At 42.7% G+C, this 131,442-nt stretch overlaps 1 protein-coding gene across 2 annotated transcripts; it reads left to right on the forward strand.

Annotated features, from left to right (window-relative positions):
* The first annotated feature begins 65,288 nt into the window (after positions 1 to 65,288).
* On the forward strand, positions 65,289 to 105,466 carry LOC141134894 (beta-1,3-galactosyltransferase 5-like). 2 transcript variants are annotated; one of them, XM_073624324.1, is made up of 4 exons: positions 65,362 to 65,418; positions 73,949 to 74,027; positions 102,403 to 102,991; positions 104,784 to 105,466. In XM_073624324.1, the coding sequence occupies exons 3-4, from the start codon at positions 102,409 to 102,411 to the stop codon at positions 105,239 to 105,241; spliced, it is 1,041 nt and encodes a 346-aa protein (XP_073480425.1). In that variant the 5' UTR covers positions 65,362 to 65,418; positions 73,949 to 74,027; positions 102,403 to 102,408; the 3' UTR covers positions 105,242 to 105,466. The 2 variants fall into 2 exon arrangements, with proteins under 2 accessions (XP_073480426.1, XP_073480425.1); XM_073624325.1 differs by lacking the exon at positions 73,949 to 74,027 and having other exon boundaries at positions 65,289 to 65,418.
* The last annotated feature ends 25,976 nt before the right edge of the window (positions 105,467 to 131,442 follow it).

Raw genomic sequence — 131,442 nt, forward strand, 5'->3', positions numbered from 1 at the left:
ATAGAGCTAGAGTTGGCAAAGACAGACCCACGTCAACCTGGACTAAGCTTCCTGGACAATGCTCATGGTGTCAATCCAGTGGTGTCTAAACTGCCATATGGCCTGCAAGAGAAATGGGCACAACAAGGCTCAAGGTACAAAAGAGACTATAACATATCTTTTCCTCCATTCGCATATTTTTGCAGGTTCATCAGTGATCAAGTCTGGACAAGAAACGATCCCAGCTTCAGCTTCAGTGAACCCAACTTGCCTGCTTCATCATCATCATCATCTTCATCAAGGTATGATAACATAGCAGCTAAATGTAGAGACTTTAATAGAGCAATATCTGTTAAAAGGACAGACATCTCACCACCTGTATCCTCTCCTGCTCACCAGAGCGATTTGGGTGACAGAGATAAAGACCCTAATCGTCAGTGCCCTATTCACAAGAAGCCGCATCCCCTAAAGAAGTGTCGTGGGCTTAGGGCAAAGGCGTTACAAGAGCGCAGGGAGATTCTTCAGAAACTTGGAATACACTACAGGTCCTGTGCTTGTTATGGACATTTTGCTAAAGACTGTAAAGTTGTAATCAAGTGCACAGAATGCAGTAGCAACAGACATGTTACAGCTATGCATCCGGGCCCGCCCTCAGACAATTCACAGCAACCTCCTATCTCCAGCCCTGTCTCAAGTCATGGCGGGGAGCAACAAGGCCATGCTCCACCGACAGCTAACGTTTCTTCTTCATGCACAGAAGTCTGTGGAGAAGGCTTAGATCACAAATGCTGTGCTAAGATATGCCTAGTCAAGATATACTTAAAGGGTCAACCTGAGGAAGCTATTAGGATGTATGCCATAATAGATGAACAGAGCAACAGATCCCTAAATTCTTTGAGATCTTTGGTATAGAGCAGGGATATGAAATTAGCGGACCTCCAGCTGTTGCAGAACTACAAGTCCCATGAGGCCTAGCAAGACTCTGACAGCCACAAGCATGATGGGACTTGTAGTTTTGCAACAGCTGGAGGTGCGCTAATTGCATATCCCTGGTATAGTAGGACACACATCACCATATACTCTCAGAACCTGTTCTGGTCGTGAAGAGACCTTCGGCAGAATGGCCAATGGGTTCATGATCTCTCATATCAATAAAGGAGAGGGCATACCCCTACCAACATTAGTCGAGTGTGACCAGATACCAGACGAAAGGGAAGAAATTCCTACTCCAGAGGCTGCATATCACCATCCTCACTTGAGGCACCTTGTTAATGAAATTCCTGTAATGGACATGAATGCTGAAATCTTGATCTTGCTAGGAAGAGACATTCTCAGAGTACACAAAGTACACAAGCAGTGCAATGGACCTGATGATACCCCTTACGCACAAAAACTTGACCTAGGCTGGGTAATCGTGAGCAACGTATGCTTGGATAGAATGCGTGCGTCATCCGAGATCCACTCCTTCAAAACTTACATGTTAGGAAACGGACGTGCATCCCACTTCAAACAGTGCCCTCACCATTATGAAGTAAAAGAGAAGCCTCTTGACATCATCCAAGTACCTGATGTCACTCCTAACCTTTGTGATGACAACCTAGGTACCACAGTGTTTTGTACTACAAGCGATGACAACAAAATAGCCTTGTCAGTTGAAGACAGAGAGTTCATCAAAATAATGGACAAAGAGTTTTTCCAGGATGAATCTAACAGCTGGGTTGCACCAATACCTCTTCGTGCTGCAAGGGTTAAACTCCCAACCAATCATGAACAGGCTCTATCCAGATTCAACTCACTTCAACGAACACTAAAGAACAGGCCTGAAATGAAGGACCATTTCATCACCTTTATGAAAAGGATCTTTGACAATGATCACACCGAATCAGTTCCACCACTTCAAAGACATGATGAGTGCTGGTACCTGCCTTTCTTCGAAGTGTATCATCCACGTAAGCCAAAACAAATCAGGGTAGTATTTGATTCCAGTGCCAAGCATCAAGGCGTATCCCTGAACTATGTTCTTCTCACTGGTCCAAACCTAACCAACAACCTTGTAGGTGTACTTATGAGATTCAGAAGAGAGCCAGTTGCCATAACTGCTGACATTGAACAAATGTTTCATTGCTTCACTGTGCGTGAAGATCATAGGAACCTTCTAAGGTTTCTGTGGCTCCGTGACAACAACATGGACAATGAGATGATTGAATACCGCATGAAGGTACATGTTTTTGGAAATAGTCCCTGCTGTTGCAACATACGGTTTACGAAGGACTGCCCTTGAAGGGGAAAAGGAGTATGGCAAAGATGCTTGACACTTCGTTGAGAGAGACTTCTATGTGGACGACAGACTTAAATCTTTACCTACAGACGAAGAAGCCATAGACCTGCTACAAAGGACACAAGGTATGCTTTCTGAGGCTAACCTCAGACTACACAAGATTGCCTCAAATAGTGTTGCTGTTATGAAAGCCTTTCAACCTGGCGATCATGCCACAGGGTTTAAAGACTTAAATCTGGGAATGGACATACCACCTGTACAGAGAAGTCTGGGCCTACGGTGGGACTTCTTAAAAGACACCTTTGGTTTTCAAGTCAACTCGCAGATCATGCCACCAGGCCAGTGTCTGCAAGTGTCTTTGCAAATTCTCCTTTGATAACAGGTCCTGAATTCCTGCTGGGTCATCCAGAGGAAACCACAGCCGATGTCTTCAGTCTTCCAGAACCTGACAAAGATCCAGAGATTCGTCCTGAAGTCAAGACCTTTGCCACTGATCTGAACCCTAACCTCCAAGTTGGAGACCTTGTTTTGCTCAAGAACCAGCAAGCTGAAAGAATTGAATGGTCCACGGGACTCATTGTAAAGAGCGTTCTTAATGATGACGGTAAGGTACGCAAGGTGGAGGTGAAGGTTTCAAGACAAGGGACTGTTAAGACATTCATCAGACCTATCACGGAACTTATTCTGCTTTTACCCTTTGGAGAATTAACTTGTTTGGCTATGCTGCTGGATCCTACCTGCGACTTTAAGAAGAAAGTGTCTTGGCTTTAAGTTGACATATCTTGAAGCCTTGAATTAATAGTTGTTGTTTTTGCATTATATGCATGTTCTTTATGTCTTTCAGGTCTTCAAGACATCCAGCAAATTACACTGTTGTTATTTGCAGTTGTATCACTACCGTTCTGATATATATAGTGACATTTACCAATGCCAGACGGGGAGTGTGCTGCCCCAACAGGGCATAGAATTGTATATATTATTTTCCTAACCATTTTCTATGTACTTTTATGTTTAGTTTACATGTTGCCATCTAGTGACCCTTTGTGGTAATGCACTTGTTTCTCAAGTTTACATTTCCCTTATGTTATGACACACTTCCTTTGAATGTAATGCTCCACCCTTCTTCCTGTGTTTGTACTTCTTGTGTCATCTATGCAGTTAACAAGGCACATGTAGCAGGGCACATGTATTCTATGTAAGTAAGCTACAGCCAGTGTCATCTTTTGACCGCATAAATACCACAACCTGTTCATCTGTTTGTATCCTGTCATCTGCTGTAACCTGATGTTCAGAATAAAAGCATCTTGTGGATGGAATCGGTATTTGGTGAATTCAAGCTATCTGATGAGGGTTGTCCTCAGTGATTATATCTTATACAGGCCAGGCATAGAGGTCTCACAAGGAATAAATCTCTTCCCAAAATTAATGGTCAGAATAATAATTCATACGGATATGTCAAGAACTAATGCCAAGCTATTGTATGAATACAGTCTGCTCCATCCCTAGTCAAGCAAAGAGCGCCCCCAGGAAGGTTAAAGTGGTACTAAAGGTAAAATCATACATGCCCCCCCCCCCCCCCCACACACACACAGGATATTTTGCTAGACCTGCGGGTAAATAGGAGACCCAGAACCTTCACTGGGGGTGGGTTTGATAATAAAGTTTGCGGTGCCTCCACCCAGGACAGGGCCTCTGTGAACAGAGGGGATTCCCTTCCTGGGAAATTAAGCAGTGATCTAAACGAAGTACAATGTAATTGGTAGCAGAAGAACTACTGCAACCAGCATATAACAATAATTATATAGCTACGCACCAGTATAGAAATAATACAAGCTTTATATAAGAAGAGATTAGTTAATAGTACATGCATCTAATGCACAAAGAGATATATCAGCAAAGAGCCGGATAGGAGTCCTGGTTAAATTGTGCACGTATACTTGGGTATATATAGTGTGACAGTGCGATGCCCTGCCACAATGTTAAGAGGGTTTTAGGTTACTCGGGATCCTCATCTAGGCAGCTTGAGGGGTTCCAGGATGCTTAATTCATTTGGAGAAAGCTGGGTTTGCAGTTTCCTCATTGGTCGCCTGTATTCTGCCCTAATGACCCCACCACTGTATTCTGCTCTGGCGACCCTATTGTACTCTGCCCTGGTGACCCCCTGCTGTATTCTGCTCTGGTGATCTCCACTGTACTCTGCCCTAATGACCCCACCACTTTATTCTGCTCTGATGACCCCCCTGCTGTATTCTGCCATGGTGACTCTATTGTACTCTGCCCTGGCGACCCCCCTGCTGTATTCTGCCCTGGTGACCCTGCTGTACTCTGCCTTGATGACCCGACTGCTCTATACTGCCCTGGTGACCCCCCTGCGGTATTCTGTCCTGGTGAAATCTCTGTTGTATTCTGCCCTGGTGACCCCCTTGCTATATTCTGCCCTGGTGACCCCTCTGCTGTATTGTGCCCTGGTGAACCCCCTGCTGTATTCTGCCCTGGTGAACCCCCTGCTGTATTCTGCCCTGGTGACCCCCTTGCTGTATTCCGCCCTGGTGACGACCGCCATTTTAAGTAAGTAATTCTCTAGCAAAAAAAATGATTTTAACTTGTAAACAACAAGTCTAAAAAATAGGCTCAGTCTGTTTTTTTTATAGGGGTTGGACTTGGCCCCTTAGCTCCAGTGAAGGGAACTCTTAAGGCATCAGCATACCAAGACATGTTGGTCAATTTCATGCTCCCAACTTTGTGGGAACAGTTTGGGGATGGCCCCTTCCTGTTCCAACATGACTGCACACCAGTGCACAAAGCAAGGTCCATAAAGACATGGATGAGCGAGTTTGGGGTGGAGGAACTTGACTGGCCTACCCATTCACCAAAAAGTGTCAAAAAATAATAAAGGCAAGAAACAGGTTTTGACAAGTCCTTTATTAAAGGCCCAACCAGCTTACACTGCTCCCTGATTGGACAAAGCTTTGCCCAATCAGGGTGCAGAATGCTCAGTACATTGCAGGGTGTTTGTCTGGGCGAACACTCGGTGAAACACTCTGAAAATTCGGGTATTCAGCAAATGACTGAACTCAAGCTTGGGCCGAAATGTTCGCTCATTCCTAGTAGGGACGCAATCTACTACATTAGCAAAAAATAAGGTAACAAATGGAGCGCTAAATAGGCAACTAGTGTAGCCTAAATCAGTTCCAAAAGTCCAGAATGTGCCCTAAGGCAGGGTCTATATGCTACTGAAACCAGACCTGTGTTTAAGGATACTGGTCAGTGTCGGCAGCCAGCTGTAGAGAGCAGAAGTGACTCTGTATGCAATGAGAGAGAGCGGCGCCACTCTGAGTGCAGTATGTTTGTTAAAATTTTGAGTTTAATAGAAGCAAGATGAACTCACATTTGAGTTGAAATTAACAAGCATGTGTTAAAGGTTTTCTCCTTGCGGGTCCCTTGCGTCCAGCTGGGCATCGGTAATCAGCACTCCCAGGCTGCTCCTGTGGCGTCCGATGCTGGAGTTGATCCAATGGCAGGCACGCCAGCACTGGTGGACAGGGGGCGTGGTTGAGCTTGCCCTCAGAGCATGCGTGCTCCTATATCAGGCATCAGATACCTGATGAAGGAGCGCCCTCCTCCGAACTGGGATGCTGGGATCACCATTGAGATATTTGTATATCGCTATCATATCTCCTCTCAAGCATTTCTTTTCCAGGGAGAATAAGTTTAGTGCCTGTAGTCATATATGGAAAAGTGCAGCGCTAATTTATGTAAATAAACTTTTAGAAAAAAGCTAATTTAGTGACTAAATAGCAGAAAAACAATAATTCAAAAGCAATACATTTCTTTGCACCTTATATGAAATACAGAGAATATCACTGTGTAAATTAAAGAGACCACATCACAAATGTGGAAAGCAATCCACATCACTCACAAGTGTGGAGAGTAGGGATGAGCCGAACACCCCCCTGTTCGGTTCGCACCAGAACTTGCGAACAGGCAAAAAATTTGTTCGAACACACGAACATCGTTAAAGTCTATGGGACACGAACATGAATAATCAAAAGTGCTGATTTTAAAGGCTTATATGCAAGTTATTGTCATAAAAAGTGTTTGGGGACCTGGGTCCTGCCCCAGGGGACATGGATCAATGCAAAAAAAGTTTTAAAAATGGCCGTTTTTTCGGGAGCAGTGATTTTAATAATGCTTAAAGTGAAACAATACAAGTGTAATATCCCTTTAAATTTCGTACCTGGGGGGTGTCTATAGTATGCCTGTATAGAGGCGCATGTTTCCCGTGTTTAGAACAGTCCTTCAGCAAAATGACATTTCAAAGGAAAAAAAGTCATTTAAAACTACTCGCGGCTATAATGAATTGCCGGTCCGACAATACACATAAAATTTAATTGATAAAAACGGCATGGGAATTCCCCACAGGGGAACCCCGAACCAAAATTAAAAAAAAAAATGACGTGGGGGTCCCCCTAAATTTCATACCAAGCCCTTCAGGTCTGGTATGGATATTAAGGGGAACCCCGGCTCAAATTTTTTTTAAAAAATGGTGTGGGGTCCCCCTCAAAATCTATACCAGACCCTTCAGGTCTGGTATGGATTTTAAGGGGAACCCCGCGTCAAAAAAAAAAAAAAAAAACGGCGTGGGGTCCCCCCAAAGATCCATACCAGACCCTTATCCGAGCACGCAACCTGGCAGGCCGCAGGAAAAGAGGGGGGAACGAGAGAGCGCCCCCCCCCTCCTGAACCATACCAGGCCACGCCCTCAACATTGGGAGGGTGCTTTGGGGTAGCCCCCAAAACACCTTGTCCCCATGTTGATGGGGACAAGGGCCTCATCCCCACAACCCTTGCTCGGTGGTTGTGGGGGTCTGCGGGCAGGGGGCTTATCGGAATCAGATCCCGGCCTTCCCCCCTGTGTGAAATGGTAAGGGAGTACCCCTACCATTTCACAAAAAAACTGTCAAAAATGTTAAAAATGACAAGAGACAGTTTTTGATAATTCCTTTATTTAAATGCTTCTTCTTTCTTCTATCTTCTTTCGGTTTCTTCCTCCATCTTCTTCTTCTTCTGGTTCTTCCTCCGGTGTTCTCGTCCGGACCTAGCGTAACGGTCATGAACCTGGAAGTGAGCCCGGTGAAACAACTATTTGCAATCTGGACAAGACTCATAAATGATGTAATAATGCGGTATATAAAGAACTCCAACAAATAATCCCACTACTGTTTCAAATTCAATGCCTTACCCCGAACTATAAGATTACGTATCCACGCCTCGTTGTGAAAATAAGGCTGGATACAACATCACCATCCGCTCGTCATTCAACCAATGGTGTGTGGTTATGGGGATAGCAGCCATGCCTCGCTATGAGAATCGTGGCCATGTGACGTTGCTTCCGCTTGGGCTCCACGTCGTCTTAAGGATGGGGCGTGCCGCACACTTAGAGAAAGATTGTGAGCCAAGCCTTACAATGATTAGTAAAAACCATAGTAATAACGTCTAATGTTGAACCTGAATATATAAATTTACATCATCACTTCAAAAATTGGGGTCAACAGTAACAAATATGTTTTTGAAGATAATTACATTTTAGATGACCTAAAATATAGACCAATTAAAGACCAATACAATGGATTTCCAAATATTTTTAAGTGCATCAATAGCGAACAAATTCATATATCAATTTGAAAATCAAATTTAAAAAAAATTAAAATAAAATGAAAAATCATAAAAAACCTCAGAACCTTGTGAATTTATGATTTAGGTAAAAATATCTTAAATGTATTATTTACTAAAAAATATCAAAAATTATTAAAAATATTAAAATTAATAAAAATATTTAAATTATTAAAAAAGCGAGAATATAAATCGTTCCTTAAATTATACAACTATACACATACTATGGTCTATTTATAAAAGAGTTAATATCCCATTCTACATTCATCCCTTGTAGAAAATGGGTCTGTAACTCACTTTTTGATCATTGATAGGTTCATTACACCATGGATGGGTGGAGCCACCACCAGAGGGGTATCCAGATTGGAAACCTTCTGGATATATGAGTTACAGAACCATTTTAATAATTTTAATTTTTTTAATAATTTTTTATATTTTTTAGTAAATAATAAATTTAAGATATTTTTACCTAAATCATTTATGAGTCTTGTTGAGAGTGAAAACAGCTCACTTTCGGGTTCATGACCGGAAGTGACGTTACGCTAGGTCCGGTGTCATGGTCATTCAATTTGGGGCCATCAGCCGTATATAAGCGACGCTAATGTGGGGGAGTCCATACCCCAGATGGCGACTGTTCCGTCGAAACGCGTCGGGTGGACCTACCTACATGCATCGCTCTATTCATTTCTATCTATGTACGACATGCCTAATTTCTACCATCAAAATGTGAGTATTCATTCTAATGCTTTTCATTAAATGCTACTTTTAAACGGTATCACGCTATGTTAGCTTCTTTTATTTTATGCATCCTCTGTGTAAAAGTCTGGTTTACACTTTCTACAATCTAATGATGTTTTTCGGCCCGTTGATGTGGATTAATTGTCTCAGACCCAGGACTAGCTGTATTTATCGGGTTACCGATTAACAAGCCTGTGTGACTTGGGCAGTGTAAGCCTTCTCAAGTCAACATTTTCTGGTAAGCCTCCTTCCAACTAACAGTGGCGGTGTTTCGGGCTGTCCTTTAATATTTAAAGGGTCACATCCTTGGTTACACTTTCCTGTTTGAAGTTTTACGGAAAATACTTTTCATCTTTTCACCTTTGGATTTTAATATTTATTTATATTGGTTGCTCTCCACACTTGTGAGTGATGTGGATTTCTTTCCACACTTGTGAGTGATGTGGTCTCTTTAATGTACACAGTGATATTCTCTGTATTTCACATAAGGTGCAAAGAAATGTATTGTTTTTGAATGATTGTTTTTCAGCTATTTAGTCACTAAATTAGCTTTTTTCGAAAAGTTTATTGACATAAATTAGCGCTGCACTTTTCCATATATACACATTGCTTATTTGTCTACAGCTGTGCTGGCTGCTATTTTTTTGTATTTTGTTCACAGCTCAGTATACGTTTTTTTACAATTTAGTGCCTGTTGTCATTCCTCCTAATTGAGATCCTCCAGACCCCTTATTAATCTGGTTGCCCTTCTCTGGACTCTCTCCAGCTCTAGGACATCCTTTCTGAGGATTGGTGACCAGAACTGGACAGAATACTCCAAATCTAAACAAACCAGAGTTTTATAAAGTGGTAGAGTTATCGTTTTATCTCTGGAGTAGATTCCCTTTTTTTATGCATGCTAATATTCTGCTGGCTTTTCTTGCTTCTACCGGGACCCCCAGATCTTTCTCCATCCTTGATTCCCCCCAGAGGTTCTCCCCCTAGTGAATAACTTGCGTTTATATTTTTAGCCCCCAAGTGCATTACTTTACATTTTTCTTTGTTCCTTTTTCTTTGTTTCTTTGTTCTCCAATAAAATTTTTATTGCAAGTAATATAGAACAATACACAATAGTGACATCCAGTACATTAATGCGGAACTTCAGTCATTGTTTCATCTTTCCATCTATTAAATCTTCTGCCCTTGTTGTTGTTTTAACTTTTCTGCCAGTAAATACCTTTTATACAGCCCACTTCCTGTTTCTTATCTGGTCATTAGCCTAGGCTTATGACATCATGCACAGCTCTCTCTCACTCTCCTGAGAGTTTGTCAGGAAGGGAGGGGGGATGAGTCATTAGAGGTCCAATGAGAGCTGCAGAGCTGGAGGTGTGCCTCTGTGTATCTGTGTAAATCCAGGAAGTGAACAGGCAGCGGCTTCAGCTGCCCACAGTTAAAATGGATGCAGCCAGACTCAGTGGAGGGAGATTTCTGCAGCATATTTGGCAAGTACAGAATCACAGTATATATAAAATAATATGCAAAGTGGTTGGAGGGAAGCTTCAGAATGGCAAAGATGTTTTTCTTACAAATTATGTGAAAAGACTGCAGTTCCTCTTTAAGTACATCAGTTAACAATGACAAGCATATTTTAGTTGTGTTGTATACACGGCAAGCATATAAAAATATCTTGAAAATTCATCGATCTGAAATTTTTTAGGATGGATTCAACTCTAGCAGAAGTTAAAATGAATGATGCTGGGTGTAGAGCTGGAGTCTCATTTCTGTAAGAGGATGAGCTTAGGCAGGGGCGTAACTAGAAATAGCAGGGCCCCATAGCAAAATGTTGTATGGGGCCCCCCTGCAAACAGCCCCCCCCCCCACAGCTGCCCTAGTGTCAATGCAGCGTGACCTGTGCCACATACAGCGTGACCTGTGCCCAATACAGCGTGACCTGTGCCCAATACAGCGTGACCTGTGCCCAATACAGCGTGACCTGTGCCCCATACAGCGTGACCTGTGCCCAATACAGTGTGACCTGTTCCCCATACAGCCCCACCTATGCAGAGGAAGAGGCAAGCCACCCGAATCAACAGAGAGCGGGATTGCCTGCTGTAATAGCTTTCATTTGAATTTCCTGTCTTCATAGTCACATAGCCCCACCTCTTGGCCCGACGCCTTTGATGATGTCACATGTCCCGCATTGGATCGGCGTTCTGTCTATCAAGGCACCGGGCCAAAAGGTGGAGCTATGTGACGTGAGCCCCGGGAACACTGGAAGTTCTAATGAAAGCTTTTACATCGGGCAATTCAGCTCTCTGCTGATACGGACAGCTCGCCTCTTCCTTTCCTCTCTCTTCCCCTGGCTGGGAGACTGTGCCGGCGGTGCTCTTATCCTCACTGGGCCCCACTCGGCTGCGGGCCCCATAGCGCCCGCATTGGTCGCTATGGTGGTAGTTACGCCCCTGAGCTTAGGTGAACGGTGAGTGAGACTATCTGTTTATATCTGTTGACATCGGCGCGCGCTTGCACAGGAGCACACGATCGTGCACCTGCGCAGTGTGGGCAAACAGACCCGGTTATGTCAGAGGCCGCCCACGTCGGTGTGCTCTGACGTCCGGGTTGGGGAGCCCATATAGCGACCATTCAAGGACCGCTGTGTGAGCTGACGGACGCCTACACTGAGCTGCCGAACGGATCATCCATTCTAAGGTCAGTTCTCTTTCCCTTTTAACTCACAGTTTTTCTATGCCTTCTCACTCTGTTTCCTCTACAGTGTTGGTCTGCGCCTATACCAGGTGCAGAGGCATGTTTGTACTGGTCTAGGTTCACTTTTTCTTTTTTTTTTTTCTTTTATTTCTTTGTGTCCCTGTAATACTTACAGGGCTGTTTCACCCTATACTTTTATCCCTCCTTCATTTCTTTTCTACCCATACATATGCTCACTGTTCTATACCTGGTTCCCTTCCCTGTCTCTGTGTGTTCAGCAGTTCCCTTTCTTTTTCTCTGACCTATAGGGCTATGATCCATTTATACTGGTCAACCTTGTCTGACATTATTTATATATTTTCTATCTCTAGTCGAATTGGCACCTCTGTACGGTGACCAGCAGCATTACAATTCTGAAACCTTGAAACTTAATCATCAAACATCCTTTCATGTTCTCCATCCATGCTGCTCATCTATATCACCTTATAGTATTCACAGCTCATGTGTATTAGGGTGGCTCACTTAATAATCGGTGAGTGCCAGTCTCTGTGTTTTATTCAATTTTATTATCATTATTGCACTTTCGCATAGTACTCTCCAAGCCCGGTGTCCCTTGGTGGTGTTTCTCGCTATCTTCCCTTTTACCTTCTCCCCCCCCTTCCCCTCCCCCTTCCCTCTCTCCCCAGTCCTTGTCTCCTCTGTCCCCCCCCATTCCTTTTCCCCTCTCTCTTTCCCCCCCTCTCCCTCCCTCCTCCCTTCTCTCCCTTTCCCTTCCTCCCCCTCCTTCCCTCCCTCTTTCCTTCCTCTCCCCCCCCTCCCCCCCTTCTTACGCCACCACCCCAGATTCACTTTTCCTCCTTTCCCCTGCACCCCTCACCACGTCGTCATTTCTCCAATTATTATATTATCATTATTATTTTTATTATTATTTTTTTACCAAACTAGAGTCCGTTCACAGATCCCCCGTGTCTGCCGCGGGGGGAATTGTGTTGGGTTCCGCTGTCCCACTGTTTCCGCTTGAGCGGGTGAGCTTGTCCTCAATTTTATTCTTTATGTACTGTGATTCGATTATCTGTGATGAATTATGTTTGCTGCATTGTTCATGTATGTAACCATATATGTATGTATTCAGCTAAGTTATTCTAAATTACTTTATAGATTTGTTTCTCCTGAAGAAGCGGTTTCAGCGCGAAACCGGTCGAGATCAAAACTCCACACACATCCCCCGTAAAAACTTATTAAAATTTATATATTTTTTTAGAATTTTGTAACTGCAATATCATTATCGAGTACTGCAATAGTCCCAATTTCCAATTAATGGGGGTGTATACGTGAATAGGCACTAGCAGCAATTGCCGTCACGTTTCCACCCTCACATCCCCTCTTACTATACAACCCCGGGATGATGGTACTTATACTAGATTTTTATTGATCTGTAACTGAGGCCTTACCATCCTTTCTTATGTGGATGGAAAAGGTTCTGTTTCTAACTGTGTCCTTAAGTCATATGAGGAGTTCCATGTGGAACAGGCCAATGTTGCGATATGTTGAAAAGAAATGGGATGGTTGGGGTTGATCTGAAGGGTATCAGGGGTGTATGGAAAGGTATTAAAGGGGAAAGAGAGGGAAGGGATTGGGGAGTGGGAGGGGATGGGAAGAGGGTTTTCCTCCTTGGTCTCCATGGTCAGTAAAGCTACCTCTATATAGGCAGAAATATAAGTATATCGTGGGGGGGGGGGTATGTTTGAAAATTGTGGTTTAAATCTAGGGTAGTAGTGTTGGTATTAGTAGTTATAGTCTTCCTATTCATGGGTTCCTCCCAGACTCGTCCCTTGGGTTGGGGAGGGAGGCCCAATGCCTAGAATTAGAGGTCCGATCTCTTTCGGGGGTTAATTGTCTCATATTATGCATTTCATTTGAGGAGTTGTTGGGGTCTAGGCCCATTAGGGTCTTGCATCTGCCTGTGGTTTGAAAGTAAGTCCCGCAGGCCCGTATATGTGAAAATTTTGCAGGGGTTACATTTTTCAACATTAAACCTCATTTGTCATGTAGTTGCCCACCCCATTATTTTATTCAGGCCTTCTTGTAAAGTTTCTATATCCTGGTGGGAAGTTGTTTCCCTACTTAGCTTCGTGTTATCAGCAAACACTGAGATTGATCTATTTATCCCATCCTCTATATCATTTATGAATAAATTAAACAGAATTGGTCCCAGGACAGAGCCTTGGGGTACCCACTTACCACTCCAGACCAGTCTAAGTACTCACTATTTATCACCCTTTGGATGCACCCCTGTAATCAGTTTTCTATCCAAGAACAAACCCTACGGTTCATGCCTACAGACCTCAGTTTGTATATTAAGCGTCTATGGGGAACTGTATCAAATGCTTTTGCGAAATCCAGATGCACCGCGTCTACGGGCCTACCTTTATCTAGATGGCATCTCACTTCCTCGTAGAATGTTAACAGATTGGTTTGGCAAGAACGACCTTTCATAAATCCATGCTGATTACTACTAATCAATAGGGATGAGCCCGATGTTCGAGTCGAACGTAAGTTTGACTTGAACATCAGGTGTTCGCCCGTGTGCGGAATAGCGAACAGTATGCGGCATTCGCGGCAAATTCGAAAGCCGCAAAACACTGTTAAAGTTTATGGGACACTAACATGAAAAACCAAAAGTGCTAATTTTAAAGGCTTATATGCAAGTTATTGCCATAAAAAGTGTTTGGAGACCCGGGTCCTGCCCCAGGGGACATATATCAATGCAAAAAAAGTTTCAAAAATGGTCGTGTTTTCGGAAGCAGCGATTTTAATAGTGCTTAAAATGAAACAATAAAAATGTAATATTCCTTTAAATATCATGACTGGGGGGGGGGGTCTCCTTAGTATGCCTGTAAAGTAGAGCATCTTCCACGTGCTTAGAACAATACCACAAGAAAATGACATTTCTAAAGTAAAAAATTGTCCTTTAAAACTACTCGTGGCTGTAATGTATTGTCGGGTCCTGGCAATATAGATAAAAATCATTGAAAAAAACACATGGGTTCCCCCCCAGTCCATTACCAACCCCTTTGGCTTGGGGTCCGATAAGCCCCCCACCCGCAGACCCCCACAACCACCAGGCAAGGGTTGTGGGGATGAGGACCTTGTCCTCATCAACATGAGGACAAGGTGTTTTGAGGGGAACCCCAAAGCATCCCCCCCATGTTGAGGGCATGTGGCCTGGTACGGTTCAGGAGGGGGGGGCACTCTCTTGTCTCCCCTTTTGCTACGGCCTGCCAGGTTGAGTGCTCGGATAAGGGTCTGGTATGGATTTTGGGGGACCATTTTTTTTTTAATTTTAGCTCGGGGTTCCCCTTAAAATTCATACCAGACCTGAAGGGCCTGGTATGGATCTTGGGGAGACCCCCACGCATTTTTTTTTTTAAATTTGGATGCGGGGTTCCTTTTAATATCCACACCAGACCCAAAGGGCCTAGTAATGGACTCGGGGGGGGGCCTTGCCGTTTTTTTCAATGATTTTATCTATATTCCCAGGACCTGACAATTCTTTACAGCCGCAAGTAGTTTTAAATTAATTATTTTCTTTTAGAAATGTCATTTTGCTGTGGTATTATTATAAACACGGGAAAGATGTGCTACTTTACAGTCATGCTAAGGACACCCCCCAGGCACGATATTTAAAGAAATATTTCATTTTTATTGTTTCACTTTAAGCATTATTAAAATCACTGCTCCCGAAAAAATGGCCGTTTTTAAAACTTGTTTTTGCATTGATCCATGTCCCCTGGGGCAGGACCCGGGTCCCCAAGCACTTTTTATGACAATAACTTGCATATAAGCCTTTAAAATGAGCATTTTTTATTCTTCCTGTTCGTGTCCTATAGACTTTAACGGTGTTCGAGTGTTCGTACAAATTTTTTTCCTGTTCGCAATTTCTGGTGCGAACCGAACCGGGGGTTGTTTGGCTCATCCCTCCTAATCAATATGAGGATAGGAGTTGCCTATCTATAAAATATCCAGGACAATATTATACAGAATTCTCACAACAAACCATCAATTAAATACTGAAATTGATCTTGCAGGTAAGCAGATATTAATTTTTATCTTGACGCGTTTCATGAACAGTGTTAACTTCTTCAGGAAATAATAGCATCCAAATATATTTGTAGAGAGACCATATGAAAAAAAAAAAATGTATCATTTTATATAATGGAGTAGTTTTTTTTTTTTTTTTTTTTGACGCGACTCTTTAAAGTCCCATGGGCATTTTTTACATTTTTTTGCACTTACTGGTTTTGGGATCTGAGTTCCGCCTACATGCACTCTGGCCATTTACATATTATTGTATATATTATTAATACCACTCTTCCACTTAGTGAGGGTTCTGATTCTCTTATTTACTTACAGCAGGGGTCTTAAACTGGTGGCCCTCCAGCAGAACTACAAATCCCATCATGCCTCTGCCTGAGGAAGTCATGTCTGTAACTGTCAGCCTTGCAATGCCTCATGGGACATGGGACTTGTAGTTTCGCAACAGCTGGAGGGCCGCCAGTTTGAGACCCCTGACTTACAGGTTTAGTGCAATATTCTGTTTGGGAGGACCATTTCTCCTTGTCAAAAGAAGTTTATTGAGTATACAATGTTATAAAGATACATAAAGTAAGTTTACAAGGATCTATAAAGTAAGCTCATTGTTTTACAGTAGAGTTTATATAGGTAAATATCATGAAATTTCAAATATTAAACATTGGGTTCACGTAAACCTAAATTAAAGATATATATCATTTCCTTAGTTACTTTTGTAGGTATTTAAATGATTTATACCTACTATACATATTGTTTACAAGTAGAGTGTGTTAGGCGCCCGTCTTCTCCTTGTGGCCTAGGCTCTTGGGGATGTGGCTCAGTGGAGGTCCTCGCCGGCGGTTAATCAAAGACACATACACACATAGGTATGCTGAAAATGATTACAAGTCTTTATTTTTAGATTCGCTTTTTTATGCTGTCTTTACAAGACTCTGCCCACAATTTGGGGGCCAATCAAAATGATAATACATATTAGCATATTCGGTAATTTCCAAACATATCCCAATCTTGTGATTTTCTAAACATTAATAATGTCTACATCTTGTGATATCAAAAAGGGTGACCCCTGTAGTTCAAGTTAATAGGTCAAAACATTCCTCATCCTCTGTCACTTGTCTGCTGGACAACCGCAGCTTCTTTAAAAATTACAGAGACAAAACCACAAGCAGATGTTTCCTCAAATAAACACAGAAAAAGAGGAAAAGACATATATGAGATATTTCAGTAAATCATAAGACAGTCTGATCTTAATCAAAAATATACTAAGATATGTTTCTGATTGTTAAAGCAAAATAAGCAATGTGAAATCATGAACAGAGTGAAATCAACAATTAATCAATTAATCAATAATGTAATGTAATATGGAATCTCCTTACAATCCTCCCTTTGACCATTCGATATCATCGAAATGGTCATTCTACCTATTTGTCACGCCTCAAGGAGTCATATTCCTCGGCTACCTTTTCATCATGCCTTAAGGAGTCGTATTCCTCGGCCTCATTTCCCTGGTTCTCGTACCATACCGTGGGATCTCTGGTAATGGAAGTCAGCTTCATGGTTTCGGAAGGTGCTTTGCTACCCTTTTTGTAGAGGCATTTAAGTAACATGAAGCATGCATACAAGAACAATATAAAAAGCAGTATGGTAAAAATTGTCATTGCAGTGTTCTTTAACCATGAAGTGAGACCTCCCAAACTGAACCCGGTAGAGAAAGGGTCCCATGTTTTCCCAATATCCCTTGCATCCTGTTGTAGCTTGTTTACCTCTTTTCTGTGTTGTGCAATAATGTCATAGTAATCAGGGATCTCGATACTCGTGTTGTGTATCCAAGTGCAGCATTCATAGTCCTCAGTAATCTCACAGAGGCCAGTGAGGGCTGCACTCATGCTTTCTATGGCCAGGTCATGTAACCCTAGTTGTTTTCTGATTGCTCTGGTCTCTAGGTTTAATTTTGAGATGTCATCAGAGTCTTTTTCCAAGATCTCATCAATGATCGAGGTGTAGTTATTTAGTTTCTTCATCAGATCTATTCCCCAACCTGTCCAGGAAGGAAACCAAGCCCAGGTCATATCTTTTTCTAGGAACATTTCTCTCTTTCCAAGATGTTTTAGAGGGTATCGTGGGTGGGTGCTAGCTTTAAGTAGGTGTCCTTGCCCATTATCCCCGACTACTCCCATTACAGGAACTATTTTAGCAAGGTAACACCATCCCTGGGGTTCTTCAGGAATCCATGGGTAACAGAGCTTGCCACAACAGATGTAGGTTGTGTTACCTAGTGCCAAGGGTCGTTGACTAACAACGGTCCTTGCACCCTTTGAATGACCAGATGCCATCAGCAGAGCTAGCAACTGTGCGACCGTGGAGTGGGAACTAGAATTAAAAAGGTCATAGATGGTAGCATTTATCACAGGGTCTGAGGTGCGAAAAAGTGAGTTATTGGTGAGGGAAGCCATGGAGACATTAAGTTTTGACCTTTTGCATACCTCAGCTCCCCTGGAAATGTTTCCCAGTATGAAACACCAATCTGGAGCATGGCTTCTACCCACGATTTGAAAACTGAGGGGCTTGTTGGGACTTTTTCTTATGACATTGGCAAGAACTATGGGGGGAGTTCCATTCAAAAAAGGAGTGATGTTTAAGGGAATGGCCATCAATGGGATTCTGGCTGTACTGGGGTGGAGTTTGCTACATATCCAACATTTCTCAAAACCAGACTTCTGTGCATAACTGTACTTAAACTTCAACAACAACATCTTGTCAGTGAAACCTGAAGGGGGTTCAGTGGGGGATATACTTCTTTTATATTTTATACTAGATGTATTGGCTGTCTGTGCATTTCCACATATCCCTTCTAGTGACCCTAAATCTTCTGGATGGTACACACAATTTGTTATTAACCAAGTAGGTATGAATACTATCAGAATCAGACATGTCCAGAAGCATAATGTTTTTCCTGACACAAAGGTGGAAATCATTTTGTCAGGTACTGTGTACAAAGTTCTGTTTCTTGTTTCTTCCTGTTGGTGGGGGATTCGTCTCGTTGGTCCGAGAGATTTGTTTTATGCCTTCTTGAATGTCCTTCAAATCTGGTCGCTGTTCCTGGTCAGAGGAGTCTTGGGGTGCTGGAGGAGGGTCAGGGGTCTGGGGTTGCTGTGGACACTTCTTTAACCGGCTGGCGTGGATCCAGGTGTTTCCCAGATCGGTCAGTACAGCAGTTCTGGAAACCTTCTCTATCTTCCAAGGTCCAGAGAAAATGGGTCCAACCTTCTTTTTGTGTGCCAGTTGTTTCACCAGTACTTTGTCTCCTGGGATGAAGGGATGAGTAGGTTCTGTTGAAAGAGGAGAAAAGGTGACAGAAACTTGTTCGTTCATATCCTGTAGCATACTTACCAGATTTTTCACGTACATTTCCTGTTGAGAATAGATGTTAATGTCAGTGTTTTGATCTAAGAGGGGCAGCTCTATGTTTGCAGGAACTCCCATTAAGATCTCAAAGGGCGAGAGTTTTGTTCTAGCATGTGGTGTTGTTCTGATCTGAAATAGGACAGAAGGAAGGTAATCCAACCATCCTTTCATGGTGCCCCCCGTGGCTTTTTTTAACTTGTCCTTAATATTCCTATTCATTCTCTCCACTACTCCTGCACTTTGTGGGTGGTAAGGGATGTGCAGTTTCCACTGTAAGCCTAGTAGCTTAGCTAAAGTCTGTGTAACAGAGGAGCTGAAGGCAGGCCCTCTGTCTGACCATATGGCCGTTGGTATTCCGAACCTACAAACCCAATGGTTCAGTATGCATTTGGCAGCAATTTTGGCAGTCTCACCTGTACATGGAATTCCTTCAATCCAGCCTGACCATTTGCATACGATTACGCAAAGGCATTTCAAATTACCTCTTTGTTTGGGCATGTGTGTGAAGTCTATTTGCAAATCTGTTAGGGGACCCAGGGGTGAGGGCAGGTGGCCATGTAATCCATGATTTTTCCCTTGGACATTGTTTTGTGCACAGGTTAGACAACTGCTGGTGAGGAGTTTTGCCTGTTTACTTAAGTTGTTCGTGCAGAAAGACTTTGTGTATATGTTTGTTAGGGCGGTGGTACCTATATGTCCTGGACCATGGAGATAGGAAAGTATGAGAACACTGCTTGATTCTGGTATGCCCAATATCTTCCCCTCTTTTGACCAAAGACCTTCTTGGTCCTTGGTCAAGCCATCCTTGACCCAAAAAGAAACATCCTCTTCTGTAGCTAATCCCTGTATTTGTGCCACAACGGTTTTGAAGTTGGGTGATGTAAAATGTTCTTTGAAGAACATTGTTGTGGGAGCTGGCTGACCAATGTATAGGGCAGCGGCTTTTTTCGCTTCTCTGTCTGCCAGAGCGTTTCCTTTGGAAACTCTGCTGTTATCCGATGAATGTGCTTTTACTTTGATGACCGCTATCCTCTTTGGGAGAAGAATCGCTTGCAGGAGTGCTTTAATTTGTGTAGAGTTAGCGATTGGCTTGTTGTCAGCGGTTTTAAATCCTCTATTCGCCCAGATTACGCCATAGTCGTGCGTTACGCCAAAAGCGTACCTACTATCTGTGTAGATGTTTACCTCCTCATCAGAGAAAAGTATGCAAGCTCTTGTGAGCGCCTCCAGTTCTGCTACCTGTGCTGAGGAGGGTGGTAAGGCTTTTGCTTCCAACACCACATCAGGTAGTTGGACAATGGCATACCCTGTCAGGAATGTTGCATCAGAGGGGCGAGTACAACTGCCGTCTATGAAGACGTCCTGTACTCCTGGTAGGGGAATGTCAGTGAGATCTGGGCGAGGGCTGGTTATTGCTGCAACCTGTTCAACACAATTGTGCTTCTGATCAGGGTCTCGCGGTAACCTGAGCAAAGAGTGTAAAAGACGGACGGTGGGATTACTTGGTGGTGCGTGTTTGAGAGTGAGGTTATCAGTATTCAGAAGTGTGATCTCATACCCACTAAGCCTCTGTGCTGTCATATGCTGCGTGTTCATGTTTTGCAGAAGGTGAGTTACTGAATGAGTAGTGTAGAGAGTCAGTTCATGGCCTAATACTGATTTGTTAGCCTCTTGAACTGCCATAGCACAAGCAGCAAGGTTTTGTAGACAAGATGGCATCCCTTGTACTTGGGTAGGCAACTTTTTTGAGAGATAGGAGACTGGTCGGTACCCGGTTCCATGTTGCTGTGTCAAAACCGCAGCAAAAGAATTTCCCGATACCACACAGTATAATTGAAAGGGTTTGCCATATTCTATCAATCCCAGGGCGGGGGCCTGAGTCAGACTTTTTAACAAGGCCTGAAAAGCACAGAGCCTTTCTGTTGTCCAATCTACTGTCTTTGGGGCGGTGGACAAGGTAGCCTCCCTCAGAATGCCATCATAATATGAACAATCTGGGATCCATTGGCGGCAATATACGATTGCGCCCAAGAATGAGAGCAAAGTTGCTTTGTCTCTTGGAGGACTGAGAGCCTGCAGGGCTGCGGCACGTTTGGGGGATACCAGTCTGGTTCCCTCCTTCAGAATGCATCCCAGGTATTCTACCTGACTTTGACACCATTGTATCTTCTTCCGCGATGCTAGGTGGCCAGACCTGGCCAGGTGATGTAACAGAGATGTGGAATCGACCGCACAATCTTCAGCAGATCGACTGCACAGGAGCAAGTCGTCCACATACTGTATTAGTACCGACCCGCGCTCAGCAGTCCATGACTTAATTGTCTCATTAAGGACCATGGAGAAGGCTGCTGGACTGTCCACATACCCCTGAGGTAATCTTGACCAGGTCAACTGCTTTCCCCTCCCCCATGAGAATGAAAACATGGGCAATACCCCATCATCGATCGGGATGCTAAAAAATGCATTCACCAGGTCTACTACTGTGTAGCAAAGGGAATCAGCAGGTATTTTCAAAAAGATGAAAGAAATATCTGCCACCAAAGGTGGCAGAGGTATAACCTGCTTGTTCACGGCCCTTAGGTCCTGTACAAGCCTCCACTCCCCATTTGCCTTTTTCACAGGGTAGATTGGTGTATTCCAGGGGCTTATAATGTGTTTCAGAATCCCTTTTGCTATGTAATCATTGATTAATGGTGTGATGCCTTCAATTTTTTCAAGTGGCAGGGGGTACTGCTTGTGATATTGTACTTCAGCGTCTGGACGCATTTGTGGTGTGTAGGGTGTACAGTTGATAAAACCCACACTCCCTTTGTTGTCTGCCCATATAGCATGTGTTTCTAGAGTGGGTGGCAATGATGCAAAGAGTCCCCTGAAAGTGTGTCTCTTTGGAGCATGTAAATCACAGAACGGTGAGCTGGCAGTGAGGGAGCCCCCTCTGTCAAATTTAATGGTGATATTCAGTTTTGAGAGTAGGTCCCTCCCCATTAAAGATACTGGACAATCCACAAGGACAGCAAAACTCTGGGTACACAGTTCCTGCCCTTCTGGAGTAGCCACGGGCAATGGTGGAGTGATGGGGTGGGTAATTGATGTCCCATTTATACCAATAGAGTTTCCCTCAGTGCAGTGCGGTGTGTCATATATGGCATCATTCAAACTACTGAATGTAGCCCCTGAATCCAACAATAGACATATCAGGTGATTGTCTACCCGCAATAGTACCTGCGGAAGACTTTTCCACGATGGATTGTAACACACAAGGCTGAGGGACGGGACATACTCTTGGCATCCCTATTGTGGTGTCCGCCGAGCGGATGGCCACTGCATCGGAATGCGTGGGGGTGGTCTGTTAGGCTGAGGCTGGTATTGGGGTTGTGGTTGGGGTGGTTGGGGTTGTGGTGGGTGAGGATACCTGATATCCTGAAGGCGACGGGGGGTGGTGTTAAGATTCCTACCCCTTCCTCTTTGGGCGTTTGTTCTAATTCTGTAGGGACATTGGGACTTCCAGTGCCCCAGTTCCCCACAGTTAAAGCACCCCTGGTCTGGTGGGTAACCCTGATTTGGGGGATAAGATTGCATTGGTGGATAAGGTTGCATTGTCATTATGTGGGTGGGCGGAGTCCCACCAGTTGGCAGAGTCTGGGTTGGTGTTAGGGAGGGAAAAATGCCACCCTTCTGTTCAAATACCCCTGATGTTTCTCGTGACCTAGCATCCTTCATAAATTCATCTGGGGGTTGTTCTGCCCACTTTGGATTAGTGAATTTAAGCAACTGTGTCACCTTCGTATCTCCACCAGCCATAATGGTGGTGGTGAACAACTGGGGGTTGGCGTTATCTACTGCTTTCCACAGACCATATACCCGGGTACAAAATTCATAGAACTTTTCCTTCGGTCCCTGTTTTGCTAGGACAAGTTCCTGAAGTGCAGATGAACCCTTGTATATAGTAGACCAATGATTCCCCATACCTTTCCAAAAAGATACCCAATCTTTATCTTCTTCTATGTGGGCTGTCCATAAGGCATCTACGGGATGCCCTTCTGGGCTGTCAGGGTCAACTATACTAAGGATCCCTGCTATATCTTCTTTATCCAGGCTTGTCCCTGCACTGTATTTTGCAAGGAAAGCTCCAGCCTCCCTAGGGCTTTTCTTTGGGCTGGGGCATAACTCCTTTATTTTTGACAGTGTGCCTAGGGGTAGGGGAATATGGACTACCGTCTCCCCTATATGCATAAGTGGTGCTTTAAAGGCGGCACCTAGACTTTCCTGTTCCATGTCTATTTCTCTTTCCTCAGTAGAGGATTCACCCTGCTCCCTTTCCTCCTGTGGGGGTTTCTGGCTTATGGCCGGTTTTGTTTGGCTTCTGAGTGTGGTGGATGGCTGTGAAATTATCTTTTCCTTGGCCTCCTTAATCCTTCTTGCCTTTTTCTCTAGTTTCCTCTCATATGCCTCTAAATCTTCCCTTTTCCTTTGTATCCTTTCTTCCTCTTCCTGCTGTCTTTTATTAAATTCTTTCTGTTTCTCCTCCCATTCCTTTTCCTTGGGGCTTAACTTCCTGACTCCTTCCTCTTCTCCCTTTTCCAGGGACATTCCATCCCTTTCTTCCTTTTCCAACTTCCTAATCCTCTCTTCTTCTCTCCTACGTATACCTTCTGCCCGGACTTCCTCTTCCCTGTTTCTACTTTCATTTTCCCATCGTGTAACCTGTACCTGATCAGCTGCACCATATACCATGGTAGCCAATACTGCTGGATCCAAAGATGGATACAGCTGAAGACATGGACCCAATGTTCCATCCTCCTGTTTAACCATCACATAAGGGGGGGTGCTTCGGGTGATAGGGCGGGTGAGTTTACAGGTTTTGGTGTAAGGGCTTTAGTTACATACTTTGTTTTATATTTGGCTTAGTGGTAAGCAGGATCCATGTCCTGTCAACACTAAGGAACAGTAAACCAAAGGTGCAATGTGGGCAGGCGGGCGCTATCTCACTACAGTCAGGCTCCTGTCTTAGGTCGTTCATTTAGTACATATATGTGTAATACAATATCAACAAAAAAATCCTCTAAATTAATACAGTACTTTACATTCAGTTGTCATACACATATATTATCATACACTTATCTCTAATTCTCTAATACTCTATACACTCTAAATACTTACGGTGTTACCTAAAACAAGCAAAAAAACAAGCAAAATCTTATATATACAGTGGCAAGATAAAGTTACATTATATGAACATGTTATAATAAGTATAATAAGTGCACTTTTCAATATTTTCCCCAAAAATTGGGCGTCCACTTAGCCACTCCTTATACTACGGGCGTATTCTATACTTCCCGAGTTTTAAACACACATATATATACTCAACACAGCAGTCAGACCAACCTAGTCAGACTATAAAAAACCAAAAAACCTCTGCGAGCCCTTTAACCCTCCAAGGGGCTACAGCCCTAGCCCGTTGCGAAGGCACAGTTATGTAAGTGGGTGGATATACAAGGTTATTTGAACAAGGCAAGCATCAACACCAGTTACCTAAAATAGGTAAAAAAGGAGCAGAATGTCTTACCTGTTCAAAACACCCCACTTCTGGTACCAAAACTGTTAGGCGCCCGTCTTCTCCTTGTGGCCTAGGCTCTTGGGGATGTGGCTCAGTGGAGGTCCTCGCCGGCGGTTAATCAAAGACACATACACACATAGGTATGCTGAAAATGATTACAAGTCTTTATTTTTAGATTCGCTTTTTTATGCTGTCTTTACAAGACTCTGCCCACAATTTGGGGGCCAATCAAAATGATAATACATATTAGCATATTCGGTAATTTCCAAACATATCCCAATCTTGTGATTTTCTAAACATTAATAATGTCTACATCTTGTGATATCAAAAAGGGTGACCCCTGTAGTTCAAGTTAATAGGTCAAAACATTCCTCATCCTCTGTCACTTGTCTGCTGGACAACCGCAGCTTCTTTAAAAATTACAGAGACAAAACCACAAGCAGATGTTTCCTCAAATAAACACAGAAAAAGAGGAAAAGACATATATGAGATATTTCAGTAAATCATAAGACAGTCTGATCTTAATCAAAAATATACTAAGATATGTTTCTGATTGTTAAAGCAAAATAAGCAATGTGAAATCATGAACAGAGTGAAATCAACAATTAATCAATTAATCAATAATGTAATGTAATATGGAATCTCCTTACAGAGTGTATATAGGTCAAATAAATTCTGATAATGAGCTTTAATCGTAAGGTGGAGAAAAGGAAAAAGAAAGAAGAAAAAGGGTTGAAAGGTAGAGGTATGGTCCACAAGGTTGTCCCGCTCGTCAGTTTATTATTCTTTTTAGTTCTCTTTGAAGCCTTAGAATGGGTGTCTCTGTAAGTTATTTAATCTGTTACCATGGCAACAGGACAGAGTCATTGAAGTTTGACAGGAACTGTTGTTTTATCCAAGGATGGCAAAGTTTTTCAAATTTTGGAATTTGATTTTGATCGATGGCTACCATCTTAGCATGGGACATTGTATTATTCATTCTGTGAATTGTTTCTGCTAGTACCAATGTAGGAGATTTCCATGCCTTGGCCACTGTTTGTTTTGCAGCCGTTATTAGTTGGATCATAAGTTTGAATTGAGAGAGTGTTAACCATTCCGGTTTTAGATTAAGTAAAGTTAAATATGGATCTGGTTGTATTATTTTTTTAAATATTTTAGATGCAATCACGAAGACTTCCTTCCAGAAGGTTTGGATTACTGGGCACATCCACCATATGTGTAAATATGTGCCTATTTCTGGGCATCCTCAAAACAAAGAGTTGAGGTATTAGGTGAATATTTTGCCACTCTAGCGGGTACAAGGTACCAGCGAGTTAGGACTTTATAATTTGTCTCCAGTGCTAAGATGTTGGGTGAAGATGACTTAGATGTGAGCCATATGTTAGACCAGTCCGTGTCTTCTAAAGTTCGTCCCAGGTCCTCCTCCCACCTCTGAACGTAAGAGGGTCTATTAAGATTTGCTACTCCATATAATTGATTATAAAGTGATGAAATTGTACCTTTAGCAAATGGATCTTTTGTACAGATTGATTCAAAAATGGATAATTGGGATAATGGTGTATCCCCCTTTAGGAATGGTGTATAGAAATTTTTGATTTGGAGATATCTAAATATCTCAGAGTTTGGTAGATCATATTTTTCTCTAAGCGATGGGAATGAAAGGAATGATTTAGATGCTATGAAGTCATTTAGTGTCTGAATGCCTGATGTTGTCCAAGCTTTAAAAGAATTTGGGTAGATCCATGCCGGATAAAAGGCCGGATTTCTGATAAAAGAAAGGAGAGGATTGTGTGGAGATTGTAACTGATATTTGGTTTTTAGTTTATCCCAGAGAGATAAGAAGTGTTTAGTTATGGGTTTATGAATTTTAAAGCGGTCTTTAGGATCAAGCCATAATAAATTTGATATTAATAGAGGGTCATTTTCTGAAGCCTCTATAAATACCCATAATGGGATTTCCTGTTTTTCATGGTATTTGGACAGACTGGCCAAATGTGCTGCTCTGTAGTAGTTAGTAAAATTAGGGTATCCCAGGCCTCCTTTATTTTTGGGAAGATGTAGTGTGTGTATAGGTATACGTGGTTTAGAAGAGCCCCATATAAACGAAGTTGCTCTTTTTTGTACTATTCTCAAAAAATAGGAAGGAATTGGAATAGGGAGGACTCTGAATAGATAAAGCAATTTGGGTAGAATAGTCATTTTGATTGCATTAATCTTCCCTATCCAGGATAAAGGAAGTTGCAACCATTGTTTTATTAGATTTGTGATCTGTCTTAATACAGGAGGATAATTGGTTGAGAATAAGTCAGAATGAGATGCTGTTAAATGAATTCCAAGATATGGGATTGATTTTTCTGCCCATGTGAATGGGAGTGCAGCCCTAGCCGGGATCAATTCCATGTTTGTGAGTGAAATATTAAGCACTAGGCATTTCTTAGGATTAATCATAAGGCCGGATAGGGCTGCAAATCCATCAAGAGCTGGTATTAAGTTAGGACCAGAGACCTGTGGTGATGATAGAAAAAGTAATATATCGTCTGCAAATATACATAATTTGTGTGTAATACCTCCTACTTCAATGCCAGTTATAGTTTGGTTTGTTCTGATGTATTGGGCCATGGGTTCGAGTATAAGGGCAAATAATAAGGGAGATAATGGGCAACCCTGTCGGGTACCTCTTTCGAAATTAAAGGCTTCAGATTTTGTATCCAGCATATTTTATATAGGCTTTGGGTTTATTATATAATGCTTTGATCCATGTTAAAAAGTGGGGTCCAAAACCCCATTTTTGTAATGAATATTGCATATATTGCCAGGATACTGTGTCAAATGCCCTCTTAATATCGAGAGATAGAAAACATAAAGGGATTTTCCGTTTTTTAGCAATATGTGCCAATAACACTGCCCTGCGTATATTATCGCCTGCCTGTCTATTTGGCATGAAGCCTACTTGATCTCTATGTATTAATTTTCCTATAATGCTATTGAGGCGTTTTGCTATTATTTTTGCTAATAATTTAATATCGAGGTTTAACAGAGAGATAGGCCGATAATTCACACAGGAAGCATCATCAGAAAGGGGTTTTGGGATCATACAAACAATTGCCATTAGTGTTTCTTGCCGAAAAGAATGTCCATCTAGAAGTTTGTTAAAAGTTTCAGTGAGAATGGGAGAGAGTATTTCTGAGAATGTTTTATAGTATAAAGCCGAGTAGCCGCCTGGGCCTGGTCTTTTGTTAAGTTTTAGGTCTTTTATGGCGTTAGCAACTTCATCTATAGTTATAGGCTCATCCAAACTGCTTTTTTGATTCTGAGATAACTCAGGTAAGGTTATTTTTGAGAAGAAGAATTCAGCTTCTGTAGGATTAAATTCATTGTTTGTCTTGTATAAAGTTGCGAGATGTGAGTGAAATTTATGGACTATTTTAACTGGATTACAAGTATAAACATTTTTTGATAATTTCAAACGTATTGGTTTGAAAGATTTGTTAGTTGAATTTAATGCCCGAGCCAAATATGTACCTGGTTTGTTTGTATTCATGTAGAAATGGTGTTTGGAGCGTTTGAGGGATTTATCAACTGACTCAGTGAGAAATAGATCGTATTCCAATCTAGATTTTTCCAGATGAGATTTTGTACTCTGAGATGGATTATCTTGAAATGATATGTAGGCTGCATTAAAATTGAGTTCTAGTTTTTTTGCTAGATTTTTGCATTCCCGTTTAAATAGTGCCATTTGTCTTTGTATTGTACCACGCAAGACAGGCTTATGAGCTTCCCACAGTGTTATTGGGGAGATGTCTGTTGTATTATTAATTGATATGTATTCCTTTAAAGCTTGTTCAATGGCCATCTGATGTAGTGGGTGTTTGAGCAATATGTCCGGTAAGTACCACGTTGGGTCATGCGCTTTTGGTATGGCTGAGGCTATAGTAGTGTATACTGCATTATGGTCAGACCACGGAATCGGAATTATATCTGATGCAATAATTTCTGGTATCATTCCTATTGTTAGAAAAATATGATCTATTCTGGTGAAGGTTTGATGAGGGTGCGAGAAATAAGTGAATTTCTTTTTCATTGGGTTACTTTCTCTCCATGAATCTACCAGATTGTATTTGGAAAGAAGTTGAGAAAAAGGTAATCTAGAGGTTATTTTGGATGGTGTAAAAGGTGATTTATCTAGAAATGGGAGGAGGACCTGGTTCGAATCCCCACACATTATCACTGTTCCTATTTTGTGTGTATTAATCACTTGTAATATATGTGAGAGGAATGGTGTAGGTTGTTTGTTAGGAGCGTAGTAGGAAATCACCATGATTGCTGTATCCATTATATAACCCATGAGTATCAGGTATCTACCTTCTGGGTCTTTAATTTCTGATGATAAGGTGAATGGTGTGGATCGGTGAAATGCAATTAGAGTTCCCCTTTGCTTGGTACAGGCAGAAGCCCTGTAAATTTGTTGATAAAAAGAAGAAATATATTTTGGAGTAGAATCTTTGGTGAAGTGTGTTTCTTGGAGGCATACTATGTGAGCCTTCTTGTTATGGAAAGTACGGAAGGCTTTGGTCCTTTTTTGAGGGACATTTATTCCCTGAACATTCAGGGAAAGTATATTCAGTGGTGCCATGGCAATAGATCAAATAGTTTTGACTTACTTTTTGTTATGCAGAGCTGACTGCGCAGATCAACCTGTGTGGACTGAAGAGATGAATAGATAGAAAAGAAACCAGTGAATTCTGGAGTAAAGAGTAAACAAAAAACATATGAGATTAGATGATACATTGTATAAATTATTTTTTGCAAGTAATCACAATTTACCCGTGAAAGAGAATAAATATCTCTCTCAGGGGAATAAGTGCCTTCGTCAGACTCCCACATAATATGGTTGGGAGAATGAGGAGGGCTAATGGGGGTACACGGATCTTCCGCTTACAGGAGAGAAGTGCTATGTCAAAAGACATCAAAATGATGTTTCATTAATTGGAGTGCAGAATATAGTTTTTGTTGAAATTATTTATTCCAGGGTGGTTGTATATGGTTAGTCTTGCCCTAGGCTAAATAATTCAGTTAGAAAGGTACTGTTAATAACTTTGGTATTGATGAAGATAGTTTGAATTATTTTGGGATTTTAACCCTTTTAGAGTAAACAATTACATATTTTATTCATATGTAACTGTTTAGATATGTTAACTCATAAAATTGAGGTTGTATTGTTTCAGATTAGAATAAACAAAAACATAATTCTAGGAACTAGTTAGGTAATAATATATTTGTTTTAAGAAAAGAAAGAAAAAGCTTCCATTACTTCTGGATTATTGAACATATTTGTCCTAAAAAGTAATAAATCTATAGTTATTACCTGATAATATATAACTGAACAAGAATTTCCTTATTTCACTTATATATTCTAAGGCTATATGAATTAGAAGTAATAAGAAATATAACTGGAATGTAACATGATCCCACACAGTGTGTGACTATCAGAATGCAGTTACATTCAGTTATAAATATAGGTTTTTTATACAGAACCATCTCTTAGTATAATAAATGAAGAGATATCAGGAATTAGGATGTCAGTCCATTGAATCTTCTTGGTCCATGGATGATGTGGCATAACGGCCTCTTTTGTGAGAATGATGATTCCCATTTTGTTCTGAAATTTTCTGGGTGCTGCCTGAAGGTGAATATGATGCCATTCTTCTGCGTGTGGGAGTGTTGCTGCTTGTGAGTTCTGTCAGATTTAATTTTAAAAGGGTTTGTTGTAGTTCATCTGCTGATCTGCTTCTGTAAATTGTACCTTGGTAGTTAAATCTGACTGAAAAGGGGAAGCCCCATTGATACATAATGTTGTGGCGTTGCAGTTCCATTAGTTGGGGTTTCATGGATCGTCTTTTAGTAATAGTAAGTTGGGATAGGTCAGCAAAAATGTGATAATTGTGTCCTTGAAAATTAAGTTCCTTTTTTTCTCTTGCAGCAATTAGTATTTGTTCTTTCGTTCTGTAATAATGAAATTTTGTGATTATATCACGTGGGGGTCCATCTTTCTTTTTGGCTGTGAGGGCTCTGTGTACTCTGTCCAGTTCTAAACGTTCAATAGGGATATCTGGCTTTAGTTCTTGTAATAGAGCAGTAATAGTAGATTGCAGGTCTGTAACAGTTTCAGGTATTCCCCTTATGCGCAAGTTTGAACGTCTGGCTCTATTTTCGTAATCTTCGAGCTTAGTTTGAAGTATTAAATTCTCTTTTTTTAATTGTTCCAATTCTGTTATATTTTCTTGGGTTGTAATTTCAATTTCATCCATTTTTATTTCTAAGGCTGCGGTGCGGTTTCCCAGCTCTCTTATTTCTTTGGTTAGGCTTTTTGTTATTTGGTCTGAGGTTTGTTTTAAAGCCTTATGAAGCATCTTTTCAAATTGTAATAGTATTACTGGGGATGCTGAGGAGGCTTGTGGAGAAGTTTGTGAGAGGATTTGTTCTGTATCTGACTCAAATGGAGAGTCTTGCTGTGACATTTTCTGTCTGTGAGAGCGCCCTGATGCTGTATATTGTGAGGTGACTGGAGCTGCTTCAGCTGCAGTGAGTGCCTGTGAGCTCTTTGTGAGGTGATTTTTATTTCTGCCACGGTTTCCTCCCAGTACCATATTTCCTGCCCAAACTTTTACAGTTTGTTCCCTGGGGCAAAAAGGTTCAAATGGATACCTTTTGAGCCTGCAGGCTCCGCTTTGTCCTTCTCTTCTCTCCTCAGCGGTGTGGAGCTCTAACAATGCATGTCTGCTCCGCTAGGCTCCGCCTCCTGCCCCCGTCGGGAGGACCATTTCTCATAACCCCTCCAAAAGAGGGCTACACGCTATTTCCACCCAATTATTTATATGTTGGTCTCAGGAAGTGTTTGCACACTTTTTTAGCAGCACTTAGTGGTTCAAAGGGTGATAGAGCAAAAATATAAATTTGTATAAAGGTTGCTAGGATATAATTTTATGTCACCGTTGGTGTCACTGAACCGTCCAGCACCCAGCTTGATTGCTTCCTGTCAAGATATAGCTTCCTCCAGTCTGGAACCAGGAACCAAGTATTATAGCTGAATATCGCACCCAAGATACTAGGCGACACTAGCTTGGATGCTCTGGAACTCACTTTATTGAAATCTCACACGAAAACTCACACAGAATTTATATAGCACACAGGACCAGGTAGGGTCTGATCACATTACCCTAACAATACAAACTGTAAACAGGAATAGAATTAACATAGCTAAGGAACAGCCAACATCAACATAATCTAAGTAAGCTAATCAACCTAAACATATAACATACCACAATAGTTGGATAACAAGGTACAGTGGGCACTATATTAATCTCATCTCCAAGAGATGATTAGACAGAAACAATAGGTGACTCAATTAACAATGGGAATGCACACCTAGGAGGCACACAATAGGAAAAAGACACTTAACACATAACACCTTGAACAGATTATTTTAGGAGACCCCAGAATCAGGTTGCTTTGAGCTGATCATATTAACCACTTACGGACCGCCCGCCATCATTATACGTCGGCTGTTTGAAGAGGGATATTGTTGTTATGGCAGCAGCTAGCCACCATACCCCGGTATCCTCTTCTTGAGCACGTGGTCTGCTTACAGATAAAAGTGGTCTCTGCGGCGGATTCACTGCAAGATCACTTTCATCGGTGGCAGGAGAGGGGGCCCCACGCCGTGCTCTGCTGCCCTCCGCCGCTTACCGGAGCCACCGGCAGCCGCAGAGGCAATTGCGTCTGCTCTCATCTGTGGTATGAAGTTGAGTGAGGGGAAGATGGCACCACACCCGTCTCCATACCATTGCAAGGCGGAAGCAAAGTCAAAAACGTCACTTCCACCCATAGCTCTTAAAGAGACTTTTTTTTTTTTTCAAACAACATTTTTTTTTTTTTAGTGTAAATATGAGATCTGAGGTCTTTTTTACCCCAGCTATCATATTTAAGAGGTCCTGTCATGCTTTTTTTCTATTACAAGGGATGTTTATACTCCTTGTCATAGGAATAAAAGTGATACATTTAAAAAAAATAACAGTGTAAAAATAAAGAATAAAAGGTAAAATAAATAAGAATTTTTTTTTTTTTTAAAGCGCCCCGTCCCGCCGATCTCGCCTGCAGAAGCGAACGCATACGTGAGTAGCAGACAGCATATAGTTACATAGTAGGTGAGGTTGAAAAAAGACACAAGTCCATCAAGTCCACCCTACGTGAGATTATGTGTCAGTATTACATTGTATATCCCTGTATGTTGTGGTCATTCAGGTGCTTATCTAATAATATCTTGAAGCTATCAATGCTCCCCGCTGAGACCACCGCCTGTGGAAGGGAAGTCCACATCCTTGCCGCTCTTACAGTAAAGAGCCCTCTACGTAGTTTAAGGTTAAACCTCTTTTCTTCTAATTTTTATGAGTGGCCACGAGTCTTGTTAAACTCTCTTCTGCGAAAAAGTTTTATCCCTATTGTGGGGCCACATATGATTGAAATCATATCCCCTCTCAAGCGCCTCTTCTCCAGAGAGAATAAGTTCAGTGCTCGCAACCTTTCCTCATAACTAATGTCCTCCAGACCCTTAATTAGCTTTGTTGCCCTTCTTTGTACTCGCTCCATTTCCAGTACATCCTTCCTGAGGACTGGTGCCCAGAACTGGACAGCATACTCTAGGCCAGGACCAGAGTCTTGTAGGGCGGGAGAATTATCGTTTTATCTCGGAGGTGATCCCCTTTTTAATGCCAATATTCTGTTTGCTTTGCATGCCATTGCTGAGCCTATCATCTACTAGGACCCCCAGGTCCTTTTTCATCCTAGATTCCCCCAGAGGTTCTCCCCCCAGTGTATAGATTGCATTCATATTTTTGCCACCCAAATACATTATTTTACATTTTTCTACATTGAACCTCATTTGCCATGTAGTTGCCCACCCCATTAATTTGTTCAGATCTTTTTGCAAGGTTTCCACATCCTGCGGAGAAGTTATTGCCCTGCTTAGCTTAGTATCGTCCGCAAATACAGAGATTGATTTTTATCCCATCCTCCGGGTCGTTTATGAACAAATTAAATAGGATTAGTCCCAGCACAGAACTCTGGGGAGCATATGAAAATGGTGTTCAAACCACACATGTGAGGTATCGCCGTGATCGGTAGAGTGAGAGCAATAATTCTAGCCCTAGACCTCCTCTGTAACTCAAAACATGCAACCTGTAGAATTTTTTAAAAAAGGTTGCATATGGAGTTTTTTAAGGGTAAAAGCCATTAGAGGAGCGGGTGCAACTTTGAAGCGTGACATGTTGGGTATCAATTTACTCGGCGTAACATCATCTTTCACAATATAAAAAGAAATTGTGCTAACTTAACTGTTGTCTTATTTTTTTTTTTTTTATTAAAAAAAGTGTATTTTTTCCAAAAAAAGTGCGCTTGTAAGACCGCTGCGCAAATACGGTGTGACAAAAAGTATTGCAACAACCACAATTTTATTCTCTAGGGTGTTAGGAAAAAATATATAATGTTTGGGGGTTCTAAGTAATTTTCTAGCAAAAAAAAAGTGTTTTGTAAACAACAAGTCTGAAAAATAGGCTCAGTCTGTTTTTTTTTTTTTTTTTATAGGGGTTGGGCTTGACCCCTTAGTTAAAGTGAAGGGAACTCTTAAGGCGTCAGCATACCAAGACATTTTGGACAATTTCATGCTTCCAACTTTGTGGGAATAGTTTGGGGATGGCCCCTTCCTTTTCCAGCATGACTGCGCACCAGTGCACAAAGCAAGGTCCATAAAGACATGGATGAGCGAGCTTGGGGTGGAGGAATTTGACTAGGCTGCCCATTCACCAAAAAGTGTCAAAAAATAATAAAGGCAAGAAACAGTTTTGGACAAGTCCTTTATTAAAAAATGTATTAAAATATAAAAAAATTAGTGTCCCTTGATGTACATCCATCGTCAATTACGACGCCTGCCAGACCCAAAAAAAATGAAAAGAAAACACCTCTGCCTTCTGGGAGGCCTCCCGGCCGACTGCCCGCTTCGGACTTTGATAGTCCTTATATAGGTAAGAGGCGGAGTCACCAGATGGCCTGCCCCTTCGTGACGTCACATGGCATCAGAAGGGGGTGGGACCACCAGGTGACATAGCCAAATGGCACCTCCCCTTGCCTATATAAGGCGTGTCAAATTGGAGAGGAGGCAATCGGCCGGGAGGCCTCCCAGCAGGCAGAACATTTTTTTTTCTTCTATTTTTCGGGTCTGGCGGGTGTCGTGGTTGACAATGGATGTACATTGAGGGACACAATTTTTTTTTAATTTTTTAATAAAGGACTTGTCAAAAACTGTTTCTTGTCTGTATTAATTTTTTTACACTTTTTGGTGAATAGGGTACGATGTACCTGATACCCATTCACATGGGATCTGAGGGCCCCATTTAACTTCCAGATTCCGGTAAGCCACCCGCCCGCATACCCCGACAACCACAGCCCAGGGTTGCCGGGAAGAGGCCCTTGTCCCCATCAACATGCTTTTTAAAATTTTGGCGTGGGGACTGAAGGGGGGAACCCTACGCTGTTTTTTTTCTTTATTTTTTTACTGGCACTTTTTTTTTTATTCAGTGGGGAAACCCATTGACAGCTAATGACGGTTGTTAAGGATGCGGCGGCCGGCTTCCAGGCCCAGCTCCTTAACAACCAGCTTACACTGCTCCCTGATTGGGCAAATTTGTATAAGGGGTGCGACCTGTCTCAGCCTGGAACTATACACCAAACAAGCCTCCATCCCTGCATATATATGCATAAAAACCAGAAAAGGGGAGGATAGGAACGGGTCTTTAACTGAGGCCTGTAGGTGTGTAAAATAATATAAATGTATCCCATGAAAGGAACCTGAGTGTCACAATCCCCTAAGGGCAGTTTATGGTAATGATATTAAGAGAACATAATTAATCAATATAATCAGGCATTTATGATGTAAAAATACAATCATAAAAATTCAACATAAGTTGATATAATCATAAAACGTTTAATAATTAAGGATTAATCACTAGTACATGATTTGTGACAGACAGTAAAATTCATGACAGCAAAAGAATACAGTTCAAACAGAAATAATATAAAATTCACATGATTAGTACAGACAAAAAACATGATACATTAGGGTTGATTGGGACAAGCATAACTGGGCATTACTGGATGAACACTCTACGCGTTTCATGGCCTTTCGCTAATCGTCAGGAGTTGGATGCATGCATTGTACTATAAAGTAATGAGATATTGAATTATTTTAATGGTTAACTAATGCCTCGTTTCCACTAAGTGGATCGGTTCGGGTCGGTACAGTTTGAATGGCCTAGAATGGTCCGGTCTATTCTGGTGAGCGTTTCTACTGCAAGTGGGACCACAAGGGGCCATACAGGATTTAGAAAAAATAGCATAGCACAGCAGAGGGTTTTCTGTCAGCCAATCAGTGGAATGTATCATAGCTCTGCCCTAACCGAACCGTTCCATTTTCTATGGCCCCACATCTGAAGCAGGACCCTGAATGGAGCGGTACAGTTCAGTTGTATGGGCCACTTTCATAATGGAAACACCCAAAATAGCGTACCGTACCGAACCGAACTGAACCGATCCGCTCAGTGGAAACGAGGCATAAGTGTTAGGCCCTAAAGATGAAAGATAGAGAGATGATTACTTTGTTACTTACAAAGTGGCCCATAGATGGAAGACAGTTCCAGGGGTGGAGTAAGGCGGGGGTCTGGTAAAAGTACTCTTAGCCAGGACTGAGGTGGGGAGTAACCAGATGGAATCCAAAGGGGGGTGCAGCTACAGGAGCGGGTCGACGGTCACTAGATATGTGTATATAGTGCATACTGGATGCAGGGTTGACATTGGGTAAAATCTGTATGACAACAGGGAGAAAAAAGTTGTTAAAAAGAAAAAAAAATGTATAAAAGGAGAAAGAAGTGAAAAATGTAAAAGTGGGGAGGTATGTGTAAAGGAGAATCTACGTTAAATGGATGTGTGGGATGAGTGAGTAAATAAAAGGGTCTGAGTGAGTGTATGCGGTGAAAAGTGAATATAACTATGTAAATAAATACAATTATATATACACCTAAGAATAGGTGTAAACTACTAGGAATATCCAGGTAGTAGTATTAGTGATAATAAATGAAAAATAATGAAAAATAATAAAAAAAAAAATTTAATGACAGTAAATATGAAGGTGGTTGTCAAATGTATGTGTGTGATTAAAATGAAAATAGTATGTGATTATAAATGAACGGAGGGTGAATATATTAGACTGTGAATGTGTGAATGGGTGTATGTTGAATATGTACAGTATAAGTGTATGTGTATGCGTTGAATTGAAATCAGTATGTTAAGGAATGGATAAAAGTAAGGGTATGTGTACATATATGTATGTGTGTTAGTATAGGGAGGAAAGTGAAGGAGAGGACGGATGAAGATAGTCCTTGATTACCTATATGGATGAGTGAAAGACAAATAGTCTGCTCCTCAGATGGAATAGGGGCAGGGTGAAACCGTCGGTCCGCTCCCGGCTGGAGATACCCCAACTCTGGGGGTATATCCCCGCCAGCCAGTGCTGGGACAAGGTCATCTAGAGCCCAGGGCAACCATGCCAAATTCCGCCCCCCCCTCCCCCCCCAATATGTATGAGCATCATGTGTACGCGAAAATCCCCACTAATATGCATGCTCAATTCCTAAGCAAGAATTACCCCTCCTCTCAGTACAAATCCACCCCCCCTCCTGAAATTGCCCCTCCCAGCACAAATGTTTGCCCCCTATTACCCCAGCTCAAATTCTCTCTACCCATATGGCCCTAGCACAAATCCCCCCCCCCCCAAAAAAAAATTCCCCCTCCTAGCACATATCCCCTAACCCTCAAATTACTCATCTAAGCACAAATCCTCTCCCCCCACTCCAAAGTCCCCTCCCCAAATCTGGCACAAATTCCCCCCAGCACAGATACCCCCAACCATCCCTACTAGCACAAATCCTCTTCCCCTATCCCCCCCTCCCAACACAAATCCCCCCAAATCACCATTCCTAGCACACCTCCCCATATTTGCCCTCCTAGGACATTTCTTACCTGCTTCCTCCACCCCAAATTCCCCTTCTCAACACAAATCCCCTCCCCCATCTCCTTGTGGTGCCCCCCCCACTTCACATGCTACCACAGTGCCCAGGGCAACCGCCGCTCCTACCCACCCCTTGTCCTGGCCCTGCTGCCAGCGTCATATATACCACCTAAATCTGGCATGTGGGAGGGGCGGCGGGGCTCCACAGGCATTGACAAACACACCAGTGAGCGCCCGCCTCCCTCCGTCAGAACGGGAGACGATTGCAGCGTATTCCTGTCCAAAGGTGTCCGTGAGGGCAGGATACGTGTATATGACGCCGATGCGCCAAGATTAGCCCCCCCCCCGGAGGTGTTGGGCAGGTGGAGAGAGAGCTGGGCATCGCAGCTCCGGAAGTGAGAACAAAACCAAACACAACCCGTCCCTTCCCCCCATGGACTGGATGGGTGACTAGATATAGAAGTTGGGCATGAGATGAAAAACTCATTCAATGAAAGATCTCAAGGCTAACCATTAAAGCAAGATTGGATGCTGCTTAAAGTAATGGTGGTTTAAAATAGTATAACATAAGCAGTTGGATGGTGTATTAATGAGGAAATATAGATATGTGTTCTAGGCGTAAGTTGGATTGATTAATGGGTTGTAAAACCACTTAAAGGAGCTGATAATAAAGTACAAGGTGGGGCAGGTCATTGGGGGAAAGCAGATGTCTACCACCCATAAGAAAATTTGTATAAGGGGTGCGACCTGTCTCAGCCTGGAACTATAATGATTAATAAATGTTTTATGATTATATCAACTTATGTTGAATTTTTATGATTGTATTTTTACATCATAAATGCTTTATTATATTGTTTAATTATGTTCTCTCAATATCACTACCATGAACTGCCCTTAGGGGATTGTGACACTCAGGTTCCTTTCATGCCATACATTTATATTATTATACACACCTACAGGCCTCATTTAAAGTCCCATTCCTATCCTCCCCTTTTCTGGTTTCTGCTTTGCCCAATCAGGGCGCAGAATGCTCAATACATTGCAGGGTGTTTGTCTAGGTGAACACCCGCTGAAACACTCTGCAAATTCGGGTATTCAGCGAATGGCTGAACTCATGCTTGGGCCGAAATGTTCGCTCATCCCTAGTAGGGACGCAATCTACTACAAATACAAGAAATAAGGTAACAAATGGAGCACTAAGTAGGCAACTAGTGTAGCCTAAACCAGTTCCAAAAGTCCAGAATGTGCCCTAAGGCAGAGTCTATATGCTACTGACACCAGACCTGTGTTAAAGGTTCTGGTCAGTGTCGGCAGCCAGCTATAGAGAGCAGAAGTGACTCTGTATGCAATGAGAGAGAGAGCGGCGCCACTCTGAGTGCAGTATGTTTGTTAAAATTTTGAGTTTAATAGAAGCAAGATTAACTCACATTTGAGTTGAAATTAACAAGCATGTGTTAAAGGTTTTCTCCTTGCGTCCAGCTGGGCATCGGTGATCAGCACTCCCCGGCTGCTCCGGTGGTGTCTGAGGCTGGAGTTGATCCAATGGCAGGCACGTCAGCACTGGTGGACAGGGGGCGTGGTTGAGCTTGCGATCGGAGCATGCGTACTCCTATATCAGGCAACAGATACCTGATGAAGGAGCACCCTCCTCCGAACTGGGATGCTGGGATCACCATTGAGATATTTGTATATCTCTATCATATCTCCTCTCAAGCGTCCATCCCTTTTCCAGCGAGAAGAAGTTTAGTGCCTGTCGTCATTCCTTCTAAATTGAGATCCTCCAGACCCCTTATTAATCTGGTTGCCCTTCTCTGGACTCTCTCCAGCTCTAGGACATCCTTTCTGAGGATTGGTGACCAGAACTGGACAGAATACTCAGAATCTAAACAAACCAGAGTTTTATAAACTGGTAGAGTTATCGTTTTATCTCTGGAGTAGATTCCCTTTTTTTATGCATGCTAATATTCTGCTGGCTTTTCTTGCTTCCACCAGGACCCCCAGATCTTTCTACATCGTTGATTCCCCCAGGAGGTTCTCCCCCTAGTGAATAACTTGCGTTTATATTTTTAGCCCCCAAGTGCGTTACTTTACATTTTTCTTTTTTTTTTGTTCTCCAATAAAAATTTTTATTTGCAAGTAATATAGAACAATACACAATAGTGGCATCCAGTACATTGATGCGGAACTTCAGTCATTGTTTCATCTTTCCATCTATTAAATCTTCTGCCCTTATTGTTGTTTTAACTTTGCATAGTAAAGCATTTTTTTTCTGCCAGTAAATGCTTTATGCAGCCAACTTCCTGTTTCTTGTCTGGTCATTAGCCTAGGCTTATGACATCATGCACAGCTCTCTCTCTCTCTCTCTCTCTCTCTCTCTCTCTCACTCTCCTGAGCGTTTGCCAGGTAGGAAGGGGGGGATGAGTCATAAGAGGTCCAATGAGAGCTGCAGAGCTGGAGGTGTGCCTCTGTGTGTCTGTGTAAATCCAGGAAGTGAACAGGCAGCAGCTTCAGCTGCCCACAGTTAAAATGGATGCAGCCAGACTCAGTGGAGGGAGATTTCTGCAGCGTATTTGGCAAGTACAGAATGACAGTATATATAAAATAATATGGAAAGTGGTTGGAGGGAAGCTTCAGGAAGGCAAAACTGTTTTTATTACAAATTATGTGAGAAGACTGCAGTCCCTCTTTAAGTACATCAGTCAACAATGACAAGCTTATTTTAGTTGTGTTGTATACACGGCAAGCATATAAAAATATCTTGAAAATTCATCGATCTGAACTTTCAGATGAAACCTGTAAAAAAAATTTTTTTTTAGGATGGATTCAACTTTAGCAGAAGTTAAAATGAATGATGCTGGTTGTAGAGCTGGAGTCTCATTTCTGTAAGAGGATGAGCTTAGGTGAAGGATGAGCGAGACGATCTGTTTATGTGGATGGAAAAGGGTCTGTTTCTAACTGTGTCCTTAAGTCATATACAGGGGCGGACTGACCATTTGGGCACTCGGGCACTGACCGAGGGCCCCATCAGGGTGGCCAGCCTCAGTAAAACTGGGGACAGTATATAAAAATCTGTGTATTTTTACATCTGTCCCTGAAATGTCTTAGTGAGACTATCTGTTTATGTGGATGGAAAAGGGTCTGTTTCTAACTGAGTCCTTAACCACTTAAGGACCAGCCTCGTTTTGGATTTTAGGTGTTTACATGTTTAAAACAGTTTTTTTTGCTAGAAAATTACTTAGAACCCCCCAAACATTATATATGGTTTTTCTTCTAACACCCTAGAGAATAAAATGGCGGTCATTGCAATACTTTTTTTTTGCACTGTATTTGCGCAGCGGTCTTAAAAGCGCACTTTTTTTGGAAAAAAATCACTTTTTTTTTAATAAAAAAATAAGACAACAGTAAAGTTAGCCAATTTTTTTTTCTATTGTGAAATATAATGTTACGCCAAGTAAATTGATACCCAACATGTCATGCTTCAAAATTGCGCCCGCTCGTGGAATGGCGTCAAACTTTTACCCTCAAAAATCTCCATAGGCGACGTTTAAAAAATTCTACAGGTTGCATATTTTGCGGTACAGAGGAAGTCTAGGGCTAGAATTGTTGCTCTCGCTCTACCGGTCGCGGCGATACCTCACATGTGTGGTTTGACCACCGTTTTCATATGTGGGCGCTACTCGCGTATGCGTTCACTTCTGCGCACGAGCTCGTCGGGACGGGGTTTTTTTTTTTTTTTTAAATGTTATTTTTATTGTTTATTTTACATTATTTTATTTATTTTTACACTGTTTTTTTTTTTTAAAAATGGTGTCACTTTTATTCCTATTACAAGGAATGTAAACATTCCTTGTAATAGAAAAAAGCATGACAGGACCTCTTAAATATGAGATCTGGGGTCAAAAAGATGTCAGATCTCATATTTACACAAAAATGCAATAAAAAAAAAAAAAAAGTCATTTAAAAAAATGACATTTGAAAAAATGTGCCTTTAAGAGGCGTGAACGGAAGTGACGTTTTGACGTTGCTTCCACCCAGCAGTGTCATGGAGACGAGGGGGCGCCATCTTAGCCTCACTCGTCTCCGGGAACAGGACGGATTTGGATGTGATCACCTTCGCCGCTACCGATGGCTCCGGTAAGCGGCGGAGGGGACCGGTAAGCGGCGGAAGGGGGGCCCCTCTCCCGCCACCGATAAAAGTGATCTAGCGGTGAATCCGCCGCAGGGACCACTTTTATCTGAAAGCCGGCCGCCGCACGAAAACGGGGATACTGGGGTTATGGCAGCTAGCTGCTGCCATAACAACGATATCCCCATTCAAAGTTTGGACGTACATCGTCGCGCGGCGGTCGGCAAGTGGTTAAAGTCGTATAAGGAGTTCCACGTGGAACAGGCCAATGTTGCGATATGTTGAAAAGAAGTGGGATGGTTGGGGTTGATCTGAAGGGTATCAGGGGTGTACGGAAAGGTATTAAAGAGGAAAGAGAGGGAAGGGATTGGGGAGTGGGAGGGGATGGGAAGAGGGTTTTCCTCCTTGGTCTCCATGGTCAGTAAAGCTACCTCTATATAGGTAGAAATATAAGTATATCGTGGGGGGGGTATGTTGGAAAATTGTGGTTTAAATCTAGGGTAGCAGTGTTGGTATTAGTAGTTAGTCTTCCTCTACATGGGGTCCTCCCAGACTCGTCCCTTGGGTAGGGGAGGGAGGCTCAATGCCTAGAATTAGAGGTCCGGTCTCTTTCAGGGGTTAATTTCGTATTATGCATTTAATTTGTGGGGTTGCTGGGGTCTAGGCCCATTAAGGTCCAGCAGACCCATATACGTGAAAATTTAGCAGGGGTTGCATTTTTCAACATTAAACCTCATTTGCCATGTAGTTGCCCACCCCGTTATTTTATTCAGGCCTTCTTGTAAAGTTTCTATATCCTGGTGGGAAGTTGTTTCCCTACTTAGCTTCGTGTTATCAGCAAACACTGAGATTGATCTATTTATCCCATCCTCTATATCATTTATGAATAAATTAAACAGAATTGGTCCCAGGACAGAGCCTTGGGGTACCCCACTTACCACTCCAGACCAGTCTGAGTACTCACTATTTATCACCCTTTGGATGCACCCCTGTAATCAGTTTTCTATCCATGTACTCACCCTATGGTCCATGCCTACAGACCTCAGTTTGTAGATTAAGCGTCTATGGGGAACTGTATCAAATGCTTTTGCAAAATCCAGATGCACCACGTCTATGGGCCTACCTTTATGTAGATGGCAGCTCACTTCCTCGTAGATTGTTAACAGATTATTTGGCAAGAACAACCTTTCATAAATCCATGCTGATTACTACTAATGATACTATTTTCATCCACAAATTCTTGGATATAGTCCCTTATCATCCCCTCCAATAGTTTACATACTATCAATGTTAGACTGACTGGCCTGTAGTTTCCAGGAATATATCTCTTCTAGTTTTTGAATATTGGCACCAAGTGGGATTTTCAACAATCAGCTGGTACCATTCCTGCAGTGGCGGTCCGTCCATTAGGGGCATACGAGCTCCACCCCCTCTATCCATGCGTCCAGCCCCCTGATCTACATGCAGGGCGCCGGATGCATGGATTCCAATGTGGGCTGGAGTGTTTTTTTTTTGAAGCACGTGATTAGAGCCAGAGGCTCTAATAGGCTTCAAAAAAGGGTGGGCTTGGGGTGCAGAGCCCACCCAGTTGTGTAACAATAGCGAATTAATATTTGCTATTGCGACAATGATTTTCCTCCCAGCCAATCAGGAAGTGAGTCATGAGACCCATCACCTGACTGGCCGAAAGGAGCTCTGACCGGATTGGCCGCCAAGAGGAGGAGGAGGGAGGAGACGCTGGGGAACTGAAGCCGCCAGGAGGAGGAGGAGGGAGGAGACGCTGGGGAACAGCAGCCACCCGGAGATAGGCCGCTGCCCGTGAGAGGCTGCTGCCCTGAGATGGTGTAAGTGCGGGGCCCTGACTGACTGACTGGGGGGACGCCCGTGACCCAGGGGTGGCGGTGGGTGGATTGTCTGCCGCCCCCCTCAAAAAAAACCCCATTAGCTGCCACTGCAATCCTGTCAGTATGCTGTCCATAAAAATTAGGAATCGTGGTCTGGCCATAACCTGACTGAGTTCTTTGAGAACTCTTGGGTGTAAGCCATCCGCTCCTGGTGATTTAGTAGAACTAGATCTAAACATGCTAGGAGCCAGCAAACTACCCAGAGTTGGTGCCTGACGGCTTGAAAGTCTACACCTATTTCTTAAGATGGTGAATAATTCCTTATCAGCATACAGAATTGTGAGCCTGGCATGGATTGGGGGGACCCCCACGCTGTTTTTTTTTTCTATACTGGCTCTGTGGTTTACATTCCGCTGCCAGGTTTGAGTCCCTGGCTGTTAGGACACTGACTCCTAACAACCAGCTTTCATTGCATTGCAAATTGCAATATTACAGCTTCCAATCCTTCCCCTGTAACTTAGTTCTTTTTGACCAGATCACTAAGTGATTATAGAATGAAAAAAAAAAGCCTAACAATAGAAAACTAATACAGCCACCATATTTAAAGATCAGTAAATTGAAATACATTCTTTGTTGTTGCTTTTTGTCATTAATCAGCCCTGACTGAGGAATTTCCTAGACTGAGCCCGCCAAATCAGCAGGTATTGTGTAAATGTTCCACATGAGAGGGCACGGCATTTAAAATCTCACCTTGCTCCATCAAACATGACATATAGCCCATCATTATGTGGCGTATGTCTTTACACCTTATTCACATAGTTTTCCTATTATGCAAATAAAGCTTTTAGTTTAAACGAAACTCCCAATGTACAAAACATCACAGCTATTTCCTGGAGAAGATAAAGACTGCTTTTTACACATAATAAAAGAACGGTAAAAATGATTTCATAGGTAAAACCATAGATACCTAATCTGTGGCAAAATGAAACAGTATACTGACCCCCCAAAAATACATAGAAGAACATAGAAGAGTGACGGCAGAGAAAAGAGCCAAGTGGACTATCAAGTCTGTCCCAATTTTCTTGCGTTTATTTTTTTTACATTTTTTTACTTAATTTTTTTTTTTACTTTTTTAATAATCAATATTCTTCTTAAAAAATTTTAAAAAAAGATACAAAACTATTGTGATCATTGATTCCAGGTGAGGAAACTAGACCACTTCAGCCCCCTTAATGACCAGGCATTTTTTGCGATACGGCACTGCATCGATTTAACTGACAATTGCGCGGCCGTGCGACATTATACCTAAACAAAATTGACGTTCTTTTTTTCCCACAAATAGAGCTTTCTTTTGGTTTTATTTGCTCATCTTTGCGGTTTTTATTTTTTGCGCTATAAACAAAAAAAGAGCGTCAATTTTGAAAAAAAAAAAACAATGTTTTCTACTTTTTGCAATAATAAATATTTGCAATATAATAAATAAAAAAAAATGTAAAAAAAAAGAATTTCTTCATCAGTTTAGGCCGATCTGTATTCTTATTTTTGGTTAAAAAAAAAAATCGCAATAAGCGTATATTGATTGGTTTGTGCTAAAGTTATAGTGTCTACAAAATAGGTAGATTTATGGCATTTTTATGGGATTTTTATTATTATTTATTTTTTTTACTAGTAATGGCGGCAATCTGCAATTTTTAGTGGGGCTGTGACATTGCAACGGACAGATCAGACACTTTTTTGAGACCATTGGCATTTATACAGCGATAAAATGCACTGATTACTGTGTAAATGTCACTGGCAGGGAAGAGGTTAACACTAGGGGGCGATCAAGGGGTTAATTGTGTTCCCTAGGTGTGTTTCTAACTGTGAAGGGATGGGACTGACTAGAGGAGGAGCCAGATCTCTGTTCCTACTTAGTAGGAACAGATGATTTGTCTCTCCTCCCTTGTCAGAACAGGGATTTGTGTGTTTACACACACAAATCCCTGTTCTGGCTCTCGTGCCCGCGATCGCGGATGGCCGGCGGTGATCGCGTCCCGCCGGCTATGCACATCGGGTCCCATGCCATGCAGCGGAAGCGCGCCTGCTATTGCTCTTTGTCGGTAAAATTCCATTCTCTCACTGATCAGTCAACTCCGGTTATGTTGATTAGAAGACAGATTTATTACAAATGTACCGATACATACGGGTGAGCTCTGTACACAGCAAGGAGTTTCAGCAGAGTCACACCGGAACCCTTTTACACATGTCATTTTATAGCAGTATTTGGCAAGCTGCCATTGGCTAAGGCACACTGGCGACTCATGGTGCATCATCAGCTTTATTGTCAAAAACCAGTGCCCTTTCACAATATGCCCTAATATGGTAAACTTTTGCTAGTTCTTTAAATATTGTTGTAGGTGTTGGTCTGAACTAAGCAGATTGCATAAACAATAAGTCAGCGCCATTTTAGCTAGAAAAAAGCATATAAGGAACAAGGCAAATGTTGATATCACTTGTAATTCTTTACATATTTCTTATCATTCCCTCCTCTGATATCTATATTTGCTTCCTCAATTTATTACTTCAATGCAGGTCCGTTCCACAACTGGGTTTTCAGACCTTAGCAAGTCCTTGACCTTGGCAAGTCCAGTCCATTTCCCAAACCAACCTTCAAGCCAATTTGTGAATGGATCATCAGTACCTGAGTTTTCCGCTAATTCCTTCGATAAAGCTGTCAATCCTTCGAGGGCTCTAGTCACGGTTCCTCCAGGAGCTGTAATGTTAGAAATAAAAGGTGCAACACATACCACCAAACATTTTACAGACCCCTCCTCTTTCTGCTAGGACCATATCTAATGCCATCCTATTCTGCCATGCCGTCAGAGAGGTAGGGGCTAATTGCTCTGTCAATCCCTTAACTGCATCCCTGGTGTAGTTTACAAACCTTTGTTGGTTATAGTATATATATAGTTAATCCAGTCAACATTTTTTGTTTACTGTCACCCACCAGAGAAGAGACTCAAATCCAGCTGCCACTTGGTTCCTAGCCTTAAACTCGCTCGGCACTCCACGCGGAACCCCAATCTCATCTATGTAGATCTGGGGGTCAAAAGACCCCGCAGGAGAGGTGTCTCTTCTGCTCCTCCGGTGACCCGTCTTCCAAGGGGACTCTGACAGTAAGCGCAGAGGCATTGCCAGCTGTACCAGGGCACAATCCCCTCGGGAATTGGCTGGGATGCTCGCTCTGAGCCTCTTGTCTCCGCATAACCACCAGACGTCCGCCCTCTGGGTGTCGTGCTCAACCCAGTTGTCACCCTCTCCCTTTACTATTTTGTTAATCCTCTCCATGCAGTAGTCATCTGGTAAAGACCCCAAATCTTTGCCACTCTCATTCCCCGGAAGTGCAAAACAAGTAAAGTTGTCAGGGTATGCCGTGACAGCAGTGGGTATCTGAGGTCTCTGAACCTGGGGAAACAACAAACTTAACGTGTGACAGGGAGTGTTGGTGTCAGGTTTGTATGTTTCTTGATATAGCTTTAGCATACACCCTAAACCATCTGGATCTATATTGTTATCTAAGGGAAAAAGCACTGTAGCCAGCTGGGGTCTGGCCCCTGCACAGACCAAGCAGTTCTCTTTTTTTTTAGGATGTTAGCAGTATAGATTAACCATTCAAGCCATTCATTCTTATCCTGGTATCCTGTTTCTAATGTTATAGCTTCTTTCACTGTGAGATTGGTGAATTTCACTGTGGATCCTAATACCTCTACTTTAAGTCGGTCCTCATTATCTAATTCTTTCTTCTTGTTTGTCTCATTCTTTGGTTTGACTTCAAGGAAGAATTTTCCCAAAGGGTCAGTTCCTGATATCCAAGCTCCTACACGGTATAACCTCTGATCTTCTAGTTTTGGGTCCTTCAGGGAAATCAATAATATATTGCAATTCTTTGATTCTGTACAGGGAGAGTGGGCCGCTTTAGTTATGGTTAATCTATTCTTTAAATCTCCTGCTGCTGGGATCTCATATCCCCAATCCTGGGCTGCAGTTATCCACATGACTGAATCCCAAATAGTACACCCGGTAGTTCCAGCCAGGTAGCACACGTATTTATCTGCCCAAGTCAGCTTACTTGCTTCTACCTTATCTCCACAATCTGTCATCTGGCAGAAATCCACCTGTGTAGTACTGGTGGTTCCTTCAACAAAGGTGAGGTTCAATGCTCTTCCTGTCTCTTCCCAATTTATTGGTTCCACTATCCTCCTGTGTCTCTTACCTCCCCGTATAGAGGCCTCTCCTAGAGTCACCAATGCTCCCACGAGGAACAAAATCCCTACCATCCTATCTGAAGTGAGGTGGGCCTAAATAGGGCCTTTTCTTCACCAAGGTTGAGACAAGCAGACCTTTTATCTGCCTCCCTTTGTAGTCGGCTTTCCCCCTCCTTCAGGCTTTCTGTCCCTACTCTGCCTATATTTACCTTTCTACAGTGGTATTGGTGAATCCAGATAGTCCTTTCAGCAATTCTTACTGCAGTGGGAGTAGTAAGGAGTACTTGATATGGCCTGTCCCACTTAGGGGAGTGGCAATGCTTCTTTTTGATCACCTTGATGAGCACCCGATTTGTACTTTGTCTTCTCCTACGGGCTCTCCTTCTGGAATGGAACACTCTTGGTTAATTTGTTTCTGTTTTAATAACCTTGACATGTATTCTGCTAAGGTTCTCTCCCCTTCCTCTGTGTTGGTTTCATTTGGTAATAAAGGTATTTTATAAGGTCTACCATACATCATTTCAAATGGACTCAGCCCCTCTTTAGTGAGGGTGATGTGCATGCTTAAAATAACTAGTGGGAGACAGTACATCCAATTTTTGCCTGTCTCTTTCATAGCCTTTTTTTAGCTTGCTCTTTAATATCCCATTATATCTTTCTACGAGCCCTGCTGACTGAGGGTGATATGCACAGTCATTCTTTACTTCTATACCCGTCACTTCTGTTAGGTGTTTTATAGTCTGATTTACAAAATGTGGACCATTATCGCTATAAATCTTCTCTGGTATCCCAAATCATGCAATAATATCTTTTAGTAAGGCTTTGGATACTGTTAAGGTGTCAGCACTTCCCGTGGGGAATATCTCTACCCATGTGGTCAATGCATCAATGATTTCCAAACAATATTTCTTCCTTTTCACATTTGTCTAATTCAATAAAATCCATGCAAATGTGTTGGAATGGATATTGCGGTGTGGGGGACTTCCCTTTCCGTAGTCTTATGCCTCCCTGAGCATTGTGTCTTGCACATATAATGCATTGAGAATAAAAAGTTGTTTTTTTTTAGTAGTTTGTGAAGCCATAGGCTGTACATACCTTATTTAACATCTCAGTCATCCCCCTGTTTGACACATGAGTTACTCCATGAGTCAATACTGCTGCATACCTAAATAAGGATTTTGGCAATACCAGCTTTCCTTCAGGTGATGTGTAGATGTTATCTATTATTGTGCAACCTTTTGTTTTCTGATATTGTTTCTCCCCAGAGGATACATTCTGCTGTATACCAGTAAGGACTGTATGATCTATCTCTATGATTTCCTGTTCTGTCATGTGTCACTTCTGCATATCCAGTTACATTTGTGCCATCTGGATTTTTCGTACTGGAGCCATCAACAAAAAGTGTCATGTCAGGGTTAGATAACGGTACATCTTTCCAATCACTCTGTGGCAGTACCTTTTCAGCGATGGCAGCAGCACAGTCATGTTTATGACCATCAGTAGGAAGTGGTATTAGTGTGGATGGGTTTAATGTAGTACGTCTCTGTATTGTTAAGTGAGGTTGTGTCAAAAGTATTGTCATACAGTAAAGGTGTCGTGCTGGGTTCAAATGTGTGGACCAACGGGGCGCGGTCAGTATTGAATACCCAGAAATCCAAGCTCTACAAAAATTTGTCATGCCCAAAAAAGACATAATTTGTTTCTTTGTTTCTGGCTTCGGCACCTGGTGGAGGGCTCAAATTCTCTCCTCATCTAGGTGTCGACCTTCTTTTGAAATATTATACCCTAATTATTTGACCTGCTGTTGCCACAACTGGAGTTTAGTTTTATTTACCTTATGCCCTTGGTATAACTGCCTGGTTAACAGCTTGTAAATCCTGTACCATTCTCCAGCCTGTGGAAGGCTGAGCCTTCTTAACAGGAAAAAGAGGGGTATTGCAGGCGCTATACCCTCCTCTGCTTCCTTCTTAAGGGGGTATCTCCTTCATCACCTTGCACAAAAACCTTTACTTTCACATTTTTTTTCCATCACTTTCAAATATTTCTCAGAATGCTTAACATATTGCAAAACATCTAAAACTGATGAAGTTCGGTAAGTAACCATGTTTTTAACAATGTAATCCTTATGATCCTGTTTTAATCCATTAACAAAAGCTATCTTTAGCTGTTGTTGATATGCACTATTCACATCCTCAGCTTTGGGGAGCCCAGAGAACACTTTAAAAACTTCTCGTAGTTTATTTAGATAATCACTGACACTTTCCTTGTCTTCCTTTACAGTCATATTAATCTTTTGCCAGTCAGTTCGTTATACCCATCGGAGATTGCATCTCTGATAGAAGGCAGTCAATCTGTCTGTCAAATCTTTGCTATCAAGGGCCAGTGGTTCCCCTCTTTGTTGAGGGGGCACTGTGGCTACACAGGGGTCCCAATTTCCCTTTACTGATGCCCAATCTGATCCTAGAACCCTCCTTAAGGCCCTTTCCACTTCAACCCCGTTTAGCCTATAACTGTTCCTCAGACCTTCCATATTTTCAATGATTTCTGGGGCCCCAAACTTAGGATGTTTAATATGCTCGGTAGCCTTCTGCACGTCACTCTCAGTCCGTGGTCTAAAAACAGTCATAGTTAGGGGCTGACAGTTTTGTCTGCCTCTTTGTCCACTAGGGGCAGTTGGACTTGGCATTTCTCTTTTGTTCTCCTTCCTTCTACTCTAATTCTAGTGTGCTCAAACCAGTAATCCGCCATTTCTAATCCATACTTCTTCTCCTTTTTTTTTTTTTTTTACCTTTAGGTCCTAACAATTTAAGCTTATCCACCAACTCCTGACACCCTTTCACAGTTAGTTTACCATTGAATCCCAACTTCCTTTCCCACTTAGCACAATATTTAACAGATTTTGGTTATTTGCTATGCATTCATTTCTTATCTCCCTCTAATGGGGAAACTATTCCCCATGTCTCTATTTTTTTTCCTTGAGTTTAGAATACAAGACTGGTAATTCTACTCTCGAACTTTGCCAAAATCTATATAAAACAGCAAACAAAACTAAACTCTCCAAACAGGAAATAAACATATATATATATATATATATATATATATATATATATATATATATATATATATATATATACATATACACATACACACACACACACAACACACACAAAACAACTTATACCTTTACCTTATTTACTACAAAGTACAGTTGGTCAAAACAAACAGTATTCTTAACGTTCTGATCAGAATTTTTTTTTTTTACACACACTCACACAAAAGAGGAAGTGCACTTAGGTGTCCGTGGGGGGGGGAGGAGTGAGTGAGTCCAGTTTTTTTTTTTAACCACAAGTTTGCAGCCAGACAGATCATAAAGCAGGCCTTTTATCAACCTGTAAACCACCAGACTAGCAACCCTTGGATCACAATAAAGCAAAAATATAAGACTCCCCACACAAAGTTAGCAGTAATGTCAAACATGAGGAGGAAAGAGCGAGAGTTAGTCTCATGATTTAACAAATGCAGCAAAAGGAACAGTGCAGGAAATATTGCTCTCGAGAGAAAAAGAGAAAAACAATCGATCTATGGGGGAAGTGTTTCTGATCAAGTTAGATTGATTCCTGCTCGTACATTCACTTCCTGTTTGTCCCAACCACCACTCAGTTAGAAAAAACCTGAAATGGCCACTGTGACTCTCTGTAATGTATCCAGATTACTTAGTCACTATTCACAACAATTATCAATCATCTTTCGGTACCTTAAATTTTTTTTTTAATCTGTCTCGGACAGCGGGCTACGTATATTTACCATAGGCAACGTCCCCAAGTGCCTCTGTCTTTGGCCCCTGTGTCACCCAGATCTTTTATAATCACTTACAGTTCCGGCATACTTAATAAAAACCCAAATCACCTCGAGTAGAAGAGAAAAGAAGAGAAAAGAAAAGATCTGTCTTACCTTTCACAGACTCGGAGGACTGGATTAGAAGTCCAGGAGTAGAAGTCAAGTGTGGATCCCGGAACCGACCAGCCTCTTTTTACCACTTAACTTGAGTGGGAGGACCTAGGTCTCAGCGAGAGGTAGTCTGATACTCACCGATATTTTGGACAGAACCAATCTATCCACCACCTAATCCTTACTTCCGGCTCGAAAGGACCATGATGTCAGTAAAATTCCATTCTCTCACTGATCAGTCAACTCCGGTCATGTTGATTAGAAGACAGATTTATTACAAATGTACTGATACATAGGGGTGAGCTCTGTACACAGCAAGGAGTTTCAGCAGAGTCACACCGGAACCCTTTTACACATGTCATTTTATAGCAGTATTTGGCAAGCTGCCATTGGCTAAGGCACACTGGTGACTCATGGTGCATCGTCAGCTTTATTGTCAAAAACCAGTGCCCTTTCACAATATGCCCTAATATGGTAAACTTTTGCTAGTTCTTTAAATATTGTTGTAGGTGTTGGTCGGAACTAAGCAGATTGCATAAACAATAAGTCAGCGCCATTTTAGCTAGAAAAAAGCATATAAGGAACAAGGCAAATGTTGATATCACTTGTAATTCTTTACATATTTCTTATCACTCTTGAAGGAGCCGCTGTACATATATGGCGATTCACGCGGGAGAGACAACCTACTATGTATATGTATGGGAGTCGGTCGGAAAGTGGTTAACATGAAGACCAAATCCATCTGCCTTTTTGTATAGGAGGACCTTATTGTCATCTCCTCATCTTTTATATCATTTATCAAAACCCCTGATTTTAGAAAATCTGTATTACCATTATTTATACAAATATATATTTTGTGCTATTACCCTTATGAACCACTAAGTGCCCCTAAAAAATGTGCAAACACTTCCTGAGGCCAACAAATAATTAATTAGGTACAAATACTAGGGTCACTGGTGTAAGGGAGCGTTCCACACTCCGCTTGAGTGCTTCCGTCATATACCACTTTCTCCAGTCTGAAGATAGATATTAGATATTATTGCTGCATATTACAACATATTATCAGCAGGGAGAGCTGTTGGAGGAATTCCCCCTCCCTCCTCACAGCTATTGCACATATACATCCCATAATACTTTTCTCCCAAGGCAGACAGACAGAATAGAACAATGGGATACAGCCACAGACAGTGATTCTGATTAGTGCAGATCAGAATGGGGTTCTCGGTAATCCTGTGCCCCTAACAGACACAAGGTGACTTACACATAGGAGGGGCCAGGGGAGCTGAACAAGGAGATTCCAGTGCTCTCCAAGGTAAACTGGATTTCACAAGCCCCCTGCCCAAAGTAACTCCCTTCACACATCTTCGCTTTTAGCAGAAGACTAATGCCGCGTACACACGAGCGGACTTTACGGCAGACTTTGTCCTGCGGACTTTTCGACGGACTTTGCGACGGACTTTCCGAATGCACGGACTTGCCTACACACGATCAACCAAAGTCCGACGGATTCGTACGTGATGACGTACGACCGAACTAAAACAAGGAAGTTTATAGCCAGTAGCCAACAGCTGCCCTAGCGTCAGTTTTTGCCCGTCGGACTAGCATGTAAGACGAGCAGACTTTTCGACCAGACTCGAGTCCGTCGAAAAGATTTGAAACATGTTTAATTTCTAGGTTCGTCGAACTTTTGGGGAAAAAAGGTCCGCTGGAGCCCACACACGATCGAAAAGTCCGGAGGAACCAAGTATGCCGTAAAGTCCGGTCATGTGTACGCGGCATTACACAGAAGGAGACCCCAAACGGGTTGACTTCGAAGTAAGTACGTAGTTCCAGTCTCCCAATGCCTGTACCCACACAGTACTCCAAATGTATTGTCCTAAACAGAGCATTACTCACCCAGCCAACCTCTGCCTCTGTCGTAGAACATACCCGCTGCTGGGGAGAAGTGGGGACTGCCCCTTCTCCCTGGAGTCCTTTCAGCCGCTGGAGAGAAAACAGGGTGGCTGGGCTCACTCGGTCATCCTGTTGGGTATCTGGGGTATGCAGGGGGAGACTGAAGTCCCATCCACTTTCACTAGATGAAAATCCCCCAGTGCTTGTAAAGCATGTCTGATATCTTCGTGTCTCAGTGCTGGACCATTTTCTGGGGCTGTGTCAGTGGAGACCGAAGTCCCATCTACTTTCACAGAAACTCCATCTTCTGTTAGTTGAGGGCAGAGGCCAGCAGCACTCTGCCCTGTTGACAGCCCTTCTGCTGGGTTGCTGTCAGTGGAGACCCATCCACCGATATCAGCTCAGGCTACAGTTGTGAGGTGCTTTTGCATAGTCCCAGGCAAAGGGAGCGTTTTTTTTTCTATTTTTCGGGACCGGCGGGCGTCATGATTGACCCTGGATGTACATCGGGGGACACTATTTTTGTAGGACTTGTCAAAAACTGTTTCTTGTCTTTATCATTATTTTTTTACACTTTTTGGTGAATGGGTAGGGGTACGATGTACTTGATACCCGTTCACATAAGGGGGGGGGGGGATCTGGGGGCCCCCCTTGTTAAAGGCGGCTTCCAGATTCTAATAAGCTCCCTGCCTGCAGAACCCGACAACCACAGCCCAGGGTTGTTGGAAGAGGCCCTTGTCCCCATCGACATGCTTTTTCAAAATTTTTCCATGGAGACTGAGGGTGGGGGGGACCCTATGCCGTTTTTTTCTTTCCAACACTTTTTTAAATTTTAGCTGTCAGCAGTTGTTAAGGACGTGGCGGACGGCTTCCCGGCCCAACTCCTTAACAACCAGCTTACAATGCGCCCTGATTGGGCAAAGCTTTGCCCAATCAGAGTGCAGAATGCAATGTGTAGTGATCAGTGCATTGCGGGGGGTTTTTCTGGGAGAACACCCGGTGAAACACCCTGCAAATTCGGCTGCTTAGCGAACGGGTAAACAGGCAAATCCTCCAATCTCATTGTGTGGCCCTGTGTCTCCCTGAGACTTAATAGTTTTCTTCCTATGCTGGGATCACCATTGAAATATTTGTATATATCTATCCATATCTCCTCTCAAGCGTCTCTTTTCCAGCAAGAATAAGTTTAGTGCCTGTCGTCATTCCTCCTAATTGAGATCCTCCAGACCCCTTATTAATCTGGTTGCCCTTTTCTGGACTCTCTCAAGCTCCAGCACATCCTTTCTGAGGATTGGATTATGCATGCTAATATTCTGCTGGCTTTTCTTGCTGCAGCTTGACATTGCATACCATTGCTCAATCTGTCTTCCACCAGGACCCCCAGATCTTTCTCCATCCTTGATTCCCCCAGAGGTTCACCCCCTAGTGAGTAACTTGCGTTTATATTTTAAGCACCCAAGTGCATTACTTTACATTTTTCAACATTAAACCTCATTTGCCATGTAGTTGCCCACTCCGTTATTTTATTCAGGTCTTCTTGTAAAGTTTCTATATCCTGATGGGAAGTTATTTCCCTACTTAGCTTGTGTCATCAGAAAACACTGAGATTGATCTATTTATCCCATCCTCTATATCATTTATGACTAAATTACAGAATTGGTCCCAGGACAGAGCCTTGGGGTATCCCACTTACCACTCCAGACCAGTCCAAGTACTCACTATTTATCACCCTTTGGACGCACCCCTGTAATAAGTTTTCTATCCAAGAAAAACCCTATGGTCCATGCCTACAGATCTCAGTTTGTAGATTAAGCGTCTGTGTGGAAGTGTATCAAATGCTTTCGGAAAATCTAGATACACCACATTCACAGGCCTACCTTTATCTAGATGGCAGCTCACTTCCTCGTAGATTGTTAACAGATTGGTTTGGCAAGAATGATCTTTCATAAATCCATGCTGATTACTACTAATAATACTATTTTCATCAACAAATTCTTGGCCCCTTCCAATAGTTTACATACTATCAATGTTAGACTGACTGGCCTGTAGTTTCCAGGAATATATCTCTGCAAGTTTTTAAATATTGGTACCAAGTGGGGTTTTCAACAATCAGCTGGTACCATTCCTGCAGTCTCCTTATATTTAGTTTGTTAGGGTCCATATTTTGTATATCATTGATTAGGATGAAGTACCTGACCTATATGGTCTACCAAATGAGGGTCTCTCATTGAGGCCTTCCTCACAATTTCCTATTTTCATTCCTGCAGTGGCGGCCTGTCCATTAGGGGCACACTGGCGCCACCCCCCTATCCATGCATCCGGCCTCCTGATCTACATGCAGGGTGCCGGACACATGGATTCCAAAGGTGGGGGGGGGGGTTGAAGCACGTGATTAGAGCCAGAGGCTCTAATAGTCTTCAAAAAAGGGTGCCCTCGGGGCGCAAAATGAATATTCGCTATTGTGACACTGATTCTCCTCCCATTCAATTAGGAAGCCAGTCATGAGACCTGTCACCCGATTGGCCGAAAGGAGATCCGACCGGATTGACCGCCAGGAGGAGGAGGGAGGAGACGCTGGGGAACCAAAGCCACCAGGAGGAGGAGGAGAGAGTAGACGCTGGGGACCAGCAGCCGCCCGGAGAGAAGCCGCTTCCCGCAAGATGGGGTAAGTGCGGGGCCTTGACTGACTGACCGGGGGTGGTAGAAGGTGGATTGTCTGCCCCCCCCAAAAAAAAAAAACACTAGCTGCCACTGCATTCCTGTCAGTATGCTGTCCATACACATTAGGATTAGTGGTCTGGCTATAACCTGACTGAGTTCTTTGAGGACTCTTGGGTGTAAGCCATACGGTCCTGGTGATTTAGTAGAACTAGATCTAAACATGCTAGGAGCCAGCAAACTACCCAGAGTTGGTGCCTGACGGCTTTAAAGTCTACACCTATTTTTTAAGATGGTGAATAATTCCTTATCAGCATACAGAATTGTGAGCCAGGCATGGATAGGGGGGACCCCCACGCTGTGTTTTTTTTCTACACTGTCTCTGTGGTTTACATTCCGCTGTCAGGTTTGAGTCCCTGGCTGTTAGGGCACCAACTCCTAACAACCAGCATACATCGCATTGCGAATTACAATATTACAGCTTCCAATCCTTCCCCTGTAACTTAGTTCTTTTTGACCAGATCACTAAGTGATTATAAAGGAAAAAAAAGCCTAACAATAGAAAACTAATGCAGCCACCATATTTAAAGATCAGTAAATTGAAATATATTCTTTTTGTTGATTTTTGTAATTAATCAGCCCTGACTGAGGAATTTCCTGGACTGAGCCCGCCAATTCAGCAGGTATTGCGTACATTTTCCACATGAGAGGGTGTATGTCTTTACACCCTATTCACATAGTTCTCTCATTATGCAAATAAAGCTTTTAGTTTAAGCGAAACTCCCAACATACAAAACATCACAGCTAGTTCCGGGAGAACATAAAAATGGCTTTTTACACATAACACAAGAACAGTAAAAATTATTTCACAGATGAAAACCATAGATAACCAATCTGCAGCAAAATTAAACAGTACACTGGCTCAATCAAATACATAGAAGAACATAGAAGAGTCACGGCAAAAAAAAAAAGACAAGTGGACCATCCAGTCTGTCCCAATTTTTGTTGTATTAATTTTTTTACTGATTTTTTTTTTAACTTTTTTAAATAATCAATATTCTTCTAAAAAAACAAAAAAAAAAACTATTGTGATCATTGATTCCAGGCGAGGAAACTTAACTTCAAGACCAACCTCATCTGCCTTTTTGTATAGGGGGACCTTATTGTCATCTCCCCAACTTTTACGTAGTTTATCAAAACCCCTGATTTTAGAAAATCCGTATTACCATTATTTATACAAATATATATTTTTGTGCTATCACCCTAATGAACCACTAAGTGACCTTAAAAAACGTGTGCAAACACTTCCTGGGGCCAACAAATAATGAATTAGGTACAAAAACTAGACATGTGCACTGCAGAAAAACTTGTTCATTTTCGTTTCATTCATTTTTTGTTTTGTTTTTTTTTTAGTTTTTTCGGACATTCGTTATGATCGCAATTCGTAAATTCGAAAATTTGTAAACTAGAAAATTAGAAAATCCGAAAATAAGATAGAAAATCCAAAAAAGTATAACTAACTAATTAATTAATAATAACTAACTATTAAATTATAGGTATTGGAATTTCAAATTTGGCTTTTAGTGAACCTAACGAATACGAATTTATCTGAAGTTACGAATTATCTTGGCTGTTACGTTCACTAACAGCCAAATTTGAAAGGAAATTCCAATACCTATAATTTATTAGTTAGTAATAGTTAAGTTTTTATTAGTTAGTTATTATTTCAGACATTCAAATTTTCAGGTTTTCGGATTTTCAAATTTCGAACTTCCGAATGTCCAAATTTCCGAATTTCTGAATTTTAGAATTTACATATTTACGAATTTTCAGAAAAATTAAACTGGTTTTCGTTAATTTTGATATTTCCGAATTAACGAGTTTGACCAAATTCGTTAAAAAACGAATTTGGAACAAAATGAATTGCACATGGTTCGAATCCCAACCACAGCACTACCTGCCTGGAGTTTGAATGTTCTCCTTGTGCCTGTGTGGGTTTCCTCCGGGTAATCTGTTTTCCTCCCACATTCCAAAGACATGCCGGTAGATTAATTGTCTAAATTGGCTCTAGTATGTGTATGTATGAATGTGAGTTAGAAACTTTAGATTGAGGGCAGGGACTGATATGAATATACAATATACTGTATATATGTAAAGCACTGCGTTATTTGATGGCGCTATATACACTCACCAGCCACTTTATTAGGTACAGAGGTGGCTCTAGGCTTTTTGAGGCCTTAGGCAAAACTTAGACAGGAGGCCCCACGCACACCCATAATGGGGAAAATAATTCAAGCAATAAAAATTAACTGTATTAGGAGGGTAGCTGGACACAGTACAGGGGGCAAGAAGGTACAGTCCGGGGGGGAGCAGGAGGGCACAGCACAGGGGGAGGGTAAGTGAACACAGTACAGGGGCAGGAGGGTACAGTACAGGGGGGAGCAGGAGGGCACAACACAGGGGGAGGGTAAGTGAACACAGTACAGGGGGCAGGAGGGTACAGTACAGGGGGAGCAGGAGGGCACAACACAGGGGGAGGGTAAGTGGACACAGTACAGGGGACAGAAGGGTACAGTACAGGGGAGAGCAGAAGGCCACAGCACAGGGGGAAGGTAAGTGGACACAGTACAGGGGGCAGGAGGGTACAGTACAGGGGGCAGCAGGAGGGCACAACACAGGGGGAGGGCAAGTGGACACAGTACAGCAGTACAGGGGACAGAAGGGTACAGTACAGGGGGGAGCAGGAGAGCACAGCACAGGGGAAGGGTAAGTTGGCACAGTTCAGAGGTCAGAAGGGTACAGTACGGGGGGAGCAGGAGGGCACAGCATAGGGGAAGGGTAAGTGGACACAATTCAGAGGGCAGGAAGGTACAGTACAAGCTGGAACAGAAGGGCACAGCACAGGGGAAGGGTAAGTGGACACAGTACAGGGGGCAGGAGGGTACAGTACAGGGGGGAGCAGGAGGGCACAGCACAGGGGAAGGGTAAGTGGATATAGTACAGGAGGCAGGAGGGTACAGTACAGGGGGGAGCAGGAGGGCACAGCACAGGGGGAGGGTAAGTGGACACAGTACAGGGGGCAGGAGGGTACAGTACAGGGGGGAGCAGGAGAGCACAGCACAGGGGAAGGGTAAGTGGACACAGTACAGGGGGCAGGAGGGTACAGTACAGGTGATAGCAGGAGGGCACAGCACAAGGGAGGGTAAGTTGACACAGTTCAGAGGTCAGGAAGGCACAGTACAGGGGAGAGTAGGAGGGCACAGCACAGGGGAAGGGTAAGTGGTCACAGTACAGGGGGCAGGAGGGTACAGTACAGGGGGGAGCAGGAGGGCACAGCATAGGGGAATGGTAAGTGGACACAGTTCAGAGGGCAGTAAGGTACAGTACAAGATGGAGCAGAGGGGCACAGCACAGGGGAAGGGTAAGTGGACACAGTACAGGGGGCAGGAGGGTACAGTACAGGGGGGAGTAGGAGGGCACAGCACAGGGGGAGGGTAAGTGGACACAGTACAGGGAGCAGGAGGGTACAGTACAGGGGGAGGGTAAGTGGACACAGTACAGGGGGCAGGAGGGTACAGTACAGGTGGGAGCAGGAGGGCACAGCACAAGGGAGGGTAAGTTGACACAGTTCAGAGGTCAGGAAGGCACAGTATAGGGGAGAGTAGGAGGGCACAGCACAGGGGGAGGGTAAGTGGACACAATACAGGGGGCCGGAGGGTACAGTAAAGGGGGAGCAGGAGGGCACAGCACAGGGGGAGGGTAAGTGGACACAGTACAGGGGGCAGGAGGGTACAGTACAGGGGGAGCAGGAGGGCACAGCACAAGGAGAGGGTAAGTGGTCACAGTACAGGGGGCAGGAAGGTACAGTACAGGGGAAGGGTAAGTGGACACAGTACAGGGGGGATCAGGAAGGCACAGCACAGGGGGGAGAAAAGGATGGAGGGAAAAAGAAAGACAGAAAGAGAGAGGGATGGAGAAGGGAGGGAAGGAAGGGCGCCCCTTACATCAGAGTACAGCGTACTCACTGAAAGGCAGGAATGAGCGGATGGATAGATTAGGCTTGAAAATTCCCACCCACACATCCCCTTCTCTTAGGCAGAACACTGTCAGGGAGTGTGGGTGGGACAGACACAGGAGGAGAGGATGGGAGGAGGGGATGGGAGCAGGAGAAGCAGCTCTGTCTCCTCTCCTGTCTGACTGTGCGGGCAGCATCTTGACAAAGGAGTGCTGCTATGCCGACCATCCATAGCCTGTATACTCGGAAACGCATCGCACATCTATGATGTCACGGCTCCGCGCCACGCTTTGCTGTGCGTGCCAAGCCTCGTTCTGGTTCCCTCTCCACGGCTGTGTTACCAGACGAGACCGACATACATCACAGCACTGCCTGTGACAGGACCCGGCGTCTTCCTTTCCTCTCCCCTGGAACCCACACGTGCCTGGATGTTTCTACAAACCATCTCATCGCTGCTCTGTGTGCCAAGGAGAAAAACCGCTGTGCCCCACCACCTTACATCATCCCATGTGGATTTGACGCATCGCCAGCCATTTATGGACATGCTGAAGCTTGCAGTCCCTCTCCTCTCCTCCCATCCAGAGACATGCTTGAATGCAGATATGCTATCTTCCATGTGAGTGGATATTATTTTTTATAATAAATGTTTATTGATACATACTCAGAGGCGCCCCTTTTCCTTGTTCTTCTCAGCCTCTTTTTGGACCTTGCTTCTGGTCCCATCGGTGGCAGCCCTGACAGACCAGTCTCTATATATATATAATCGTTATATATAGCTCTTGACCCCCCTGGACTATCAAGGTACACTCTATAGAGGTACTGTTGCACTGCGCCTGTTTTACTTGTAAATTCTTTTAATAGGCAAACTAGGCGGCCGCGGGGCCTTAGGCGACCGCCTAAGTTGCCTAAATAAAGAGCCACCTCTTATTAGGTATACTTTGCTGGTACCGAGTTAGACCCCCTTTTGCATCCATACTTTGTGGCAAAGATTCAACAGGGTGTTGGAAACGTTCCTCAGAGATTTTGCTCCATAGTGACATGATAGCATCACTCATTCATTCCACCACATTCCAAAGGTTCCCTATTGGATGAGATCTGGTGAGTGTGGACGCCATTGGAGTACAGTGACCTCATTGTCCAGTGGTGAGATGATTGGAGCTTTGTGACATGGTGCATTATCCTGCTGGAAGGAGCCATCAGAAGATGGGGACACTGTAGTCATAAAGGGATGGACATGGTCAGCAACAATACTCAGGTAGGCCGTGGCGTTTAAACAATGCTCAATTGGTACTAAGGGGCCCAAAGTGTGCCAAGAAAATACCCCCACACCATTATAACACCATCTCCACCAGCCTGAACTGGTGATACCAGGTAGGATGGATCCATGCTTTCATGTTGTTTACACCAAATTCTGACCCCACCATCTGAATGTCATAGCTGAAATCCAGACTCATCAGACCAGGAAACGTTTTTCCAATCTTCTATTGTCCAATTTTGGTAAGCCTGTGCAAATTGTAGCCTCAGTTTCCTCTTCTTAGCTGACAGGAGTGGCACCCGGTGTGGTCTTCTGCTGCTGTAACCCATCTGCTTCAAGTTTCAATGTTTTGTGCATTCAGAGATGGCATTCTATATACCTTGGTTGTAACGAGAGGTTGTTTGAGTCACTGTTGCCTTTCTATCATCTGGAACCAGTTTGCCCGTTCTCCTCTGAACTCTGACCTCAACAAGGAATTTTTCTCCACACAACTGCTGCTCACTGGATATTTTCTTTTTTTTTTTTGGACCATTCTCTGTAAACCAGAGAGAGATGGTTGTGTGTGAAATTTCCAGTAGATGAGCAGTTTTTGAAATACTCAGGCCAGCCTGTCTGCCACCAACAACCATGCCACGTTCCAAGTCACTTAAATCCCCTTCCTTCCCCATTCTGAAGCTCGGTTTGAACTTCAGCAATTCGTCTTCACCACATCTAGATGCCTAAATGCATTGAGTTGCTGCCATGTGATTGGCTAATTAGAAATTTGTGTTACCAAGCGATTGAACAGATGTACCTAATAAAGTGGTGAGTGTAATACCTGTAATAAATAAATAGTGTGTAGCCCTCTTTTTTGGGGGGGGTATTAGAAATTTCCTTCCCCAAATGGGATATTGTGCTAAACCTGTAAGTAAATAAGAGAACCAGAACCTTCGCTAAGTGGTAGAGTGGGTTTGATAATAAAGTTGGCAGTGCCTTCACCCGGGAATAGGCCTCTGTGAAGAGAGGGGATCCCCTTCCTGGGGAATTACCCAGTAATCTAAATGATGTACAATGTAAAGGGGAGCAGATCAGGGACGTGCGGTGAGGTGAGTGTCTGGTGGGGCACTGGCTAGTATCAGAGCCAGATACACACAGGTTACATACGCCGCGATCGTTAGAGCGAGAGCGATAATTCTAGCACTAGACCTCCTCTGTAACTCTAAACATGCAACCTGTAAATATTTTTACAGTGTCGCCCATGGAGATTTTTATGTACCGAAGTTTGGCGCCATTCCACGAGTGTGCGTAATTTTAAAGCGTGCCATGTTAGGTATCTATTTACTCGGCGTTACATCATCTTTCACGTTATCCAAAAAAATCAGGCTAACTTTAGTGCTTTTTGGTTTTTTATATTTATGAAACCATTCCCCCCCCACCCCCAAACAAAAACACTTTTGAAAAATTGGTGCGCAAATACCGTGTAACATAAAAAGTTGCAACGACCACCATTTTATTCCCTAGGGTGTCTGCTAAAACAATATAAATATATAATATGTGGGGGTTCTGAGTAATTTTCTAGCGAAAAAAAAATGATGATTATTACATGTAGGAGAGAAGTGTCAGAATTGGCCTGGGTGGCAAGGGGTTAATTACCATAAGTAATATACAAATAATTATTAATTATTGTTTTTTAAGTTAATTTACCATATTTTCAAAAACTGTACTCAAGCAGGTGGCTTAACGGACAAATTACTGACGTTTGAAGTTATAACATCCAACCAGTAATTTTTACAGTAAATAGATGAAAAATAAATTTATTATGGTATAACATATAGCATGATAATGTATGATTTAGCTTGATTAAAACAGTACCTTTTCATCAGTAGATTCTCATTCTCCCTCTTAACTGTGTGAGAAAAACATGGGATTGTGGGTAAATCATATACACATAAACACATGCTTTTTCCTTTTAGTTCAGAGGGCTGGGCTGGAAGGGAACATGTGTCTTTTAGACACGCCCCCTTCTATGACACTGCAGTGAGAGGCTGGCCTCCACTGCAGCATTTTTATTGGACAGCTTGTTCCAATGGTGCTTTACCTTTGGTCCAAGGCTCCAAGCTGTCCATTGAGCTCAGTGCCTCTGACAAGAAGTGAGGAGAGGCACTGTGAGCTCATCCTCTCAGTCTGCTACAAACAGAGTGTGCCAGCTTGTATTTATACTGGCCGCTCTGTATGTAGCTTTTGACAGGCTGCACAAGGAGCCTCGTATCTCCGGAACTATAAGGGGCAGGAGCCCCACATTGATTGCGTATATTGAATGGTTTGCGCAAAAATGAAAGCGTCTACAAAATAGGGGATAGATTTATGGTATTTTATTTATTTTTTATTAGTAATGGCGGCAATCTGCGATTTTTAGCGGGACTGCGGCGGACAGATCAGACACTTTTGACACTTTTTTGGGACCATTGACATTCCTGCAGCGATCAGAGTTAAAAATAGTCACTGATTACTGGATAAATGTCACTGGCAGGGAAGGGATTAACACTAGGGGGCGATCAAGGGGTTAAGTGTTCCCTTGGGAGGTGTTTATAACTGTGGGGGGAGTGAACTGACTGGAGGAGGAGAGAGATCGCTGTTCCTGATCACTAGGAACAGCAGATCTCTCTCTACTCCCCTATCAGAACGGGGATCTGTCTGTTAATATTGACAGATCCCCGTTATGGCTCTCTGAGGAGCGATCGTGGGTCGCCGGCCTGCATCGTGGCCGCCAGCCACGTGCATCAGCTCTGGCATCGCGCTGCTGGCTCATGCGACCCCTATTGCTCTTAAAGCGGCTGACAAACACCTACAGCGATTCGCGCAGCCGTGCCAACCTGCCTCAGTATAAAGACGGTGGCTGGTCGGCAAATGACTAAGGTATACAAAAAGATAGTATCTTCAATCATGTGTTATTCCATGTTAGTAATAGTAATTACATTTTTATACCACTGCTTTCACATAGAGAGGAAGGGCCCTTCTTTGCAGCATGCTGACAGGCTTTTCTACTCAGGCTGTGGCTGCCTTCTACAGAAACAAAATGCAAATCTTTGCGCAGCTTTTGTTTGGATGCCCCTGAAATGTATATAGCTGATTTAACCACTTGAAAACCTTAGCCTTCAAGCATCATCGAGTAATACATTGTATTTAATATTTCATTAATATATAGATCAGGGGAATCCAGACATTCTAAACAAAGAGTCAGCTTACTATACTTCAGGCTTTGGTGGGCCAGACTATTGCCAGTGGGAGTCGAAAAATGACCCAGTGTCAGTAAACAATGTCCCATCATTGGTTATAGTTGAAGGAATAGGACCCCATTGATGGTGTCAGTAGAAGGAATACTGCCCCATCATTAGTGTCAGAGGAAGGAAAGGTGCCCCATTGATGGTGTCAGTGGGAGGAATGGTGTCCCGTTCTTGGGGTCAGTTGGAGGAATAGTACCCCATCATTAGTGTCAGTGGAAGAAAAGGTGGCCCATCGAAGATGTCAGCTGCAGGAATAGTGCCCCAGATGCTGTATAAAACCAAGCAAAGAGTCAGGCCACAGTTTGGAGAAAACTGATATAGATCAAAGGTATGAAATCCATACACAAATCTTTACACAACACAATAGCACAATGAACACTGACAGGGGATTCAAGCAGTTTTCTTTCCTGCAACCCATGGTTACAGGAAAGAAAATTACATATTCTTTGTCCGGCTTTACTTTGCCATTTTTCTATTAGGACTATTTGTGTTTTATGATGCTTATCAGGCTGCCATGGGGAGGGTGACCACTCCAGTGTATTCAGCCTCAAACAGTATATGAGTGACTGTCATAGGATTTCCTTGTTTATATAAAAGGCTAACGGTGTCCCAGAACACAGTTCGGTGTCTTCTACAGCACAGGACGGACAGGTAAAAACACACGGGAGGGAGGAGCTCCATCCCAACCATACAATCCTCTCTTTCTTAGATTTCTTACAATGCTCTGTAGAATTTTTGCTTTACTGATTGGTGGTCTTCAGGAGATAATTCAGGAGAGATACAAAGGAATTCATTATCATTACCATAGATCTTCTTGATTTTCCTGAGAGATAATTGTTGAAGAACGCATTCAAGCGGTGTTCCACCCAGGACAGATATTTCAAGGTTCCCGGGTCAGTACACCTGCTGTGCCCATTATGAGGGGTTTTCACTATCCCTATGCTGAGTTGCCTGGTCTGTACCCATTATTAGAGGTTCCCATCATCCCTGTGCTGAGTTTCTGGGTCTGTACACCTGTGGTGCCCATTATTAGAGGTTCCCACCATTCCTGTGCTGATTTCTCAGGTCTGTACAACTGATGTACATTGCGAGGGGTTCCCACCATCCCTGTGCTGAGTTCCCAGGTCTGTACACCTGCAGTGCCCATTGTGAGGGGTTCCCACCATCCCTAAGCTGAGTTCCTGGGTCTGTACACCTACTGTGCCCATTAGGAGGGGTTCCTACTAGGGATGAGCCTGATGTTTGAGTCGAACGTAAGTTCGGCTCAAACATCAGGTGTTCGCCAAATAGCGAACAATTTGGGGTGTTCGTGGCAAATTTGAAAGCCGTGGAACACCCTTTAAAAGTCTATGGGAGAAATCAAAAGTGCTCATTTTAAAGGCTTATATGCATGGTATTGTCATAAAAAGTGTCTGGAGACCCGGATCCTGCCCCAGGGGACATGTATCAATGCAAAAAAAAGCTTTAAAAACGGCCGTTTTTTTGGGAGCGGTGATTTTAATAATGCTTAAAATGAAAGAATAAAAGTGTAATATTCCTTTAAATTTCGTACCTGGGGGGAGTCGATAGTATGCCTGTAAAGTGGCGTATTTTTCCCGTGTTTAGAACAGTCCCTACACAAAATGACATTTGTAAAGGAAAAAAAGTAATTTAAAACTACTAGCGGCTATAATAAATTACGTAAACGGATGGCCCCGCCCCCCCTGACGCCATGGGGAAGCCATTGGGAAGTCCCCGTGGGTCAGAGGGGGGCGGGGTCACCCGGGACATCACCGTGTAGCCCCCTCCTCAGTTATAAAATAACTGTCATCAGTGCTGAAGCATCATATGGCGGGTGCTTCCCATGGAGGCGGATCTTTTTAATTTATTTTTTCGGTCCGTCGGCGGAGCGAGAGAAGAAGATGAATGGACTTCGTGGGACATTTTTATTTTTTTATTTTTTAATAAAGTCCCAAGATGTGTCTTGTGGTTTTTTAACATTTTGACACTTTTTTTGTGAAATGGTAGGGGTACAATGTACCCGTTACCATTTCAAACAGGGGGGGCCAGGATCTGGGGGTCCCCTTGTTAAAGGGGGCTTCCAGATTCCGATAAGCCCCCCACCTGCAGACCCCCACAACCACCGGGCAAGGCTTGTGGGGATGAGGCCCTTTTCCCCATCAACATGGGGACAAGTGCTTTGGGGGGCTACCCCAAAGCACCCTCCCCATGTTGAAGGCATGTGGCCTGGTATGGTTCAGGAGGGGGGGTGCTCTCTCGTCCCCCCTCTTTTCTTGCAGCCTGCCAGGTTCCGTGCTCAGATAAGGGTCTGGCATGGATTTTTGGGGGGACCCCCATGCCATTTTTTAAAATTTTGGAGCGGGGCTCCCCTTAAAATCCATACCAGACCTGAAGGGTCTGGTATGGATTTTGAGGGGGACCCCTACGGAATAAAAAAAAAAAAAATTGGTGCAGGGTTCCCCTTAATATCCATACTAGAACTTAAGGGCTTGGTATGGAATTTGGGGGGACCCCCACACAATTTTTTTTTAATTTTGGTTCGGGGTTCCCCTTAATATTCATACCAGACCCAAAGGGCCTGGTAATGGACTGGGGGGGATTCCTTGCTGTTTTTTAAAATTACTTTTCATTATAGCCGCTAGTAGTTTTAAATGACTTTTTTTCTTCAGAAATGTCATTTTGTAAAAATGCGCCACTTTACGGGCATACGATAGACACCCCCCAGGTACGAAATTTAAAGGAGTATTTCACTTTTATTGTTTCGCTTTAAGCATTATTAGAATCACTGCTCCCGAAAAAACGTCCGTTTTTAAAACTTTTTTTTGCATTGATACATGTCCCCTGGGGCAGGACCCGGGTCCCCAGACACTTTTTATGACAATAACTTGCATATTAACCCTTAAAATTAGCACTTTTGATTTTTCACGTTCGTGTCCCATAGACTTTAACAGTGTTCGCGTGTTCGAACAAATTTTTTACCTGTTCGCATGTTCTGCTGAGAACCGAACCGGGGGGTGTTCGGCTCATCTCTAGTTCTTACCATACCTGTGTTTGGTTCCCAGGTCAGTACACCTGCTGTGCCCATTATGAGGGGTTCCTACCATCCCTGTTCTGAGTTTACGGATCTGTACACCTGCTGTGCCCATTATGAGGAGTTCCCACCATCCATGTGCTGAGTTATTGGGTCTGTACACTTGCAATACCAATTATGAGGGTTTCCCACCATACCTGTGCTGAATTCCTGGGTCCGAACACATGTTGTGGCCATTATGAGGGGCTCCAACCATCCCCAAGCTTGGTTCCCAGGTCAGTACACCTGCTGTGCCCATTATGTGTGGTGGGTTCCCACCATCCCTGTGTAGAGTTACCCCCACAACATTACATAGAAACATTAGTCAGTGAATTCCAACAATCAAAAAATATAAAAGAGCAAGCCTGGGTGGCTAAACTTTAACATAAAAAGGTTTATAAAAGAGGAAAAAAAATGGCCTTTAAAAAATATAAGGCTGAGGGGTCATTGCCAGCATTCCAATAATACAAGGATTTCAACAATAAGTGTAAAAGCACAATCAGTGTAGTTAAAATAGTCTACGAGAGGCAAATAGCAGAGGAGAGTAAAACAATCCAAGACAGTTTATTAAATATATATCAATAGTAAGAAAACAAGGTCAGAGCATATTGGCCCCACAAAAGATGATCGTGGGAATTTGGGTACAAATGACAGGGAGAAGGCAACTGTACTAAGTGCATCCTTCTTCTCATTTTTCACAAAGGAAAAAGAGGGGTATAATAATCAAGACTGTAATGTTAATAACACATCACAGAATGTACCCTCGTTGCTAACAGAAGCCAGTGTCAAAAAAGACTTGAAAAACTGAATACTAATGCATTTTCAGGACCAGATGGTTTACACCCAAGAGTCCTCAAAGAACCTAGCCAGGTAATAGCCAGACTTTTATTCCTAAGATTAAAGCGAAGTTCCTCACCCCCCCTCCAAAAATGAAAAGTCAGCAGCTATAAAGACTGTAGCTGCTGACTTTTAACATTAGGACACTTCCCTGTCCTGGAATCCAGCACCCCAGTCGATGTTTCCTTTGGCTGACAGGTGCTGCTGCTGCCATTGCCGGTGGGGGAACTGGGCAGTGAAGCCTTGCGGCTTCACAGTTGGGTCCCTACTGTGCATGCGCAAAATGCGCTTTCTGAATGGCCCGGTGGTGGGGGGGAGGAGGAGGGGGACCGGACTTCTGACGTACCTCGCTGTGGCGAGGTTCGATGGTAGTTGAGAAGGGTACCTGCCAAAAACAGGTACCCCCCCCAAACGTGGCAACGGAGGGGAGGAGGAATCAGATAAGTGGAAGTGCCACTTTTGGGTGGAACTCTGCTTTAAGACTGGAATAGTACTAGCTGATTGGCGTAAGGCCAACGTGGTACCAACATTTAAAAAAAAAGCAGAGATATATTCCTGGAAACTATAGGCCTGTCAGTCTAACATCATTAGTTTGTAAACTATTGGAGGGAGTGATAAGGGACTATATCCAATAATTTTCAAATAAAAACAGTATCATTAGTAGTTATCAGCATGGATTTATGAAAGATCATTCTTACCAGATCTGCTAACTTTCTATGAGTAAGTGAGCTGACATCTAGATAAAGGAAAACCTGTGGACATGATGTATCTGGATTTTGCAAAAACATTTGATACAGTTCCGCATAAACGCTTAAAGTGGATGTAAACCTGATTCATAAAATTTGACCTAAGCACATATATCTGTAGTGTTTTCTTATCTCTCGCCAAAGCTCTGAGTCCCATGTGTTTCTGCTGTTTCGTTGCTCTGTTAGCAGCATGATAACTTCTGACAAGTTCTCAGAGTTGAGAGATAAAAGCAGCCTGAAGTTTGTGTCGGGGAGGTTGCTAGATTAGCAGAGAGCTTGTCTTGTCACAGAACAGCTCTGCAAGTCTCTGCCTATGTGGGGGGCTTGCCTCTAATTATCTGTCTCCCAGTGTAAGTAAAAACTACACTGACAGTGCAGAATGAGGAAGTAAAAATTCTAACACGAGGTAAGAATTCTAAAGATTTTAGAAAGAAAATGACAGCTATATACATGCATACCTCCCAACGTGTAAAACTTATGTAGGGAGATTTGTTTCATCCCTGTGTATCATCTGAGGCTGTTCACTTCACTGGGGATATGTGAGGGTTTACATCCACTTTAATTCACAAATTGAGGTCTGTTGGCTTAGACCAGGGGTGTCCAAACTTTTTTCAAAGAGGGCCAGATTTGATGAAGTGAATGTGCGTGAGGGCTAACCATTTTGCCTGACATTCTTTGAACCATTAAAATTCGGTCTAAGTGTGTTCGTCCGAGCACTAATTTACTGCCCAACAAGAATTCTCTTGACTTTGTGGCTGTGTGTGGTGAAGAGATGAGTTATTTGGATATACCGTATTTATCGGCGTATAACACAAACCTTCACTTTAAGAGGGAAGTTTCAGGAAAAAACTTACATTTTAAATAAAGAACTGTGAAGCAAAATAAGGGTCAGTGACCATTAATGCAGCCTCACCATTGCCATGAATGCAGACTCACCATTGCCATGAATGCAGACTCATCATTGCCATAAATGCAGCACCCCCATTGCCATGAATGCAGACTCACCATTACCATGAATGCAGCACCCCTATTGCAATGAATGCAGCCCCACCGTTGCCATGAATGCAGCCCCACCGTTGCCATGAATGCAGCCCCACCGTTGCCATGAATGCAGCCCCACCGTTGTTATGAATGCAGCCCCACCGTTGCCATGAATGCAGCCCCACCGTTGCCATGAATGCAGCCCCACCGTTGCCATGAATGCAGCCCCACCATTGCCATGAATGCAGCCCCACCGTTGCCATGAATGCAGCCCCACCGTTGCCATGAATGCAGACTCATCGTTGCCATGAATGCAGACTCACCGTTGCCATGAATGCAGACTCATCGTTAACATGAATGCAGACTCATCGTTAACATGAATGCAGACTCACCATTGCCATGAATGCAGACTCACTGTTGCCATGAATGCAGACTCACCGTTGCCATGAATGCAGACTCACCGTTGCCATGAATGCAGACTCACCGTTGCCATGAATGCAGACTCACCGTTGCCATGAATGCAGACTCATCGTTAACATGAATGCAGACTCATCGTTAACATGAATGCAGACTCACCATTGCCATGAATGCAGACTCACCGTTGCCATGAATGCAGACTCACCGTTGCCATGAATGCAGACTCACCGTTGCCATGAATGCAGACTCACCATTGCCATGAATGCAGACTCACCTTTGCCATGAATGCAGCCCCACCATTGCTATGAATGCAGCCCCACCATTGCTATGAATGCAGCCCCACCATTGCCATGAATGCAGCCCCACCATTGACATGAATGCAGACTCACCGTTGCCATGAATGCAGCCCCACCATTGCTATAAATGCAGCCCCACCATTGCCATGAATGCAGCCCCACCATTGCCATGAATGCAACCCCACCATTGCCATGAATGCAGACTCACCATTGCCATGAATGCAGACTCACCTTTGCCATGAATGCAGCAACACCATTGCCATGAATGCAAACTCACTGTTGCCATGAATGCAGATGCACTGTTGCCATCAATGCAGACTCACTATTGACATGAATGCAGCCCCACTATTGGCATGAATGCAGCACCTCCATTTCCATAAATGCAGCACCCCAATTGACATGAATGCAGCACCCCCATTGACATGAATGCAGCACCCCCATTGCCATGAATGCAGCCCAAAAGCCCCACCATTGCCATGAATGCAGCCCCACCGTTAACATGAATGCAGACTCACTGTTGCCATGAATGCAGACTCACTGTTGCCATGAATGCAGCCCCACCATTGCTATGAATGCAGCCCCACCATTGCCATGAATGCAGCCCCACCGTTGCCATGAATGCAGCCCCACCGTTGACATAAATTCAGACTCACCGTTGCCATGAATGCAGACTCACCATTTCCATGAATGCAGACTCACCGTTGCCATGAATGCAGACTCACCGTTACCATGAATGCAGCCCCACCATTGCCATGAATGCAGCCCCACCATTGCCATAAATGCAGACTCACCATTGCCATGAATGCAGACTCACCATTGCCATGAATGCAGACTCACCTTTGCCATGAATGCAGCAACACCATTGCCATGAATGCAAACTCACTGTTGCCATGAATGCAGATGCGCTGTTGCCATCAATGCAGACTCACTATTGACATGAATGCAGCCCCACCATTGCCATGAATGCAGCACCCCCATTTCCATAAATGCAGCACCCCCATTGACATGAATGAAGCACCCCCATTGACATGAATGCAGCACCCCCATTGACATGAATGCAGCCCCACCATTGCCATCAGTGCAGCCTGATCCATGCCCATCTGCAGCCTCGGAGGGGACAGGGAGGGGGCGGGACGAGCGCCAACAAATTACATACAGGAGAATCTGTTTTCTCTGAGGCCTCTTTAATCTAAAGTCCCGCCTCCTATGATTTACAGAACAATGGCAGCGCAGGAGACGGGACTTCCTTTTACAGAGGCAGCCGTGTAAACAGGAAATTCTCCTGTACGGCACTCATCCTGCCCCCTCCCTGTGCCCTCCAAGGCAGCCAGCATATATATCTTTTGTGGCCCCCGGCGCTCGGGGATTCGTTGGAGGCTACAAAAGATATAAATGTCCAAATTACTAGGCAGGCTGCTCAAAACCGAAACACGTGCCGCAATTGACTTGTGGGCTGGACTTTGGACATGCCTGGTTTAGACCATAGAGTATGTATCTGGATAGAAAACTGGTTACAGGGGCATGACCAAAGGGTGGTACCCAGGAAAGCAGCCTCACCTGTGCCCACATCTCAGCCTCACCTGTGCCCAGGAATGCAGCCTCACCTGTGCCCAGGAATGCGGGCTCATCTGTGCCCAGGAATGCAGCCTCACCATACCACAGAACTTATACTAACCTATAGAATAAAATAATAAGCACAGGACTCAAGATCTAATAAAAAAAAATCACACCCATGTATTAATCATCCCTGCAATGTATATTGATATAATCCAGTTTTGCTTTCTGTTTTGAAGCTGCCAGTCTGCAATATCTGAGAATAAAAATCTGATTTTGCTCAACCACATCTTGACTGAAACAACAGAAAATCTCAATAAATCTAAAAAAAAACAAAAAATCAATTACTTCAACTCACTGGCCTGACTAGAAAAAAAGTTTATTTGTATCAGTCTTAGTATATATAAAAAAAAAAACTAAATCTATAAAAATGGTACCACACATTCTCACTGCTTTGCAGGGAGAAGAAACAGAGAGATTGTTCCCTCTGTACAGAACCCTGTGTTGAATGGTACTACTCAATCTCACTGCTTTGCAGGGAGAAGAAACAGAGAGATCATTCCTTCTGTATAGAGCCCTGTGTTGATTTTCAACACAGGGCTCTGGGTTATGATTAGCCACAGCTTACCAGCAAGCTCCAGCCATGAATCATTGGCTGTGACAAACTCCCGCTGTGTACAATCACAGTGGGAGTCAATGGGCATGCGCGCAAGAGGCCAGTGAAGTACCTGTACGGGCTGCCCATCAGTGCGTTAATGAGTGCTCCTAGATGGCCTGAACAGGGTCAGGGAGCCACGCTATTGGATCCATTCAAAGAGCCAAAACAAAAGCGAAAGTGGGTGGTACCCGATGCCTCGATACCAAAGAACGAGGTTTTGCCTGTAATGCTTCTCTTAGGAGAGCTGGGCCCTGAGATCCAGCACCTTGGTCACATTGCTATGCCACAGGTTTGCTCTGGCAGGGCGCTATACATGGCCCAAGGCAGTGGCCCCTCCGTACAGAGGGGACCCCATCCTTGAAGGTCTGGCATGACACCAACCCGCCGTGATGGGTGAAGATTGGGTCGCTGTGATATTTGAGCAGTACCCTGCAGCGAGGAATGGTGAGTCTGCATTTGTTTGCAGTGTCTCTATTAAGAGAGCGATCTGACTGTCGGGTTCCCGGTGGTCACTGGGAGCAGTGTGTTGTTCTATCATGCTTGTACTCTGGCTTAGGCGGGCTGCTGTTTTTTCCCCAGCCACTAGAGGGCGCTGATTTGATTCTAGCCTATTGTTTTTTAGGCAGGAAGAAGAAGGGCAGCCATTACCATGTGCTGAGAGGTCGGATGGCCTTGGAGACAGAACAGTGGGCCGTGAGTGTGTGAGTACCAGCTTGGGAACAGGAACAGACAAGTCATGGTTACATGCTGCATATTTTCTGCCTATCCATGAGGAATGTACAAGCTGTACGTAGTAGATGCCCCCTGGATGATTAGCAGTTCGCTTTAAAAGGTGTTGTTTTCTGCTTGTGGGCATGAACAGCATAATATATGTTCTTGCAGTTTTAAAATGCATGTTGTTACTGTTACATGTTTGAAAGGTTTGAGCATAGTGCATATGTGCTTGGTATCCTACAGGTATAAGTATAGGACCAACTGCAGTTGAGCAGGTGCTTGCTTGCTAAAAATCACCCAGTTGCTAAATACACACAGATGCTGATATGCTTAGTTGCTAAAATCGCACAGTTGCTAATACGCACAGTTGCTAAAATCACACAGTTGCTAGTATGCACAGATGCTGATATGTTCAGTTGCTAAAATCACAGAGTTGCTAGTACGCACAGATGCTGATATGTACAGTTGCTAAAATCACACAGTTGCTAGTACGCACAGATGCTGATATGTACAGTTGCTGAAATTGCACAGGTTGCTAACATACACAGATATTGAATTGCACAGTTGCTTAAAAAGCACAGATGCTGAAATACACAGTGGCTGGATCGCACAGTACTGGATTGCACAAGCTGCTGTTGAAACGCACAGGTGCTGCTTAAACAGGTTGCATAAAGATACATGGTCATGTGTGTACAAAATGCATGTTTGGACATGTTTGTGTTAAAAAAAAAAAAAAAAAAAAATATATATATATATATACTCAAAACATGCTTAATTTTTTTGATCACATAAGAACGCGTGATCGCATAAGGTGACAGGATCGCTTTAAGATACACGGTCGCATAAAGATGCATGTTTATGTTTGTATAGATATGCATCTTTGTTTTCTTTTCTCCTAGTCGCATTGTCACGCTGAAAGGCTTGATCGCATAAAGATGCTTGACCATCAGGCTAGAAAACCTCCACAGAATCCTCATGCAGGTGCTTGCTTACAAGCTAACCAAATGCACAACTGCTGGGATGCACAGTTGCTGGTGCGCATTGTTACTAACGCACAAACAGTTAAATCGCATGATTGCGGAAACGCACATTGCCGGAGGATAACTTCCTCTTTACTAGTCCACATGTTTGCATAGAATACATGAGTTTCTAATGTACATCATGTAGGTAAAACAAGTAACAGAACATGTTCTTGTTGATCGCATAAAGATACGTGTTTTCTGTTGGTATGGATTTACATGTGTTTTACATAGTCGCATGAGGACACTAGGTCACATTAAAGTGCTTGTTTGCACAGAGATGCTTAAAATTGCATAAAAATGCTTGATCGCACAAGGGTGCTTGATTGCACAAGAGCCCTTGGTCACAAGGGTACTTGTTCGCACAGTAGTGTTTATAATGCATAAAGTGTTTGATCATATAAAAATGCAGAATCACATAAGGATGCATGATCGCCTAAAGTTGCATGATCGCCTAGATTGGCATGGTTGCATAACAAGGCATGTTAATTTAAGTTTTCCTTAAATATACAGGATTCCTTATGTTCACATAGGAATAAGTGTCTGCATGGATACATGTTGTGTAATGTTGCACAACACGTTCATAAAGCGCATGCTTGCTTGCAAGATGCCTGTTCCATAGCACACATGTTATATGTATGCATGTATACAGCGCACACTTTTTTGTTCTTGCCTAAAGCATATTTGTATGAATTTATGCTTCCATGAACGCACGCTTCCATAGAGGCATATGGCGTTAATACTTGCCTTGTACACATATGGGCCATTTGCATATGTGTTTATTTGCATGGGCTACAGAGGTTGTCTGCGCTTCGCAGGGGAACAGCACCTCTTCCGGTTGGTGGTCTGGCCCTTCGGGTTACCGTGCCCAGGGTAAAGGCCCAGGGTATAGCAGTAATGGCATACTGAGGCAATCTGCTGCTAAGATCAGTCAGTAGCATGGCTGGACCTAGGTGGTCAAGTATCTGGAACTCCTGAGTTGGGATTCCAGTCTAAAGTTACTTTCTTATGGTCGGTAAGGAGCTTAGAGTGTTTGGGACTCAGCCCAAAAAGGGGTCAAGGCAATTTAGAGTTCCTTACATTTACCTTTGCTAATGTGCTAGGGAAGATGGCTTCATTCAAAGCGGTATCCCTATGCTCAGTTTCGTTCAAGGCTGCCTTAAACATTATTCTATCTGCCTGGAACAAGTAGATCCTAACCTAGGCATTATCCAAAGGGTCTGGTCCCAGGAATACGCTGGGACCTCAGCAAGATGGCAGAAGGGAAGATCCTTCATGCTGATTACCTGGGAGATGGTGGCTATGAAGGCTGGCCTCTAGGGATGGAGACCAGTCCTGATGAAGACCACTGCCCAGGGGAAGTGGTCAAGCTCAGAGAGCCTTGACTGTCAACATTCTAGAGCTTCCGATGGCACGTCTGGCTTAATGGCCTGGGCGTTTAGATTACAGGATTGTTCTTTCGAGGTACAATCCGACAATGCCACATCAGTAATTTACTTCAGTTACCAAGGAGGCACTAGAAGCCACGCAGCCAGAGGGAAGGCCATGTTCTGGTTTGGGCAGAGGAGCTTGTACCAATCTTCATATCGTGAAATGGAGACTTGACAGGCGGCTCTCTGGAGCCGTCAACAATTGTTCCCGGGAGAATGGCCTCTGCACCCCGACTTTTTTCTGCTCAGATAAGAATTTTGGGCATCCAGGTTCAACAAGAAGTTGGACAGCTTTGTGTCAAGGGCTAGGGATCCACTCGCATATGGGACAGATGCGTTAGTGACCCCGTGGAATCAGTTTTTTCACTGATTTATATGTTCTCCCCAGTTCAGTTGCTTCCGAAGCTTCTACGCAGGATCAAAGTGGAAGGGAAGCCGGTAATACTACTAGCCCAGAAGATCCTGGTATGTGGGGATTGTAAGGTTGGCAGTAGCGAAACCGTGGACTCTTCCATCTAGTCCAGACTTGCTTTCGCAAAGGGCCGGTATTCCATCCGGCCTTACAATTGCTAAATTTATTGGTCTGTCTATTAAAGCCCACTTGTTAAAGAATTGGAGCTTTCAGGTTCAGTGGTAACTGCCCTGATTAATGCAAGAAAGCGGGCCTTTAGGACCATTTATTATAGGGTCTGGAGGGCCTATGTTTCCTGGTGTGAAATTCTTGAATTCTTGCCTTCCTACAGTTGGGGGTAAAAATGAAGCTAGCCTTGAATACCATCAAAGGTCAGATCTCGGCCTTTGTCATTGTTTTTCAAAGGCCACTTGCTTCGCATTCTTTGATCCATGCCTTTTTTATACAAGGGACAACGCATATAAATCCTCCAGTTGGGTCGCACTTGTGCCGTAGGGTTGAGTCTAGTTTTGTTGGCGTACAAGGACAGCTCCTTGGGCCGATGCATCATATTCCTTTTGATCCTCCTAATGGGGGAATAGGTGTTCTCCCTTGCGGTAGCCTCCACAAGAGTTTCAGTGTTGGCAGCTTTCTTTGTATAGTGCCATACTTAATTATTCTTAAGGATGGGGTGACATTAAATCCTCACTCAGCCTTTTTTCCTTTTTTTTTTTTTCTAAAAGGATCTAGCTGTCATTTGAATCAACACGTTTCTTACCTTCCTTTTACCAGAACCTTGTTCTGCGGAAGGAAAGTTATTAATTCCCCTCAATATAGTGAGAACGGTTAAAGGTATATCTGAATGTTTTTCAAGATACGGGAATATGATGTTGTTGTGCTGCCAGAGGACCCTAAGAATGGGCAGGCAGCGATCAACTCAGCTATTAAAATGGTTGCACACTCTCGTTGTAGTGAGAGCAGTCAAGGCTTATCTGAAGCGACTGCTCAGATACGGAAAACTAATGTTTGTGGCGCTAACTGGAGGTCCCAGGATAGGAGAGATAGCATCTAAATCAACTGTTGCTTTAATGCAGATTTGTCAAGTTATTATTCAGGCTTGTGGTTTGAAGAAAATGTTTTCTTTTTAGAGTGCACATTACCAGGGCAGTAAGCGCTTCATGGGTGGTGCGTTACCAAGCCTTTATGACTCGGATTAACAAGGCCGCCACTTGGTTGTTTATACATACGTTCACTAATTTCTAACAGGTGAATGTAAGACGGCAAGAGGATGCCGCTTTTGGCGCAGTGTACTGCAGGCAGCAGTATAGGTCCTCACGTCTGATGGCAGTCTGCGTTTTGTTAAACCTGTATGGTTCAGGAGATATTCACTTTGCGTGCAGCCGCTGACTTCAGCGGCGCATGCGCTGTGAATGCCCGGCTGAAGGTCCAGTAGACCTTGCTGGGAAGAAGACTCCCATGCGTATGCACGGGAGTGACGTTATCACGGCCACTCACAGTGCTCGAGCCGCTAACCCGCAAAGACACGCCAAGGGCAAAATGTCAGCTCCCTCGGCGTGGACCGGGATTAGATATGTAGGTAAGTATTTCATAATGAGCTAGTATGCAGTGCATACTAGCTAATTATGCATTTGCCATACATGCACATCCAACTCTGCCCCCCCTTCTCCAGGGTACCTGGCACCATCCCCTCCTCACCTAGCCGGCTCTACAGGTAGTTAACTCTTTGCTAATCACCCTGGAATACACCCGCAACTGGCAGTGATCTCCACTGTAAAGAAGGTACTTTTCCTTGTCACAGTTCACTGTAATAGCCTTATCTTGGACCAGTATACACCAAAAAGTCCACACAAAGTTCCTGAATTTAACTCTCCTGTTGGTTGCCCATAGTAATGGCCTCATGCATCCACTGGGAAATCCCGGACGAGCCCCCACATGTAGCGTTACTCTTGCAAGGGCCTTTGATTTATGTCCCAGGTTTTACATAGTTACATAGTAGGTGAGGTTGAAAAAAGCCACAAGTCCATCAAGTCCAACCTATGTGTGTGATTATGTGTCAGTATTACATTACATATCCCTGTATATTGCGTTTTTCTATCTGTAGACTGTGAAGCAGCAGCCAAGCAAACGGTAACATTCATTACTCTGGCTCAGTAAACAGTCTAGAGGTTGCCTTTTTCAAGTTTGTTGAAAAGTAACTTGGATGGGCTTTGGGAAGCTGTGGAATACTCCAGAACACTAACAGGAATGTAAGGACATTCTTCCCTTTGTAGTTGAACAGAACAGTCCCTTTAGCAGTGAGACGTGAAGTGGACGTCACTGGGACACCATAAACAATGTTCCAGAACAGACAAGCCTTAATACTAGTGTACCAGGGGTTAACAGCGGCCACAGTCATTAGGACACCTCTCTCTGGATAGATTTTGTAAAAATAAGATTCTGTGCTATTACAGACATTGATCACTGTCCATTCCATGCCAAGTTATCATTTAAAGTCCAATTAGCACCTTCCCGCCTGGCCTATAGTAAAAAGACAAGCAGGGGCACCGTTGTTCTGCAAGGAGGTCATATTACGTCCTCCTGAGAACATGCCTCTGCGGGGCCACACAGCAGTGCGATCTGTCACTGTCTGTGTACACTGTACACAGCCGATGACTGATCACTGTACTGGCCCACTGCCAGTTTCATGTGGTCGCTGTGACCAATCACAGCAGATCACATGACAATTGTAAACAATGGATGGCTTCCTTTCATGCCATCCGTTATATACAATTGTGTTACTAGCTGTGATTGGTCACAGTGAACACATGGTACAGACAGGCCAATCACAGCCCTACATGTGATTTAGCTTTGACCAATCACAGCTAATCACAACAAGAGACACTGAATGAATTTGTTTCATTCAGTAGAAATGCTTGCTTATACCAAATAAATTCATTGATATATGCAATCATAATGTGTTAAAAAAAAAAATACTGATCACTTCCCCAGAGTAGTACAGTGTTACTATTGTAACACTGTATTGCTCTGGTCACAATATGTTAGAAAACAAATCATAAGAAAAAGAAATTGTAAAAATAAAAAAATAAAATAAATAACTAAATAAAATATATATATATATATATATATATATATATATATATATATATATATATATATATATATATATATATATATATATATATATATATATATATATATTTTTTACATTCCGTCACCAATTAGTGTGTGGGTTTTTTTTTTTTAAGAAGGCAGCCACAGCCTGAGTAGAAATTCCTTTCCCCTGCCAGCATACTGGAGAGAAGGACCCTTGCTCTCTGTGTGGTAACAGTGATCTCTCTGCAGGGGTCTAACACAGACCTCAAAGGGGAGAAAGCAAGGGGTTGGGACTTTATATGAAGCACCTGGTTGCGAAAAGGTAGATTGGTGAACATAATGTGTTTTATTGATTGCCATATTATACAACCAAACATAGCAGGTAAATACACATGATAATGGTATATATAATACAGTACATAAAGTCATAAAATCAGTATCGCATAATATAGCAAGCAAGAGCCTTCCAGAGTTCACCAGAATAATCGTTGAATAAAACAATAACGCATCATGGTACTTGCAGAGCCTATGAACTTCTTGGTCCTAAATAGGGGTATTAAACGTAAACTTGGTGTTCGAGTAGTATTAAATGAAAACATGGCGTATGGCAGCTCTACGTGTTTCGTGGCTGGGAGGCCACCCGTCAGGAGCAAGCACAAGATATATCTATGAGTAAAAAATTAGGTTTAGATGAACAAAATATAGGCGAACATGTATAATGGTGGAGTGTGAGACCCTCAGACCAAATACCTGTTAACACATAGTAGTCCGTATGGTGGTGGCGTGATACTGGATACCATGACCGTCTGAGCAGATGCTCCCACCGGGAGCTGCGGCGGGCATCTTGTCCAGAGCGCCCTAACAGGCATCGGCCAGAGCAGGCATCGGCCAGAGCAGGCATGGGAATGCAAGGCAACCTGGAGGTGAGTTGAAATGGGGGTGAGCCAAAGTGAACTGGACAGGAAGGAACAATAGGGAAGTGAGTGAATAGAGCCAAGCTGTGGGATAGGTGAGAGGAGTGAGAAACAAGCAGCCGAAGACTGAGATGTGAAGAGCAGTGAAAGGTAAGGGGGGTTGGAACAAGTGAGTGACCACCAGTGAGAGTTGGGACATGAAGGCCAAAGAAAAGGTGGTGTGATTGAACAAAATACCTATGGTGAAAATGACTGGTGACAGAAAAGGAAAATTCCTAAACTTGCGTGCAGGTCTGGGTGAGAGGGAGCCCTGAATGCCAGTACCCGCCCGGGGGACGCCCATATAGGCGCCGGAACGATGATGCCGCTGACGTCACACTAGCGCAGTAGAGTGGAAGGGGTGAGATAAGGGGCGGGAGGAGTCAGGCGATGATGCTCGACCCTCCGCCACCGCAAGTCCCCCAATCTGCTCGCGAGCATGGTCACCGCACACGTGGGCGTGACAGCGCTCTACGAGCACCGCACGTCCAGCCTGGGATGCGTGACGTTGACATGCAGTGGCGCGCGCCCACCCCCCCCAGACGCCAAAGGCCGGGGGTGGGGGGAGGGGCCGCCAGGCACGTCACAGCTCCCGGAAGAGGAGAACCAACCAGGCGGCAGGTTAACCCAGCTAGGTTCACACCACCTCCAAAACCGAACCCGAGCACAATCAATTGGCACTGAAAAAGATAAATGGTGAATGAAAAACATACAATTGGTTGTTAAGATAACTAAAGTTGAAAAAATAAAAGGATCAAAAAGAATCATCATAGGGAAAAGGTTGCAAAGGAGGATAATGCTGTTAGATATGGTAGAGCATTCCAAGTGCTTCCATCCCTGTGACTAATATTAGATAAAAGGTTAGAAGGTAATGTTTAGGGACTTTGTATGAACACATGGCCTGGTAAGGCCCATTGTTCCATCCCTCGGGACTTTGAATGAAATTGTGGCCTGGTAAGGTCACACATTTCCATCCATATGGCAATCAATAAAACTATTATGTTCATCAATCTACCTTTTCGCAACCAGGTGCTTCATGTAAAGTCCCACCTCCTTGCTCTCTCCCCTTTGATTTATGATCGGGATGGTGGTGTGAACCTAGCTGGGTTAACCTGCCGCCTGGTTGGCTCTCCTCTTCCGTGAGCTGTGACGTGCCTGGCGGCCCCTCCCCCCCACCCCTGGCCTTTGATGCCTGGGGGGGCGTGGGCGCGCGCCACTGTACGTCAACGTCGCGCATCCCAGGCTGGACGTGCGGTGCACACTCGCGAGCAGATTGGGGGGACTTCCGGTGACAGAGGGTCGAGCATCATTGCCTGACTCCTCCCACCCCCTATCTCCCCTCTTCCACTCTGCTGCGCTGGCGTGACGTTGGCGGCATCATCGTTCCGGCGCCTATATGGGCGTCCCCTGGGCGGGTACTGGCATTCAGGGCTCCCTCTCACCCAGACCTGCATGCACAAGTTCAGGAATTTTCCTTTTCTGTCACCAGCCATTTTCACCACAGGTATTTTGTTCAAGCACACCACCTTGTTATTGGCCTTCACGTCCCAACTCTCACTGGTGGTCACTCACTTGTTCCAACCCCCCCCTCACCTTTCACTACTCTTCACATCTCAGCCTTCGGCTGCTTGTTTCTCACTCCTCTCACCTATCCCACAGCTTAGCTCTATTCACTCACTCCCCTATTGTTCCTTCCTGTCCAGTTCACTTTGGCTCACCCCCATTTCAACTCACCTCCAGGTTACCTTGCATTCCCGTGCCTGCTCTGGCCGATGCCTGTTAGGGTGCTCTGGACGAGATGGCCGCCGCGGCTCCCGGTGGGAGCATCTGCTCGGGCGGTTAATGGTATCCAGTATTACGCCACCACCATATGGACTACTATGTGTTAACAGTTATTTGGTCTGAGGGTCTCACACCCCACCATTATACATGATGGCCTATATTTTGTTCATCTAAACCTAATTTTTTACTCATAGATATATCTTGTGCTCGCTCCTGACGAGTGGCCTCCCAGCCACGAAACGCGTAGAGCTGCCATACGCCATGTTTTCATTTAATACTACTCGAACACCAAGTTTACGTTTAATACCCCTATTTAGGACCAAGAAGTTCATAGGCTCTGCAAGTACCATGATGCGTTATTGTTTTATTCAACGATTATTCTGGTGAACTCTGGAAGGCTCTTGCTTGCTATATTATGTGATACTGATTTTATGACTTTATGTACTGTGTTATATATACCATTATCATGTGTATTTACCTGCTATGCTTGGTTGTATCATATGGCAATCAATAAAACCTATTATGTTCACCAATCTACCTTTTCGCAACCAGGTGCTTCATATAAAGTCCCACCCCCTTGCTCTCTCCCCTTTGATTTATCATAGGGATGGAAATGTGTAACCTTACAGGCCACAATTTCATTCAAAGTCCGTAGGGATGGAACAATGAGCCTTACCAGGCCATGTGTTCATACAAAGTCCCTAAACATTACCTTCTAACCTTTATCTAATATCTAACACAGACCTGTCTAAGTCAGAGCTATAACTTCCAAATCAGCAGGAGGCATACAAAGCGCTAACTCTGACTTGGCAAGGGGCATGTCAGACCTCTACAGAAAGACCACTGCTTCCACACAGAGTAATGCCCCGTACACACGGTCGGATTTTCCGATGGAAAATGTCCGATCGGAGCGTGTTGTCGGAAATTCCGACCGTGTGTGGGCTCCATCGGACATTTTCCATCGGATTTTCCGACACACAAAGTTGGAGAGCAGGAGATAAAATTTTCCGACAACAAAATCCGTTGTCGGAAATTCCGATCGTGTGTACACAAATCCGACGGACAAAGTGCCACGCATGCTCAGAATAAATAAAGAGATGAAAGCTATTGGCCACTGCCCCGTTTATAGTCCCGACGTACGTGTTTTACGTCACCGCGTTTAGAACGATCGGATTTTCCGACAACTTTGTGTGACCGTGTGTATGCAAGACAAGTTTGAGCCAACATCCGTCGGAAAAAATCCTAGGATTTTGTTGTCAGAATGTCCGAACAAAGTCCGACCGTGTGTACGGGGCATAAGAGTCCTTTTTTGCAGCATGCTAGCAGAGGGCAGGCTTTTCTACTCAGGTTGTGGCTGCTTTGCAAAGGAACCGAGTTTGTTTCGATGCAGGTGAAATATTTGGTTGATTTCATCATTGGAAGACCCTAAACTTAGGAGATGAGAACTAAACATTTTCATCCAAGATTCTAAGGCATTTCTCCAATGCTTCGTTCATCTCTCCCATTCACTCACAACTATTACCAGTAATTCCTGCCATCTCATAATGATAACTGGAAATTGCTATGTATTAAATGTATTTCTACCAAAAAAAACATAATTTCAGTGTAATTTTAACCTCTGGAAGGTTTTACCCTATTCAGGCCACTTTTTGCTATTCAGCACTGCGCTACTTTAACTGCTAATTGCTTGGTCATGCACTGTAATCAAATTAAATTTATATCATTTTTTTAACACACAAAGAGCTTTCTTTTGGTGGTATGTAATCACCACTGGGTTTTTTTACTTTTTGCTATATAAATAAAAAAAGACAGACATTTTTGAAAAAAAAAAAACCCAAAAAACAATATTTTCTACTTTGTCATAAAACATGCCCAATAAAATCAAATTTCTTCATAAATTTAGGCCAAAATGTATTCTGCTACATGTCTTTGATAAAAAAAAATCCCAATAAGTGTATACAAATAACCCAAATCATTGTATATTATTTAGCCTGTAAGGAAAGTTATAGCGTCTACAAACTATGGGATATATATATTTGAAAATTGATCAGTCCTGATGTACTAATGGCCTTGAGGCCCTAAATTGCCAGGACTGTACAAGTACCCCCAAACAACCCTTTTTTGGATCATAGACAGTCTGCAGTATTTAGTAAGAGGCATAGGTGTGCGCAGGGGGTGTGCTTGGTGTGCCAGGGCACACCCTAATCACCCCAAGTGGTGCAGATTCCCCCTGCTGATATTTCACCAAAGCCCCTCCAATTAAAAAAATATAAAAAAAATAATTAGAATAAAAAACTACTGACACTGTCCCCTACTGACACCAACCTCCTGCCCTACTAACACGTCCACGTTTTAATACATTTGGGGTGCACACCCTAATGCAATAGGCTGCGCACACCTATGGTAAGAGGCATGGCGAGTAAAAAAAAAAATATATATATATATATATATATATATATATATATATATATATATATATATATATATATATATATATATATATATATATATATATATATATATATTAAATATTTTTTAAGCATTTTGTTAATTTTTTTTTTTTTTTGCTATTTTTAAAAATGTTTTCATCAGGGTGTCGCCATAGTGGCACTGTACTATGGGTGATCAGGGATTTTTTGTATTTTTTTCAGTGATGATCACTGTAACAGCAACTGTCATGAATGGGTTACATTCAGAACAGCCGTGATTTACTATTGGGTGCTGTGAATGGCCCACAGCTATCACATGGTACAGGGTTCTGTGATTGGCCCAGATACCATGTGATAGCTGTGGGCCAATCACAGCATCACTATAGGATACATAGCTCTTATGAATGAAATTCATTCATAACCGCTTTGTTGACATCGTGATCACATGATTCCCTGGCCACTTACAGCAGCTGGCTACTGGGAGCCGCAATCCGCTGTGTCCGGTGAACACAGCAGTCGTGGGAGCGATGCAATTAAATATATTTGTACATGTTGATCATATCCCCCCCTTAACCTCCTGACATCCGGCCGTAGCCGAATGACGGCTTCAGCGCGGATGTCAATTCCCGGGAGGACGTCATATGACGGCCTCCCCTTTCCTCGCTCCCCGTGCGCGCACACGAGCGCGCAACGGGGAAATTCTGTGTTGGCCGTGTCCCTTGGACACAGCCAATCACAGATCGCTGTAAACGGCCAATCACAGCGGCCGTTTACAGCGCGATCGCTGCCTCCAATGAGAGATGATCTAAAATGTAAACAATTGAGATCATCTCTCATTGCCGGCTCTCTCTTCTCACACAGACAGCGTGTGAGGAGAGAGAGATCTGTCAGCCTTCAGTGAGTGTTTGTTTGCCATTTACTGTGCCCACAGTGCCCATCAACACAGTGCCCCATCAACACAGTGCCCCATCAACACAGTGCCCCATCAATAGTGCAGCATCAGTACAGTGCCAAATCGGTGCCCACCTGTGCCAATCGGTGCCCACCTGTCTGCCCAGCGGTGATCAGTGCATCAGTGATCCAGCTGCACATCTGCACAATCAGTGCCCACCTGTGCCACCTCATCAGTGCCCACCTGTGCCACCTCATCAGTGCCCACCTGTGCCACCTCATCAGTGCCCACCTGTGCCACCTCATCAGTGCCCACCTGTGCCGCCTCATCAGTGCCCACCTGTGCCGCCTCATCAGTGCCCACCTGTGCCGCCTCAGTGCCCACCTGTCCCACCTGTGCCGCCTCAGTGCCCACCTGTGCCGCCCCACCTGTGCCGCCCCACCTGTGCCATCTCATAAGTGCACATCTGTGCAATCTCAGTGCCCACATGTGCCGCCTCATCAGTGCCCACCTGTGCCGCCTCATCAGTGCACATCTGTTCCACCTCATCAGTGCCCATCTGTGCTCATCAGTGCCGCCTCATCGGTGCCCATCAGTGCAGGCTTAGCAACCATGGCCAAAAGAAGCTTTTCCGCCGAGGAGGCGTACCAAATACTGTCCCAGGCCGACGAGAGCATCGGGGAGCTCTCTTTTTCAGATTCCCTTTCCGATTCCCGAGTCGGACATAAATTATGAGCCAGTCCTCAGTAGTGAAACACTGAGTGACTCAGAGGAGGAAGAGATTCGGCCCGCCAAACGAAGACGTTCTGGTGGGGAGGCAGTGGCATCTACCAGCACGGCAGTCCCGTCCACCAGTACGGCAGTCCCGTCCACCAGCACGGCAGTGCCTCGGCAAGAAAGGCCAAGGACCCATGCCAGCCTTCCCTATGCCCTGCAGAACCCCTTGTGGCTTCCTCCTAATTCAGGAGAAGCCAACATTCCCCCCTTTCACTGCCCAGCCAGGAGTCCAGGTGAACACGGAGAATTTTTCCCCAATAGATTTTTTTAATTTAATTTTTACCGAGGACATGCTGTCAAGTATTGTGGCCCAGTGCAATCTTTATGCACAGCAATTCATTGCGAATAATCCAACGTCCTACTATGCCCGTCCCTACGAATGGAGAGACCTAACGGTGGAGGAATTGAAGGTTTTTTTAGGGCTCACATTTAACATGGGACTCACAAAAAAAAACACTTTGCTGTCCTATTGGTCAACCCACCCCCTCCAACACATGCCAATATACTCCAAGGTAATGCCCAGAAACAGATACCTCATGATAATGAGGTTTCTTCATTTCAACGACAATACCCAGTGCCCTCCCCGAAATGACCCAAACTATGATAGACTTTTCAAAATTCGGCCACTTTTAAATTATTTTTCTGCACTATTCCCCCTGCTGTTTACCCCAGACAAAAACATATGTGTCGATGAGTCCCTTCTTAAGTTTAGTGGCAGGCTTTCAAATAAAGCAATATATTCCCAGTAAAAGGGCACGCTATGGGGTGAAGGTATACAAATTATGTGACCGAGTCACAGGTTACTTGTATGCCTTCAAAGTGTACGAAGGGAAGGACACCCAGCTGCAACCCCCTAATTGCCCAAACTACTTGGGATCAAGTGGGAAAATTGTTTGGGATCTCACATACCCCCTACTGGAGAAAGGCTACCACCTGTACGTAGATAACTTCTACACATCTCTGCCCCTGTTCCACAACCTGCATCGGATGAAGACGCCTGCATGTGGTACCATCAAAAAGAACCGGAAGGGCTTTCCTCAAAGTCTGGTCAATAAAAAATTGAGAAAAGGAGAAACGGCGAGTCTACGAAACAACGAGATTTTGGCAGTGAAGTGGAGAGACAAAAGAGATGTGTACATGTTGTCTTCAATCCACGATGATACCTTCATGGAAATCCCCAGAAGAAATGGCCCCATACAGAAACCTAAATGCATCTTTGACTATAATTTGTTTATGGGGGGAGTCGACTTGAATGACCAGATGCTGGAACCGTACCTTGCCACAAGACGGACATACCATTGGTATAAGAAAGTTGCAATTTATTTTTTTCATTTGGCCATCTACAATTCTTATGTCATTTATCGTAACTCCACCCAAAACCCCAAACGCTTCCTTGGCTACCAGGAGGAAGTTTTCACTGCCCTTACATTCCCGAACGGCCCCCCAGAAAATATCCGATCTGATGTTCTAAGTCGACTCTCCGAACGCCACTTTCCAGATAAGATCCCTCCCAAACCAACAGGCCAACGACGGCAAAAAAAATGTAAGGTGTGTACCAGAGCTGGATTCAGAAGAGACACATCTTATTATTGTGCACAATGTCCTTCTGAACCAGGCCTCTGCGTAGGTGAATGTTTTCGTCGTTGCCATACTTCAGTAAATTATTAGTGAAGTATGGTAAACGTAAGCCTCCGTTCCTGCAATTTACCCTCACACCCCTTATGCCACTGCCTCCTCTGTAACTGACCCTGGCTTGTTATTTGACCACGCTTCTGCCTAACGATTCTGCACATACCTCTGCCTGATCTGGAACTGACCCTGGCTTGTTATTCGACCATGCTTCTGCCCAACGATTCTGTACATACCTCTGCCTGATCTGGAACTGACCTTGGACTGTTTGACCATGATATTTGCCTGCCTCTTGGACTGATCTTGTACCCTGCAACTGGACTAGTGGGATTCAACACAGGGGTCTCACATATGTGAGGGGCTCCAGAATTGTTTTTCTGGATGAAGAAAACAATTTATTTTGTTTTCTCAATCCTAGATTAGGGTCTGGAGACTCGGAGGCTTCAAAGAGATTTGGGTGGGAGAAGCCTCTACCCCTGTCCCCATTCTGTCCTGAACGAGGCCCTACTTCTGCCTGTAGGACTTACTGCCGTCATGCCTCTGCCTGTTGCACTGACCACACCACATGGACCTGCCTACTACCAGGACCAATATTTTTGGCACTGCGGACAATATCTCTGTCTGCACTGACCCTGGACTTTATATGGCCAGTAACCCTGCCTGCTGCCTGGACAATTGTGTTCGCCGCTGCTGACCAAGTCCCTGCCTGCTGCCTGGACCAGTGCTATCCTCCTGTGTACGACTGCGCTACTACAACCACAGGTAATCTTTTTTGTTTACGCTTTGCTCAGCATAATGTATTTTGGGGTGTAATTCTTGGTATGTGCATGCTATGTGTCCCTGGAACACCTGACGGTGTTCCTTGCATGTTGGATCTCTGTATGTGGCCAGGCTGTGTAGAAGTCTCACACATGTGGTATTGCCATACTCAGGAGGAGTAGCAGAATGTATTTTGGGGTGTCATTTTTGCTATCCAAATGCTATGTGTTGGAAATATCTTATAAACGGACAACTTTGTGTAAAAAAAAAAAAAAAAATGCGTTTTCATTTTTTTCCAAAAACTTCTGGAAAAAAATAAACCATTCAAAAGACTCATTATGCCTCATAGATTATACGTTGGGGTGTTAGCTTTCCAAAATGGGGTCATTTTGTGTGTGTTTCCATTGTCCTGGTGCTCCAGGGCTTTCAAAAGTGTAATAGGTGGTTGAGAAATGTGATGTGTAATTTATGCTCCTAGAACACCTGATGGCACTCCATGCATGTTGGGCCTCTGTATGTGGCCAGGCGGTGAAAAAGTCCCACACATGTGGTATCGTAATACTCAGGAGGAGTAGCAGAATGTATTTTGGGGTGTCATTTGTGGTATACACATGCCATGTTAGAGTAATAAGCTATTACAATGACAATTTTGTGGGGAAAAAAAAAAAAATCTCAATTTTGCAAAGAATTGTGGGAAAAAAATACAACTTCAAATAACTCACCATGCCTCTAACTAAATACATTGAAATGTCTACTTTCCAAAAAGGGGTTATTTGGGGGCATTTATACTTTCCTGGCTTGTTAGGGTCTCAGGAAATAGGCCTCAGTACATCAGATGTGATAATTTTTTTATGATTTGCACCATAGCTTGTAGACTCTAAAACTTTCACACAGACCAAATAATTTCCACAAATTTTTGGTTATTTTTACCAAAGATATGTAGCAGTATAAATTGTGGCCAAAATTTATGAAGAAAAAATTGCAAAATTTTATCACAGAAATTAGAAAAAATGTGTTTTTTTTCAAAATTTTCGGTCTTTTTTCATTTATAGCGCAAAAAATAAAAAACCCAGAGGTGATCAAATACCACCAAAATAAAGCTCTATTTGTATGAAAAAAAGGACAAAAAAAATCATTTGGGTACAGTGTTGCATGACTGAGTAATTGTCATTCAAAGTGTGAGAGCACTGAAAGCTGAAAATTGGTCTGGATAGGAGGGGGGTTTAAGTGCCTAGTAAGCAAGTGGTTAATCTCCTCTTCTCAAAAGAATAAATTCAGTTCCTCTAATCTTTCCTCATAGCTGAGCTCCTCCATGCCTCTTATCAGTTTGGTTGCCCTTCTCTGCACTTTCTCCAGTTCCCCGATATCCCATTTGAGAACTGGTGCTCAAAACTGAACTGCATATTCCAGATGAGGTCTAATGATTTGTACTGGGGCAAAATGATATCTCTCTGAAGTCCATACCTTTCTTAATACAAGAAAGGACTTTGCTCGCTTTGGAAACTGCAGCTTGGCATTGCATGCTATTATTGAGCTTATGATTTACCAAAACCCCCCAGATCCCCCCAGTTGTACTCCCCCTAATATGTATGATGCATGCATATTCTTTGCCCCCAAGTGCAAAACTTTACATTTATCAACATTAAACCTCATTTGGCAATTATTACAGTGCTTGTAAGTTGGAGACATCCTGTAAGGACATTATTCCACCGCATAGTTTGGTGTTATCTGCAAAAATTGAAATGGTACTTTTAATCCCAGACCCTATATCGTTTATAAATATATTAAAAAGTAAGGGTCCCAACACTGAACCTTGTGGTACACCAATGATGACCTTAGACCATTCAGAGTAAGAATCATTAACCACTACTTTCTGAATTATGTCTTTTAGACCGTTTTCTATCCATTTACAAACTGATATTTCCAAGCCTGTAGACTTTACCTTACACATGAGCCATGTGTGGGGAACTGCGTCAAATGTTTTTACAAAATCCAAGTATACCATGTCCACAGCCAACCCCCTGTCCAGGGTTTTACTTGCCTCCTCATAAAAAGAAATCAGGTTTGTTTGACAACTTCTGTCTTTCATGAATCCATGCTGTCTGTTGCTTAAAATATTTTTTTCCAGCAAGAACTCCTCTATGTGGTCTTTTATTAAACTCTACAGTATTTTCCCCAGTATAGAAGTTAAACTAACAGGTCTATAGTTACTTGGTAAAGACTTTGATCACTTTTTAAATATGGGCACCACATTGGCCCTGCACCAATCCAGTGGTACCATTCCAGTCATTAACTTGTCCCTAAATATTAGAAACAATGGCCTTGAGATGACAGAGCTCAATTCTTTAAGTATCTGTGGGGGGATTCCATCTGGTCCACATTTATTCTGTCTAAATATTTCTGGACCATATCACTTTTGAGCCATTGTGCCATGCCAAAACCATTCCCATTATGGACATGAACTCCCCCATGCTCCTTTGTATACACAGAGCTGAAGAAAGTATTTGATAAAATTTTTATATGTGTCTTCCTTTTTTCATTTGATAAATTTGTTTTCTCTTTGTCCTCAGTCACCCACTCTAGATTATTTTGTAAAGGGTCTACATGCTCAGACCTGACCTTTTTTATTATTAATATATTTGAAGAATTTTGGGGGGTTTGTCCTACTATCCCGTGACTTTTTGCATCCTTTATTTCCTTTTTACATAATCTGTTATATTCTTTGTAACGTTTAAACGATGATAGTGTTTATTTTTATATTTTTTTAGAAGCTGTTTTCTTATTTATAGCTTTTTAAACTTTGGATGTGAGCTATATTTTATTTTTAGCTTTCTAAACATATTGTCCGTGGGAATATACTTTGCCGTGTGTTCTCGTACAGTCCCATTTTTGTTCTGTGTTCATCGATGCCAATAATAATAAAGAGCAGCCCTCATCCTTTGAAAATTTGCCCTCTTAAAGTTCAGTGTTTTTATCTTTCCCGTATGTGTTTGTTGCTTACAGCTAACATTAAATGAAATCATGTTATGGTCACTGCTACCCAGATGTTCTTTTATATGAATATTAGTAATAAGCTCTGCATGGTTAGAGATTCTGAGGTCCAGCAGAGCATCATTCCGAGTTGGGGTTCCTCAATAAACTGGACCATAAAATTGTCTTTTAATACATTTATACATTTTTGCTCTTTAACTGTACCTGCGATGCCATTACTCCAGTCAGTTTTTGGGTAGCTGAAATCCACCATTATTATCACCATCTCCACCCTTTCACTAACATTGGGTGGCCTATAACGAACTCCAATGATAACCTTTGTAGAACGCACACCCCTGTTTAGTTCCACTCATAATGCTTCAGCCTCATCACACTCCCCTGTCTATTTATTCCCCCTTGGTTGACTAGTCTTTCCCATGGGTTAAACCCGCTGACTGAATGAAGAGGCTTCGGGAGAGATTCTACAAAATGTCCCATGGCGTTTCACCATATTGTTCTCGTAAATCAGATAATGAACGGAGAACATTTCCTTTCAAAACATCTTAGCCTCAGATGGTCTGAAGAGGTCCATTTTAAATACAATCAGGGGCATCAGAGGGCTATTATATTGCCAAGATCTACTTTTGAGAAGCTTATCCCATATTCTGAGTGTTTCTATGGCAATTGGGGCCATTTCTCTAGAGCAGTGTTTCTCAACTCCAGTCCTCAAGGCCCACTAACAGGTCATGTTTTCAGGATTTCCCTCAGATAAAATGGGTGTGGTAATTACTAAGGCAGTGAAACTGATCAAATAACCTGTGCAAAATAAGGGAAAGCCTGAAAACATGACCTGTTGGTGCGCCTTGAGGACTGGAATTGAGAAACACCGCTCTAGAGAGACCTCTATATTGCCTTGGGATCCAAATAATCTGATTCAGAGCTGATTTACTCAACTCTGCCTCAAATGACACCCATATTTTATACAGGGAACCATGGACCCAGTCCATAACTCTCCCCAATACTGCCGCCGCCGCGTGATATTTTTCAAAATCTGGGAGAAATAGCCCCCCTCTCCTTTGGTCTATTCAAAATTTTATAGGCAATGCGATTACCCCTGTTATTCCATATAAACTTTTGTAATATCAATTTTATGCCCCATACACACAATCAAAAATTCCGTCAGAAAAAACTTGGATGGTTTTTCAGACGGAATTCCGCTCAAGCCTGCCTTGAATACACACGGTCACACAAGTTCTCTGAACTTTTGACCGTCAAGAACGCAGTGACGTACAACACTACGAGGAGCCGAGAAAATAAAGTTTAATACTTCCAAGCATGCGTCGAATTGTTTCTGAGCATGCTGATTTTTTGCGCGTCTGAATTGCATACAGACGAACGCATTTTCGGATAGGAACTTTTTCCAACTGAAAAATAGAGAACCTGCTCTCAATCTTTTGCTGGCTGGAATTCTGCCAGCAAAAGTCCGATGGAGCATACACGGTTGGAATTTCTGACCAAAAGCTCTCATCGGACTTTTGCTAGTGGAATTTCTAATCGTGTGTACGGGGCATAAGAGTTCTAAAGCAGGCCACAGGGATGTTTATCAGAAGACACTGAAAGATATACAAAGCTTTCAGGAAAGTCATCATTTTAATTACGCTTATCCTGCCAAACCATGACAATCTATGTGTAGGATATCCTTTCAGATGTTGTTTAATTTTATTGAGTAGGGGCATATAATTATCCTGATATAAATCCATTGTTAATATTGACAGAAACACTCCCAGGTATTTCAATCCCCTTTTCCTCCACTTAAAGGGATATAGGATTCTGAGATCCCTACCTTCATCTGAGGAAACCGAGATGTCCAATATCTCAGTTTTCTCCATATTTATCTTGAGGTTTGATACCGCCCCGTAATTACTTATTTCCATCAAAATCTCTGGGAGTGTTTGTGTGGGATTTGTTATGTACAACAGAACATCGTCCGCAAACGCAGATATTTTATGTTCTTGTCCTGCAACTTCGATACCCTCAACTTTATAATTGGCTTTTATAGAGGCTAGAAGGGGTTCTAGAGAAAACACAAAGAGTTGGGGCAAGAGTCGGCAACCCTGTCGTGTACCGTTATATAACCAAAAGGTCTCAGAGTTCCATTTACTTGAATTTTAGCCGTAGTGTTCGAGTATAAAGCTTCAATCCACCTCATCATTCGCGGCCCCATGCCAAATCTATGTAGTGTCCGTAACATAAAGTCCCAATCTAATCTATCAAAAGTCTTTTCGGCATCTATTGATAAAGAGCAGGTTTCTTTCCCTTTTTTGCAACATGCATCAATAAAATTGTTCTAATATATTATCTCTAGCCTTCCTACTGGGGACAAAACCTGCTTGATCTTTCCTGATGCAGTCAGCTATAAGTGGTCTCAATCTTTTGGCCAAGATCCTTGTGTATATTTTAATATCCTCATTGATCAGGAATATTGGCCTAAAACTGGAGCACAATGTTGGATCCTTCCCTTCCTTACATAGAAGTGATATATGGGCCCCCAAAGCTTCTTGATGAAGATTCAGGCCCTCCCCAATAGAATTCATATATGGATGATAGAAGGGGGTCAAAGTACCTAAGAACCTTTTTTAAAGTATAATGCCCCGTACACACGGTCGGATTTTCCGATGGAAAATGTCTGATCGGAGCGTGTTGTCGGAAATTCCGACCGTGTGTGGGCTCCATCGGACATTTTCCATCGGATTTTCCGACACACAAAGTTGGAGAGCAGGAGATAAAATTTTCCGACAACAAAATCCGTTGTCGGAAATTCCGATCGTGTGTACACAAATCCGACGGACAAAGTGTCACGCATGCTCAGAATAAATAAAGAGATGAAAGCTATTGGCCACTGCCCCGTTTATAGTCCCGACGTACGTGTTTTACGTCACCGCGTTTAGAACGATCGGATTTTCCGACAACTTTGTGTGACCGTGTGTATGCAAGACAAGTTTGAGCCAACATCCGTCGGAAAAAATCCTAGGATTTTGTTGTCGGAATGTCCGAACAAAGTCCGACCGTGTGTACGGGGCATTAGGGTATATAACCGTCCGGACCCGGACTTTTACCAACCTTACTTTTCCTAATTGCCTGCTCAATTTCATCCCTAGAAATATCTTTTTCTAGTTTACTTGAATCCTTCTCCGATATCAGCAACAACTTTATCTTCCGTAGGTAGTGTTCTATTTTATTCTATTTTGTCTATCATCGTAGTTTTGAGTATCGTTTACTTTATATAATGATTGATAGTACTCCAAACAACTGTTACCGAATTCATACTGCCTTTTTGCAGTTCTAATAAATATCTTGTAAAGAGAGATTGTTTTTTTCCCTCTTCACCCCTTCTGCTATTAATCTCCCTCTCATAAATACTTTATGGGTTTCCCACAATACAGTTGGTGCAATATTCTCTACATTGTTCTCTTTTAAAAAACAAATTCAAATCCCTTTCCAATTCCTCCACTATACCATGGTCATATAAGAGTGATTCATCCAACCTCCAGGATCTTTGCATATCCGCTATATTCTTTTCAAGCTGACTAAAGCCAGGGCGTGATCCGAGAGGGTGATGGATTTCACTTCTGCCTAAAATAGCCCCTCTAGAAGCTGATGATCTAAAAAAAACGTAGTCAATTCTCGAGTAGGAAGAGTGTACCTGAGAGTAAAATGTAAAGTCCCTTCACCTAGAGTGCATAATTCTCCAGGCCTCTACCAACTGTTGCTGGTGTGGTTTCTGTTTAATTGCCCTGAGATGTTTGCCCTCTGAACGTAGGGAGAGGGGCTGGGTATACAAGGTTGAATCAAGCACAAAATTGAAATCCCCTGCCATAATTACTTTCCCCTCTTTTAAAACGTTTCCAGCTTGTTCATTACCTTCCTCAAAAAAGGGACACAGATGGATATTAGGACTGTATATGTTCACCAATGTATATTCAATGTTCAACAAAGATCCATAAATGAACAAATACCTTCCTTCAGAATCAGATTCCATTGCTTTTAAATTAAATGGTGTGTTCTTATCAAAACCTATTGCTAATCCTTTAGATCTCTTATCAGAGAAATATCCATGAAACCAAACTGGAAATCTTTAGAGTTCTATCCAACCCTGGATGACCATTTAAAATGATAGAAAGATAATATTAGTATTTGATGCCGTTTACTAGGGCTATTTAGGCCCCTGACATTATATGTCACTATCTTCAAGGGCACCATAACTAAGTGGCGGATACACACCAATACACTTTTCGTATAAGATAGAGATAAAAGGCTTCTAACTTTCCAGAGATGATCCATTCAAATAAAACACAATTTGACAATACATAACAATACAACACCCTCTAATCTATCCCCAGTAGGGTTCCTTATATGAATCCTCCCTTCCATTGGCTATCAATGTTATGGCCTACCTGGCTATTGCTCAATTTATAGGCACCTAGCCAGGCTGGACATCCCTTGGGGGTTTCCATATGCCTGCGTGGGCCCCCAGATCTCATCCCAAATTCAGGAATGGCTCTGGGGGGGACAGACAGGCATCTCTGGATCCCCATGCATCACCAAGCGAGTCTTCTCCCTTACTGGGCCATTGTCCCCTTAACCCTCCCTACACTGTTTGTTTATTTAGTCCCTATTGTATTCTATTTTTTGGGCTCTAAGCTTTTTTCCATTGCCGTTCTCTTAACTTCCCCCACTCTGGGTTTTTATCCCCAATTCTCTATATTAATGCATTGCAAATCTAATTTGCTACAAAAATCTTTTAAATCTTCTGGGAATTGCAATGTGGCTGATACCCTTGGTTTTTAGCCACAAACATGCTGGGAAACCCCATCAATGAGAATTATTTTTTGCCTGATTTATCAGGGGTTTCAAAGCTTTCCTTCGAGACAAAGTCTCTTGTGACAAATCCGTAAAGATAAGTATCTCGATTCCATTAAATTTGATCAGTGCAGCACTTCGCATACCATATGAGACTTGTTGTTTTAATTCATAATGAGTAAATCTCACTATTACATCTCTTACAGTATCTGTTGTTGACATTGTTGTTTTTTGTATCCTGTGGACTCTTTCAAAGTGTATAGGGGATGTTATTTCTTAAGTATTTTATTGAACACCTCCGCTGACTTTTTTTTCAAGATCACTGTTTTTCACGGTCTCAGGTAGGCCGTGGATCCTTCAATTATTCTGACTACTACAATTCTCCTGATCCTCCAGCCTATATCAAATATTCCTCATTTCCAGCCAGTCCAATTCAGCCCTCGCCCGCAGGTCCAAAATCGCTTTTTTGTGTTCATCTAAATGTGCTTCGGATTCTTCAACCCTTTGTAATACATTCTGTATGTGCATTCTAGTGGCATTCAATTCTCCTTTGATCATGCACTTTAAATGGGACATCATCTCAACCATATCCTGCTTTGTAGGGAGGGCCTGTGAGCTATCCGCATCCTTTTCTCCTGCCATCTTTTGTTGTTGTTGATCCTTCTGTTGGCTTACTCCTTCCCCAGACCCAGTATTTTTATTCATTTGACCTTCTGGGGAGGAGATTGCCTCTGCACTTTCAACTACTTGTTCCGTTCTTTGGTCCACTTTATCCTGTACCATATACGTTTTTATAGTTACAGTTCAGGCTATCCGCTTGATTAGTTTTTACCCCCTTTCCGCCCATATTTTCTTTTCCCAAGTTGTTGTTCCGTCTATGCATTCACCATCTCAAAGAGATTTATTATCAAATCATATATAAAAAGTAATACAGTGGAACCTCGGATTGCGAGTAACGCCATTAACGAGCGTTTCGCAATCTGAGCACTGTATTTTTAAAAATCGTAACTCGGTTTGCGAGTGTTTTCTCGCAAAACGAGCACGATTCAGGCCAAAGCATGTGCAGTACCGCGTTTGGCCTGAGGTGGGGGGGGCGCCAGAGCCGAGCGGCACCGATCGCAGCCGTTCAGAAATGCACGGCTTACCTTGGCAAACCTCGGGAACGGAGTCTTTTGAGGTTTGCCGAGGTGTCCTTGGGCCTTTCCGGCCGTTTCCGAGGCTCTCCGGCGCCCCCCCACCTCTGGCCCGATGCGGTATTGCATGCCATTGAAGTCAATGAGGAACAAATTATTTTCGTTTCCATTGACTTCAATGGGGAAACTCGCTTTGTTATGCGAGTACTTTGGATTACGAGGATTCTCTTGGAATGGATTATGCTCGTAGCCCGAGGTTCCACTGTATATGGGAGATATATGGGGGATCTGCAAGTCAATATGTTGATGATAATGCAGGCAATAACAGAGGTAAAGGTGCTACTGAAAAGTAATTTATGTTAAGTATTCAGCCTTATCTTCCAGATTGTTCTTCAAAATGCCTTCAGACCCACCTTTAACCAAAAGTTCACAGTACATACAGTAATCTAATAGGTTATTGTAAACATTTAAACGGCTGCTGGAAGAGCAGATATAGGGATCTTGTGTAAACTGAAGCCTTCAGATGCACAGTTTGCATTTGTACCAAACAGTCCATGTAATGAGTATAACGGGTATTTGCAAAAAGCAAGCAGAAAAAGATAGACAGCTGGCAAGCAGAAGAAACAGGTCTGAAATGCAGATGTGGATTCAAGCCTCTGCCAATATGAATTTTCTATATATTTGTATAGGCTTTATATAGGCTTTATATAGGCTTTGAAAAACAGTCCATAGAGCAGTCTTTGCAGACAGCCTTTTGCAAACAGGTTAAGACAGGATGAAGCAGGACAAGCAAAAGCTGCAATGGCTTTTGCAATGGCTTTAAACTAAATGTTCCTATTAGTCATCCCTCTGTTGCATCCAGACAAAAAGTCCTCCAATTTATCCAGAGGCACTATAAGACAGGTAAGCTCTATAATCTATAATTTACTCTGAGAATTACATTATTTTAGCCAACTTTTTTTTTTTTCAATCGTTCCTACCGGGTCTTCAGTCCTCCCCCCTGTTGGCACCGCTAGCGGGTCCCCACTGTAAACTTCTCTACCTCCTCGGATTCCTGTTCACCTCCAAACCTCAGCGGTGAGTCTTTCAATCCTCACAGGACTTCTGAAGGACCCACTGTCCCACTACACAGCATCCCACCGGCTCCTCTGCTGTCTCAGTCACGTCTCGACCACGTGACACCCTCCGCTCCGCACAGCCACCTCCCTAGCCTCTCTCACAGGCATGATAGGGGGCTACATCCACCGGCTCCCTCGGGCGTCACAGCGGATTCCTTCCTACGCTTACTCCAGTTTTGACTGACAGACCGCACCGTCCACGATCAGGCGTGCCCTCCCACCAGCCTCTCTCACAGGCAGGGAGACGGACCAGCAACCACAGACCACCTGAGCAACTCCGGCTTCCTCTCATGCCTCCTGTGTGTACCCAGCAAGAGAAGATCTCACCTAAAGCGGAGGGGGAAGTCCAGCCAGAGACCTATAGGAGCAGGTAACAAGTCTCAGTCTTTCTGTGTTAAGTCAGCGCAGCTTCACTTCTTCCGATCCCAAGCGGCATGCACAGCGTAGGGGTTTAGTCAAAATGGCAACATAAGCCAGCTTAAATAGAGTACGATGGAGCTTGCATACAACCTCATACTCGCTCGGGGTAACGCATGGAGCTTCACAGCAAGTTCCTACTTGTGGTTCCAACCCCCACAGGAGAAATTTGTGTCAATTGCTGGATGCCCCAACTAGATTCAAGGCTCTGCTTGACCTGCTAATCACAAACAACCCAGAGCTGATAACAGACATGGAAGTAAGGTATAACTTAGGAAACAGCAATCGCAGGGAAATTACGTTCACTGTGATTCGTAAGAAGTGCAGACACGAGGGTAGGAGAAGTGCATTCAATTTCAAGAGAGACAATTTTACCAAACTGCACTCCATACTTCATGACATTAAATGGGAAGATATTCTGAAGAGAAAAAACACTGAGAATGAGTGTGAGTGCTTTAAAAACCACTTAAGGACCAAGACAATTTTTCAAATTTGGTTGAAGTTAAAATCAATTTTTTTTGCTAGAAAATTACTTAGAACCCCCAAACATTATATTTTTTTTCAGACACCCTAGAGAATAAAATGGCGTTTGTTGCAATACTTTGTCACACCGTATTTGCGCAGCGGTCTTACAAGTGCAATTTTTTTTTGATAAAATACACTTTTTTGAAATAAGAGAACAGTAAACTTAGCCCATTTTTTTTTTATATTGTGAAAGATAAGGTTACGCCAAGTAAATTGATACCCAACATGTCACGCTTCAAAATTGCGACTGCTCGTGCAATGGCGACAAACTTTGACCCTTAAACATCTCCATAGGTGATGCCTAAAAATTTCTACAGGTTACCAGTTTTGAGTTACAGAAGTATTGCTGTCGCTCTAACAATCGCAGCGATTCTTCACATTTGTGGTTTGAACACCGTTTTCATATGTGGGTGCGACTTACGAATGTGTTCGCTTCTGCGCGCGAGCTGGATGGCATGGGGCACTTTTTATCAGAAAGAGGACCGCCCACCATTTAAGAATATACAGGGGTTATGGCAGCTATCTACTGCAATAACCCCGGTATTCTACGTCAAAGTACCGACGTACAACAACGGCGGGCGGTCCGCAAGTTAAGAACATTTTATTGATGGCATTGGTCAGTGTATTCCAGCGGGCAACAAATATCAAAGAACTAAGGTTAAACCTGGGTGGCTAAATTTGCATGTAAAAAGGCACATTAAAGAAAAAAACTGTCCTTTAAAAAAATATAAGGCCGACGGGACATTGTCAGCATTCCAGCACTATATAGGTTGCAATAAGAAATGTAAGAGCACAATCAGGGCAGCAAAAATAGATGACGAGGAGGAGAGTAAAAAGAATGCCAATTTTTATTTAAATATATAAATAGTAAAAAGATCAAGTCAGAGCATATTGGCCCCATAAAGGATGGTCTGGGGAAGTTGGTTACAAGTGATAGGGAGAAGGCAACTGTATAAAATTTTTCTCCTCATTATTTACTAGATGGGGTATAATATGCAAGAAGGTAGTGTTAGAAACACAGCAAGGAGTGTATCCTTGTGGCTAACAGAAGCCAGTGTTCTCAAAAGATTAGAAAAACTTAAAGTAAACAAATCACCAGGACCAGATGGTTTACACCTCAGAGTCCTCAAAAAAACAAAGCCAGGTCATTGCTAGACTGTTATTCCTAAGCTTACTGACCGGAATGCTACCAGCAGACTGGCGAAAAGCTAACATGTTATCAATATTAAAAAAAAAAAGGCTGAGATTCATACCTGGAAACTGCAGGCCAGTCAGCTTAACATCAATAGTTTGCAAACTATTGGAAGAGCTGATAAGGGACCATATCAAAGAATTTGCTGATAAGAATGGTATCATTAGTAGTAACCAACATGGATTTATGAAAGACCACTCTTGCTAGACCAAGTTTTTAACATTCTAGGAGGTAATGTGAAATTTGGATAGAGGAAGGCCTGTGGATGTAGTATATCTAGATTTTGCTAAGGAATTTGATACAGTACCCCACAGCTTAAATGACAAATTTAAGTCTTTTAGCATTGATGATATCTTATGTACCTGGATAGGAAACTGGTTGCAGGAGTGTGTCCAGAGGGTGGTGATTAATGACATACTTTCTAAATGGCCTAGAGTTTGAAGCAGGGTGCCCCAGTTCTCTGTCCTGGGACCAATTCTTTTAGACTTGCTCATAAATGATATAGAGGATGAGAGAAAAACCCTCAGTCTCAGGGTTTACTGTCCATACAGTGTTAAGCAGGGTAATAACGTCACAACAGGTTATAGAAACTTTACAAGAAGGCCCCAAGAAAATAGAGAAGTGAGCAACTATATCGCAGATAAGGTTTAAGATTTGAAAAATGTAAAGTAATGCACTTGGGAGATACAAATTTGAATGTAAGTTGCTCTCTATGGGGAGACGCTCTTCAAGAATTGAGGATGGAAAAGGATCTGGGGGTCCTGGAAGATGACAGACTCAGCAATAGCATACAATTCCAGGCTGCTGCAAGCAAAGCTAGTAGACTATTGGCATTCATTAAAAATTTATTTACTCAAGAGATACAGCTATAATTCTACCACTTTACAAAACAAAAAATGTTTCAGAAAGTGAGATAAATAAAGCAAATTAGTTTTTTTTTATTGTATTAAAATTCTTGCTGTCTCTATTCAGGGCACAATGAGACGTAAAGGAATCCTCATAAGCGCCTCCTTGTTCTCCATCATGACTTTTCTGATGGCAAGATGGTTCATGAACACCAGAGGCATCCCCCAAAGGATTTGTCTTGCCCCAACACCAGCCAGAACGCCGCTCCCCATAATGAGGCAGTCCGTAACCCTGTTGAATGGCACTTACACTTATCATCTGAACCTAACCATGTTTGAGGCGGAGTTCCCCTACCTACAGAGTTACAGTTGCATACTCATCGAGGAGCCAAACCAAGAGGAACAAGAAACAGCCAACCAAAAACTGCTGATCCTGGCGGTTAAATCCCAACCCAGTACTGGGACAAGGAGGTCAGAACTGCGAAAGACATGGGCTAAAGAGAGAGAGATAAACGGATACAGAATTAAACCGATATTCTTGTTGGGAAAGACGGATGTGAAAAAACATATGGAAATGGTCAAATGTGAGAGCCGAGTGTACGGTGACATTCTACAATGGGACATGACCGAAGGACACCATAACTTGTCCTTGAAAGAACGCTGCTTCTTGGAGTGGCTGTATCTGAAGTCACCTCAAGTGGATCACATTTTTAAAGGTAAGAGAGGAGTGCCCAGACTAGCCACACTAAAGTCTTTACATATTATGAACAAACACCTTAAAACAAGCTCTCATTCACTTCTGTGATTATGGACATTGTGGAGAAATTCATCCCCAAAATTCATAACATAGGCACTGAAATCTTAGCTTTATTGCTATTTCTTTGGAAACAGATTGTTGGCAGCCTGCCAGTCCTGTACACTACTACTCTACACAGTTGGTATTTCCATGCTGTTAGACACCAAATGAAACCAAATTTAGAATGTTTGTTACGACCTTTAAAGAACTTCACATTACAAGCAATGAGGGAGGTCAGTGACAGCTTGTTTTAAATATATTTTACTGCTTATTAAAGCAGACATTAACTGCACTGAGCTTTGGCACCTTAAAGTGATATTGTCTTGTTTTTTTCCTTTAAAAATAACCAACATTGGTGGTGCTCCTGGCCCCTCCCTCCTGCCGAGTACCCCTACAGCAAGCAGCTTTCTATGGGGACATCCAAGCCGCTGCTCTGTGTATCCATTCTGACACATGGAGCCGCAGTTAAGCCCTGCCCCCTCTCTCTCCTCATTGGCTCACTGACTTTGACAGCAACTGGAACCAATGGCACCTGCAGCTGTGTCTCAGCCAATCAGGAGGAAGAGTCCCAGACAGCCTAGACTCTCGTGCAACATCGCAGGTAAGTATAAGGGGAGTGAGGGGGGCTGCTGCACACAGGTTTTTTATCTTAATGCATAGAATGCAATAAGATTAAAAACCTTCTGCCTTTAGAACCACTTTAAAATCTTTAAACTTCTCCCTGCCCCTCCCTCCCACAATATAAATTAACAATATTATTATTATTTTTTTTTTCTCTTTTTTTTTGTCTTCTGCTGGTCCTTGCCCCATGCTGCCATTCTCACTTTGGTGACAATGACTTGTCCTGCTCACTTAGCCTCCTTGGATTGCCCTATTACATATCCCTGAAGAGGTTGCAGGGGTAGGATACACAGCGGCCATAAGTGCCGCTGTGTGTCCTACATAACAGCTCCCATTCAACCCCGCCTGCCGGTGGTGCTCCCCCCTCTGCTCAGAGGCAGCCCCTGCTGGCCAGAAATCATTTTCCACTCGCAAACTGCGAGTAGGCGAGTGAAACATTTGAGGGCTGCTCTAGAGTTAAAACTATAATTCTGCCACTTTATAAAACTCTGGTCTGGCCATATCTGGAGTATTCCGTCCAGTCCTGGTCACCAGTCCTCAGAAGGGATGTGCTGGAACTGGAGAGAGTCCAAAAAAGGACAACTAAATTAATAAGGGGACTGGAGGACCTCAAATATGAGGAGCGACCACAAGCGCTAAATTTATTCTCGCTGGAGAAAAGACGCTTGAGAGGGGACATAACAGTGATTTACACATGTCTCAATGGTGATCCCAGCATAGGAAAAAGATATTCAGTCGTAGGGGGTATGAGAGGACACGGGGCCACACAATGAGATTGGAGGAGAAGTGGTTTAACCTTTAGTGGCGCAGGAGGTTTTTCACTGTCACGGCGGTAAGAATGTGGAACTCTCTTCCACAAGTGGTGGTGGCAGCGGCGGAGTATTGATATTTTTTAAAAGACTCTTGGATGAGCATTTTAAAGAACACAATATACATTGATACAGGAAATTATTATCGACACTGACTCACGTACACCTACACAGATTGAACTGGATGGACTGTTGTCTTTATTCAACCTTTCCCACTATGTAACTATAATATATATGGTTAGTGATCTTCATACATAATAAGTAACTTTTTCCTCCCTACAGTTGACGATGATGAATTTGTGAACCCAGACGTGATTGTACAGTATATTACAGAGTATGGATCCCCAGATACAATTCATGGTTTCCACCAGCATAGGCCACCTGTCATGCGTGAGACCAAATACAGCATCACAGAGACTCTGTACCCTCAGGAATATTATCCAGGTTTTGTCTCCGGTGGCGGTTTTTTGTTCCCAGGAGCCTCAGTGAATGGTCTGTACATGGGCTCCCTGCTTCTGCCTGTTTTCCCATTGGACGACGTATATTTTGGATTTCTCACTGTGGCAGCTGATCTAACCTTTCGACATGACAGTCGCTTCTACGTGCAGGGATTAGAGTACGATGTGTGTAGGTACAAAGAAGCACTGGTGGTCCATGGTAATGATGAAGAGAACATGACGCGGATATGGGAGGAAGTACAGAGTGGCGAATGCCCCAAGGTCGAAGTCCCACCGAGCTGACAGACAGACGTACAGACATGGGACTGCCACAAACTGGGGGGAGAAAGAAAAACTTTCCTCAATACAAGGACTAAAACACATCTGACTGAACGTTAGAAGCTAAATAATGGACCTATTTTTATTAGAATGTTATTAATTATTTATATATGTAAAGCACTGTGTAAATTGATGGCGCTATTTAAGTATCTAAAATAAATAAATAAATACAATTTTTGGAAATGCAATTTAGGAAGGTCCTTATGAGCCCCATATTGTGGCATTGTTATTGCACTTTTTTTTTAAAGGCGATAGTTGACTTAGAAAGTATGGTGTCCAATGCTGGGGCACTTTGCTGGATAAGATCTTTAAATGACGTGGGTACTAAATGTACTTTTTAAAAAAAAAAATTATATATTTTATTATATATTAACATGTATTACTCTATTTGTGTCATTTAAAAAAAAAGAAACAAAATAGGTATGGAATACCCCATTGTTCAGTAAGGGATGCTTTGCTTGCTCATCCTTTCTGAAATGTGGTTGAATTATTTTTTGAGCTTCTTTCAATGTCCATGTGAGTGTCTATGTAGCTTCTACATGGTCTTGTGTCATCTTTCAAATCATGTCAATGACTTTTTTTTTTTTTTTCTATGTTTGACAAACATTTTGATGAGCCCACTTATTACACAATAGGGTGTACACAAATGTCATATGTAGAGATGAGAACTAGCCATAAAACAAATGGGATGTCTATTTAAATAAACGTATTTGAATGCCTTATATCATGGGCATAGATGAGGAGCCCTCAGAGATCCCTTTGTGCTATGAAACTCGAGTTCCTCCTCAATTTCTATCCAGGAGGAGGACTCTTTGTGACAGAAATAGGTGCCAGGAACATTGGTGGGATTTCATAGGTATTAATACCAATAAAACAGTCCACTAATCTTCTAGAAAAGTAGCTATACAGATTTTGGGGGGCTTAGGGATGCCTCTTCATCAGGGCTTTGAGTGTTTCTTGTACTGTAGAAGCTAGGCTCTGAGCCAGCTGCTATGTAGAGCCGTAGAGACATGAGATGGATGGAATGGAGAATGGAGAACATTGTGCTGGCAATTGCATTTAGCCACACTTCGACTCTCCCATAGAAACAATTAAGTGCTCTGAAAACCTCAATAGTCTGTATATGCCTAGAAGAAAATGATCGGTAACAAATACTATTTTACTATTTTTTTTAGATCCCAATACACAACCAGATGTTACTATAACCTTCAAGGCCTTAGCCCCTTACCAAATACACTAAATAACTAAATGTTCGTGGACTTTTAGTTTGCCTAATCCCTGAAACATATATGGCTTTGTTAGATACATTTCTATAGAAATTTCCTGTCCGTTGCAGGTTAGGGTGGGAACAGGATCTTGGCCCTATCTCTGGGGAGGTTTGGGGGCAGATCCTTCACCCCCTCCCTTGTGTTTCTCTTTCCTCACTGCATAGAATAACGTTTTTTTTTCTTCATAGGGTGTATGGAACCCCCCGAATTTCTGCGTAGGCATAATGCAGAATAATTGGCATAATGCCATAGGCTTGAGATCTGACCCAGTCTGTGCCATGTGTGGTAATCCTGGCACCCTTATTTGCCTTCTTTGGCGGTGCCCTAAACTCCAGAGATACTAGGTGGAGGATGGTCGGTACACTAAATAGGCTTTTGGATGTGAATACAGTGTCTTGAAAAAGTATTCACACCCCTTGAAATTTTCCACATTTTTATCACATTATAACCAAAAACATAAATGTATTTTATTGGGATTTTATGTGATAGACCAACACAAAGTGGCACATAATTGTGAAGTGGAAGGAAATGATAAATTGTTTTTTAAATTTTTTAACAAATAAATATGTGAAAAGTGTGGCGTACATTTGTATTCAGCCCCCCGAGTCCATATTTTGTAGAACCGCCTTTCACTGCTATTACAGTCTTAAAGTCTTTTTGGGGATGTCTCTACCAGCTTTGCACAGCTAGAGAGTGACATTTTTGACCATTCAAAACCATATATTGACCATATCTCAAGCTCTGTCAAATTGAATGGAGAGTGTCTGTGAACAGCAATTTTCAAGTCTTGCCACAGATTCTCAATTGGATTTAAGTCTGGACTTTGACTGGGCCATTCTAACACATGAATATGCTTTGACTAAACCAGAGGCGGCTCTTTAATTAGGCAAATTAGGTAGTTGCCTAAGGCCCCGAGCTCCCAGGGGCCTCGCTGCCGCCTAATTTGCCTGACGGAGGAAGGGGAGAGCCCAGCATCGGGAAGAATGATGGCACTGCTAAGGTGGTGCGGGACTGATATTCTCATGCCAGGACTCTGCACTAACAGCGGGATTGCCTCCCCCTCTCATCTTTATCTCGGCTGCATGGAGGAAGAATCGGGGTGAGTCACTGCTCCTCGGGCAGTCTGTAATGCCCGTATAAAGGTCCGCACCAGCGATGATGGGAGGAAACCACCTCACTGGTTGGTCCAGGGGCCAATGAGCTGCAGGCTGCCGGGTTGACTAGTTGATGAAGCCCCACCCTGCACATGTGTTGTGGTTTCACGCAGAGGCTGCTAGGAGCGACGGCGTTCTGCTGTGTTTGAGGATTGGGGTGAGTCCAGTGACAGAAAGAATCTGTTTTATTGCACACTGACACATAACTGCTCTGTCCACCACCCAGCCCCAGTATGCAAACAACTCCTCTTCTATGTGACCGGACCGCAGACATCACAGGTTATCCCAAATCTCACACAGGAGCACAGAACAAAACGCTTCCTTCTCCCCTCCTCTCTCTCCCTCCCCCTCTACTCCTCCCCATCTCCGACCCCTCTCCCACTCCCCCCTCTTTCTCTCCCCCATCCATCCCCCCTCTCCCAACCCCTCCCACTCTCTCTCTCTCTTCTCTCCCCCTCTTATTTCTCCCTCCCTCTCTCTCCCCCTTCCCCCTCTCTCCTCGCTCCTCTCCCTCCCTCTCTCTTTTCCCCTTCTCCTCTCTCCCTCTCCTCTCTCCCTCCCACCCCTCTCTCCCTCTCACCTCCCCTCTTTCCCTCCCACCCATCTCTCCCTCCCACCCCTCTCTCCCTCTCACCTCCCCTCTTTCCCTCCCACCCATCTCTCTCTCTCCCCCTCCTCCCATCCCTCTCTCTCCCCTCCCACCCTTCTCTCCATCCCTCTCCCTCTCCCTCTCCCTCTCCCTCTCTCCCCCAACCCTCTTTCCCTCTCTCTCCCCCAACCCTCTTTCCCTCTCCCTCTCTCGCTCTCTCTCTCCCCCAACCCTCTTTCCCTCTCCCTCTCTCACGCTCTCTCTCATCCCGCTCTCTCTCATCCCGCTCTCTATACCCCCACCCCTCTCTCTCCCCCATCTCTCTTCCCCTTCTGTCTCTCCCCCATCTCCCCCCACTCCTCTCTCTTTCAACCCTCTACCCCTCCCTTTTTCTCTCCCCCCTGCTTCACCACCCTCTCTCTCTCTTCCCTCTCCCCCCTCTCTCTCTTCCCTCTCTCTCTTCCCTCTCCCCCCTCTCTCTCCCTTCCTTCTCTCTCCCACCCCCTCTCTTTTACCTACTTCTCACATGCCCCTCTATTCCCTTCTCTCTCCCACTCCTCTCTCTCACCCACTCCACTCTATTTCCACCCCTCCCTCCCCCTCTTTCTTACTCCTCTCTCCCCGCCTCTCTCTCTCCCTTTACCTGCCTCTCTGTCTCCCTATCCTCTCTCCCCCTCCCTCTCTCTCTCCCCTCTCTCTCTCTCTCTCTCTCTCTCTCCCCTCTCTCTCTCTCTCTTCCTTCTCTCTCTCACCCCCTCTCTCGCTCCAGTCAGCTCTGTATTCAGGTTCATGCATTGGTTGTGTCCACAGCAGGTATGGGGCATAGGTTTAAGAAAATAGATTATCAATTTATGGCCAAGGTAATGTGAAATGTAGGCATAACAGAGAGCTGACTAGTAAGTGACAGTCACTATAGAGAGGGAGCTTGTGTTGCAGTGTATATCCTGGTGTGATATGATCCAATGCATACTGGACTTGCCATAAGTGAATTCCCATCAGTTCATTGGACACTGTGCAGTGCACTGTATTATTAATTTTTTGGCTTGAATCCTTTTTCCCATTATGGGCGTGAGTGGGGCCTCATGTCTAAGTTTTGCCTAAGGCCTCACAAAGCCTAGAGCCGCGTCTGATCTAAACCATTCCATTGTAGCTCTGGCTGTATGTTTAGGGTTGTTGTCCTCCTGGAAGGTGAACCTCCGCCCCAGTCTCATGTCTTTGGCAGACTTTAACAGGTTTGCTTCTAAGATTGCCCTGTATTTGGCTCCATCCATCTTCTCATTAACTCTGACCAGCTTCCCTGTCCCTGCTGAAGAAAAGCATCCCCACAACATGATGCTGCCACCACCATGTTTCACGGTGGGGATGATGTGTTCAGGGTGATATAGAGTGTTAGTTTTCCGCCATACATGAACTTTTTGGCCTAAAAGCAAAATGCTAATTTTGGTCTCATCTGTCCAGAGCACCTTCTTCCACATGTTTGCTGTGTCCCCCACATGACTTCTCGCAAACTGCAAACGGAACTTCTTATTACTTTTTTTCAACAATGGCTTTTTTCTTGCCACTCTTCAATAAAGGGCAGATTTGTGGAGTGCTGTCAGGGCTTCCTTCTCTGAGCTGGCCGCTCAGCTGTCGGCTAATTGCCAGCTACTATCTCTCCACAGTGAATCACCTGTTGATGATATCCTGCTCGTCAGTCCTGCCTACTTAAGCCGTCCAGCTCAGATGATCTCTGCCTTCACCTTGGTCACATCTCTAGAGATGCTCTCCTGTGTTCCTGTTAAAGACTTGCTTGGCTGACATTCAGGGCAGGGCTGGCAGCCTTAGGCCTGGGGGGCAAGTCCAGTCAAGTGGCCCATAGTGCCGGTGGTGGAAAGTGATGGATCAAGGAAAACAGTCTAATGCACCGTACACATGGTCGGAGATTGATCGGACATTCCGACAACAAAATCCATGGATTTTTTCCGACGGATGTTGGCTCAAACTTGTCTTGCATACACACGGTCACACAAAGTTGGCGGAAAATCCGATCGTTCTGAACGCGGTGACGTAAAACACATACGTCGGGACTATAAACGGGGCAGTAGCCAATAGCTTTCGTTTCTTAATTTATTATGAGCATGCATGGCACTTTGTGCGTCGGATTTGTGTACACCCGATCGGAATTTCCGACAACGGATTTTGTTGTCGGGAAATTTTATAGCAAGCTTTCAAACTTTGTGTGTCGGAAATTCCTATGGAAAATGTGTGATGGAGCCTACACACGGTCGGAATTTCCGACAACAAGGTCCTATCACACATTTTCCATCGGAAAATCCTATCGTGTGTACAGGGCATTGGATTTTCCATGATCACAAAGGTGGGGGAAAGGACAATGTGGCCCTCCAGAGCCCCTGGCAGGGGCTGACTGGCAACTTTTGGCCCAGGGCAAGTATAATCCAGAGGCCCATAGGGGAGCAACTCGGCCACACTCTCCCTCTTCCCTGCCTCCTCCCAACTCCCACTTTTGGCATTCATGTAAATTTACCTTTTCATTGCCAGAGCCATTTTTGTGTTTTTTGCACCCATGTTTAAAAAATCATTTTAGGCCTGAAGATTACATAAAACCCCCAAACATATATTTCCTGAAAGCAGACACCCTAGACAATAAAATAGTGGTAGTTCCAATTTTTTATGTCACGCGATATTACCGCAAAGGTCTAGGAATCGCAATATTTCTGTAAAAAAAAAACACACTAAAGTGAAATTTAGGGCAAACAAACGCAATAAACTACCCACATTTTTGGTAATATATAAAAAAGGATGTTGCACCGAGTAAATAGATCTAACCTCTAGCATTCAAATACATTTTAAACCTTAATTTTGTGTGAAATGGCGGCAATACCCCATATTTTCTATAGGCGAAGGTTCAAAAGCCCCCTATAGGTAACAGTTTAGTGTTAAGGAGGGGGTCTTGTGTTGCTCTCATTCTGGCATGCATGGTAATATGTAACGTGTATCGCAATCAACGTTTTCATGCGTAGGCTCCCCTGAGGCATGCGTTTATGTTCGTACATGTGTTTATGTGGGGGTGGGGGTTTATGTGCTTGGTCAAAAATTTGGGGGGGGGGGGTTCTGTGCTTGGGTGTAACTTTTTTTCCATAAGTTATTTTTTTTTCATCACATAGGGGACAAAAAGTCCCCTATGTGATGATTTTAAGGTGACAGGCGGCGGGATGAAGAGAAGGAGCCTAGAGTGACAGCGGGGGACCCCAGAAGAAGAGCCTGGGCTGTTCTGTGCAAAACCCAGGTAAGTATAACAAGTTTGTTACTCTTATAAATACAAAAAACAACTCTTACAACCACTTTAATCTACAATGATATTTGCTATATGCAGCACGGAGGAGGTTGATGTATTGCAATTGGTCACTGCCGGGCCAATCCTAGGGTCACAGATGCCTGGGTGCAGAAATATTTCTGGTGCCCCCACATGGGCGTGGTCATCTTACCAACTCCTCCCCTTTACAAATGTTTCTATGGCAACAACTTAAACACAGAGATTCTCCCCTAAGAACTCTTCGTTACCCTGGGATCCTCCCATGATCTTTTAACAATAAAGAAAATACAGGAAGAGCGTACACTAATGAGACCCGGAGGGGAGTCTCTCTGATGCACACAGAGAGGGCTTCTGTTAGAAAGAGCCCCCAGACATAGTACAGGAGATGGTCAGAGACTGCAGACATAATACAGGAGACGGTCAGAGACTGCAGACATGGTACAGGAGACAGTCAGAGACTGCAGACATGGTACAGGAGATGGTCAGAGACTGCAGACATACTACAGGAGATGGTCAGAGACTGTAGTTATGATTCAAGAGATGGTCAGAGACTGCAATCATAGTACAGGAGATAGTCATTGACTGCAATACAGGAGATGGTCAGAGACTGCAGACTTAGTACAGGAGATGATCAGAGACTGCAGACATAGTACAGGAGATGGTCAGAGACTGCAAACATATGACAGGAGATGGTCAGAGACTGCAGACATAGTACAGGAGATGAAGAATAAAAATATCTAATATTCTTGTATCTCAAGGGCGTTTCCAGGTAAATAGCATTGATAGTCAAACTGACTTAAAACAAAGTGTGAGTTTATTGTCACACAGTTAACATCATAAATACAATGTAAAAAGTATAACAGTTCAGTTCAGTGTGGCTAAAAATATATGAAATAGAAAAAAAAGTTATAAAGCTGTAATAAGCTTATGAAAGCATGTGTGCTTCATGGCTGCTGCCTTCTGTCCATCTTGTCTCGTGTGTCCTAAAAAGAAGCAGGAAATGACGTTCTTAGACTTCTGGCAGCATTCAGCTGTTTCAACTTGTCAAAGTGTCTTCGTAAACATGTCTGTGTCATCTCTCCTAGTGGGTGTGTGTGTGTCTGTCTGACCTTCAATATGGAAGCGTTGGCTTTATATGTTACATGTGAACATCATAACCTCACAAAAACTTAGAACCTTGTATGTCACACATTCATTTTTGCTAACTTCAGCAATATACTATACAAAAGGAGATACTAACTCCGAGAGTCATATGGAGCTTGTTTGACAAGCCCACATGTAACACTTGTAGTAATGTGATGATCATGTAATGTCATACAACCAATCATCTACTGATATGAACACATATTATCAACTTTAACTATATTAAGTAACTATATACTAATACATATTGATATGACTGAGACTACTCTAAACTTAACTTAACAGGATATAATCCACAATGAATTATTCCTTTAGCTACCTAGACAAGTGTCTATTTTTGTCTTCTCATGACATTCTATACCAAGATACCTGATATGTCATACTCATACACCAGAAACTCCCAGCAATACTCAGCTTCAAATGAGGATCATATCAAATCAATTGATCAAGGTCATTCACACATACTCTATTTATTATGACTAATCATAAAACCAAATATGTTTTGCAAGCTTGCCATGAATATAATATAAAACCTATAAGTGCGAATTAGAAATTTGGAATAATATTCTAACAATCCCCCCTGAATTATGATTAATCATATTAAATTAATTTAATACATTCAAAACATCATTCATGTCACATATACACATCCTTTTATCAAATGATCGGACACAATATTCCTCAGAACTGAAGCAGCTAGAAATAACTCTCCTTCTAAATGCATTTCTCTTTACTTTTAACTCCTCTTAGAGCTATCTATTCAATATCTTAAAATAATGGGATAGATTTTAAAAAAAGTATAACATAATGATGACTCATATCAATTATTATTATTAATAACAATAATTATTAAAATAAATAAATGATGCAATAATATATTTCCATATTTGTGCTCAAATAATATTTTGGCTCTTTGGAAATATACTTTACACTCTAAAACCATAACTGACATAACTTTCCGTAGTTCTATTAAGAGTGATATGTTTCTTAAATTATAAACAAAAGACGCTCTATTAACTACAATGATTGTGCAGTTGTTACCTAAAAATATTCAATATATGAATAAGGAAAAATAAATAAAAATAATAATGATAATCCTAACTTAAAATGAACATTAATCAGAATAATTGGATTATCAAAAAAAGTATATGTGGACAAATGTCCTAAATGATTTATCTATAGTAGAAAGATAAAGTTTCTTCTGATTAATTTTTTTAATCATGAAATGTCTTTAAAATTTCTTCTTCAAGTTCTGATAGGTTAGAAAAATATTGTTGCATAAGATAAAACAGTCATAAATATAAGGTATAAATCTTTTATCCAATATTCTTCCCTAGAGGATTCCTTCTTTAACTTTGAATTTCCTGATATTCTCTTTGCTCTTCATAGCAGCTTGTTATCCTCCATATTTATTTGATTTTAGATGCCATTTCTGTAAAAGAGATGCAGTATCATTAATTAGGCATAAAATATTTACATTAAATTCTTGTAACTTTTTTTTTTCAACAAATGTTAAAACATTATGGGACAATAACTGTGAATTTGTTAAACTATATGTAAAATAACACTATCTTATATTTTCCATCAAAGAGAACTTCTGTATGACAATGTACTGTCCTTATCCTGTCTAAGCTGGCCTAAACTATAAAACATATATACTGTGAAGTTTAGGTATGACAGGGCGCAGCACCTCCTTTTGGTCATGATACAAATCCTTGTCTTCACAAAGAGAGGTTTTGTATCACCCCAGAGATGACAATGGACTATGCCTTTTTTCTCATCTCTAAAAGATTAGAAATGTGCGTAACTGTATTCTGTGTTGAAGCTCTTATTCTAGTGTTAGACTATTCTGCAGTAACAAGTATTTGTTCAATGTCTTTCTCTGTTCTTATGCTGGAAACCTGAGATAAAGACTTCTCAGATACAGCTGTAAAAACATGTGCTGGTGTACATTCCTGAAGATGTCTTCCTTTTACATCCATCTGAATGTGAAAGCTCTGAACCATAGAGGATATGCTTTATGACATTCTTTAAAACTACCTTCCTCAAAAATACCTTTTTAGTGAGCAGTCAGGTGTCTGTACAATGATTTTGATTGATTTCACTATGCTCTCTGTAGCTTTAATTGCATAGTAAACACTTAGCAGTTGCTTTACACCTGACTCAAAAGTTTTTTCCAAAAATGATAAAACTCTGGAGAAATAGTCAATTATTTTCTCCTCACCTTCTTGTAATTGAGACAATGTTACTGAGATGGCATTCTCAGATACATGAGTTTTCAAAACAAAAGATGCTTCAGAACAAACCTCTACTGTATTTAATGCTGGAGCATTCTGCAAATCTTTTTTCAACACTTCAAAAGCATTTTTGTCATTTAGACCCCATTGGTCAACTATATTAGCTTTATTCCTCAAAAGATTATATAGTGGATTAACTTTTTGTGCGAAACAGTGTACAAATTCTTTGCAATTATTTATTTTATGCAAAAATCGATGCAATGCCTTATGAGTTGTTGGGATTGCAGTGATATCTCTAAATGTTTCTTGCAACAATTGTCTCTTTCCTTGACTTGACTTGCAAATTGCATGTGAAGGTATTTCACTTGACTTTTCATCAGCTGAACTTTTGCCGTGTTTAATTTTAGACCTTCAGCTTGTAACATCATAAACAACTCAGACAAAAGAGCCATATGTTCATCGATATTCTGAGTACTCAGCAAAATCATATCCACATGCTGACAAATACAGTCTGGCCTAGAAAATTTTGAAAGTGTTTTTGCTATAGTTTCATGAACTACACCATCACCAATACCATGGCCAGGTATTAATCGAGTGAACGTATACATTTCTTTTCTGAATGTGAATTTGTACTGACAGCTATTAGTTAAATGAATGGAAAAAATGACTATTAGAGATATCTACTACAGAGAACACATTGTCCTCAGCATTCAGATTTATCTTTATATTAGATTTATCAGGAAGAATTGAGTTATTTGTGATGTGTTTATTCAATGTCCTTAAGTCAACTGATAAAGAATATGAATTATCATTTTTTTTTGATAGGCCAAATACAGTTATTTTCCACTGATTTGGCTTTCTTTACAATTCCAAGTTGTACAAACTCTTCAATAATGGCAGAAAGTGGACCAATTGATTGTAGTGGTAACTCATACTGATTAAGGGGTTCTGGATCTTTTCCCTCAATATTCAATTTGGTATTTTCCAAAGTTCCAATGTCACTTTGACCACAAACTTGGAAAACATTGTACCACTTCCTTTAAAACACAGTTATAATCAGTATCAGGCCACTTTTGTTCTGTAGACATATTGGTAATGGAACCAACATTACTGTATACAGAGGGATCAATAAGCACTGATTTGGGCCTAGATGGATCTTTCCAAATACTTTTATTAGCCAAATCAATCACCCAATTTTGTTTATTGATTACATCAATGCCAAGTATATTCTCTGCTTCGCGATAGACCCGAATGTTAAATTTTAGTTTTCACTAATCCATGTACTTCAAATGTTACATTAGATACCTGTCTAGCAGTGGAATTACCTGTATTATTAAAACCCACTATATTACACATAGGAGAATTAGATTTCACAGGTATGTTTTCTCTGGTAAGGCTAATCTCAGATCCACTGTCAATGAGACAATTAATATTTTTACCATTCAGCAAACTTTGTATATATGGTCTACCATTCTCATCCAATATAATTGGTGCTACATATTGTAATGGCAGAGAAATTGAATCTCGATGTGATTCTATTTTTGGCAATGGCAATAAACCCTCCCTTTCAGTGACAGCTCCTTCCGCCATGTTGTCTGAACTGCCGTTAACAGTCAAATTACTGATCTGTTTGACTTCATTGGCATAAGGCAATTCAGTCAAAATGTTATCTTGACATAATAAAGAAGGTTGTACAAAAGCTGATTTTTCATTCTCCATATCTTTAGTTTTTATTTCTCTCTTAAATTTACAGCAATGTTTTCTCATATGGCCAGATCTATGACAGTAAAGACACGTGATAGACTCTCCTTGTCTCACTTCCCTGCGCCTGTCATCGTCATTCCTTATAAGAACTGTCATTTCTGTCATGTCTGTAGCCTGACTATTTTTGTCACATTGAATTATAGCTACCTCGTATACAAAAGTAGATACTAACTCCAAGAGTCATATAGAGCTTGATTGACAAGCCCACATGTAACATTTGTAGTAATGTGCTGATCATGTAATGTCATATAACCAAACATCTACTAATATGAACACATATTACCAACTTTAACTACATTAAGTAACTATGTACTAATACATATTGATATGACTAAGTCTACTCTAAACTTAGCTTAACAGGAATAAATCCACAATGTATTATTCCTTTAGCTACGTAGACACGTGTCTATTTTTGTCTTCTCATGACATTCTATACCAAGATACCTGATATGTCATACTCATACACCAGAAACTCCCAGCAATACTCAGCTTCAGATGAGGATCATATCAAATCAATTGATCAAGGTCATTCACACATACTGTATTTATTATGACTAACCATAAAACGAAATATGTTTTGCAAGCTTGCCATGAATATAATATAACACCTATGAGTGCCAAACTAGGAATTTGGAATAATATTCTAACAAGAGATGGTCAGAGACTGCAGACATGATACAGGAGATGGTCAGAGACTGCTGACATGATACAAGAGACGGTCAGAGACTGCAATACAGGAAATGGTCAGAGACTGCAGACATACTACAGAAGATTGTCAGAGACTGCAGACATACTACAGAAGATTGTCAGAGACTGCAGACATACTACAGGAGTTGGTCAGAGACTGAAGACATAGTACAGGAGATGGTCAGAGACTGAACACATACTACAGGAGTTGGTCAGAGACTGAAGACATAGTACAGGAGATGGTCAGAGACTGAAGACATAGTACAGGAGATGATCAGAGACTGAAGACATAGTACAGGAGATGATCAGAGACTGAAGACATAGTACAGGAGATGATCAGAGACTGAAGACATAGTACAGGAGATGATCAGAGACTGAAGACATAGTACAGGAGATGATCAGAGACTGAAGACATAGTACAGGAGATGATCAGAGACTGAAGACATAGTACAGGAGATGGTCAGAGACTGAAGACATAGTACAGGAGATGGTCAGAGACTGCAGACATACTACAGAAGATGGTCAGAGACTGCAGACATAGTACAGGAGATGATCAGAGACTGCAGATATAATACAGGAGATGGTCAGAGACTGCAGCTCCTATGGACATTAGTAAATAATGGCCGATCGGCCCTCTCACCTGACCCAGTGATACAGCAATGGTTCCTCTGATCAGGAGTCAGCTCACGCTGAATTGCCCGTGGCGACTCCGCTGGGTAGCACCCAGATCTGTATTCCTGCAATGACGCCATTCCTTTCTCCGCCAGGGATGGTGCTAGGCTGTGTGGCTTTCCCTCTGGTGGCGCAGGACAGTGGGGTTCTCTGTCTGATGGTGTTCTCTCAGCATTGTCCTCTCCCTCTGGAGTCCTGGGTGTACTTCCCTGAAAGCTTTCTTGGGCTCCTGGCTCTCTCTCTCTCTCCCATTCAGCTGAGCATGCTGTGTGGGCTGCAGTTTCGTTTTACAGTGGGGCTGCCAGTCATCGGGACTACATGTCCCACAATCCTCTTCTCTGCTCCTTTTTCTATTCTATTTCTTCCCTGGCTGATATGAAGGCGGGGGAAGAAACATAGTGGGCAGCTGTGCTGGCAAGTGCTGCTCACTAGTACAGCAGCACGCGCGAGAGGGAGAGGGGAAAGAAGAGCCCGCAGCTGCATTGGCATCACCAGAGTTGGGGTCACCCCCCCTTCCACAAACTACTGTATAGTCACCCCTCAGTACAGACCCCCCTCCACTAAGTAAAGACACCCCTCTGTCAGTGCAGAATCCACACTAAGTATAAACCCCTCCCTCAGTACAGACCTTCCTCAGTACAGACCCCCATCCATCAGTATAGACCCCCTTCAAGACAAACCATCACCCTCCATTAGTACAGACCCCCTAGGAAAACTCCCCTCCATTAGTACAGACCCCCTAGGACAGACCCCCCTCCATTAGTACAGCCCCCCCGTTAGTACAGACCCCCCAGGACAGACCCCCCTCCATTAGTACAGACCCCCCTCCATTAGTACAGACTCCCCAGGACAGACCCCCCCTCCATTCGGGTACATAAAAACAGTTCACAAGCAGGCAGGAGTGAGAGACACATAGAGGAGGAGGAGAACATGTTAGGCATGGACCGCCCCCCCCCCCAGCGACGTCACTGCGTGCCTGGTCTCTGTCCACACAGAGACCAGCTGCTCTGCCTCCGATCTCATCTCCGGCTGCTCTCCTTCTCTGACAGGAGGGAGGAGGGAGGGCTTGAGCAGGAAAACACATCGGCATTGACCGGCGGAGAGAGCCGCCTCTGGACACGAACAAGAGGAGGGGGGAAGGGAGCACTCTGGCGCTGGCACTGCACCCCGAGCACCCGCCTAGGATTGGCCCTGGGTCACTGATGCATTAGTGACCAGTGGCAGTTAATTAACCACTTTATGCTGCATTAGTGGAAGTGGAACCAGTGTCAGTGCTTATTAACCCCTTCATGCTGCAGCCTGTAATTTACATACTCCTGATCCCTGTACATTATGTTATGCATGGTATTATGTAAGAGTCCCTTACATCAGAGTCCGTACTGAGGTCGCACAGAGGTTCCCCTTACATCAGAGTCTGCACAGAATTTCCACATACACTGTAATGCCCGTTACATACGGTCGGATTTTCGGACGGAAAATGTTCGGTGGGAGCTTGTTGTCAGAAATTCCGACCGTGTGTAGGCTCCATCGGACATTTTCCATTGGAATTTCCAACACAGGAGCAGAAACAAAGGCAGCCTTGAGACTCTAAAAGAGACTTCTTGGATGGAACAAGCTGTACATGTAATGACATATACAACATAACGTGTATTGCAGTTAACAAAAGAGCGAATCTTGTGAGATTTGCCTGTGGATGTGGACACCACTATGTCACCTTCTATGATAAAAGAACAATAAGAGCAACTCCGGCCGCCACATTTGAAGGTTCCCTGAAATGATAGCCAATTCTTGGTTATGTCTTTACTGGAAAAAAAGCTAGGTGACAAAACATTGGCAAGGGATGGGGCTTTTCTAGATACTGTGCGAATGCCATTATTCAAAATCTGTGAATAAACTGGATCATGGGATAAGACAGGGAGATGCTTAGTTACAATCTTTTTTTTATTTTGTGGAACTCCAAACTATAGGAAGTAGAAAAAGTAGGGATCTTCTTTTTAAACACCAGATGCCCTACGGGACTTAATTTTGAATGGGATGTATCCCATTTTTATCAATAGTATGTTCACCATTTATTCTCTTGATTAATCCCTCATTTTATGTCACTCCTTGCTTTGCTAGCGGTGTTTATGCTGCTTGCAGCGATAGGAGTGAGATTCCCGTCCCTCAGTATACTCCCCTTTGGAGAACGGCACTGGTTAATAGCGGATGTTGTAATCTCGTTGAGATGGGAATTCATCTGTATTTTCTGTGCAATCTTCAAATGTAAACTTGTTGATTAATGGATATTAAATTTCTTTTTGCCCATTAATCATCACCTGGATATATTGCACCATTTTTTCCAGTCCCCTGTGACATTTGCCTGCTCAGTCAGCGGTGCAAGTGTAGTTTGCAGCGGAAGGAGTGAGAATTTTGTTTTCCCGTACTTCTTCTTAAGAACTGGTGTGTGTCTTTAGTTTATAATAGATACACCTATTTGGCTGTTTTTGGTTTAGTATTTATTATAGAGCTAAGGGACCAGCCTTTTGTACACTTGTTACAGGCATTAGTTTTTGAATTTTTATTTTATTTTGACTCTCTCTCTCTTTTCTTCTTTTTTTAGAAACGTTACTGCTATTTCGTGTAGAGAGCCACAAGTAAAAGTGTAACTAAGACAACAGCACTTTTAGAAAAGAATGTTTTTGATACTTTTTAAAACTTGGTATCACTTTACATTTTTCCAACCTAATACATTTTATTTACCTTATGCATATACATATTCTCTTTTATTGAAGTACACCAATATGCTTTGTTACAGTTTGTATATGATACTCATTGAATGGGATCAAGTTAGTGTATATATAGTGTTTATATGTATGTTTTCTACTTTTTGTATCATATGTATATTCCTTGTCAAAAGAAGTTTATTGAGTATACAATGTTATAAAGATACATAAAGTAAGTTTACAAGGATCTATAAAGTAAGCTCAAAGTTTTACAGTAGGGTTTATATAGGTAAATATCATGAAATTTCAAATATTAAACATTGGGTTCACGTAAACCTAAATTAAAGATATATATAATTTCCTTAGTTACTTTTGTAGGTATTTAAATGATTTATACCTACTATACATATTGTTTACAAGTAGAGTGTATATAGGTCAAATAAATTCTGATAATGAGCTTTAATCGTAAGGTGGAGAAAAGGAAAGAGAAAGAAGAAAAAGGGTTGAAAGGTAGAGGTATGGTCCACAAGGTTGTCCCGCTCGTCAGTTTATTATTCTTTTTAGTTCTCTTTGAAGCCTTAGAATGGGTGTCTCTGTAAGTCATTTAATCTGTTACCATGGCAACAGGACAGAGTCATTGAAGTTTGACAGGAACTGTTGTTTTATCCAAGGATGCCAAAGTTTTTCAAATTTTGGAATTTGATTTTGATCGATGGCTACCATCTTAGCATGGGACATTGTATTATTCATTCTGTGAATTGTTTCTGCTAGTACCAATGTAGGAGATTTCCATGCCTTGGCCACTGTTTGTTTTGCAGCCGTTATTAGTTGGATCATAAGTTTGAATTGAGAGAGTGTTAACCATTCCAGTTTTAGATTAAGTAAAGTTAAATATGGATTTGGTTGTATTATTTTTTTAAATATTTTAGATGCAATCACGAAGACTTCCTTCCAGAAGGTTTGGAATACTGGGCACGTCCACCATATGTGTAAATGTGTGCCTATTTCTGGGCATCCTCAAAAACAAAGAGCTGAGGTATTAGGTGAATATTTTGCCACTCTAGCGGGTACAAGGTACCAGCGAGTTAGGACTTTATAATTTGTCTCCAGTGCTAAGATGTTGGGTGAAGATGACTTAGATGTGAGCCATATGTTAGACCAGTCCGTGTCTTCTGAAGTTCGTCCCAGGTCCTCCTCCCACCTCTGAACGTAAGAGGGTCTATTAAGATTTGCTACTCCATATAATTGATTATAAAGTGATGAAATTGTACCTTTAGCAAATGGATCTTTTGTACAGATTGATTCAAAAATGGATAATTGGGATAATGGTGTATCCCCCTTTAGGAATGGTGTATAGAAATTTTTGATTTGGAGATATCTAAATATCTCAGAGTTTGGTAGATCATATTTTTCTCTAAGCGATGGGAATGAAAGGAATGATTTAGATGCTATGAAGTCATTTAGTGTCTGAATGCCTGATATTGTCCAAGCTTTAAAAGAATTTGGGTAGATCCATGCCGGATAAAAGGCCGGATTTCTGATAAAAGAAAGGAGAGGATTGTGTGGAGATTGTAACTGATATTTGGTTTTTAGTTTATCCCAGAGAGATAAGAAGTGTTTAGTTATGGGATTATGAATTTTAAAGCGGTCTTTAGGATCAAGCCATAATAAATTTGATATTAATAGAGGGTCATTTTCTGAAGCCTCTATAAATACCCATAATGGGATTTCCTGTTTTGCATGGTATTTGGACAGACTGGCCAAATGTGCTGCTCTGTAGTAGTTAGTAAAATTAGGGTATCCCAGGCCTCCTTTATTTTTGGGAAGATGTAGTGTGTGTATAGGTATATGTGGTTTAGAAGAGCCCCATATAAACGAAGTTGCTCTTTTTTGTACTATTCTCAAAAAATAGGAAGGAATTGGAATAGGGAGGACTCTGAATAGATAAAGCAATTTGGGTAGAATAGTCATTTTGATTGCATTAATCTTCCCTATCCAGGATAAAGGAAGTTACGACCATTGTTTTATTAGATTTGTGATCTGTCTTAATACAGGAGGATAATTGGTTGAGAATAAGTCAGAATGAGATGCTGTTAAATGAATTCCAAGATATGGGATTGATTTTTCTGCCCATGTGAATGGGAGTGCAGCCCTAGCCGGGATCAATTCCATGTTTGTGAGTGAAATATTAAGCACTAGGCATTTCTTAGGATTAATCATAAGGCCGGATAGGGCTGCAAATCCATCAAGAGCTGGTATTAAGTTAGGACCAGAGACCTGTGGTGATGATAGAAAAAGTAATATATCGTCTGCAAATATACATAATTTGTGTGTAATACCTCCTACTTCAATGCCAGTTATAGTTTGGTTTGTTCTGATGTATTGGGCCATGGGTTCGAGTATAAGGGCAAATAATAAGGGAGATAATGGGCAACCCTGTCGGGTACCTCTTTCGATATTAAAGGCTTCAGATTTGTATCCAGCATATTTTATATAGGCTTTGGGTTTATTATATAATGCTTTGATCCATGTTAAAAAGTGGGGTCCAAAACCCCATTTTTGTAATGAATATTGCATATATTGCCAGGATACTGTGTCAAATGCCCTCTTAATATCGAGAGATAGAAAACATAAGGGGATTTTCCGTTTTTTAGCAATATGTGCCAATAACACTGCCCTGCGTATATTATCGCCTGCCTGTCTATTTGGCATGAAGCCTACTTGATCTCTATGTATTAATTTTCCTATAATGCTATTGAGGCGTTTTGCTATTATTTTTGCTAATAATTTAATATCGAGGTTTAACAGAGAGATAGGCCGATAATTCACACAGGAAGTATCATCAGAAAGGGGTTTTGGGATCATACAAACAATTGCCATTAGTGTTTCTTGCCGAAAAGAATGTCCATCTAGAAGTTTGTTAAAAGTTTCAGTGAGAATGGGAGAGAGTATTTCTGAGAATGTTTTATAGTATAAAGCCGAGTAGCCGTCTGGGCCTGGTCTTTTGTTAAGTTTTAGGTCTTTTATGTCGTTAGCAACTTCATCTATAGTTATAGGCTCATCCAAACTGCTTTTTTGATTCTGAGATAACTCAGGTAAGGTTATTTTTGAGAAGAAGGATTCAGCTTCTGTAGGATTAAATTCATTGTTTGTCTTGTATAAAGTTGCGAGATGTGAGTGAAATTTATGGACTATTTTAACTGGATTACAAGTGTAAACATTTTTTGATAATTTCAAACGAATTGGTTTGAAAGATTTGTTAGTTGAATTTAATGCCCGAGCCAAATATGTACCTGGTTTGTTTGTATTCATGTAGAAATTGTGTTTGGAGCGTTTGAGGGATTTATCAACTGACTCAGTGAGAAATAGATCGTATTTCAATCTAGATTTTTCCAGATGAGATTTTGTACTCTGAGATGGATTATCTTGAAATGATATGTAGGCTGCATTAAAATTGAGTTCTAGTTTTTTTGCTAGATTTTTGCGTTCCCGTTTAAATAGTGCCATTTGTCTTTGTATTGTACCACGCAAGACAGGCTTATGAGCTTTCCACAGTGTTATTGGGGAGATGTCTGTTGTATTATTAATTGATATGTATTCCTTTAAAGCTTGTTCAATGGCCATCTGATGTAGTGGATGTTTGAGCATTATGTCCGGTAAGTACCACGTTGGGTCATGCGCTTTTGGTATGGCTGAGGCTATAGTAGTGTATAATGCATTATGGTCAGTCCACGGAATCGGAATTATATCTGATGCAATAATGTCTGGTATCATTCCTATTGTTAGAAAAATATTATCTATTCTGGTGAAGGTTTGATGAGGGTGCGAGAAATAAGTGAATTTCTTTTTCATTGGGTTACTTTCTCTCCATGAATCTACCAGATTGTATTTGGAAAGAAGTTGAGAAAAAGGTAATCTAGAGGTTATTTTGGATGGTGTAAAAGGTGATTTATCTAGAAATGGGAGGAGGACCTGGTTCGAATCCCCACACATTATCACTGTTCCTATTTTGTGTGTATTAATCACTTGTAATATATGTGAGAGGAATGGTGTAGGTTGTTTGTTAGGAGCGTAGTAGGAAATCACCGTGATTGCTGTATCCATTATATAACCCATGAGTATCAGGTATCTACCTTCTGGGTCTTTAATTTCTGATGATAAGGTGAATGGTGTGGATCGGTGAAATGCAATTAGAGTTCCCCTTTGCTTGGTACAGGCAGAAGCCGTGTAAATTTTTTGATAAAAAGGAGAAATATATTTTGGAGTAGAATCTTTGGTGAAGTGTGTTTCTTGAAAGCATACTATGTGAGCCTTCTTGTTATGGAAAGTACGGAAGGCTTTGGTCCTTTTTTGAGGGACATTTATTCCCTGAACATTCAGGGAAAGTATATTCAGTGGTGCCATGGTAATAGATCAAATAGTTTTGACTTACTTTTTGTTATGCAGAGCTGACTGCGCAGATCAACCTGTGTGGACTGAAGAGATGAATAGATAGAAAAGAAACCAGTGAATTCTGGAGTAAAGAGTAAACAAAAAACATATGAGATTAGATGATACATTGTATAAATTATTTTTTGCAAGTAATCACAATTTACCCGTGAAAGAGAATAAATATCTCTCTCAGGGGAATAAGTGCCTTCATCACACTCCCACATAATATGGTTGTGAGAATGAGGAGGGCTAATGGGGGGTACACGGATCTTCCGCTTACAGGAGAGAAGTGCTATGTCAAAAGACATCAAAATGATGTTTCATTAATTGGAGTGCAGAATATAGTTTTTGTTGAAATTATTTATTCCAGGGTGGTTGTATATGGTTAGTCTTGCCCTAGGCTAAATAATTCAGTTAGAAAGGTACTGTTAATAACTTTGGTATTGATGAAGATAGTTTGAATTATTTTGGGATTTTAACCCTTTTAGAGTAAACAATTACATATTTTATTCATATGTAACTGTTTAGATATGTTAACTCATAAAATTGAGGTTGTATTGCTTCAGATTAAAATAAACAAAAAACATAATTCTAGGAACTAGTTGGGTAATAATGTATTTGTTTTAAGAAAAGAAAGAAAAAGCTTCCATTACTTCTGGATTATTGAACATATTTGTCCTAAAAAGTAATAAATCTATTGTTATTACCTGATAATATATAACTGAACAAGAATTTCCTTATTTCACTTATATATTCTAAGGCTATATGAATCAGAAGTAATAAGAAATATAACTGGAATGTAACATGATCCCACACAGTGTGTGACTATCAGAATGCAGTTACATTCAGTTATAAATATAGGTTTTTTATAGAGAACCATCTCTTAGTTTAATAAATGAAGAGATATCAGGAATTAGGATGTCAGTCCATTGAATCTTCTTGGTCCATGGATGATGTGGCATAACGGCCTCTTTTGTGAGAATGATGATTCCCATTTTGTTCTGGAATTTTCTGGGTGCTGCCTGAAGGTGAAGATGATGCCATTCTTCTGCGTGTGGGAGAGTTGCTGCTTGTGGGTTCTGTCAGATTTAATTTTAAAAGGGTTTGTTGTAGTTCATCTGCTGATCTGCTTCTGTAAATTGTACCTTGGTGGTTAAATCTGACTGAAAAGGGGAAGCCCCATTGATACATAATGTTGTGGCGTTGCAGTTCCATTAGTTGGGGTTTCATGGATCGTCTTTTAGTAATAGTAAGTTGGGATAGGTCAGCAAAAATTTGATAATTGTGTCCTTGAAAATTAAGTTCCTTTTTTTCTCTTGCAGCAATTAGTATTTGTTCTTTCGTTCTGTAATAATGAAATTTTGTGATTATATCACGTGGGGGTCCATCTTTCTTTTTGGCTGTGAGGGCTCTGTGTACTCTGTCCAGTTCTAAACGTTCAATAGGAATATCTGGCTTTAGTTCTTGTAATAGAGCAGTAATAGTAGATTGCAGGTCTGTCACAGTTTCAGGTATTCCCCTTATGCGCAAGTTTGAACGTCTGGCTCTATTTTCGTAATCTTCGAGCTTAGTTTGAAGTATTAAATTCTCTTTTTTTAATTGTTCCAATTCTGTTATATTTTCTTGGGTTGTAATTTCAATTTCATCCATTTTTATTTCTAAGGCTGCGGTGCGGTTTCCCAGCTCTCTTATTTCTTTGGTTAGGCTTTTTGTTATTTGGTCTGAGGTTTGTTTTAAACCCTTATGAAGCATCTTTTCAAATTGTAATAATATTACTGGGGATACTGAGGAGGCTTGTGGAGAAGTTTGTGAGAGGATTTGTTCTGTATCTGACTCAAATGGAGAGTCTTGCTGTGACATTTTCTGTCTGTGAGAGCGCCCTGATGCTGTATCTTGTGAGGTGACTGGAGCTGCTTCAGCTGCAGTGAGTGCCTGTGAGCTCTTTGTGAGGTGATTTTTATTTCTGCCACGGTTTCCTCCCAGTACCATATTTCCTGCCCAAACTTTCACAGTTTGTTCCCCGGGGCAAAAAGGTTCAAATGGATACCTTCTGAGCCTGCAGACTCCGCTTTGTCCTTCTCTTCTCTCCTCAGCGGTGCGGAGCTCTAACAATGCATGTCTGCTCCCCATATGTATATTCTTATGCGCTTTCTGTCTCATCATGCTATAATGGACTTTTGGTACTTTTTTGTTCCATCATGCAATAATAGGCATTTGGTATAACCTAGAATAATTTGTATTTTTCTGTTGTCTTCCCTGCTTTACTCCATTCTTGAATGCACTGTAAAGGGTCACCTATATATATTTACATTATATCCTTGTTATTATAGTTTCTTTAACACCGTTTGTTTTTTCATATCTAATTATACCATTTTAAACCCGCAAGTGCATTCTATTTTTGGAAGTTCAGCTTTAATCATGTAGCAGGTGTGATTACTTAATTGCCTGTCGATATGGATTGGGTGTTTCACCTTTTCCCTCCCCCTTCCTTTTCTTTTATATATACACTTTTGCTTTTTGATTAAATTAGCTATTAGTAAGCATCTTTGAATGTGAAACGTGTTAGCTATTTTATTCCCGCTGTGTCCACTTTTTGTCATGTCTGCAATTTTGGATTTTAATCTCATTTTTCAATAAAGATGTTTTTGTATGGAGTGCGACAGTCCAGGATTCTTCTATCTCCGCAGACTTGAGCATAGCCAGCACCCAGCATTGTGCAGTAGGGCGGGAGTACTTACGAAAGCACGGAGACTTCACAGAGCGGCATTTCCTTTGTACCCAACAATTCTGGTGGCCTAGTCTTTGTGCTGATGTAACTGCCTGTTCCATGTGTGCTCAGAGTAAGACTCCACGACACCTTCCAGTGGGCCTCCTACAATCCATACCCAATGGAGAGAGGCCCTGGACCCACCTGTCTATGGATTTCATTGTGGAGTTACCCAACTCCCAGGGCAACACAGTTATCCTTATGGTGGTTGACCAGTTCTCGAAAATGTCTCATTGTATTCCACTTAAGAAGTTGCCCACTTCTAAGGAACTGGCTTCCATTTTTGCTTGGGAGATCTTTCGCTTACATAGACTACCCAAGGTGATTGTCTCGGACAGGGGTAGTCAGTTTGTGTCCAGGTTCTGGGGAGCCTTTTGTGTACAGTTGGGAATTCAGCTTGCTTTCTCTTCTGCGAATCACCCGCAGTCTAATGGGGCCGCAGAACGAGCCAAGCAGCCCTTGGAGCAATTCCTACATTGCTATATTTCTGACCATCATAGCAACTGGTCAGACCTCTTACCGTGGGCAGAGTTTGCTCACAATAGTGCCTTGATTGTCCCCATCTATGGCGAACTATGGTTTCCAACCTTCCATGTTGCCTGACTCATTTGTTCCACAGAGTGTTCCACAGAGTATTCCTGCATTAGAGGAGCATCTCCATGGTCTTCGTTCCACTTGGGCACAAGTCCAGGAGGCTTTGTGACATGCTAATGATAGGTACAGACTCCATGCTGACCGCAGACGCCTGCCTGCGCCTTCCTACCAGGTTGGGGACAGGGTCTGGTTGTCATCTCGCAACCTCCGACTTCATGTTCCCTCTCTGAAGTTCGCACCTCGGTTTATTGTAAAGTACAGTCCATTGTTAACTCCTGTAGGTTCCGTGAGCGCATACAGTACCTGGTGCATTGGAAAGAGTACGGTTCGGAGTAATGCTCTTGGATCTCATCCTCGGACGTACATGCCCCTGTCCTCCTCTGTGATTTCCATATACGTTTTCCCCACAAGCCTGGTGGTCCTCCGAGGGGGAGGGGTTATTGAGGAGGGGGTACTGTCAGGGCTGGGCTCCACCCTTCCTTCTCTGAGCTGGTCTGGGGGCTGACATATATACAGGAGTGAGGGGGGGCTGACAAATATACAGGATGAGGGGGGGGTTGACATATATACAGGAGTGAATACAAAATCAAATAGGTTCCTCTGTGGGACTTTTAAAGGCAGAAATTCCTTAGAAAAGTTTAAAAATTAATTTATGACTTATGGGAAGTCACAATAGGATGCATATGTAATGCTTATTCATATATTCTGTATAATTGCTTAATATGTTTGTTTTTGCTTTTTATTAATTTACAGACAACCAATGAGGCCCTGAAGAAGAGGTTTATTCGCTACAAACCTCGAAACGCGTCGGGCATCGTCTGACCCAGTTCACTACTGGCCAGTCTCAAGTGGTTGTCTGTATACATACACACATATGTTTATTGATATTGTATTTTGTATTTTTCTGTAATAGATATATGCATCCTATTGTGACTTCCCATAAGTCACCAATTTATTTTTAAACTTTTCTAATAAAATACCAATACATTTTCATTACATTTATTGTCAAGGAATTTCTGCCTTTAAAAGTCCCACAGAGGAACCTTTTTGATTTTGTATTCACTCCTGTATATATGTCAGCCCCCCCTCACACCTGTATATATGTCAGCCCCCCTCACACCTGTATATATGTCAGTCCCCCTCACACCTGTATATATGTCAGCCCCCCCTCACTCCTGTATATATGTCAGCCTCCCCTCACTCCTGTATATATGTCAGCCCCCCTCACACCTGTATATATGTCAGCCCCCCTCACTCCTGTATATATGTCAGCCCCCCTCACTCCTGTATATATGTCAGCCCCCCTTACTCCTGTATATATGTCAGCCCCCCTTACTCCTGTATATATGTCAGCCCCCCTCACTCCTGTATATATGTCAGCCCCCCTCACTGCTGTATGTATGTCAGCCCCCCCTCACACCTGTATATATGTCAGCCCCCCTCACACCTGTATATATGTCAGCCCCCCTTACTCCTGTATATTTGTCAGTTCCCCTCATTCATGTATATATGTCAGCCCCCCTCACTCCTGTATATATGTCAGCCCCCCTCACACCTGTATATATGTCAGCCCCCTTACTCCTGTATATTTGTCAGCTCCCCTCACTCATGTATATATGTCAGCCCCCCTCACTCATGTATATATGTCAGCCCCCCTCACACCTGTATATATGTCAGCCCCCCTCACTCCTGTATATATGTCAGCCCCCCTCACTCCTGTATATATGTCAGCCCCCCTCACTCCTGTATATATGTCAGCCCCCTTCACACCTGTATATATGTCAGCCCCCCTCACTCCTGTATATATGTCAGCCCCCCTCACTCCTGTATATATGTCAGCCCCCTCACTCCTGTATATATGTCAGCCCCCCTCACTCCTGTATATATGTCAGCCCCCCTCACTCCTGTATATATGTCAGCCCCCCTCACTCCTGTATATATGTCAGCCCCCCTCACTCCTGTATATATGTCAGCCCCCCTCACTCCTGTATATATGCCAGCCCCCCTCACCTGTATATATGTCAGCCCCCTTCACACCTGTATATATGTCAGCCCCCTTCACACCTGTATATATTTCAGCCCCCCTCACTCCTGTAAATATGTGAGACCCCCTCACTCCTGTATATATGTCAGACCCCCTCACTCCTGTATATATGTCAGACCCCCTCACTCCTGTATATATGTCAGACCCCCTCACTGCACACCTGTATATATGTCAGCCCCCCTCACTCCTGTATATATGTCAGACCCCCTCACTCCTGTATATATGTCAGCCCCCTTCACACCTGTATATATGTCAGCCCCCCTCACTCCTGTATATATGATAGCCCCCCTCACTCCTGTATATATGATAGCCCCCTTCACACCTGTATATATGTCAGCCTCCCATCACTCCTGTATATATATCAGCCCCCCTCACACCTGTATATATGTCAGCCCCCCTCACACCTGTATATATGTCAGCCCCCCTCACACCTATATATATGTCGGCTTCCCCTCACTTCTGTATATATGTCAGCCCCCCTTACTCCTGTATATTTGTCAGCTCCCCTCACTCATGTATATATGTCAGCACCCCCTCACACCTGTATATATGTCAGCCCCATCACTCCTGTATATATGTCAGCCCCCCTCACACCTGTATATATGTCAGCCCCCCCTCACACCTGTATATATGTCAGCCCCCCTCACACCTGTATATATGTCAGCCCCCATCACTCCTGTATATATGTCAGCCCCCCTCACTCCTGTATATATGTCAGCCCCCCCTCACACCTGTATATATGTCAGTCCCATCACTCCTGTATATATGTCAGCCCCCCTCACACCTGTATATATGTCAGC

Source organism: Aquarana catesbeiana, linkage group LG03 (assembly GCF_042186555.1).
Source record: "Aquarana catesbeiana isolate 2022-GZ linkage group LG03, ASM4218655v1, whole genome shotgun sequence".
NCBI lineage: Eukaryota > Metazoa > Chordata > Amphibia > Anura > Ranidae > Aquarana > Aquarana catesbeiana.

Excerpts from the sequence above, each read along its gene's own strand:
- LOC141134894 (XM_073624325.1), top strand. The coding sequence starts at position 102,409 with ATGAGACGTAAAGGAATCCTCATAAGCGCCTCCTTGTTCTCCATCATG. Across the intron at positions 102,992-104,783 it reads AGTGGATCACATTTTTAAAG|TTGACGATGATGAATTTGTG; the intron begins GTAAGAGAGGAG and ends TCCTCCCTACAG.